The following is a 133,284-nucleotide window of genomic DNA, read 5'->3' as shown; positions in this document are numbered from 1 at the left end:
CTTAAAGGCACCAACATGGCATATGCATGTGTCTTTTGTCGAAGCCATATAAGACTCGTTTGCCCACATATACACTCATATTTATCTCGAGGATTTGCATTAACATTTGAATCATTGGTTCTTGCCCACCTTCAAGTGCCTCTATGTAGTTGTTCCCCTCTGACTGATAATTCTCCATAAAGATCCCAAATACATATTAACAAGGGCAATGGGGCTCAATCCTCATAGAGCATGGGAAATCATCACCTTTTCATCCTCCATTGTCAATATGCATCCACTTTGGGATGTCATGGAACTTGGCATTAACAATCTTTTTTTCATTAAGATATCAGACTCCCTAGACAATAAGATCTTAGAGCTTGCAAGAGGTGAAGCTCTTTCCATCTTATCTTTAAAAGTATGAGCAGCAAACGAAGCAATTCAAACTAATGGCTTTACCATTATAGGAAAATTTTTACTGTGAAAGTATGATCCCCAATTTAGGTGATTTTTGGAGGTCGAATAGCCAATTTTTCATTCCAACCAAGGTAGAGTGTATTATTCTCATGTGAAATAGTATTGTTTGTTTTTCTTTGAATCTATAACTTTTGGAGTTGCACGAAGCTAAATTGGTGTGGTATAGTAATCAAATTTATTATCTAGAATTACATAGTTTATTGTGTGTAAATCCACATATTGGTGCTAGTTCTAAGTTATTTTTGGACCAATGCAAATGTTAATGTATATTATTTTTCAGTTTTGCTAACAAAATTAACTAGATTTTCAATGAGAAATCGCATAACAACAACTTACAGATTTTTATTTCTAAAATGACCAAAGGCTAGTGGTATTACATTTAATATGCGATGAGTGGATCATGACCCAATACTTAACAAGCATGAAACCTCAAAGATTGGAACAAAAGAGCATGAGAAGTTATATATTTAGAAGTGCGCAAGGCACGAAATTGGGACATACAAATGATCCCCGTTTGTCCAATGAGGCTTGGAGCATTTTGGTTGCCTTGTATAAGGCTAGATAAATAGCGAAGAAGCGATAACCAAACAATGAATTGCATACATCCAAGAAGAAGAATATCGCTTGTAATCAATAAGCATGAAGGACCTCTATACAAACCTGCACCTACACGTGGGTAGTGACGACGTGAGTAGGGATGTCATAGCTATTGTCCAAGCTATGGATGATAAAGGTCATAATCTTATTCTTTGTGTTTGGACAAACAATGAAGTTGAGGTCACATATTGTCAAGTTTGGACCTTTGTCCTTCTTTGGTTATTTGCAACCTCTTCTTCGTAGGTTTGTAGTAGTGTTCATTTTTTGATTTCGTATTTAGCTTACGTTAGGACTTAAGAATTTGCTCCTTCAAAAGTTGTGTGAAGTTTGATATCTAGGATTAAGTTTATAAGATGTTTTATCCTTTTTTGTTTAAACTTGAGTACTTATTTTAAGTATTAGCCATCTTATTTTGCGCATGCCTTTTCTAAGAACATTTTTAAGTTAATAATGTTTGTGTTATCTCATTTTGTTTCGTAGCAAATAAAGTAATTAAGTTTTTTTCTTTTCATTTCATTTATTTTCTTGTGTCCTTTGCTTTTATAGTTTTATGAGTGCTTTATTCCCTCTTATAATTTGTGACTTCAGACTATTCTGAACTTTTGAAGGTATATATATATATATGTATTAAACATAAAAGGCATAAGTGAATTCCTTGCATCTATTGTTGTTACAAGTGACAAGAATGTAAAAGTATGCTTTTCTAGCTTTTAACGAGAAGCACTAGATATCCATTGGATTTGAGGACATTTCTAATTTTTCAATCTTGTACCAAGGTTGAGTATTGGAGTATGTCTTGTGTTCAAACATAGGAAGAGGTATGAAACTAGGTGCAAGTCATGGAGGTGATATTCAATGTGGTTACCATAACCAAGGTCAGTAGTTATGCAATGTATAGTAAGGCCTCTTTGAAGATAAAAAAGGTGTACTTGGAGGAGGTCAAGTGTCGCACCGGGTGTGTTGGGGGGGAGGGGTAGATCGGCGGTCGCTAACTTACCGTAGCTCAAGTTTGCAGCAACTCGCAACCCTAGACAACTAAAAATAGTTGATGCCATTGGATAACCCATGGCATTACTGTCTTTAGTTTATATGTGCTTTAGCATATAAAGTGTAAAGCTTTAACTTTTTACTATAGAAATATAGTGGCATGGAAAATCCCTTTCCTTTTTGTAATAATTAAAGCATTAGGATTATGTGTTAGGGCTAGAGGTTAATAATACATCATATAGGTTTAAGGTGTCATGGATTAGGATAGTAAATTTTAGTTACCTTTGTGGGTTAGGGTAGAAAGTAACATAACCCCCAAGAATGTTTTTGTAACAAAAATGTAGTAATTGCTCTTTAAGTTGTTAGAGCACTTGCTCTTACTTCTAAGATTGGATTGGTGTAGGAATTTCTCTTGGTTGCTTTGAACCTTTATTTGTACTTCCACGTGGACAAGAGGACAAACCTCTTGGATGTTATGAAATGGCTACCCCCAAGTAGGCTCTATCTGTAGTTAGGGAACATAACATGGCTTGCTTAGCTACTTTCGATCAAACATTGCAGTTTTAAGTGATCATAGTGTTGGGGTAAAGGTCTTGGGTCTCTGTCAGCAGCCGCTTATCCGCATGGTGGTCGGTCGTCTACCAAGTGATCCATTCTCTAATTTTTCTTATACATAAAAGAATAAGGAGATCCTCCCACTTCTTGGAGGCTTGTTCCACCCACATAGCACACTCTCCTCTCTTTCCCTTCCTCGCATGCACCGCGCACACACGCATCTATGCACATGCAATCTTTCAGCGTGTGTCAAAACCATGGCGGTGATTGGCAGAAATGCTCCCTCAGCGGCGACCAAGCTTGGTGCTTGGCAGCGTCGGATCGGAGGTGGTTTGGCACGGATCCGGCAAGGATCGATGGCATCAAGAGGAGGCCCCCCGGATCTCAGAGCTCTGATGAGAATGGGATCATGCTAGCTAAGGTGGGTGATAGACAAACATGGTGCAAGCGTGTGATTGTACGTAAGCAAGATTATCACTCAAGTGAATTAGGTTCCAAGATAGATTAGCTTGGACTCATGAACACAATCTTGAGTATTCACTTAATTTAGCACAGGCTCACCATAGACAAGCATGTAGTGCAAACTTGAACTGTGTCGTTTATTCATGAAAGTGAGCTTTAAGTAACTCTACAACTTGACTCCTTTACATGTGGGACTATTTCACCTTTTTCCTCGCTCACTCAGAGTCTAGGGAAAAACCCACCTTACAATCCTCCCCTTGGGATTTGGACTAAGACAGATACATTGAAGATGCATTATCCACTAAGGATGACAAAATGGTATACACACATGATGGCAAAATCCACATAGGATGACAAAATCCACACAAGATGGTAAATCCACAAATGAAAATAAAAGTCCTCCCTTACAAGTAGAGAGGCTGCAATCTTCAAAGTATGTCATCACAGAAGACAAGGTTGTTATCGCCTTCATCTTCTTCTTCGTCCTCCACCATATGAGCTGATCCTTTGACAGGTTTCTTCCCTTTGTAGCTTCTGTTGTTGTTGCTGCTACTGTTTCTTTCTCCATTGTTATTGCCTCCATTTGAGTAGCATTGAGAAGGAGGATGTCCCTTCTTACCACATTTGTTGCAAGGTTTGTTTGTGTAGCAATCTTTTGCTACGTGTCCCATTCTTCCACATTCATAACACTTTCTTCCAGTTGATGATGCCGATGGTGAATATCTTCCCCTTGAGGATGACGTGACAAAAGCCCCTCTTGATGATATTAATGAGCCTTTTTGCTTTCTTTCTTCTGCTTGAATTGAGTTGATGACATCTTGGAAGGTGGAGCCGGTTCTTTTTCTTCAAGAATAGTGACTAGATGGTCATAAGAGGACGGAAGTGCACTCAAAATCACGGCTACTTTGTCATCTTCTGGTATCTCGCACTAGATGGAAGTGAGCTGCGTAACAATGCTCTTAAGCGTAAGTGAGCTGCGTAACAATGCTCTTAAGCCTATTAACTAGGCTAGCAATGTCCTCCCCTTCAATCATAGTGAGTTTGTAAAGTTGTGTTTTGAGACTAAATTTACCTCTTTTAGCCATGGCTCCATGAAAGGGTGGTGCGTAATGTGTGTTCTAGTCTCCAGCCACCCGTGCTATCTTATAGCCTCCCCCTAGCGTACACACTGTCCGACCGTGCCGGTGGCCTTACCCGTAGGGCCCATGTCCTTACATTACCCCCCCCCCCCCCCCCCCCCCTCCTTGGAGAATCGTTTTCGTCCTTGAAAACGAAGGTAGGAAAACGTTTCTTAAGTGCGGAGACATTCTCTCATGTAGAACCTTCTTCAGGTCTATCTAGCCATTTTACCAACACCTATCGTCTGACATGATGTCTGGTGCGAAGCTTATGAGAATCCAAAATCTTTTTGGGCTCATGAGGGATGCTTGGCGGTTCGATAAGGTCAACTAACACACCTGTGTCAATGACATTATCATTATGTCCTGGCTGTTTTCGTAAATGGCTAACATGAAAAATAGGATGAACTTGTAAGTGCTCTGGAAGAGCTAACTTATAGGCCACTTGACCTATACGTTTGAGAATAGTAAACGGTCCACAATAGCGTGGTGAAAGTTTAGCAAATTTTCCCATCTTCAGACTTTCTGAATGCTCTAGAACCTTGAGGAAAACCTTGTCTCCTTCTTCAAAAGTAGCAAGACAACGATGCTCATTGGCGTACTTCTTATATCGATCTTGAGCTTGCTTAACATTCTCTCTAGAAACTCGAAGCATGTCAAAATGTTCTTGGAGAAAATCCTTCGCTTGTTGTATCTTCTCCTTAGCCAACTCCATCGTAACGGGTGATGTAGGTTGAAATCCATATAAAAGCATAAATGGACTAAACCCTGTAGTCACATGCTTTGAACTATTATAAGCAAATTTCAATATAGGTAAGTAGTCTTCCCAATTGGTTTGCTTCTTGCTAACGTACGCTCGTATTATATCCTCTAGCACTTGATTAACTCTTTCGGTTTGAACGGTGATCTAGGTTGAAATCCATATAAAAGCATAAATGGACTAAACCCTGTGGTCACATGCTTTGAACTATTATAAGCAAATTTCAATATAGGTAAGTAGTCTTCCCAATTGGTTTTCTTCTTGCTAACATACACTCATAGCATATCCTCTAGCACTTGATTAACTCTTTCGGTTTGTTCTATCCATCTAGCTTTACGGCCCTTCGAGTCCATTTGAGTAGTAAATCATTTGATACTCTCATGGTCGAAAAGTACTTCAAAGTCGGCATCATATAAATAGTATTGCCACTTTTGTAAAGCGTGAATTATGGCATAAAGCTCTCTCTCATAGACAGAATAATTCTGTTGAGCTCTATCTAACTTTTTACTTTCAAAGGCTATAGGCCTTCCCTCCTAAAGAAGTACCGCACCAATTGCTTTATCACTAGCATCAATCTCCACCACAAACGGCTTAAGTGGGTCGACAATTGCTAGGATGGGAGCAGTGGCTATAGCTACCTTGAGCTGTTCAAAACTGCGTTTTTAGGCTTCTTCCCAAGAAAAGGTCTTACCTTTTGATTTAAGTTGATCCATCATAGGAACATCGATTTTGGCATAATCACGGATATATTGTCGATAAAATCCAGCCATGCCTAAAAATATTTGAAGCTCCTCAACCGTGTTGGGATGTGGCCATTGAAGAATGGCAGCGACCTTGTCAGTGTCCACTTTGATTCTAGAATAAGAGATCACATGACCGAGGTAATGTATCTCTGTTTTAAAGAAATTGCACTTGGTTTGCTTAGTATATAGCACGTGAGCTCGTAGCTGTTCGAACACTAATCGTAAGTGTTCTATGTGTTCATCTTCAGTCTTATTAAAGATAAGAATGTCATCAAGGAAAACCACAACAAATTTTTCAAGATAGGGATGCAAGACACGATCTATGAGTGTCATAAATGTAGCTAGAGCATTGGTTAAACCAAAAAGCATAACCAAAAATTCAAAATGCTTGAACCGTGTTCTAAAGGCATTTTTGGAGATATCTTGCAAAAGGATACGCACCTAGTGGTATCTTGAACGAAGATCTATCTTTGTATAGTATCTTGCCCCATGGAGTTGATCAAACAACTCATCCACTCGAGGTAGAGGATACTTGTTCTTGATGGTTATGGCGTTTAATCCACGATAATCTATGCACATGCACATAGTACCATCTTTCTTTTGTGCCAATAGAATTGGTGATGCCCAAGGCAAAGTGCTAGGTCTAATGAAATCACGGGCGAGGTAGTCAGCCAACTAACTCTCAACCTCCTTGGCTTCTTTAGCACTCATACGATAAGGTGGTTTACTCACCTGTTTAGTGCCTGGCAAGACATCTATGCCATGATGCACATCACGTGCAGGGGATAAACCCGGTAGTAAATCACTTGAGAATACATCACTATACTCCGTGAGTAAGTGAGTCAGATTTTGCCGTGCAAAAGGAGAAAGTAAACTAGACTTATGCTGGGATGAAGAATCTTGTAATTCCTGTAAAGTCTGTTTTACAACAGTTACACGTTGCTCTATAGAATTAAAATTGAGAGCACTTTGCTCGTTAGATTTGTTAACACTTTGCTTATCATTACAATTTATTGCACTTTGCATACCATTTTTGAAATTCACCGCACTTTGCTCTTGAGAATTCACAAGACTTGGAGACAAGCAGTAACACAAAAACACTTCATTTATTAAATCTGCTTTCTGCAAAATAGAAAGCTCGGCTGTACATATAAGAGGTGCGGATGGTATATTTTTCTCACCAAGAAAAAGCAAATGTTTACCATTGGCCATAAAGGATAAGGACTTGTGTTCATAACTAGTGTGCAATGTGTTTCCTAAACCATGCAGCCACTCCCGTCCTAAAACTACGTCAGCATGGTCCATATTCATAACTTGAAAGTCAAGGGTCATCATATGATCTTGAACAATAAGCTCAACCCCTTGAACTACCGTGTCCCATACTTCTTTATCATTGCCAGACATCTATTCGACCACATACTTGTGAGAGCAGGGAGTCTGTCTAAGCTTCAATTTCTTGACTAGCTTATAGTTCAGGAAGTTATGAGTTACATCATCATCCACTACAATACGAACACGTTTTTCGTTAATAGTGCCATGCATGCGAATCAAATCATGGGGGCCAAAGGTGGGCTGCTACACTGAAGCAGGCACACAACACTTGTGCTTTTCTTCCATATGAAGAACCTCTACAACACAATATTTAGGAGATGAATCTAATGTGAGGCGTTGCACCGTGGGCCTTTTCTTTGCCTTGCAAAAGAGGACAATCTTTCTTGTTATGTTGGTCCAAAAGACATCTAAAAACACAAATTGTGTTTTCTTTGCATGCTCAAAATCAGCAGTGCTGAGAGATCCACGTGGAGTATCTCGTGATTGCTTAGGCTTCTTAGCCTCTTGTGGGCGTGGAGAGGTAGATTGTCTCTTATTCCTCTTGGAACGTGTGGGAGATCTACCTCGCCATTGGCTCTTAGGCTCTTAGCAAAATATTCTTAGAGGTAGGGACCATTTCGCTTCCTCTCTTGGTCATCATCATATCTTTGGGTATGACTGATGGCTTCTTCCAAAGTTTTTGGATGTTGGGTCTTGACATGAAGACGATAGTCTTTGTCAAGACCCCTGTTAAAACCCGGTATCTTTTGGAATTCATCTAGACCTTCTAGTTTTAATATGATTTCCCGATACTTCGAAAGGTATTGTGTGTGAGAGAGAGAGGCCAGACATGCGGCATGCATCCCATGCTAACCAATACTTACTTCTTCGTTGGAGTCCAAAAACTCTCTGGGGAAAGAAACTTGAAACGCAACCCAAGACGGAGGACGAGCATCTATTGGAAATGTCATCCACCACTTCTAGGCCTTGCCTTTAAGAGATAGACTTGTTTCCACAGCCCTCTTTATATCCGGATGTGTCTCAATCTATGAATATTACTCCATTTGTGTAAGAACGTATTGACCGCATCCTTGTTGCGATCACGCTCTTCCCTATGAAACTCAGGAATGGTATTCTTAAGTAATGCATTGCTACCTTCTACATCTTCTGAAGTACTTGTTTCTTGGACTCCTTGAGGCATGCAAGCTTGGTTTCTTTGAACCGTGCCACGTGTGGCTCCTTGAGCCATCTGTGAATTCATAAATTTCACAAGTAGCTCCGTAAGATTGGTAACATTTGCATTGAGTGCAGAGAGGTTGCCTTCAAGTACGCTTTGGTGATTTTCCAAAGTCTTGAAAGCAACCATACCTACAAGGCCATGATCTCATATCGTCATGCATATTAGTGTCAGCAACACCCGTGGTGCCCTGATTTTGATCTACGTGCTCAAAATCAAACGTGTGTGTAGGTGGGATATCCTCACTAGCCATGGTAAACACACACTAATGCAAAGAGAGAAAAAAAACAACAACTTGTACCTTGAGAAATTGAAGTCTTTGTGTTTTGTATGCTCCGCGATTTCGTTGCATGCGAACCTCGCCTTATGGGAATTTGAGCGCTTCACTTGTCATTCGTTGTAAGAACACCTTTGATGATTCTTCACAAAAACTCGTCTTTTTGTGAAGTCTTTTCTTCACTTTGAAACTACCTCCTTGAGGAAAAAAGAATTTTTGGAGGAAAACTTGCCTTCCTCCAAGAAGTGAAAAGGAAGGGTGAAACTACTTCCTTGAAGTTTGAAGCTTTCCCTTTACTTTTAGCTTTCTTTTCAACAGAAGTATGCTATCTTTCCTTGTTCGACACAACAAGGCTCAATAGCTTGATGGTAAAGTGTTGGCCTCTTACCCTCATGGGATGGGTTCAACCCTCCTTCATGCAAGGGTTAAGCGGGCCTTCCTACATGCGCAACCAACGAAAGCCTTTGGAGCCTCGGTGTCGTAGAGTTGCCGGTCTAGTTTCCTTGGTTGCCCGTTGTGGAGGGCATAGGTGGAGCGACCGCAGTCAGTTGTTGATGTCTATCTACGCGCATTGCACACAAGAAACTGTGTCTGCCTTCTTTTTGCTCCACAGCAGATACGTCATTGTCTGCAGATCGTGGGAGAGAAGTAGTGCGTCACATGCACATACAACCCGCTTCTCCTCTTTCCCAAGAATAGCCCGGATACCAGTGAAAGGACGGTGCATAATGCGTGTTCTAGTCTCCACCCAACCGTGCTATTTTATAGCCTCCCCCTAGCATACACACGGTCCGGCTGTGCCGGTGGCCTTGCCCGTAGGACCCATGTCCTTACACTCCAAAATTGCTTTCTAGGAACCGCCAAGCTTCATGTGCATGCTTGCATTCGTCTCTGAAATGCACATAGTTGTCATGCAAGAGTGATGATAATTCCTAGTGCTTGTTCTTCCTTGGCCAAATTTTGTGCACTTGCTATCAGTGTAGAGGCCCTAGTGTGCACTCCATCAGATTTGGCTTGTTTCTCTAAGGCAGTGCCGATAATAGACCATAAGAATTTTCTCATGAGGTATCCCCTTAACTTTGTTTTCCATGTGTGATACCCTTCCCCATTAAATTTCTCTATTCGCGTCTCCCCCATTGTGCTAATAAAGGGGTCTTAGCTTCGGAGACTCTCCTAGACAATGTCTACTTCTTTACACGAGCACAAGTATCCCCCCCCAAAAAAAATGAAATCTATTTGAAGTTATTGTGCTTGGATGGATTCATTTCATTGCAAGTTGAGAGAGAGAGAGAGAGAGAGAGAGAGAGAGAGAGAGATTTTTTCCTTGTCAAAGTGAAGCACCTCTTCACGTCTTTTGAGCTTTGCTTTCCTTGTCGAAGTGAAGCACCTCTTCACGGGAGTGAAGCCCCTCTTTACGTCTTTTGAGCTTTGCTTGGAGAAATCCTGATTTGAAGGTTTGCTTGAAAGGGCCTTTGCTCAAGATTCAAAAGTCCCTTTAAAGGCATTTGAAATAACCTTATCAGGCTTGGAAATCCTCTTTGAATGTTCGAAGGAAATTTGAGGTGGTAGCTCAAAGTTCCTCTTTGAATGCTTGTAAGAGCCTTTTCTCGAATACTTTTTGTAAGTACTTTTCTTGAAGGTTCTCCCTTTGCTGCAAGGAAGTCTCCCTTAAGGAAGTTCCTAAGGCCTTGAGCCAAGCACGTGGGCAGCTGCTTTTGCTTTGGGTTGCCTTAGTGCCACAGGATAGGACCCCTTGTAAGGGGTTGGTGCTTTGCACTAGAGTACGGCAAGATCACCCCCTTATGGTGGAGATCATGAGAGCTCGTGGGATCAAGGGTTTAACAGGCCATGCAACGCCAAGTGAGGGGAGAGCTGATGGTTGAGAGCGCGTAGGAACCCAAGCTTGCGGAGCTGAAAAGACCTTAGGGTCAATTTGATGAAGTGCCTCACGTCTGTTGCATGCACACGCGGGAATAGCCATTGCGGACCCGACAAGGCTTCAAAGTCACAATGGAGCGCCGATTTCAGATCCACCCATGAGCCCACAACAAAAATCCAATGCTTGACCCTAGAACCTTGTACAGAGGCACTCTATACAATCAATGAGCTAAGCCATAGGTGCCCAATGGGCCTACATGTGAGTGAATCCAAAAACAGTGAACAAATGCTTGTCTTTGCAGTGACACACACACACCGCTATTTTAAGCAAGTTTTTAGGGCATGGGGATAAGAAAGCCCTCGAGCTTGGATTGAGGTGCTTGAAAGCTTATCGGAGACATTGTGAGGAGTGCTTCAAGATAATGATGATAATAAGGCTAGATGATACAACCAAAGAAACTAATTGAGGTTGCAAATTAGGGGGAAAACGACACCCAACATAATTGGAGGGATTGATTGCCCAATGATGCAATCAATTAATCAAATTGCTTAATTGATCATTAGGGAAGATCAATTGGTGCTTGATTAAGGGAGACACCAATCTTATTGAAAGGAAAGCATGCAAGATTACTAGTAATTAGCATGCCTAGTCTCTCCTAATCAAACATTAATTAACATGGAGAGTAGTGGCTCACTTGGGTCTTCCAAGAGCGTGCCCAAACATGATTGACCAAATGCTTAATTGGAGAGAGTAAACCTAATGGATCTTACTAATGATAATTAAGGAATGCTAATCCTATTAACACACAAATGCATAGCAATAACCTAGCTAGCACACCATAGACCTGATACCACTTGATGAGAATGGGATCATGCTAGCTAAGGTGGGTGATAGACAAACATGGTGCAAGTGTGTGAGTGTGTGTAAGCAAGATCATCACTAAAGTGAATTAGGTTCCAAGATAGATTAGATTGGACTCATAAACACAATCTTGAGTATTCTCTTAGCTTAGTACATGCTCACCATAGACAAGCATGGAGTGCAAACTTGAACTGTGTTGTTTATTCATGAAAGTGAGCTTTAAGTAGCTCTACAGCTTGACTCCTTTACATATGATATTTTTAAGTAATGCATTGCTACCTTCTACATCTTCTGAAGCACTTGTCTCTTGGACTCCTTGAGTCGTGCGAGCTTGGTTTCCTTGAATGGTGCCACTTGTGGCTCCTTGAGCCGTGTATGAATTCATAAAGTTCACAAGTAGCTCCGTAAGATTGGTAACATTTGCATTGAGTGCAGAGAGGTTACGTTCAAGTACACTTTTGTTGGAATTAGGGTTGCAGAGAAACACACACAGCTTGGAGAAGACGAAGGAAGCTCAAGGCACACAATAGAGAGTGTGTTACTTAGTGTGCAATGGAAAAGATAGATAGCCCTAGAGTGATGGGCGTATATACAATGCACGGGGGAAAAAACCTCCTAAAGAGGGAAAAAATGCCCCGGCGGTCCTAGTGTGTTCACACACATCACTACCACATGTATATGGTAACAAATCCCCCCTGGAGTGATGCGGTGAACGAGAGCTGGCACATGAGTAAAGGGAAGTGCCAGCTGGCACATGAGCCCACATAGGGTAGTTGTCCCCATCCAACCTGTCCTCAGCAGCAAACATCTTGAACACATCTGTGTTGTTGTTGTCAGCCATGGTAAATGCTGCACCTGATGTGAAAACTGCCCGAAAATAGGAGAAATGGAGCGGGAACAACTTGTGCTATATAGCACAAACCGTAGAAGACTATAAGGCACCTATTATGCAGAAAACGGCACTGACAGAAAATCTGCACAAAATGATGAAATAGCCTGTGCAGTACTGCCTGTAGTGGAAACGGAGGCCGAAATGAGCCCAAATCAAAATTCTGAGCAGACCTGCGAACGCTCGCCAAAGCTCACTGAAATCGGAGAAAGTGAGCAGGCGTGTGCTGGAGCAGCTGGCGACTAAGCCCGGGAGGACGTGACCTACTCTGATACCAATTGTTGGAATTAGGGTTGCAGAGAAACACACACAGCTTGGAGAAGACGAAGGAAGCTCAAGGCACACAATAGAGAGTGTGTTACTTAGTGTGCAATGGAAAAGATAGATAGCCCTAGAGTGATGGGCGTATATACAATGCACGGGGGAAAAAACCTCCTAAAGAGGGAAAAAATGCCCCGGCGGTCCTAGTGTGTTCACACACATCACTACCACATGTATATGGTAACAACTTTGGTGATTTTCCAAAGTCTTGAAAGCAACCATATCTACAAGGCCATGATCTGCTAGATCATTGTCGTCATGCATATTAGTGTCAATATCACCCGTGGTGCCCTTATTTTTATCTACGTGCTCAAAATCAAAAGTGTGTGTAGGTGGGATATCCTCACTAGCCATGATAAACACACACTAATGTAAAGAGAGATTAAAAAATGTCAACTTGTATCTTATGAAGCTTGAAGTCTTTGTGTTTTTTATGCTCCACGATTTGCGTTGCATGCAAACCTCGCCTTGCAGAAATTGTAGCGCTTCACGTGTCGTTTGTCGTAAGAACAATTTTGTTGATTCTTCACAAAAACTAGTTGTTTTTTTAAAGGCTTTTGTTCACTTTGAAGCTACCTCCTTGAGAAAAAAAGAAATTTTGGAGGAAAACTTGTCTTCCTCCAAGAAGTGAAAAGGAACGGTAAAACTACTTCCTTGAAGTTTGAAGCTTTCCTTTACTTTTAGCTTTTTTTTCAACACAAGTATGCTATCTTTTTTTATTATACACAACAAGGCTCAATAGCTTGATGGTAAAGTGTTGGCTTGTTAGCCTCATGGGGTGAGTTAAACCCTCCTTCATGCAAGGGTTAAGTGGGCCTTCCTATGTGCGCAACCAACGAAAGACTTTGGAGCCTCGGTGCCGTAGAGTTGTCGCTCGAGTTTGCCTTGGTGGCCTCCCTTGGTCGCTCATTGTGGAGGGCGTAGATGGGGCGATCGTGGTCAGTTGTTAATGTCTGTCTACGCGCACTGCACACAAGAAACTATGCCTGCCTTCTTTTTGCTCCACAGCAGAGATGTCGCTATCTATAGGTCGTGGGAGAGAAGCAGCACGTCGCATGCACATGCAATCCGCTTCTCCCCTTTCCCGAGAATAGCTCGGATACTAGTGAAAGGGCAATCCATAATGCGTGTGCTAGTCTGCACCCAACTATACTATCTTATAGCCTCCCCCTAGCGTACACATTGTCCAACCGTGCCGGTGGCCTTGCCTGTAGGACCCATGTCTTTACACTCCAAAATTGCTTTCTAGGACCCGCCAAGCTTCATGTGCATGCTTGCTTTCGCCTATGAAATGCACATAGTTGTCATGCAAAAGAGTGATGATAGTTCATACTGCTTGTTCTTCCTTGGCCAAATTTTGTGCACTTGCTATCAGTGTAGAGGCCCTAGTGTGCACTCCATCAGATTTGGCTTGTTGCTCTAAGGCAGTGCTGATAACAGACCATAAGAATTTTCTCATGAGGTATCCCCTTAACTTTGTTTGCCAGGTGTGATACCTTTCCCCATTAAATTTCTCTATTCGCTTCTCTCCCATTGTGCTAATAGAGGGGTCTTAGCTTAGGAGACTACCTCTTTACACGAGCACAAGTATCCCCCCCAAAAAAAAGAAATCTTTTTGAAGTTATTGTGCTTGGATGGATTCATTTCATTGCAAGTTGAGAGAGAGAGAGAGAGAGAGAGAGAGAGAGAGAGAGAGAGAGAGAGAGATTTTTTTCCTTGTCGAAGTGAAGCACCTCTTCACGGGAGTGAAGCCCCTCTTCACGTCTTTTGAGCTTTGCTTGGAGAAATCCTGTTTTGAAGATTTGCTTGAAAGGGCCTCTCCTCAAGATTCAAAAGTCTCTTTGAAGGCATTTGAAATAACCTTATAAGGCTTGGAAAGCCTCTTTGAATGTTCGAAGGAAATTTGAGGTGGTAGCTCAAACTTCCTCTTTGAACTCTTGTAAGAGCCTTACCTCGAATACTTTTTGTAAGTACTTTCCATGAAGGTTCTCCCTTTGCTGCAAGGAAGCCTCCCTTAAGGAATTTCCTAAGGCCTTGAGCCAAGCACGTGGGCAGCTGCTTTTGCTTCTGGTTGTCTTAGTGCCATGGGATAGGACCCCTAGTAAGGGGTTGGTGCTTTGCACTAGAGTACGGCAAGATCACCCCCTTATGGTGGAGATCATGAGAGCTCGTGGGATCAAGGGTTTAACGGGCCATGCAACACCGAGTGAGGGGAGAGCTGATGGTTGAGAGCGCGTAGGAACCCAAGCTTGCAGAGCTGAAAAGACCTTAGGATCAATCTGATGAAGTGCCTTGCGTCTATTGCACGCATGCGCAGGAATAGCCATGCGGATCCGACAGGGCTTCAAAGGCACAATTGAGCGCCAATTTCAGATCCACCCATGATCCCACAATAAAAATCCAATGCTTGACCCTAGAACCTCGTACAGAGGCACTCTATACAGCCAATGAGCTAAGCCATAGGTGCCCAATGGGCCCTACATGTGAGTGAATCCAAAAACAGTGAACAAATGCTCGTCTTTGCAGTGACACACACACACACACCCCTATTTTAAGCAGGTTTTTAGGGCATGGGGATAAGAAAGCCCTCAAAAGCTCAGATTGACGTGCTTGAAAAGCTCGTCGGAGACCTTGTGAGGAGTGCTTCAAGATAATGATGATAATAAGGCTAGATGATGGAACCAAAGAAACTAATTGAGGTTGCAAATTAGGGGGAAAACGACGCCCAACACACAATTGAAGGGGTTGATTGCCCAATGATGCAATCAATTAATCAAATTGCTTAATTGATCATTAGGGAAGATCAATTGCTGCTTGATTAAGGGAGACACCAATCTTATTGAAAGGAAATCATGCAAGATTACTAGTTATTAGCATGCCTAGTCTCTCCTAATCAAGCATTAATTAACCATCGAGGGTAGTGGCTCACTTGGGTCTTCCAAGAGCGTGCCCACACATGATTGACCAAATGGTTAATTGGCAAGAGTAAACCTAATGGATCTTACTAATGATAATTAAGGAAGGCTAATTCTATTAACACACAAATGCATAGCAATAACCTAGCTAGCACGCCATAGATCTGATACCACTTGATGAGAATGGGATCATGCTAGCTAAGGTGGGTGATAGACAAACATGGTGCAAGTGTGAGAGTGTGTGTAAGCAAGATTATCACTCAAGTGAATTAGGTTCCAAGATAGATCAGCTTGGACTCATAAACACAATCTTGAGTATTCATTTAACTTAGTCTAGGCTCAACATAGACAAGCATGGAGTGCGAACTTGAATTGTATTGTTGTTTATTCATGAAAGCGAGCTTTAAGTAGCTCTATAGCTTGACTCCTTTACATGTGGGACTATTCCATCTTTTCCCTCATTCACTCAGAGTCTAGGACAAAACCCACCTTACAAGCTCTTGGTGTGTGCGGCTTCCCTACGGTGCCTAAGGTTGCAAGAGTTTCGAAAATTGCAGAGAATCAACTGTCAGCAAGCAAGGAATTGATCTGCAACAAATTGGGCGTTAAACTTGCAATTGAGAGGAGCTCAACACCGAGTAAGCAGGGGAAGATCCCGAATTACAAGCAGACTTTGTAGAGCTTGGGAGTGACTGTGTGTGTGTGTGTGTGTGTGTGTGTGTGTGTGTGTGTGTGTGTGTGTGTGTGTGTGTGTGTGTGTGTGTGTGTGTGAGAGAGAGAGAGAGAGAGAGAGAGAGAGAGAGAGATAAATACAGCAAGCAAAGAATCTGCATGTGAGCAAGGGAGAGCTCATACCTAAATTGAAGCTTGAGAGAATTGGGTAAATCTACAATTAAGCATTATTGGAGCAGCTGTGAAATAGGGCAAAATCGGCACCGAGTTTTTTGCTCAATAGAAATTGCAAGCTACTACAAGATTAGCGCAGTGGAATCGGGAAAGAGAAAGCGTCAAGGGCTTGGCAATTCAAAATCGAGATGCAGAGCTGAACCAAGCAATAGAGGCTGGAGTAGCTGTAGGAGAATCGAGCATCCGTTAGCGAGGCAAAACGAGCAGACGATTGAAGGAAGCATACAACCTTGGCATTAAGGTCGAGAGCCTGCAATCAAAGGCTGGCATACTCAATTGTAGCGGAAGCAAGTGAGCAAGCAAATTTGAAGAGCTCATGGGTAGCTACAAGCAGTAGAAAATTGAGGAAGAGCTGGATCGAATTGGGCATCTGCTGCATCGAGCAGGCCTTCTGTAGCATGGAGAAATCACAAAGTTCGAGAGAAATCATCCTTTTTCAGCCTTCAGAAGGCCATAGGAGAGTGGGTGGATAATTGGTGCACTTTTTGGACCGTTGATTAAGAATCATGGATTGGTGACACATGTCTAATGAGCTTGTTTTATAATGTATATAGGTCTTTTCATCATTTCAACTCGGTCCCTTCTTTTAATGCCCAATTGACTTCCTTGTTTAATAAAGGTTATATTTTCTTTTCATAATGTAAATGGGTCTTTCCATCATTGTAATTTGGTCCCTTTATTTAATGCTCACTTGACCTTTTTTGTTTTTTAAATCTTTGTTTAGCTTATAAGTTTTATAAAGGTTATATTTCCTTTTTATAATGTAAGTGTCTCTTTTCATCATTGTAATTTGGTCCCTTTATTTAATGCTCACTTGACTTTTTTTCTATCTCTGTTTAGTTTATAAATGTTCTCTTCATTTAAGGATCTAATTACTTTCTTGTCAGCTTTTTGATTTAAAACATACTTTTTTCCTTGTAAATTTTCTTTTCATGTACAGACAATTTCTAACTAAAAGTTTATAAATTGTCCTTACATGAAAGAATTTTTTCACCACTAAGATTTTTTTTTTTGACTTTTGGTTTTGATATGCAAATGTCACCTTATTAGTTTAATGCATGTATTATTAGTAGGGATTAGTTTTTTTAAAAATTCACAACTAAGATTTTTTAAAAAACTTTTTGTTTTGATACGTAAATGTCACCTTGTTGCTTTAGTACATGTATTATTATTAGGGATTAGGTTTAGACATTTTCATTTCTATCCTAAAAATATCATGTATTTATTTCATTTAATAGCATGCATAATTTTATTGTGTGATTTGTTTTATTGATATATTTATACAAGAATTAGATCAATCCCTAAACTCTCACTAATATTTTATATGCTTTATGTTTTCATGAGGTCAATTAATATAACACTCATACATAAGGGCATAAGGAAAAGCAGAGATTTTTGGTGCAATTCCTTTACCATTGAATTTGAATTGTTGGATGTTCTCCATGTGGCATTTGAACGTTTTTGGATTTTAATGTGTGCACATGGGAGTGCCTCCCCACTCTCTCACTTCGTTGGAGTCGAGGTAGCTCTCTCTCTCTCTCTCTCTCTCTCTCTCTCTCTCTCTCTCTCTCTCTCTCTCTCTCTCTCATGTAGGCCGCCATAAATTCTTTACCTTGTTTTCCTCTAAAAGTGTGTACACACACTCATTAGTGAATAATAGAGATAGAGAGAGAATATTTGATATGAGAAGCAAAGAGAGTGAAGCCGGAGGGAGAGATATAAGCTTTGGCATTGGAGAAGCTTCAGCAAGCTTTGGAGCGCACGTTTGGGCTTCAGATTGGGACGATCCAGATTTTGGTTTTGTGTCATCGGCCACTTCTCCCTCGTCGAGACTCGGACTACGGCTTCGACCACCTCGACATATATATATAATATATATATATATATATATATATATATATATATATATATATATATATATATATATATATATATATATATATATATATATAGAGAGAGAGAGAGAGAGAGAGAGAGAGAGAGAGAGAGAGAGGCATCGCCTCTCGGCTCGGTCCCGCGGTATCGGCAAGCACACTTTCTATGGCATCTTATCGGCTTTTGGTTTTCTTCTCAGCTTCGCATCAATTTGACCCTCTGTGGCTTCTCCATCGCATCGATTTGACCCTCTGCGGCTTCTCCATCGGCACGCTTCCGTCAAGAAGACGTGAGTCAGCATCGAGTGTTTTTTTCTCGGCTTCGACATAGCAAGAGCGATTTGGCTCCTTCGACGTAGCCTCGCTATCAGCTACCCTCCCACACCCATTCCGGAGCGGTTTTGCTTCGACAGTTTTCCCTCGGCTTCTCGACCTCGACACAGTAGGAGACAATTGAGAGAGAGCGACATCATCTCTCCTCCAGCTCAAATCCGGAGTGGTCGGGCTTCAACATAGTCTCCTTGGTAACCCCCCCTCAATGAGGATTTTGGCTTTGACGGTTCTTCCATTTCCTACTTCGGCCACACACACCGACACATATGGCTCCAGTGGACCATTTTAGAGCGGATTTCCCACGAGTGATATCTTCTCTTGGACTGTGTTTACAAACGCAATTGGCTAAGTTGTGCTATGTGTTTGGTTCTTGATTGATGTGTTTTTCGACTGACAAGGTAGTGTTCGCCAGATTCCATTCATTTTGCTCATAGCTTGCATCTTTTCAGTGCAAACTATGCCACACAGGTAGTGCTCATGTATGACTATGTGGGTCATTCCAGAGATTAGTTTCATGCCGATTTTGTGTAGTTTCATGCAATGTGTACATATGTGGATACAATATGAGCTAGGTATAGCTTTCAGGTGGTAGATCCTCATGTTTACATGGTTTTTGGAGAGATGCATTCGTCCATTGGGACACTCGTCAAGAGTGAGCTATGTTGCCAAGGTTTTGGCAGTTTATGTATGCCCCATGTGGATTTTGCTATTGAGACACTAAGTGTTTGTTCATGCTTTATGTGGTTTTGATTATATTTTTGAGTTTTTACTCCGTTCTCAAAGGAAACTCTACGAGATTTTTCTCAGATTCTTGCCATGTATTGTGCTTATCCTGCAGTTTACTCTCTAATGGTTTAATGGTTGATTTTGACTCCTACTTTGACAGGTTTTGTCAGTTTGGACATGGATTTAGGTTTCTTGCATATTCTCGTGTGGCTACAACTTACAGATAGCCATTTCAAATCTTTGCAGACAATTTTCTTATGAGATGCGTTTTGAGACACAGCAGGTGTTGTTAAAATTTGTGCAGGTAGAGGTAGAGCCAGCCTGCTCCCTACAGACACCGACATAGATGATGGGCATGGAGTCCTTTGATATTCTCATGCTAGAGGTTGATGAGTTGATTCCAGGATGCATGTTTCCTCCTATGGGTGAGAAAGACGTAGCCATACTAGTGTCGGTGATGACACATCCATACGTGATGAGTAGTCTCGATGATACAATGCATGAAGATAGCGTAAGGGAGGCTAGTATAGCTAGGTTTTTTCAAATTATGTTAGCGTTCAGACATCTAATGTACAACTTACTAGTGTGGAGGTTCAACCTAGCAGCTAACCTAGCACCTGAGTGGGAGCATTTGCAGCAGGGATTATTGGTTGTATGGTGATTGACACTAGCATGATGCACTATGAAGCTATGCAAACCATAGAGAGTTGTCTACAGGATTTACATGCATGCTCTAGCATGGATACGTATGCTCGCCTATCACTAGAGTTAATATAGCTGCAGGTAGATCAATTGAGCGAGGTAGTGGATGTAGGTTGAAAGAGTCTCTCACCTGTTTTCTTATTCATACTAGTAGTTTAGCTATTATGAACCACTTATTAGCACATTCATCTTTAAGTGAAAGTTTGTTGGGGTAAAGGCGTTGTGCCTTTGTCCATGACCCGACGTGAGGTGTCCGGTCATCCATCGCCCACTGATGACTACATTATTCTTCATACTAAAAAAAATAAGAAGCTTCTCCCACTTCTTAGAGGCCTGCTCCACCCACACAAAGTTTATTCTTCTCTCTCACACTACACCGTGTACACACGCATCCACACACACCCACTCTTTCAACTAGTGCAGGAGATGTTTGCTTATCATTGCCTAGTGATACATCCTATACACAACGGCATGTGTGCTATGTTCCTCAACTGAGATAGACTTTGATCTAAGTGAGACAGTCAACAACTGTGGATGTCAGATACATCTTATAGAGTATTCTTTCAAATGCATTGCATATCACTAGTGATTGCTAGGGGATTCCATAGTGACTTCGTATACCCTATGCATGTATCTGAGATACGAGACGGCATAGTCTTAGTTTTTTTGTTGGCATGCGTTGAGTGAGAGATGAGACATGTTTCTTTCCCTAGTGAGATCCGAGAGACAAAGCATATAGCTGTGCAGGACATGTCAGTAGAATTTGTAGAGAGAGAGGTAGAGTGGTAGTGCTCTAGCGAGACATAGTAGGTGTTGTCAGAGTCTATGAAGACAGAGGTAGAGGGGGTATGTTCCCTAAAGACACATGCAGAGATGACGGACATGGAGTTCTTTGATATGCTCATGCTAGAAGTTGAAGAATTGATGCCAGGATGCATAGTTCCACCTATGGATGACAAGGATGTAGCCATCCCAATATTGGTCATGCCACATCCACAGTTGATGAGTAGTCCTAATGATGTAGTGCATGTAGATAGCACATGGAAGGCTAGTATAGCTAGATTTGCGCAGATTTCTTCAGCGTTAGAGCGTTAAGCTTGCACAAGGGTTGCTCAATTCTCATTGGACCCCTTGGTATATTTTCCAATAGGAATTTAGGGGTCTTAAATCTCATTGGTTGTTTTGATAGTTTTTTTTTCTAAAGTTTTAAGGCTCAATTTACTCACGCTTAATTCTCATTGGTCTTTGCCATAGGCCATCCAATAGGATTCTAGCTTTTTTGGGGGAAACCTGTCTAGGAGCGTGACATGTGTCCTATATGTCTCATATGATAAAGGGGAGCTCTTGTAGTGCGTGTGTGTGTGTGTGTGCGTGTGTGTGTTCTCTCTCATCCCCTGCAATGAGGGCTTGCCCCATGAAAGTGGGAGCGTCCACTTGGCCACTTGCATCCACTTGGTGACCATAGTCCAAATTTACAAAGGTTTAAAATACCTACCATAGGCAATAGTCACCCCTTTGGTCTTAGGCCTAAAGGTTTTCAACACTAACCTTTGGAGGCTTTAATGAAGCTTAACCCAAGGTCTTTCAAAGGTCCATCAAGTGCACATTGCTCTTTGGTAGACCTCTCTTCATTGGACCCTTTTTGAGATAAGCTTTATATCTCCTCTTGGTCCCCTATTGAGAATAGATCTAACCGCACATATTAATATTCTAATTTTTGCTCCCTTTTATCTTCCCATATTAAATGATCAATTAGTATGAGAAAATCATTTGGGATAGTTAGATATTAGATTTTATGATAGGTAATGTAAGTGTGAACATTATATAGGCCTATATAAGGTCTCTAAATATTTAATGCAAACTCTCTTTCATTTGTATAGTTTGTGTGTTCTCTCTCTCTCTCTCTCTCTCTCTCTCTCTCTCTCTCTCTCTCTCTCTCTCATCTCCTCTCTCAGTCTCCTTGCTCAATGTCTATGTGTGAGTGTGTGGGCTTCTAGCCCTTGTCTATATGAGCTTTTGCTCCCTATGTTTTGGCAAGGGGAATTGTATATATTTGCCATTACAAGGATATTTGACAATTTGTGATATGTTTGAATCTCTTAATGAGAAGATAGGCCTAGAATTGGCTATGAGGCTTTCTATGCATAGATGTGAAGACCTGTAGAACCCATTAGCGCGATGAAAATCCCCCAATTTTGAAGATTATATCAGTATCATGATACAAAAATCTTGCCCAATTTTACTTAGATTTGTCCCACACGTTCATTGCAGTCTATAGAACACATACATGCATCAAGAACGTTTGAAAGTTGAAAATTGCCCCTTTGTAGCAAGTTTAATATGAAATCTCTCAAATGCTGATTGTTAATTGTGTTTGATGCTTCCATGTACATATTAACCAAAAAGTGATAGTACTGGGCTTCATTTAATTTTTGGAAGCACCTAGCAGTAGTATAAACTTGCAGATTTTGCCACAGCAAACTCCAATAGAGTGATACTAAACAAGTTGGTCAAAACTAAAATTTTCTAGCTTGGAATTTTTCTTTGAGCTATCTGGAACCAGTTGGAAAATTTAAAGTTGTAGACCTCATGTAGGAAGTATGCATGGCTTGGCAATCTCTCAAATGCACTTTTGGCCTTGGAGTGGATTTGATTTTCCTCTTCATTTGTTGTCCATTCTCCTCGATGGAGCATTGTTTTTTTGACCTTGAAGCATATGTTGACTCTTAGCAAAGCATATCTAAAAAATATATGTCCTTGAGTTAATTCCTTTGCCATTGTGCACTTGTAGTAAGCCTCCTTATTCCCATTGTACCATGTAAATAAATATGCACAAAAAGATAGTGGTTAGGGCCCTTGGTATACACTCTTATTCAAGTTGAGCATTGGACAGTTAAGTGCATGTTCATCCAAGGTGAGTGTTTGGGAGAAACAAAAGAAGAGTGCTTAATGTAAGTGTCAATTATGGGATGCTCTATTCAAAGTAGAGGAATTATCAAGAAAAGCATGTGGTGCAATAGTAGAGTTTGATGGGTGCTATGAGGAACAAATGTATCACTTGTGACATCAAAAGATGTTTAAATAGTTTCCATTTTTCCAAGAAGTTTTCTAATCTAGAAGATTATCCACTCATCTCATAGTGCTAAGTGCATGAGTGTCTTTTGCACTCTTCTCCTTCACTTCTCCGAACTTAAGATACATTTACTTTGACTCTTATGCTCACCGATACTAGCATGAGTTACATTAAATAGATATGCTTAACTCTGCCAGCTTGAGCAATAGACTTTGAATTTTATACTCACCTATAACATTCTGAGTGACATGATTTAGATATACTTAACTCTGCCAGCTTGAGCAGTCCAATAAGTTGGCATATTCCAGCTTCTCTTTATTCTTTTGTTGTATGGTAACACTACAGGTTTTGAGGTTGTAGCAAGTATATATGGGGCCTTTTGAAACTTGCTAAGCTCTTTAAGGTTTTCTCCTTCTTGCACCTTTGATTCGTCTCTTTCAATTAGAGGCTATAGATGTGGGTTGGCTCTCTATAACCGAGTTTCCAATCATGGTTTGGGGATCCACTTTGTTTTAGGTCCTTGTGTGATTGTATTTTGCAAGTGCCTTTTCATACCATTGACTTGATGGATCATAGGCTTTGGTATCCATATGTGGGTATTAGTGTTTTGAAAGACTTAATTTTGTAGTAGAGGATGAGGGATCCACGTGGAGGTTATCCTTGGTTGTGGTTGTCTATCCTTGGGTTAGGCTTTGTGCTACACAAATGTTCTTAGTGGTTCCAAGTTGAGCTACTACTTTAGGTAATCATAATTGAGAGTTACTCTCACAGAATCCTTGTGCTTTTGAGGGAACCCATATGTCCAAATTTCCATGGATGTATTCTTGTACTTGCAATGATTGCCTTGACATGATCCATCTTGTGGGTCTCTCTTCATGAATCATGATGTGGTTGACTTACTAGGTGTATGCATGATAAGATGTCCCACTTTCAACAGTTTCCCCACCAAGACTGCTAAAAAACAGTCTGTTTTGACACTATTATGTACATTTGACTTGCTTGCACTTACTTTGAAGAGGCAAGATTTGGTGGCCACACAAAACACATAGCATTAAACACAATGGAAATTTTAGATCTTCAGTTTCTCAACCCTAAATGGAAATTTTAGTGTGCAAGGACTACGTTGGTTCGGCCTGTCACAACATTGTGACCTTGATGAACAAATGCCTATAACTTTATATGGGCTTCTTTCCATAACTTGCCCTTTTGCACATCAATTGTTCACTTGATAAGCAATATAAATTGATTTATTGAAATTTTTTTGGATCTCTACATAATTATTATTCATTTTTCTTTGTTAGAATTAAATTTTTTACACCAGATATCAAATGATATAGAAATTATTTTGCAAGATCCAATGGTCATTTGATAAATTATGACTCAAAGAACATGCAAAAAAGTAAAATCTTTCATGGTTTATTTTTTTAAGATCTATCTCAGAAAATAACAAAGACTATGGAGACGATCTTGAGAGAGTTGTTAAGAAATTCAAATAAATAATCTACATTGCCACTAATTTTGATTTTCATGTATCTTATGACTCTTATTATAAGGTCCTCATGGAAAAAAATTTGAGTCAATTTGAGTTAGGAAAAGACACTTTTCCACTGTTTTAAATTGTTTCACTTGCATCATTTCCTTGGGTGTGCCTTCTTAGGTTTGGTATAGTCCAAAACCTAGGAAGTTTGACACTTGTCCATATACCATGCTTTGGTCCCTCCCAATCCTAGTTGGCTAGTCCACCTTATACAAGGAGGTTGCCACATCACCAAAAGTCCATGTCATCACTCCATCTCACCTTCCACACCACCACAATCAACCATTTGACCTCAACACTTGGCTTGCCACATCACCCTAACTGCCAAGTCATTCACCACATTCAAGTGCCACCTTGCATGCCATCTCACTTTAGATTCCATGTCATCCACCACCTCACGTGCTACTTGTCCATGGCACTTGCATAGCTTGCCACGTCACTCGCCACCTCACAACCCACCAAGCATGCAACATCACTCGAACTAATCATCTACCTTTTTGTCACCTTATCAATCCATGTCATCATTTTAACACGTCATCATATGACATGGCAGATGAGAGGATCCCATCCATCACATCATCTTTCCACCTATGCAATTCATGTCATCAATCATCCACCCATCTCACCACATAGACGACCATGTCATCCATGCATGGCCACCTCAATAGCCATGTCATTTTTTATAGAAACAAAATTTATAGAAACCCCTTTTTTAAAAGTTTGTTTTATTTGTGCGTAAGAGAGTTTGGAGCCCTTCATGCCTTCTTGATTCAATCAGTAACTATTCTAAGAGTCATTTCCCTAACTAAGCATAGGTTCATAGTCACAAAGATCTCGAAAGCACAATAGAAAACAGAATGATCCCATCCACAAAGTTCAAAACGCAGAAGAGATTTCTCTTGCTGAAGAAAATAGATGAAAAGCTTGGGAGCGTAAGCAATGCTCGCAAGCATGACTACATATGTATTTATAATTGCCACTTTTATTTCCATAGGATTTGTTGAGGGTCTTATGAAAAAAATTTGGCATTTGTGATGGCCATGAAACTTTGCAGGGGCACGGAGTAGAGTGCATTACCCACCCTTACAAAGTTTCATGGCTATCGGATATAATCTCATTGGTATGGAGTTGTACAATCAACAATTTCTTACCACAGACCTCGCTAAGGGTCCTATGGAAAAAGATTTGCATTTGTGTAGTTCAAGACCAATGAGACGATAAGCGATGACAATGAAACTTTGCAAGGGTGGGGGTTAGAGTGCAGTACCAACACCTTCAATGTTTCAAGGCCATCGGTTATCGTCTTGTCAATACGAGACTGTGCAAATGCCATTTTTTTTTACCAGTGAGATGGTAAGTGATGGCCATAAAACATTTTAAGGGTGGGTATTAGGGTGCATTACTTACCCATACATATTAGTATTGGCCTGTAGTCCTAGAGGGGCGAGACGGTAAGCGATGGCCATGAAACTTTGCAGAGGTAGGGAGTAGAATGCATTACCCACACCTACAAAGTTTTATGTTCTTTGGTTATCGTCTTGTTGGTATGGAACTGCACAATGGCCAATTTTTTGCCATAGGGCTAACTGAGGGCCCTATGGCAAAAAATTGGCCTTGTGCACTCCTTGACCAACAAGACCTATGGCCATGAAACTTTGCAAGGATTGGTAATGCACCCTACTCTCGGTCCTTGCAAGGTTTCATGGCCATCGCTTCCCATCTCGTCTCGGTCTGGGGCTACGCAAAAGGCAATTTTTCTTGCTACAAAGCCCGTTGAGGGACCCATGGCAAAAAATTGGCGTTTGCGCAGTCCTTGAAACTTTGGAAGGGTAGGGAGTAGGGTACATGATCGGTGAGATGATAACAATGGCCATGAAACTTTGCAAGGGCTAGGAGTAGGATGCATTACATGCCCGTAGAAAGTTTCATAGCCATCACTTACTGTCTCGTTCGTCTGGGATTGCGCAAACCTCAAATTTTTTCCATTCAACGAACCTTGTGGTAATTGGCAATTGTGAAGCCCTTGACCGGTGAGATGGTACCTGATGGACATGAAACTTCACAGAGGTGGATAATACCCCCTACTCCTTGCTTGTGCAAAGTTTCATGGCCATCGCTTATCGTCTCGTTGGTTTTGGATTACGTAAACACGAATTTTTTGACATAGAACCCTCAACAAGCCTTGTGGTAAGAAATTGGTGATTGTGTAGCCTCATACCAACGAGATGGGGACATATGGTTATGAAACTTTGTGTGTTGGTATTCAGACCAACTTGGGTAAAGTCTATGTGTGAACAGATTGTACAAGCCTTTTATAAGGCTCTAAAACCTAATGAATTATCTCTCTTTTCATTTTTGCTATCCACCAAGTCCTTATCCTTTCCTCTCTATCGACTGCTCACTCTCCATAGCCATGTCCATCCGCAAGGCTATTGGCTTCTATGCATTTTGAACAACTGGTATTAGATCCAGATTGGTGGCATCACCTCGCTCCCCATATGTGCAGCTCTCCATAGAACCCCTCAATGGCTCAAGACAAGCTTGCTCTTCATGCTTCTGCAGAGAAATGGTATTCTCCGTGTAGAGTGCAGCAGATTGAACCTTGGGAGCAAAAGACTCAACCAAGGCTAAAAAGGCAAATTCAAGCTTTCAATTTAAAAAATAAACTTGTGGCGTTTCAAATGACCCCAATCAGGAAAGCAAAAGGGAGTTGCAAGGTGATCATCACTTGCAATTCAAAGGCCCTAAGCCAAGGTAGCGAATGAAGCAGAGAATCAAAATCAATATCAAGAATTAAGATAGGTAGTGCTCAATGAAATAAGGGAAATGATATTGGGAGGATCGCCTTTTGGATGGTGGAGCTTGAGTGAAGAGAACAGAGCATGGCGTTGTGCAAGTTTATGGGAAGGTTGCTTAGAAATGCCAACAGGGCTATGGTATATGTTGGCACACAACATCCCCATACGTAGATTTGAGAGGGCTGCAAATCTGTATATGAGAGAAGATTTGGAGAATGCACACGGTTTGGAAAAGCAGCTTGGTCAGTGCTCGAGTATGGGAGATTAACGCAAGTGGAAAATGGAAGGCATCGTTGCATTTGAGAAGTGGAGAAGCATTCTGTAGTGCAAGTTATCCCCCCTCCCCCCCCCCCCCCCCCCCCCCCCCCCCCCCCCCCCCCCCCCCCCCCCCCACCCCTCTCTCTCTCTCTCTCTCTCTCTCTCTCTCTCTCTCTCTCTCTCTCTCTCTCTCTCTCTCTCACACACACACACACACACACACTCGTAAAAGAGAAGGGTGTGAAAGATTGCATGGGTAGCGTGCACACACACACACATGTATATGACATGTGCAAGCTTGGCTAGATACACACAAGGTGGCTTTTCATAATGGCTTAGGAGTGTGTGCTCATGGACACATACACACACACACACACACACACACACATTGGCTTACCCTCCATCATCTTTGGCTCTTTCAACATCGACCTAATAATGCCTCAACATCAGTGGATGAGCCATGACCCCCGATCCATCACATTTCTTCCTAATCAACTTCTTTGTGAGGATATGTCATGTCCATGCTATACCGGATGAGCACTACCTCAACAAGTGATGTGAGGCCGGCGGTAAGACTTCCCTCATGGACTATGGAAAGCCCCAACTTGTTTTGTAACCCACTCTCATGAGGTTAACGAGTAAACCTAAACCCGAGTTTTGGGTGTAAACCAAAAACCCCGCATGATGGTAGCTCGGTAGTAGCACCAGGTTGTGAGAAAACCTAAAACTCATGGTTCTGAGTACACCAAAAACTCTGTGTGTCATGAGAGTGGAAAGTTTGTTTCAAGGGGCAAATTATGATAGTTGCAAAAGTGCCAAGTTTGGCTAAAGGGGGGCTTCTTGGGGTTTAGCCCCAACTTGGGCGGACTCTAGCATGAATAGGTTGTACAAGCCTTTTAGAAGGCTCTAAAAACTAATGATTTTTTCTATCCACCAAGTCCTTATCCTCTCCTCTCTGTCGGCTGGTCACTCTCCATAGCCATGTCGATCCACGAGGCTATTGGCTTCTATGCATTCCCAACATTGTAGAGATGAATAATGCACCCTACCACCCACTACTACAAATTTTCATGGCCATCGCTTACCGTCTCGTAGGTATGGGATTGCGCAAACGCCATTTTTTTGCCATAGGGCCCTTAGCGAGAAATTGACGTTTGTGTAGCCAAAGACAGATGAGACGATAACCTATGGCCATGAAATTTTGCAAAGGTAGATAATGCATCCTACTCCCCACCCATGCAAAGTATCATACCCATCACGTATCATCTCTCTAGTCTAGAATTTTTTTAACGCTAATGTTTTTCCATAGGGCCCTCAGCAAGCCCTATGGTAAGAAATTGGTGACTGTTATGCTCCATACCAATGAGACGGTAACCAATGGCCATGAAACTCTATAGAGGTAGATAATGCACCCTAGTCCTTGCCCCTGCAAATTTTCATGGCCATCGCTTATCGTATCGCTGCTATGGGATTGTGCAAATGCCATTTTTTCCCCATAGGGTCCTCAGTGAGCCTTGTGGTAAGAAATTGGAGAATGTGCAGCCCCACACAAATGAGATGGTAGCCAATGGCTATGAAACTTTGTAGGGGTGGGTAATACATCCTACTTCCCACCCTTGCAAAGTTTCATGGCCATCGCTTATCATCTCGTTGGTCTGTGATTGTGCAAACTGCAATGTTTTGTCATATGGCCCTCAACAAGCCTTGTGGTAAGAAATTGGAGATTGTATAGCTCCATACCAATGAAATGGAAACATATGGTTATAAAACTTTGCAGGGATGGGTAATGCACCCTACCACCCACCCCTGCAAAGTTTCATATTAGATGGCCATGAAATTTTGCAAGGGTAGGTAGTGAATCCTACTCCCCACCCCTGCAAAGTGTCATGGCCATCGTTTATCATCTCATCGATCTTGGCATGTGCTAAATCCATCACTTATGGCAAAAAATTGGAGTTTGTAAAGCCCTTCACCGATGATAGGATAACTGATAACCATGAAACTTTGTAAGGATAGGTAATGCACCCTACTCTTCACCCTTGCAAATTATCATGGCCATCGCATATCATCTCACCAGTCTGGGACTATCTAAATGCTAATTTTTTGCCATTGGGACCTTAGCGAGGCATATGGTAAGAAGTTGGAAATTTAGTCTCTCCATACCGATGAGACGGTAATTGATGGCCATGAAATTTTGTATGGGTTACTAATGCACGTGCTCCTACAAAGTTTTGTGGCCATCGCTTATTGTATCGCCGGTCTAGGATTGCGCAAACATCAGTTTTTGGCCATAAGGCCCTTGGTGAGCCTTGTGGTAAGAAATTGGCAATTGTGTAGCCCCATACCAGTGAGATGGTAACCAATGGCCATGAAAATTTTCAAGGGTGGGTAATACACTCTACTTCCAACCCCTACAAAGTTTCATGGCCATCACTTACCGTCTCGTTGGTCTGGGACTATGCAAACTCCAATGTTTTAATATAGGGCCATGAATGAGCCTTGTGGTAAGAAATTGGCAATTGTGTAGCTCCATAAATGCAAAGTTTCATGGGCACTCCTTATCATCTCATCTAGAGCTCCGCAAATCCAATTTTTGGCTACACGGCTCATTGTCAAAAAATTGGTGTTTGTGAAGCCCTTGACCGGTGAGACGTTAACTGATGGTGATGAAACTTTGCACGGGTAGGTAATGCACCCTACTCTTTACCCTACAAAGTATCATGGCCATCGCTTATCGTCTCGTCTCAATCTTGGACTGCCTAAATGCTAATTTTTTCCTATAGAGGCCTCAATGAGCCCTATGGTAAGAAATTGGTGATTGTGTAGCTCCGTACCAACGAGATGGTAACCAATGGCCATGAAACTCTATATATGTAGATAATGTATCCTAATACTTACCCCTAATATGTTTCATGGGCATCGCTTATCATGTCACCGGTTTGGGATTGCGCAAGCACCATTTTTTTGCCGTAAGACCCTTAGCAAGAGTTGTGGTAAGAAATTGGCAATTTTTATATCCGCATATTGCTTAGATCGTAACCAATGGCCATGAAACTTTGCAAGGGTGGGTTATTCCCACCCCTACAAAGTTTTATGGCTATCACTTATCGTATCACCAGTCAAGGATTGCACAAGCACCATTTTTTCCATAAGGCCCTCAGCAAGTCTTGTGGTAAGAAATTGGCGATTGTGTAGCCCCATACCAATGAGATGGTAACCAATGGCCATAAAAATTTGCAAAAGTGTTTAATACACCCTACTTCCCAACCCTACAAAGTGGCCATCGCTTATTGCCTCGTTGGTCTGGGACTTTACAAATGCCAATGTTTTGCCATAGGGCCCTCAACGAGCCTTGTGGTAAGAAATTGGCAATTGTGTAGCTCCATACCGACGAGATGGAAAATTATGTCCATGAAAATTTGTAAAGATGGGTAAAGAGCTCCACCACCCGTCCTTGAAAACTTCATGGCCATCGCTCACAGTCTCACAGGTTTGGGATTGTGTATTTCCTTTACTATAGAGCCCTGAGCAAGCCTTGTGAAATTGATGTTTGTGTAGCCCCATACCAATGAGATTATAACCTATGGCCATGAAACCTTGCAAAGGTAAATAAAAGTTTCATGGCCATCGCTTATCGTCTCGTCAATCTGGGGGCTGCGCAAAATCTAATCTCTGGCCACATAGCTCTATGGCAAAAAATTGCCGTTTGTAAAGCCCTTGATTGGTGAGATGGTAACTGATGACCGTGAAACTTTGCAGGGGTAGGTAATGCACCTAGTCTTGCAAATTATCATGTCCATCGCTTATCATCTCACCAGTCTGGGACTATCTAAATGCTAATTTTTTTGCCATATGGCCCTTAGTGATCCCTATTGGCGATTGTGTAGCTCCATACTGATGAGACGATAATCAATGGCCATGAGACACTCCACACACAGATAATGCATCCTAGTACTTGCCCCTAAAAAGTTTCATGGGCATCGCTTATTGTATCTCCGGTCTTGGATTGCACAAACACCATTTTTGTGCCATAGGGCCTTGAACGAGCCTTGTGGTAAGAAATTGGCGATTGTGTAGCCCCATACCAATGAGATGGTAATAAATAGCCATGAAGCTTTGCAGGGGTGTGTAATACACCCTATTTCCTCTCCTTGTAAAGTTTCATGTCCATCACTTACCGTCTCGTCGGTTTGGGATTGCGCAAACGCCAATGTTTTGCCATAGGGCCATTGACGAGTCTTGTGGTAAGAAATTGGCGATTGTGTAGCTCCATATCGACGAGATGGTAACAAATGGTGATGAAACTTTTCAAGGATGGTTAATGCACCCTACCATCTATCTTTGCAAAGTTTCATTGCCATATCTTATCGTCTCGTAGGTATGCACTTGCACAAACACCATTTTTTTGCCATAGGGGCCCTAACGAGCCTTGTGGTAAGAAATTGACATTTATGTAGCCCCAAACCGATGAGACGGTAACCTATGGCCATGAAGTGTGGAGGGGTAGATAATGCACCCTACTCCCCACCTCTACAAAGTTTCAAGGCCATCTCTTATCATCTCGTTGATCTAGGGTTGTGCAAAATCCATTTTTTTGCCACAAGGCTCATTGAGGAGCCTATGGCAAAAATTTGTTGTTTGTGAGCCCTTGACCAATGAAATGGTAATCGATGGCCATGAAACTTTGTAGGGGTATGTAATGCACCATAATCTTCACCACTACAAAGTATCATGGCCATCCCTTATCGTTTCATTAGTTAGGGATTCTCTAAATTCTAATTTTGTTTCCATAGGGCCCTCAAACAAGCCCTAAAGTAAGAAATTGGCAATCGTGTAACTCCATACCAATGAGATGATAATTGATGGTCATGAAACTCTACATGGGTGGATAATGCATCCAAGTCCTTGCCCCTACAAAATTTCATGGCCATCACATATCGCAGCGCCGGTCTGAGATTGCGTAAACACCATTTTTTTGCCATAGGGCCCTTGACAAGCCTTGTGGTAAGGATTTGGTGAATGTGTAGCAGTATACCAATGACATGATAACCAATGGCCATGAAAATTTGTAGGGGCAGTTAATACACCCTACTTATTGCCCCTACAAAGTTTCACAGCCATCACTTACCATCTCGTCGGTCTGGAACTATGCAAACGCCAATGTTTTTCCATAGGACCCTCATCGAGCCTTGTGGTAAGAAATTGGTGATTGTGTAGCTCCATACCAATGAGATGGTAATAGAGTTATGAAACTTAGCAAAGATGGTAATACACCCTACCACTTGCCCCTACCAAGTTTCCTGGCCATCGCTTATCGTCTCGCAAGTCTGGGATTGTGCAAATGCAATTTTTTTCCACAGGACCCTCAGCGAGCCTTGTCGTAAGAAATTGGTGTTTGTGTAGCCCTAGACTAATGAGACGGTGACCTATGGCCATGAAACTTTGCACAAGTAGATAATTCATCTTACTTCTTTCCTTCACAAAGTTTCATGGCCATCGTTTATCATCTCAACGATTTGGGATAGCACAAAATCCACTTAGAAATAAATTTCTGGAGAATCCAAGCAAGATGTGACTTTTTTGCGTCACACGACTATGGAAGAGCACGACAAGGCAAACAAGTTTATGTGAGAGATCACAAATAGATTTGGAGTCGATTGGAAGCTATGAGCCATTGAAAACGTTGGAATTAGGGTTGTTGGAAAACACGCACAGCTTGGAGAAGATGATGAAAGCTCAAGGCACACAACAGAGAGTGTATTACTTAGTGTGCAATGGAAAGATAAGTTAGCCCTAGAGTGATGGGAGTATATACAATGCATGGCAGAAAAAACCTCCTAGTGAGGGAAAAAATGCCCTGGCGGTCCTAAGTGTGTTCACACACATCACTACCACATGTATATGGTAACAAATCCCCCCATGGGAGTGATGCGGTGAACGAGATCTGGCACATAGAGTAGAGGGAAGTGCCATGCCCTGAGGACATGATTACCAAAAAGGGGAGTAAGCCCAAAGCTTTATGGAAAGTTTCAAATTTCTCACGAGACAATGCCTTTGTGAAAATATATGCAAGGTAGTCCTGTGTTGGCACATAAGCCAAGTTGATCTCTCTTGCTGAGAGCCTCTCTGTGACATAGTGGTAATGCACCTCAATGTTCTTTGTGTGAGCATGAAAAACTGGCTTCCTCGCACCTACCAATGCGCTTTGATTGTCAATGTAGATAGTGTTGGCAGTGTCTTGACCAACACCCAAATCAGCCATAAGGCGTCTGAGCCATATACACTCAACCATAGCTATGAAGACTACCTTGTACTCAGCCTCAAAGCTAGAAGTGGCCACAATAGGTTGCTTCTTGCTGAACCGTGGTATGCATGAGCTGCCAAGCATGAAACAAAAACCACTTGTGGACACTCGTGTGTCAAAAAAACCAGCCCAATCTGAGTCCAAAAAAGCACATAAATTTGGTGTCAATGATCCCCCATTGGGATAAAACAAGCCAAGATGTAAAGTGCCACTCAAGTAGTGAAAGATCCTCTTGACAGCCTGCCAATGCTTAGACCCTAGGCTATGCATGAACCTGCTAACCTATGAGACTGAAAGTTGAATATCCGACCTCATGTTGCATACATAAATGAGGCATCCAACATTAGTTTGGTAAAGAGTGGCATTTGGTAGGATCACTAGCATCATAAAGACTCAATTTCAAACCTCTTTCCATGGGAGTGGCAATAGGTTTGCAATCCTCAAGTCCAAAATTACATAGCAATGTCTCTATGTAACTTTTCTAACATAAGGAAATACCACCATTGCACTACTTAAACTATACACCCAAGTAATGATGCAACAACCCCAAATCTTTCATCTTGAAAGTAACATTCAAATCAGCCTTAAATTTAGCAATATGTCTCTCATTTGTTCCAGTGATCAGCAAATCATCCACATAAAGAACCACAATGAGAAGTACATCACCCTCACGCTTTACATACAATGTGCTTTCTGTTGGACTGTTACAAAATCCTCGTTTGACCAAATGAGTGTCAGTTTTCTCATACCAAGCACGAGGAGATCGCTTCAACCCATAGAAAGCTTTCTTACATCTGCAGACTTTATCCTCTTGTCCTTTCTTGACAAAACCATGAGGCTGTGTTACATAAACTTCCTCAAATATGTCACCATTCAAGAAAGCAGTAACAATGTCTGGCTGATATACATCCCAACCAAAATGAGATGCCAATGCACATAGAAAATGCACAGTAGTTATATGACAAGTGGGAGCAAAAGTCTCTTCATAATCTATGCCTTTTTGTTGTGCATAATCCTTTGCAACAAGTGAGCCTTATAGCAATCAATCTCACCATCCGGCTTGCATTTCAACTTGTAAACCCACTTCGTACCAATGGCCTTTTTGCTAGGAGGCAAATCACATAAAGTCCATGTGTCATTTTCAATAAGTGCATCATATTTTGATTGCATGGCAGCCATCGAATTTTCTAAAGTATGTGCTTCATCAAAAGGCAGAGGTTCCTCAACACCATGTAAGCTAGACATAGCCAAAGCATAACAATCTCATGCATAAGATGCATCGCGAGAACCTGAACAAGTATGACTAGACAAAGGTGCATCCAAGTTATTGTCACACAAAGTATGCACTAGCCTCTAGCTTGCTCATTCTCAGTCCCTTCCTCAACAAGTACATCATGTATATCTGCATCAGTAATAGGATGATATGTAACATTTTCAGAAACCCCCATAGACTGCATATTTTCAAATTTACATTCAAACTTCCACCACTAAAAAAGAGGCAACAAAGTGTGAGACCAAGATACACTTTGTTTGCGGATGATACAACCTGTAACCTTTGCATTCAACACTATGACCAACAAAAATACATTTCACAGCCTTATCATCCAATTTTCTGTGTTGTGTCTGTGGCACCAAAGCATATGCCAAACATCCAAAAATACGCATGTGCTCAATAGAAGGCTTTCTTTTATGCCATGCTTCATATGGAGTCATAGACTGCAAAAATTTTGTAAGACACCTATTAAGCACATATGTGGCACACATGATGGCCTCAAGTCAAAACAAATGCGACAAAGCTCAAATTTTGACCATACATCGTGCCATTTTCGTAAGTGACCTTTTTTCCTCTCAACAACACCATTTTGTTGAGGCGTGTAAGGCACTGTACATTATTGTTTTATCACACGACTATCCAGAAATGCATTAAATTCATGAGAAATATACTCCCCCCCTCGATTGGAACAAAGAGCGCCCATAGTACATTTCGAGACATTTTCAGCCATAACCAAAAAAAATTGAAGCACATAAATACTTCGGAATTTGATGTAAGCAGATACGCCCATGCATGCCTGGAGTAATCATCAATGGAAATCACAAAGTAAAGGTAATTGCCCAATGATTGAGTTTGCATGGGCCCACAAACATCACTATGCACAAGCTACAACCTGCATGTGGCCCTAACTGAACCATCCTTTGGAAACTTCCGACGTTGCATCTTAGCCAAAATATAGACATGTTTGAGAGGCGCTTCAAGAGGCGGCAAAGAAGCAACCATATCAGATTTCTGCAAACACAACAAACTTGCAAAATTCAGATGCCCAAAACATGCATGCCAAAGTTTTGCATATGAAATATCCTTAGAATCCACAACTGCATTTGCAAAATTTTGCCCACACTTGTCATATAAAGTGAGCTTATACAGCCCACGGCATAAAATGCTAGATGCAAAAAATTAATAACCAAAATTGAGATCATGTACTGTACATCTAACCACAAATTTGACTACAAGACCAAGTCTAGCAAGTGCAGTTACAGTCAAAAGATTGTTCTTGATCCCATGTACATACAATGCATCAACAAGTGTGAAAGAACTACCATCATTTGCAGCAGTAAGCACAATCTTTCCAACTCCCTCAACCGGATAAGAGGTATTGTTGGCACAAGTTACTGAATTCCCATGAGGGACAGACTCAAGAGGTGTGAGAAAATCACGATGTGAGGTAATGTGCTTTGTAGCACCACTGTCAAAATACCACACATGTGAATCTACAGCAATTGACATGCATGCATCATGGTCAACAGGATTATAGGTACACTCTACACTAAAATCCCATTCTGCATCAACATCAGCATCACAATCTCCTTTCACAGAAGACTCAACAATAGTTGCATTTGTAGTGGAACCAACCTATTTCTTCTTAGCCTCTTTGGCCTTCAACTTAGGACATTGCTTGAAGAAGTGATCATTAGATTTACAATAGTGGCAATGAAGCTTCTTTCTTCCCTTTTCACCAGAATTCCCAAACGAATTGCTGCCAGCAGAAGCATTAGAACATATAATTTACCAATCGCAAAAGAACCATGAGAAGTGGCTGCATTGCTGTTACCAGCTTTTCTTTGAGCAAAAATAAAGGCATGTTCAATTGCACGTTGTTTAGTCCTTTTTTTTTTTTGGAAAGTGACTCTTGCAATAGCAATGTGCATAATGCATCAAACTTGACAACTTCAAGATTTCTTTGTGTCATAAGTCTCCAAGTACTAGAAAAAGTCTAGTAAGAATCTAGCAAGGCATCAAGAACAGTTTGCACAAGGGAACTGTCAAAAATTATTTCTCCTGCAGAAATAAGTTGCTCGTTGATATCCTTGACACCGCGAGGAAAGTGTCCATATCATCTTCCTCATGCATAATCTTCGACTCCATCTCTTTATGCAGCAATGCAATTTTTGCCTCATTGCGACTTGCATAAAGACCACCCAGAATATCCCAAGCCTGTTTTGCAGATTTTGCTAAATGAATGTGAGAAGTAATAGTGTGCTTCATAGACAACGCAATCAATGCATGAGCCTACGCATATTTTACATCCTAACGAGCTTGGTCAGCCGTAGGCAAAACAGCTCTGGCAACAGCAACCCCGCCACCAAAACCTTCAACATCCTCAACATTGCCTACATCCTCAGAACCAGAACGTACATCAATGCCCTACACAATGTTCCAAATGCCCTTTGCCACAAGGACATGTTGCATCATGTAAGCCCACATAGGGTAATTGTCCCCATCCAACCTATCCTCAGTAGCAAACATCTTGAACACATCTGTGTTGTTGTTAGCCATGGCGGGGCTATGGCAAATGCTACACCTAATGTCAAAACTGCCCAAAAAGAGGAGAAACAAAGTGGGAACAACATGTGCTATATAGCACAAACCCTAGTAGAGTGTACAAGACCTGTTATGTAGAAAATAGAACTGACAAAAATTATGCACAAAATGATGAAATAGAATGTGCAATATTGCATGCAGTGGAAACGGACGCCAAAATGAGCCCAAATCAAAAATCTAAGCAGACCAAGCTCTACGAGCTTATCCAAAATATTTTTCGACATGTGAACGCTTGCCAAAGCTCACAAAAATCGAAGAAAGTGAGCAGGCGTGTGTTGGAGCTGTTGGCGACTACGCTCGAGAGGATGCAACTTGCTCTGATACCAAGTGTTGGAATTAGGGTTTCAAGAAAACACACACACCTTGGAGAAGATGAAGAAAGCTCAAGGCACACAACAGAGAGTGCATTACTTAGTGTGCAATGGAAAGATAAGTTAGTCCTAGAGTGATGGGCGTATATACAATGCACGAGGGAAAAAACCTCCTAGTGAGGGAAAAAAATGCCCCCGTGGTCCTAAGTGTGTTCACACACATCACTACCACATGTATATGGTAACAGAAAATGGCCAAAAATTTAGGACAGACTTGCATGTATGATCATCTAATTCTAGGTGGTTTTTTGCCATGGAACTCGTCGAGTTACGTAGCGGACATTCACCACGTAACTCGTTGAGTTACATGGCAATCTTGCACCACGTAACTCGCCGTGTTGTGTGGGCTTGCTAACTCTATTGCCATGTTGGTCATCATCGACTTGTTGCACTGGCCATTACGTAACTCAGTGAGTTACGTGGCCATGACGTGTTGGCTTGCCACGTAACTCGGCGTAACTCAGCGAGTTACATGGCTTGGCGATCATGGCAGAGACGGGGAAATTCTTTCCTACAATTGTAGAGTGGCCACGTAACTCACCAAGTTATGTGGTGAGTCCTTTGTTAACTCGGTGAGTTACGTGGCCTTGCTATACATCACCTCTCGGTGCTTCGGGAGCAAGGGTATCTCGACGAGTTAGCCGCATGGCACATGTCATGCTAGGAAACTTCAAACGCTGCATCTTAGCCAAAATATAGACTTCACAAACATGTTTGAGAGGTGCTTCAAGAGGCGGCAAAGAAGCAACCATATCAGATTTCTGCAAATGCAGCAAACTTGCAAAATTCAGATGCCCAAAACATGCATGCCAAAGTTTTGCATCTGAAATAGCCTTAGAATCCACAATTGCATTTGCAAAATTTTCCCACACTTGTCATATAAAGTGAGCATATACAGCCCACGGCATAAAATGCCATATGTAATAATTTCATCACCGAAATTGAGATCATGTATTGTACATCTATCCACAAATTTGACTACAAGACCAAGTCTAGCAAGTGCAGTTACAGTCAAAAGATTGTTCTTGATCCCAGGTACGTACAATGCACCAACAAGTGTGAAAGAACTACCATCATTTGCTGCAGTAAGCACAATCTTTCCAACTCCCTCAACCGGATAAGAGGCATTGTTGGCACAAGTTACTGAATTCCCATGAGGGACAGACTCAAGAGAGGTGAGGTAATGTGGTTTGTAACACCAAATCTGCAGCAGCTGATATGCATGCATCATGGTCAGCAGGATTATAGGTACACTCTGCACTAAAAGCACATTCTGCATCAACATCAGCATCACAGTCTCTTTTCACAGAAGACTCAACAATAGTTGCATTTGTAGTGGAACCAACATTTGCAGTGGAGCCACCCTCTTTCTTCTTAGCCTCTTTGGCCTTCAACTTAGGACACTGCTTGATCAAGTGATCATTAGCTTTACAATAATAGCAACGCATCTTCTTTTTGCCCTTATCACCAGAATTTTCGGACAAATTGCTGCGAGTAGAAGCATTTGGAATCGGTGATCTTCCACTCGGAGAAGAACCATGAGAAGTGGTTGCATTACTGCTACCACCCTTTCTTTGAGCAGCAATAAAAGCCTGTTCAACTGCACGCTGTCTAGTCTTGTTTTTTCTGGAAAGTGACTTTTGCAACAGAAATGAGCACAATGCATCAAACTTGAAAACTTTAGGATTTCCTTGGGTCATAAGTCTCCAAGTACTAGCAAAAGTCTGGTAAGAGTCTGGCAAGGCATCAAGAACAATCTGCACAAGAGAACTATCTGAAATGACTTCACCTATAGAAATAAGTTGCTCATTGATATCCTTGACAACACAAGCAAGGAAAGTGTCCATATCGTCTTCCTCATGCATAATCTTTGATTCCAGCTCTTTAGGCAGCAATGCAATTTTAGCCTCAGTGTGACTTGCATAGATACTAGCTAGAATATCCCAAGCCTGTTGGAATTAGGGTTGCAGAGAAACTCACACAGCTTGGAGAAGACGAAGGAAGCTCAAGGCACACCATAGAGAGTATGTTACTTAGTGTGCAATGGAAAGATAGATAGCCCTAGAGTGATGGGCGTATATACAATGCATGGGGGGAAAAACCTCCTAAAGAGGGAAAAAATGCCCCGGCGCTCCTAGGGTGTTCACACACATCACTACCACATGTATATGGTAACAAATCCCCCCTGGAGTGATGCGGTGAACGAGAGCTGGCACAGGAGTAAAGGGAAGTGCCATGCCCTAAGGACATGATCAATCCACAAAGGGGAGGCGGAAAGCTTCAAGCTTCTCATGAGACAATGCCTTTGTGAAAAGATTTGCAAGGTTGTCCTGTGTTGGCACATAAGCCAAGTTGATCTCTCCTGCTGAGAGCCTCTCTGTGACATAGTGGTAATGCACCTCAATGTGCTTTGTGCGAGCATGAAAAACTGGGTTCCTCGCAACTGCCAATGCACTCTGACTTTCAGTGTAGATAGTGTTGGCAGTGTCCTGTCCAACACCCAAATAAGCCATAAGGCGTCTGAGCCATACACACTCAACCGTAGCTGTGAAGACTGCCCTGTACTCAGCCTCACAACTCGAAGTGGCCACAGTAGGTTGCTTCTTGCTCAACCATGATATACATGAATTGCCAAGAATGAAACAAAAACCACTTGTGGACACTCGCGTGTCAAAACAACCAACCCAATCTGAGTCCGAAAAAGCATGTAAGTTTGGCGGCAATGATCCCCCCTTGGGATAAAACAAGCCAAGATGTAAAGTGCCACTAAGGTAGCGAAAAATCCTCTTGACAGCCTGCCAATGCTTAGACCCTGGGCTATGCATAAATCTGTTGACCTATGAGAGTGCAAACTGAATATCTGGCCTCGTGTTGCATACATAAATGAGGCAGCCAACAACAGTTTGATAAAGAGTGACATCAGCGGGATCGTTAGCATCATGTAGACTCAACTTCAAACCTGTTTCCATGGGAGTGGCAATAGGTTTGTAATCCTCAAGTCCAAACTTACATAGCAATGTCTCTATGTAACTTTTCTGACACAAGGCAATACCACCATCACACTGCTTAAATTGTATACCCAAGTAATGATGCAACAGCCCCAAATCTTTCATCTTGAAAGTAGCATTCAAGTCAGCCTTAAAGTCAGCAATATGTCTCTCATTTGGTCCAGTGATCAGCAAATCATCGACATAAAGAACCACAATGAGAAGTACATCACCCTCACGCTTTACATACAATGTGCTTTCTATTGGACTGTTGCGAAAGCCTCGTTTAACCAAATTAGTTTCAGCTTTCTCATACCAAGCACGAGGAGATTGCTTCAACCCATACAAAGCCTTCTTACATTTGCACACTTTGTCCTCTTGTCCTTTTATGACAGAACCGCGAGGCTACGTTACATAAACTTCCTCAAATATGTCACCATTCAAGAAAGCAATAACAATGTCTGAATGATGTACATCCCATCCAAAATGAGCTGCCAATGCACATAGAAAACGCATAGTAGTCATACGACAAGTGGGAGCAAAAGTCTCTTCATAATCTATGCCTTTTTGTTGTGCATAACCCTTTGCAACAAGTCGAGCCTTATGGCGATCAATCTCACCATCCGGCTTGCGTTTCAACTTGTAAACCCACTTCGTATCAATGGCCTTTTTGCCAGAAGGCAAATCACATAAAGTCCATGTGTCATTTTCTATAAGTGCATCATATTTTGATTGCATGGCAGCCATCCAATTTTTTGAATTATGTGCTTCATCAAGACAGAGGCTCCTCAACATCATGTAAGTTAGACACAGCTAAAGCATAACAATCTGATGCATAGATGCATGGCGAGAGCTTGAACGAGTACGACTAGACAAAGGTGCATCCAATTTACTGTCACGCAAAGTGTGCACCAGCCATTCTGGCATACCTCTAGCCTGCTCATTTTCAGCTCTTTCCTCATCAAATACATCATGTACATCTACATCAGTAATAGGCTGATCTGTAACATTTTCAGAAACCCCCATAGGCTATATATATGCCTCATTGGAAATTACATTCATATTTCCACCATTGAAAAGAGGCAACAAAGTGTCATAAATGTCCTGTGAGGTTACATTACTGTATCTAGTACATGACAACAAGGGTTGAACAGAATCTTCCACAAACACTACATCCCGTGAAACTAGAATACACTTTGTTTGCGGATGATATAACCTGTAACCTTTGCTTTCAGCTCTATAACCAACAAAAATACATTTGACAGCCTTATCATCCAATTTTTTGCGTTGTGTTTGTGGCACCAAAGCATATGCCAAACAACCAAAAACACGCATGTGCTCAATAGAAGGCTTTCTATCATGCCATGCTTCATATGGAGTAATAGACTGCAAAGCTTTCGTAGGACACCTGTTAAGTACATAAGTGGCACACATGATGGCCTCAAGCCAAAAAGAATGTGGCAAAGCTTGACTTTTGACCATACATCGTGCCATTTTTGTAAGTGACCTATTTTTCCTCTCAGCAACACCATTTTGTTGAGGTGTATAAGGCACTGTACATTGGTGTTTTATCCCACGACTAGCCAGAAATGCATTGAATTCATGAGACATATACTCCCCCCCTCGATTGGAACGGAGGGTGCCCATAGTACATTTCGAGACATTTTCAGCCATAGCCAGAAATTGTTTGAAGCACATAAAAACTTCGGACTTCGCTTTAAGCGGAAATACCCATGCATGCCTGGAGTAATCATCAATGATAGTCAAAAAGTACAGGTAATTGCCCAAGGATGCAGTTTGCATGGGCCCACAAACATCACAATGCACAAGCTGCAACCTACATGTGGCCCGAACTGAACCATCCTTTGGAAACTTAGAACGCTACATCTTACCCAAAATACAGCTGTCACAAACATGTTTGACAGGTGCTTCAAGAGGTGTCAAAGAAGCAACCATATTAGATTTCTGCAAACGCAGCAAACTGGCAAAATTCGGATGACCAAAACGTGCATGCCAAAGTTTTGCATCTGAAATAGCCCTTGAATCTGCAACAGCATTTGCAAAATTTTGTCCACACTTGTCATACAAAGTAAGCTTATACAGCCCACGGCACAAAAGGCCAGATGCAACAATTTCATCACCAAAACTGAGATCATGAACTGTACATCTGTCATCCACAAATTTGACTACAAGTCCAAGTCTAGCAAGTGCGGATACAGACAAGAGATTCTTCTTGATCCCATGTACATAAAGTACATCAAAAAGTGTGAAAGAACTGCCATTAGCAGCAGTAAGCGAAATCTTTCCAACTCCCTGAACCGGATACGAGGCATTTTTGGCACAAGTGACTGAATTTCCATGAGGGACAGACTCGAGAGAGGTGAACAATTCACGATGTGAGGTAATGTGCTTTGTAGCACCACTGTCGAAATAGCACACATGTGAATCTGCAACAACTGGCATGCATGCATCATGGACAATAGGATTGTAAGTGCACTCTGAACTAAAAGCCCATTCTGCATCAACATCAGCATTACAATCTCCTTTCACAGAAGACTCAATAATGGCTGCATTTGTAGTGGAACCAGCATTTGCAGTGGAACCACCCTCTTTCTTCTTAGCCTCTTTTGCCTTCAACCTAGGACACTGCTTGATCAAGTGATCATTAGCTTTAGAATAATGGCAACGCATCTTCTTTTGCCCTTACCACCAGAAATGCCAGACAAAGTGTTGTCAGCAGAAGCATTGGGAACATAAGTTTTGCCACTCGCAGCAAAACCATAAGAAGTGGTTGCATTGCTGTTACCACCCTTTCTTTGAGAAGCAATAAAAGCCTGTTCAACTGCACGCTGTCTAGTCCTGTTTTTTCTAGAAAGTGACTCTTGCAACAGCAATGTGCATAATGCATCAAACTTGACAACTTCTGGATTTCCTTGGGTCATAAGTCTCCAAGTACTAGCAAAAGTCTGGTAAGAATCCGGTAAGGCATCAAGAACAGTCTGCACAAGGAAACTGTCTGAAATGACTTCACCTGCAGAAATAAGTTGCTCATTGATATCCTTGACACTAGCAAGGAAAGTGTCCATATCATCTTTCTCATGCATAATCTTTGACTCCAACTCTTTACGCAGCAAAGCAATTTTAGCCTCATTGCGACTTGCATAAAGACTAGCCAAAATATCCCAAGCCTGTTTTGTAGATTTTGCTCAACGGATGTGAGGAACAATAGTGCGCTTCATAGACAACGCAATCAATGCATAAGCTTGCTCATCCTTTACATCCCAACAAGCTTGTTTTGTCGTAGGCAAGATGACTCTAATAGCAGCAATCCTTGCAGCAAGACCTGCAACATCCTCAACATCGCCTACATCCTCAGAACCAGGACGTACATCAATGCCCTGCACAATGTTCCATACGCCCTTTGACACAAGAACATGTTGCATCAGAGAAGCCCACATAGGGTAGTTGTCCCCATGCAACCTGTCCGCAACAGCAAACATCTTGAACACATCTGTGTTGTTGTCAGCCATGGTAAATGTTGCACCTGATGTGAAAATTGCCCGAAAGTAGGAGAAACGGAGCGGGAACAACACGTGCTATATAGCACAGACCGTCGAAGACTATGCGGCACCTGTTATGCAGAAAACGGGACTGACAGAAATTTTGCACAAAATGACAAAATTGCCTGTGCAGACCTGCCTGTAGTGGAAACGGGTGCGAAAATGAGCCCGAATCAAAAATCTAAGCAGACTAAGCTCTACGAGCTTACCCAAAATATTTTTTGACCTGCGAACGCTCGCCAAACCTCATTGTAATCGGAGAAAGTGAGCAGGCATGTGTTGGAGCAGCTGGCAACTAAGCCCGGGAGGACGTAACCTACTCTGATACCAATTGTTGTAATTAGGGTTGCAGAGAAATACACACAGCTTGGAGAAGACGAAGGAAGCTCAAGGCACACAATAGAGAGTGTGTTACTCAGTGTGCAATGGAAAGATAGATAGCCCTAGAGTGATGGGCGTACTAAAGAGGGAAAAAATGCCCCGACGGTCCTAGTGTGTTCACACACATCACTACCACATGTATATGGTAACAAAGCCTATTTTGCGGATTTCGTTTACAAATGTGAGGAGTAATAGTGTGCTTCACAGACAACGCAATCAATGCATGAGCCTACGAATCCTTTACATCCCAACGAGCTTGTTCTGCCATAGGCGAAACAACTCTAACAGCAGCAATCCATGCAGCAAGACCTGCAACATCCTCAACTCTAACAGCAAGACCTGCAACATCCTCAACATCGCCTACATTCTCAGAACCAGGACGTATATCAATGCCCTACACAATACTACAGACGTCCTTCAACACAAGAACATGTTGCATCATATAAGCCCACATAGGGTAATTGTCCCCATCCAATCTGTCCTCAGGAGCAAACATCTTGAACACATCTATGTTGTTGTCAGCCATCGTAAATGTTGCACCTGAAGTGAAAACTGCCCGAAAAGAGGAGAAACGAAGCGGGAACAACACGTGCTATATAGCACAAACCGTAGAAGATTGTAAGGGACATGTTATGCAAAAAATGGCACTGACAAAAATTCTACACAAAATGACGAAATAACCTGTGTAGTACTGCATGTAGTGGAAACGGAGGCCGAAATGAGCCCAAATAAAAAATCTGAGCAGATTAAGCACTTTGAGCTAACCCGAAATTTTTGTCGACCTGCGAACGCTCGCTAAATCTCACAGAAATCGGAAAAAGTGAGCGAGCATGTGGTGGAGCTGCAGGCGACTAAGCTCGGGAGGATGCAACCTGCTCTGATACCAATTGTTGGAATTAGGGTTGCAAGGAAATTCACACAGCTTGGAGAAGATGAAGGAAGCTCAAGGCACACAACAGAAAGTGTATTACTTAGTGTGTGCAATGGAAAGATGGATAGCCCTAGAATGATGGGCATAAATACAATGCACGGGGGAAAAAACCTCCTAGTGAGGGAAAAAATGCCCTGGCACATCACCACCACATGTATATGGTAACACTTAGGTCACCTCATGGAGGTAAGAAAAAGAAATCCAAAGTGGAGGCAAAAGCAGAAGCAGGTGAATACCATACTCGGACGGCATCGACTATATTAGAGCAATTCAGAACACGAAACTAATAGGTAACGGTATTCAACTCTCCAGAGGGTCAACCACATCAAGTATTTTCCTTCCATACAAGTCCTCTATGTGCATGAGAAACCAATCAAAGAATAATACCATCATATTGCCGGATAGGAATCCATTTTAATGCCAACATTCGCTTGAGATTGAGTTGGAGTGGCTAGCTCCAGAATGGCATGCTTCTCCTTGCCCTTTGCCATAGTTCCAATACTTAACAATACCACTTAGTAGACCAGGTCATAAATAGTGCTAATATGGAGATAGATACACCAAGAATGCACGCATACACTACCAATGCTAAGTGAGCTAGAAAAGCTCACCTTTTATAGGGTTTAGGAGCAGGTAACATCCTCTTCATGGTTGTAAAGCGGGCCCATCCTTAGTAGGTTACAGGAGCAGCATTGCGCTACCAGGTATAGAGGTAGACAGGGGGAGAGAGAGAGAAAAATAGGGGAACTATGGAGCTAGTGGCAGCCAATCGTGAGTGCAGTACAATAGGCCCCTTCACTAGAAGTGGAGTTAAACCACGCCGCATGTACACAGAAGGGAGAGAGCACAAGAGAGAAAGGGGAATGAGATATTAGCATAGACCTTCTAGGAGGGATCCATCATGGTTAAAGTAGAAAAAACCAACTAATGCAGAGTCATGAAACCTGCCACACCCATATAACCTCAATTAACTACAAGGTTAGGTACCGGTACAGTCCCACCTTAGTAAATACAAGACCTTATTTCACAGCTTATCCTAGCAGGGCAAAAGGTCCACCCAATTTTACAAGGTATAGATACCATAAGGTCCTCAATTTTTTTTTTTATTAACACGAGCCGGTAGTACACCCTGGAAACCCCCGACTAATAGTCCCAACAAAATAAAATTTAAGGAGATTTCAATCATGCCAGAACTAGCCATAAGTGTGTGTGTAAGCTCTATTTTTGGGTCCAATAGTGCCGATACAAGGGCATCAAAGTGACATCAAAATTTGAAGAAAAATAGAGGAAGATATCTCAACTTCTCTCTCTCTCTCTCTCTCTCTCTCTCTCTCTCTCAAACCATGAGCATCGAAAGCATAATAGTCTCTACCATGGATTTGTATGTTATCATTCTCTATGGACATGACTGCTACAAACGAAAGCATCTCAAGCCCTGCAAAATGCCAAGAACAACATGCTACAAGTAATAAAACCATGAATTTGCATACCTGCTGGCAAATTGCAAAGCACATGAATGGGATTGCATGCAAACAGAGAGAGGGAGAGAGCAAGAGAGCACGTGCAGGCGCACCCCCTAGAGCGGAGTTCTACACCGGCACGACGAGAGAGAAGAGAGGAGAGGAGAGAAGAAAGACACAGACGCTGGGTGCAATCTCCCCCCATGCAAGAGTGAGCATTTCCCTCTTGCACGTATTTTATTTATAGATTTTTAATGCTAAAAAATGAATACACATTGGCCGGCTGGCATAAATGACGATAGCTCGTAATGAGAATTTGAATAATAAATGTACATATCCCTTATCCATAAAACTGGCTTGGTCATATTGCAAGTGTAAGGAATCTTGGCAATGACACCTATTGGAAAAATCAATTGCTAAGTTGTCAAGACCACTCCAATTGTCATTATTAGAGAGAGAAGGGCATTGAGAAATTCAATGGTCAGGGATTCCACACATGGCAGACAAAATGTAAGGTTATCTCATAGATTTTTTTATTTTTATTATATGTGGGTCATTATAAAAATATCCCTAAATAAGCAACTCAAGCTTGATCCAACACAAACTAGGGTTTCATATTATTAAATTACTGCAAAACTATAAGCTAAAGATGAACAAGCACTATGTATCATTATCACAAGCTTGTAAGAAAATTATGTACACTTTGTTGATGAGTACACATGTGCTTTTGATGCTTTGGATATTATGGAGAAAAATTGGGTGAGGGCAAAGAAAATTAGAGTCCGTTTTAAATGGCAATAAGCTTACCATGGAGAGTGGAGGCAACATTGCAAGTCTCATTGATATACGTAAAAGCCTAGTCACACAATTTGCCTACATTCAATGTAAAGTTAAAGATAAAGACAAAATTGCAATTGTTACTTTACATTCAATGTAAAAGAGGAAGACAAGATTGCAATGTTACTAGGAGCGCTTCCAACATGATATGATCTTATTATTATATCTTAGAAGAGAGAGAGTGTGTTAGAGCAGGTAAACTAACACAAGCCACTAAAAGTGGGATTGCATACAAATGAAGTGGTATTCACAACTATAATTAGTTTTATTGTTGTATATGTGAGCCTCTAGTGAGTAGATTGGGGATGTTGGTCAAGTTGGTGAAGAAAATGCTAGAGTCTGTTGTTTGTTAACGTGTGCTCTGCTTGTGTCTTCTTGCTTCTTCTCATGAGCCTCATGGCTACCTTTATAGGTGTCACAAATTGATGATGTGGTAGTGCCAAGACACACACAGTACGAACGCTCGCATTTCATGTTGACGTGGCTGTCAGTACGGATTCCCCCATTGCACAATGACTGTGTAAAACCATGGGACTGCCTGACATCGATCCTCCGCCCAACCTCCCTTTATAGGCCTTGCCCCTACTATCCCATCTCCATTGGCAGTCGGCCCTTGGCCCGGTCCTTGACCTCCAGGGTGGCCCTTGGCTTGACATTACTCCCCCCTTGGAGAGAGTGTAAAACCCTGGGACTGCCTGACCTCCATCCTCCGCCCAACCTCCCTTTATAGGCCTTGCCCCTAGGATCCCATCTCCATTGGCAGCCGGCCCTTGGCCCCCGATCCTTGACCTCCAGGGTGGCCCTTGGCCTGTGGCCCTTGGCCTGACATTACTCCCTCCTTCGAGAAGCATTTTCGTCCTCGAAAACACAAGCGATAGTCTCTTCGTAAGAACACTGATGTTTTCCTTATTGGCATCCCTTATCGGGCCAGTTGTCTTGATGCAGTGAGGAGGTTCAATGAAACCAAGAGCAACATCTTGATTTTCAACATTATTGTCCTTTTGCAACCACTTGTATCTAAATGGTAACTCAATAAACTCACTTGAGTACTTTAAAGGAGTAACCACAACTAGAAGGTGTCTAAAGACATAACCAATTTTCAAACTTTCTGAAGATACTGGAAAAATGCAAGAAAACCTTGGTGCAACTTTCCATGAAGTTGTGAGCCAGATTTCCAACTCGCGTGAGTATCTTGAAAAGCTCATAGCTACTGAGGGATAGAATAGGGAGTGTCCTCATGGCAAACTTCTGAACATTTTGGAACACACAGAACTAATGTTCACCCCTAATGAAGGTTACATGACAACATGCTTTGTCAACACACTACTAAGTCCTTGACTTATGAAACTATTGAATCGGTATCCAACCCCACCACAACAGGTGTTCAAAGTTGAAAACCTAAGCAAATTCTAGAATAGGGAGAGAATCGCCCATTCAGAATGCTTTGTGCTAACGTATGCTCTTAGCAGATCTTTTAGCACTAGAAAAATACTTGTAAGCTGTAGAATACTTGTAAGCTGCTCATCCATCACGGGATGAATAGCACAGAAAGAGTGAGGTACTTTTCCCCAACCACTTACAGACAGTCTTCCAGGACTGATGATAAACTATGACTCAACAGTGAGTATCCAGCCATATAATCGATATGGAGTGGAGGCAACCAACTAGGTTGAAAGCGGGCTAGAGCAGAGTAAGCTCATAGAGTTTAGACCCGCCAACCCCAGGCACCTATACTAAGCCATTGCCTTGTAAGGCAGGGTGTAAACTCATACTAAATCTGCAAGAGATATTGCACAGGCAATGCAAAAGGGCGCAAAAGAATAAAGTCCATGAATTTGCATGCCGCTCCGAATAAATTTGTGTTAAACACTAGGGCCCATAACACCTAGTGTGCATGCATTTAACACAAACATATCCGAACCGCAATTCCATGACGAGACTTTCCACGATACGTATGTGAAAGTCTTGCAGCAAAGTTTGACCATAACAGAATGTGACAACCCAGTCACACCTAGGTACCAACCATGAGACATTCTCATGAATGTAGCATTCTTTGCTGTATGAGAAATGACCCCGCGTTTAGGTGGTTTCACAGCACTTGTTATCGCAACAAGTCTGTACTTAGTACCCGACAATTTCTGTCCACTGAAATTATGCATGATATTGTGTGCTTCAAATGGTCAAATGAATGGATGTGACAAGCACCTAGGGACTTCATTGCGACACATCATTAGGAGTCGGGCGCCAGTGTCAGTTCTAGAGGCTCATATTCTCCACATGTGGAATATGTCTCAAAGAAGGATGTAAGGAAAAGTGACATCCATCAAGTACGAGCTGTACTTGTATGTGGAGGTAACTGCAACACTCCGCGACAAGAGTGAGAGGGACCCTCATTATCATGCTCCACACTGGCTAAACTAAACTCCTTGAGTTCCTAGACCATGTTGTATCCCATGTGACAACATGTGCCAAATCAAACCCTACAAGTCATAACAGCATGATGTATAGTGGACATTACGGCCCAAATACTTTATTCCGACATGCCCTTGGCATGGCACTGAAACCTTCAAGCGTATTTGTATGACTTGAAAAAACCAAGCAAAGCATACTAAAAATTGGAATAACACCAAATCAATAGATGCGTACCTGGAGATTTGAACTGAATGTTCACTAATTCAAATGCACAGGAGCACCTCGCCCACCTGTAGAAAAACAAGCAACATTGCACTGGAAACCGTGGGTGTTGCCTTTGCAATCCAAACCTGTTGGTTAGAATCTACGTAGTCAAACCCTTGGGTAAGACCTTTTGTAGGAACTGCTCAACTAGAAGGTAACGATAACCAACATAGTCAACCGTGTACAGAATGATTGGATTAAAAAGTTGAATTTGTTCGCTACCCCGTGGTAGAGTACGGGCTGCTTTTCTTGAAAGTATAACTGAGATAGATCAAACTATGATCCTCAATGCCTACGGGGAGAGTTAGCAATCACCCGCCGGGTCTTACCCCAAAACAGTATGTCCATACACAATCCATAGTGCTATAGAGGGAGCCGGATATCCACACAAGTGAAATGCCTCGCTCTTATGGACAACCATGCTGTCTCAACTGATTGCTGCATCTATACTCCGTGGTAGAGATCAGATGATGGGAATTTAAGGCTATCAAAAACTCAACTCGAGCGTCGCATTGAAAACATGTAGTGCAAAATGACACTCTAAACATCCGGGATGACAAGATTCTTGCTTGTCCATTAACGGTGATGTTGACTCCACTGGGTAGAGCTGTTCGATCTTGAGAACAATCACCCAAGGAATACCAACAATTAGGTCTTACCCTAGATTTAACAATGGCTCTTAGCCAGTGTGTGTGGCTCATAGCCCTCATGGCAATTAGTGTTCAATCGTCGAACCGATTGAAGACTAATTTGGATGGCATCTTGCCCAATTTCTAGCTGAGAGTTAGAGCACCTTGGCTCAGGCTGACTCACCAGTGAAACATGTGTCAAAAGCTTCTTAGAAAGTTTTCATTATTCTTCGAGAGAGAGAAAAAAACACAAACACATCTTGACCTACGACCGTGCAGGGGTCGTGATTGTATGAGAATGAGTTAGCATTGTCACTTTTCCTGTAAATGAAGTCTAAATTTTAGGTTCCTTTTAGTGTTGTTGTGTGTTGACAGCAACCAACAAGCATGGTAAACAATCCATAACTTATCTTGTCCTTGACAAAGTGTCTGGTGTTATAGCAGAAGCATGTTTCATGAGGCGGTAGAATGGGATCCACCTAGCTAGCATGCGGTGCATACAAAATTTTAAGCCCTTGGAAAAAGTGATGGCCTCAAACGTGAGAACCAAAACCATCACTGCCTTGCACAATCTAAACTGGTAGGGATTTTGTGAGGTGACATTCCCTATTGTGCCAGTTTTTTCAAACTTGTGTGCCACTGCCCTTGATGCCAAGTCATTGGGTAGTACCTTGGCACAAGGGAGAAGCCTTGCGTCATGTAAAATTGTCAAAGCACTTTGCTTTGCACAAAAGCAATAGTTTCCAATCAAAGATGTAAACATGGAAAAATAAGAAGAACGTAAAATTGGCTAACCTGGTCGTTGCTGTAACCAGTTGGCTCGAGAGTTTGTGGAAGAAAACTCACTTAAAAATGGCTCATAGCCATATCTGCTGCACAAGTGGGAGCTTCCGTATGTACATATACGTCCCGTGTATCATATATGCCCATCTGTCACGTAATGAAATAACCTACAAGCATATTGCCAAGTCCATCCCAAGTTTGTATGCTCATAGCATAGGCCGAACGTTGGGAGTGGCAATGCAAGATGCATAAATAGAAGCCTTGCTTCACATAAGTTCATCAAATAGATGAGACAAGAATGTAACCCGAGTGCTCATAGCTAACAGATGCTCTTGGTGACACACATATGTCTGAGTAGAAAAAGATTGACCTTGTCAAAATTTCATAGAGAAACGACCTTGCCAAATTTTGCATTGAGAATCATAACATGGCTCGATAGTGAGAAAGATATCATCTACCATTGAGCTATCAAATGTCAGCGATTATCCAAGATTGCTTGTTCAAAGCAACCTTTGCTTGACAAGGTGGCATTGTGAAAATTCATGTGGTGGTCAACATTGCATTCAGTTCCTAACTGTGGATGTCAATGTTTTTTCCACGATGCTTCATGTACCTATATTGCCTGCTCCCTAGCAAGCTGCAATGGCTTGGAAATGAGTATGCATCCAATGTATGGAGCCGTGCTCCCAGAAATCTTGCTTTCCTCCGCCTCGAGATAGCACAACGAGGAGAGATAAAAAATTAACAACCGACGGAAGACACAAAACAGTTTATCGGAGTGTCGCTATAGGGAGCCTTGCTCCTGAAAGGTTTCTGATGGTAGACAGTTACTTGAAATTATACTTACCGATCGCCCTTGCCGAATACCGTAATCGGATATGTCATAGGCCTTGCCTGAGTTGCCTTTGTATCAACCTTCAACCTCCAACGAACGTGAGTTGTCGAAGTATTGTGTACTTAAGCCATGCTTGATATTGATCCCTCAACCAAAAAGTGGTTCTTTGCAAACAAAATAGTCAACAAAAGTTGAATGCGTACGGAACTGTCACAAGCCGTGCTTGTGCCTGCATGCAAGAGCTACATAGCATGTTTGAAAACATGGATGAAACTCAAAACAAAAGCTACTGCATAGCTGGGTAATCATGTAATTTGACATGTCAGTCAATGTGTCAATGGACCTCAAATCGCAACCGAGCTTACAGAGAAGCCTTTCAGCACCTACCGATTGGTTGCAACTCGCCCTTGACGACACCCTTGCCGAGTCCGGGTTCTGTATGCCATTGGCCTCCGTGGTCATGGGATTCAGCCGCTCGCTCCTCCTTTTGGATTTTTCTCAAGTTCCCTCCATTCGGCATCCCAACTTGCCATAGAACTTTGATTGTTCCGTAGCAATGCAAATTCTAGCATATAAATGTTTTGAAAAGTAGTACATCCTGCATGTGGATGGTGTACCAAGGCATGGATGGTCCATGCATAACGGCGAAAAGAAGGCTTTCTTACTCCGACTGTGGGACAAACCCCTTGTGTGGGGAGGGTGCCCAAGTTGGGGCGCCCATTGGTGTGTAAAGGGGAAAGGAAAAAGCAAAAAAACAAAAACAACCTCCTACTGCGGTGATGGCGGTCGCATGTCGATGACCAAGCGTCTCCAGAATCCGCCCCCTTGCTCAGATGGCAGCGCTGCAGAAACGCGTTTGGCATCCCTTGCCGTTGCGCACTCGCCAAGCCTAGGCATGGGCCAAACGCTACAGGTCGACCCCGATCTCGTGTCTTGCACAAGGGTGCATACCCGCTTGTCACCGAGACTCCTCTGCCGAAGGGAGATGCTCCGACCTTCCTGTGTATACAAGGGCCATGCCCACGCCTTGAGGAGAGAGAGAGAGAGAGAGAGAGAGAGAGAGAGAGAGAGAGAGAGAGAGAGAGAGAGAGAGAGAGAGAGAGAGAGAGAGAGAGAGAGAGAGAGAGAGAGAGAGAGAGAGAGAGAGAGAGAGAGAGAGAGAGGGCACCTGCCACGCCATGCATGAACGTGCAATACTACTTTCCCCCCTCCTCCATAGCTCCCCCTTCCACCGAGCTCTGATACCAGTGTAAAACCCTGGGACTGCCTGACCTCGATCCTCTGCCCACCCTCCCTTTATAGGCCTTGCCCCTAGGATCCCATCTCCATTGGCAGCCGGCCCTTGGCCCGTCCTTGACCTCCAGGGTGGCCCTTGGCCTGACAGGCTGGTTGACGTGGCAGCTCTACAAAATCTCATGATTCGTGTTGATTGGGTGTTGACGTGGCATTGCGTATGAATTTTTGTTATTTACGTTGGCTAACAGTTTTTTTGCAGCTTACGCTGGTTGCTTTTAAGTTAAAGCTTTTGGGACAGTTTGCTTTTGAGATACTTGCTTCTGGGGCTCTGCTTTTAGCAACCCTTGTGATGTTTATAAGTGACCCAAGGGGGGCTCACTCTATAGAGCATCTGGATCTTGTAACTCAATTACCTAGGGCACATAGTTTACACATTTTTATGAGCTATATTGGGCTAGAGCACCAAATTTTGACCATTGGCAAAGTATAAAGGCCAATCTCTATAAATTGAACCCAAGCTTTGGATAATGAGAGTGCTTTGTTGTTTGAGTACTCTATCTACCTTCTTGCTTCTCGTGCTCGCATCTCCTTCATGTGAAGTGCTATTGCAAATCCACAAGTGGCATTGCAATCACAAGTGAAAGCTCTTCAGTTCACTCACTCAAAGTTTGTATGTTCTTGGTGTGGCCATCTTCTTGCTATTTTTGCTCGTTGTGCTTGATTTATGCATCCGTTTGGAATTTCAAGCATAGGAGAGGATAGAGCTCCCTTGGACGAAGCTATTGAGTGTATTAGATGCCAAAATTGCTTGCTAAAAATAGGCCCGTGAAAATAGGCATGATTTTGTTGAGTGTCAGATCGGAGATTTGAGATCGTAGGGAGGTTTTATTTGGTCTTGTCTACTATCCTAGAAAGTTTGGTTCCACAATGAAGCACTTTAGCTCAGTGAAACATGCATATGTGCCTCATATGTGCTTGCGGCTAAAATACTATCTTTTGGTTATTGATACTCACTAGAGATTGACACTTGAGAGTAGCTAGTTGTGACTGGGTTTTTTGAGGGATTGACAACCTCTTGTAGCCTCTATGCACTGGTTCAACTATGTCCCATGAATTGAATTTTATTTGTATGTGGTCTTGTTCTACTGCCAGTCCACCCATATGTTGGTGCCATGACCGGGACAAGGCAACCTAAACTAGTAAAAACTACGTACATTATTTCTTTGTCTAGAGCTTCCACTAGATCAATCTATAGTAGTCAGACTTTCTTTTCTTTTAGCACATGGTCGAGGAGTGGTTTCTACCAGCTACATTAGAGTAGTTAGATCAAATTTGTGGATGTTTGAGGCTTGTCGATAAGTTTGAGAGCTCTACATTGAATCAAGATCTGGTTTGTCAATAGTTATGTTATTTTTCAAATTCTTTTTCCTTTTTAGTTTTAAATAGGAGTAGGGTAAGTAAAAAACCTATTAGGTTTGCATATGTGTTTGAAAAAGTTGAAATTGATTAAAATTTGGCCAATTTCAAAATATACGTGCCCTTTGGGCCGACAAGTCTAACACTCATTTTCACAACTAAGTTCACGAATACACTTCATATATCACTAGGAGCATATGCATGTGAAAAAAGTGGAATTTGGACATCTAGAGGCCACCTGTAAAATAGGTGCACCTATTTTTGATTCACCCATATGCAACTCAACTTCCACATTTGACCTTACAATCTTATTGTATACATTGAATGGATCAAGAATACCAATTTTGGTGTCATTTGGATCATTGTATCTCCCGTTAGAGCAAGAATTGAAAAAAATTGCTAAAGAAATGGAAAAAATTTGACATGTAGAATTCATGTCATTGGATCATTCTATCTCCAGATAAGGCAAGAATTGGAAAAAACTACTGAAATTTGAAAAAACTAATGAAAATTTGTATCTCTAGATAGAGCAAGAATTGCAAAAAAATATTGAAATCTATTGAATTAAAAAAAAAACTGAAATTTTTAGGATTGGAAAACATTATTGAAATCCTAGAATTTACCTTACAATCTTATTGTATGTATTGAATAGATCAAGAATACCAATTTTGGTGTCATTTGGATAATTGTATCTCTAGATAAAGCAAGAATTGGAAAAAACTTTTGAAATCTGTAGATTTGGTGTCATTTGAATCCTTGTATCTCGAGATAGAGAAAGACTTGGAAAAACTAGTGAAATCTATAGAACTGAAAAAAAAATCCAAAATCTATAGAATTGGAAAAAAAATGATAAAACCTATAGAATTGGGATACAACTGTGACCACAATGTTAAAATCTTTTACCAGTGAAATCTTAATTGTGCGTACAAACCTTGGGTAACATGAAAAAGGACAAAAAGTCAAATTTGGGGAATTCAAAATAGGTGCGCCTATGCACCACTTGGGAATGACATTTTGATTTTTTTGAGTAGACCTAGGCTTTGTTCATGACATTTGAAAGTTACTGGAAGAATTTGGAGCTACAGGTAAAGAGAAACTGCCAAAGCAGTCCAAAACCTTTTGAAATTTGCAAACCTTGTAATAAAACCCAGACTTGAGATTCAAAATTAGCAAAACTCAACAAGGGGGTATGTTTCCACTAGTACAACCCAAAGGCGTCAAAAGACCTCTAACATAGGGGAGGTAACAAAAATATGTTTTTTTCTCAAACTTTGGATATTGGGTGATTATAAGTGTTCTTTAGAGTGTGCTCACAAAGTTTGGACTCATTTGGAATTATAGGTTGCAAGATAAGCTAAGAATTGTGTTTAAAACTTCATCAACATCTGGTGGCAAAACTGACAAAAGACATATCCAAATTTATTTATAAAACCATAAATGCATTCATAAAGACAAGGGCAAAACTGACAAAAGACATATCCAAATTTATTTATAAAACCATAAATGCATTCATAAAGACAAGGGCTATAGGTGACATAAGTCTTGTCTAATTATGGGCCAAAATAAAATATGGGCACTTATTTTGGGAAGTGCCAAAATTTTCAAACTTTGGGCCCCATGTCTAGCACTATTTAGACAATTTGGACTAGCATATTTGGACAATTTCTTTTAATTGCTGAATCGGTTCAAAGTGAATGATCTCCTCATGCTTTCATTCCATGGTCTCCTTTCTCAATTTTTATGAGAGTTTCTTTTGAGATTCCATGAGTTCTTGAGTTATTTTGACTCATGTGGACCTGGTTTGAACTCCAAAGTGGTGACTTGCTTCTAAAGTTCTGAGTCCTCTATGTAGGGCGAAAGCTGAGACCTTCTGGCATGACTTGCTTTCAAAGTTTTGATTTTTTGAGTTCTTTGTGCGCGAGTGCTATTTTGAGCACGATGTTGAAGGCAACATCATACGCTAAAACAAACCCGTGTGTTAAAAGCTAAATTTTAAAGCTCAAAACTTAAACGGGAAAGAATCTAAAGATCAAATTGTTCATAAATTACCAAATTGCCTTTTTTAACTTCCAAGTTCCCATCTTACTTACATAATAAATTAGTCCTATTATGTGAAGGGCATTTTATTTTTTAAAGTGCTGACAAGTCAACTTTTTCTTATTCCACTAGCACCGCGCATCACGATTGGGCATCCGAGATCATCCTTTGCTTAGAGATACCGCCTAGGGTGATTAGTGGGGTTGAACCCACCACCTTGGTGATGCATGTCCAACCCTCTTCCAACTAAGCTAGCCCCGTTGGGGGTGTGCGATTGGCATTTTAAAAGAGTGCCCTTCCTATTGAAGGACTATTTTGAAATCACCCTTCCAACAGAAAGGCCTTTTCTAGGAGGCCTATTAAAAAATTGGTAGACGTGTGCAGGGCCGATCACCAGGGTTGCAATTTCCGGCCTCAGTCTCTACAGTAACATACATCCGTTCCAGATAGAATGAAGTTTTCGAACACGCGAAAACTTGAAACCGAAGAGGAGGGCGCTTAAGCATGGCTATGGCGCACTGTAGCTCCCTCTTTCGAGCAGCTCCATGGCCTTTTCATTCCGTCTCATTAACCACTTCAGCTCGTGTAAGTCCTCTTGTGCCACTCTATTGCCTGTGTTAGCGTGTGCGTGTCTGATCGCGTGCCTGGTCTGATTGTCTCTCACTGCAGCAGACGAGGAAATGGCGCTCATCTTACACGCCTGTAGTAATGGAGTTTTATCACAAACCGTTGCCTTTTGAGATGGTAAGCACACACAGAGAGAGAGAGAGAGAGAGAGAGAGAGAGAGAGAGAGAGAGAGAGAGAGATTTATATTAACATCCTCTGAAGCCCGAAGTGGGCCTATAGGACAAATCAAATACATCATTATCAATACATTCCACTTGGGGCTGCCATGAATGGCATCCCCAAGTAGCATCCCTCAAAGGGAAAATACAACCACTTCATAAAGGATGAGCTACCTATTAAAGAGTTTATCTAAGTATTGATTAGGCATCATACTTGATGTCCTTCTTGGGCTATCGGAATTCTTCAATCACTGCTCTACCTTGCTTGTAGACAGCCCATTTGCCTTGTTTTCTCGCTTCTTATACCTTTGCAAGTTCTTGTTTCTTGCTGTTTATTTGTGTTGGGAGGAGGGATCATTTTCGCTTCATCCCTTTACTCTTGTCATGCAACTTCTCATAGTAAAGACGATCATGCTTACCTTTGAGAGTGATCATTGGGTTTCTAATGTCCACAACTGAGACGGGTCTGTGAAATTTCCTTGACATTATCTTGTACTCCAATATGTTTCATCCTTTTTTCTGGTTCCTCTTGCTCAATCACCTCCGCTTCCTGCCAACCTTTAGGAAGACCTCCTACTCGAATAAATCAGTCCTTGTCTTCTTGGAACAATTCTCTTTTATCTTTCTAGTGACTTCTTGGACAAGGTTTTCATTGCTATAAATGTTTGACCCATTTTGTTGATGGCAACATTGCTTTATACCCGTGATTCTTCTTTCTAATTCATTTACCTTTGCCTCTTTGAGCTCCTTCTGGAGTTCATCTTTTTCCTGTTGCATTGGCCACAGAAAGGGTCTCTATAAATAAGGAAGGTGGGGCAATGCATGGCTGTGTGTTTAAATGGTTTCTTTTTGCCCTCTGAGAGCTGGCTTTCAGGGGTGTGTGCGTGCGATTGTGTGCGTGAAAGCTAGTCCTTCGAGTTTGTCTTGTTTGTGTTTTGCTTTTTCGCTTCTGTTGCTTTCGTTTTCTTTTGTTTACTTTCCTTTTCTTTCCACTTGCATGTTTTGGGTTTTATTGTTTCCGCTCGGGTTCGGTTGCTCTTGTGGCTTGTAGGTTGCTGGTTGGAAGCTGCTTTTCTCTCTGCTCACTCTACCAAGCTTCTTTAGCTGGTTTTCACTTGGATGCTGGTTCCAATGCCTCCTACACTGTCTTCCAGAAGTTCCCTTTCCAGTTATGGTTTTCAGGAGCCACCTTGAGCAAGTAGACTGTTCTCTATTCTGGCTAAAAGCTTCTAGTCAACTCCGGTGCAACGCTGTGCTGCCCACCTTGTGCCATCCTCTTGCAGTTTCTTGGTGGTGTCAGCTGTCTCTTCACCCCCATCTTTGCCACCAATTGCTCTCTCCCTTTTGTTCCTCTATTACCTTCACTGTCAGATTTTACACATTGACGGGCATTTGCCCGGCGCCGAGCTTCTTGTAGTTGCTCTCTGTCAGCTTCACCGCTGGTGGCTTTTGGTGGCTATGGTTCTTGAACAACAGTTGCTGAATGGGCTTTTGGTCGAAGTGCCTATCTTTCAGAGGCTTCTGTCATCCTCTCTCTAGTTAGCAGGCCAGGGCACTTCTTACTCTCTTTAGGAGAGCTTTTGTACCTTAACCTGTCTTTTCAGTTTGGGGATGTGCCTCGTCGTATCTCATTTTCCAGTTTTCCGTTTGATGCCTTCGGGCTTAATATGTTAATAGTCACGTACTTGCCCTTAGAATAGGCACCATTTGGGCACTCTTGGGGATTTTCAAGTAATAGAATCAGACTCTTTTCATTGAGAGAGAGAGAGAGAGAGAGAGAGAGAGAGAGAGAGAGAGGACCCCTTCATAGGAAAAGTTTATTCCTCCAAAATTACAAGTGTATAGGCTGAAAATGCAGCATGGAATCACTAACATGCAAAAGCAAAAAAGTACTTGGTTTCCCCTCGCTTGCAGGTGTGGTCTCACCTACACACGTGTAAGTGTTGGAGTAGCTCACCTGTCTGTGTGCACTACCCCGAACTTCAAACCCTACCAATGGGCCCACAGTTGGTTGTCTTTTGTGGCGCTCTGAATGGACGGGAGTGAAGTCCTTCTCTAGAAATATTTGTACTCAGATGTCTCAAGCGAGAAAAAACCCTCTTACTTATAAATCCAATAATTCATTCGAAATTATTTTTCTTTTAGACAAAGCTAATTTAGCAATAGCTAAGCTGTTCAAGGGGAGCATATACCTCACTCCCCGTGCGGTATTTCTTTACTAAAGACAAAAAGTGTAGTGCGTACCACGGTTCTTTGTGAGGCTATCACTAATTGAGGCCCTTGGCCTTCTAGTCATGGCACAGTCGCACATGCCAAAAAGCAACTTAAAAATCAACTGTTACTTTTACAATTGCTCAAAGACACAAAAAGTCATATGATATCTTTCATGTGAGGTGTCGCCAAGAGAGACACTTCACTGACCACCACAGGATGTGTTACTTCCCCAGACATCAAAATAGGTGTATGCACTATGTCTGGCCAGTGTGAACCTGGCCCTTTGGTTATGAAGTCCTATAATTAGGGGATTTTATTCCTTGACTTTTTGTGGCTTGAAGCCATTAAAGTATCCATTGCTTGCGCTTAAATTAGTGATCGCTCCTTGCTGCTACAGTCCCCCTACCCCCCTCTTCTTGCATCGTGCGTAAACCAGTGCGCTATCCTAGCCCGTCGCCGGTGCTGCCCTCAGCCAGGTGAACCTGCCTCCTAGAGCCTCTCCCGCTCGCCCTCGCAGTTCTCCAACACCCCCCCCCCCTCTCTCCCTGCATTGTGCGTAAACCAATGCGCTATCCTAGCCCGTTGCCGTTGCTGCCCTCAGCTAGGTGAACCTACCCCCCTACAGCCCCTCCCGCTCGCCCTCGCAGTTCTCCAACCCCCCCCCCCCCCCCCCCCTCCCCCCCCCCAAGCCCGCCTCCTCTCTCCCTGGCTCTTGTTGAATCAGAGCAAGGGCGTCGCCTCCGCATCGCCTCAGTGTTTGGTCTCGCCTACGCTCCGTTCTTGTTATCCATTGTAGCATTAGACACAAATGGAGGATTTTGCTATGTCACGGAGGGACTCGACGGAAGCCCCCTCACTCGACTCCACATAACCCAACATCTGACTTGCTCTTTTACCGACAGAGCAAGTGAGCTTAGAGGCAGAGGTGGCGTGCCTTCAGGCCACCTCTGTTATTTGCAAGATTCTAGACCCAGCAGAGGGAGGTGCGTGATCTCCTCTAGGCCCGCCTTTTAGCAGAGGTGGGCAAGATCATTGAGGTTTAGCTTCTCAGACGCGGCTACTATCAGATAGAGTTTGAGACTCCCGAGATGGCGTCAAAGGTCATTGCGATGAGCCCCCTGGCCATGTGAGCAGTTAGAGCTCATTTTCGGCAGTGGGGTCTCGATTTGGCTACCGATGTTCTAGTAGAGGAGGCAGACCTTCCCATCTGAGTCTGCTTCCTAGGCTTGAGGAGAGAGTACCTCCCGCTCCTTTCCAGGATTGGTTTAGAGATTGGGACCGTCTTGGAGACACCTCGCACGGCACCCTCTGTAGCTGCCAAGGCAGCTAGCATACTTAGAGTACGCGTTTTGGTTAGAGACACCCATACCCTCTCGAAGATTGTTTTATACCTCGGGTGAGTAGTGGTTGGCTCCGCTAGAGTGTGGAGTATTCGGGCCTCCCTAATCAGTGCTTTATTTGTCGATAGGTGGGCCATCTAGTGAAGGCCTGTCCATGGAGGAGGCCCCGATTTTTGGCACAGGCCCAAACCCAGCCTCAACAAACTGGACTTCGTGATGGATTGTCTTCAGGCTCAGGCTCGAGTTTCTCTCACGAGTCACCACCTGGGAGACTTGGGGGTTACAGGCTTGGTACAGATTCTGTGGCCGTTGGCCAAGGTGATACCTCCGGACACAGTAAGATGTAGAGACATTGTGGTATACCTTTTTGCTGACACGTAGAGCCTACCATGCTATGTATATATACACGAGGACTCCTGGATAGAGGAGGTAGCCCGACGGACGGCACGCTCTTCTTGGGCCTGGGTTGGACAGTCTTTACACTCACGCCTATCTCGGGGTCGCTTGGATGCAGATTACTCCCCATCCAGGCCGGCCTCGAAGATAGCGAGGTTGGCTGCTGTTGCAACATCGGTTTTCTCTCACTGAATCCATGAGGATTGTCTCATGGCCAGTTTCAACGCCAGTGGGGTCGGTTGCGTGAGGAGCTTTAGCGATGCCGTGTGGGTGGTGAGATTGATATTCTTATGCTTCATGAGCATCATCTTTGTGAGAGCCGCATGAGACGATGTGGTGAGATTTTGCGTGGTCGCTATGAGACACTTTGGCCAGCTGCATTTGGACTTGGTGGTAGCCAGGGAGCGGTATGTATGACTATTACGGACTCATGGCAGCAGGCCATTGTGGGTAGAGGGCTCAATGGATTACTATGCAGATTCAGTGTTGCCTTTGTTAGATTCTTCATCTCCAGATGCTTCGCACCCTGCCTACAGGCTTCACACACATCACATGCACTAGTCCTTGGTTGGGGGTTGGCCACCCGTACACCTGCTGGACAGGGATCTTTAGGCACATTTAGGGTTTTGCTCAGCACTTTGCCCGGCCGGACCTATTTTGGTCCTTTTCCATTTTTTCCTAATTTATGGTTTATTGTGCATTGTCATTGGGGCTTCTGGTCTGCCCTACCTACTCCCTATTCTCCTATATATAGGAGGGGAGGATGCACTATCCCATTCACATCTTGTACACAACAGTTTATGCCATCTGGAGTCATTGGGGCTTGCCAGGCTTTCCCATCTGTCTCTTGTGTGTCCATCACCATTGTCTCTCTCTCTCTCTCTCTCTCTCTCTCTCTCTCTCCACCTTCCGCTGCTCACTCTAACATGGTATCAGAGCTCTAGGCTTGGATCTGCCATTGCCTACACCTAGGAGGTCATCACGGAGGACTTCATTGCGAAGAAGTTTCTACATCATCGTTTTCTTGGGACCAGCGTGTTTTCTGCTTCAGCCCCAGCGTTTTTGGTGGACGGTACCCTCTTCTGCACCCTCTGCTCTCGCCCTTCCTCCCTCTACCTTGATCGCCACCTGCTGCCCTTCCTCTGCTCAACGTTTTTTAGCCAGCTGCTGTAGCGTTTTTGTTGCAGGAGGACAGCCATCTGCCTAGCGTTTTTTGAGCAGGACAGCAGTATCATTGGACCAGCGTTTTCAGCCACACTTCAGCGTTTTCTCTTGTAGATCTTGGACAGCCGGAGCCCCGCTCCTTGCCCCTTGGTCTTCCCGCTTGGAAGTTGAACCATCACGTGACTTTGCCGGCGATTTCCCAACCTCTCCAGTGGAATATGAACCATTGCAGAGTTTACTCTTTCTTACTCATCAACTATGCGGACAACGTGTTGACGTCTTTACGCTCTCACACCACTGCACATGAGATATGGAGATTCCTTTTCAACATGTACGAGGCGAAGACACCCGGAAGGATCCTCGCTCTGGAGAAGACTTTGATGGACTTACAGGTCTCGTCATTTTCGACTATCCAGGACTTCATTTCCGGCATGCTTCTGCTACATGATGGGCTAGCAGCTTGTGGCCACCAGATCTCTTCCGAGGGCATGGCAACTCGGTTGCAGCTCAAGCTTCCCGACACTTATGATTCCTTGTTCCAGTCACTTACTACCTCCACGCGTCCTACTCCTATCACTTGGGAGGAGCTCTTACCCGCTGTGTAGCAGATAGCTTCGCGCATTTAGGACAGAACCACCTCAGACGCCTCTGCAGGTTCTACTGCATTGGTCTCTACATCCAGTAGGGGTGGTAGTACTCCCGGATAGTCTGGACTTGGTTGTACACCTTCTTGCCCTGACATTACTTGCATCTATTGTGGAAAAAAAGGTCATTTTGTAGCAAAATGTTTTAAACGACGGCGGGACCGCAAGAAGGATTCAAATCCTGAGGATGGGACTGCTTCTCGACAGACGTCTGCAACCGCCATCTCTAGCCCTTCACAGGCCGATGGCTTCACCACCCTCTAGTTTCATCCACCTTCTTCCCTCTTATGATCGAGATCACTTTTGGCTTGGAGTTTGCCGGGTTTACCACCTTGGCCTTCTATCCTTTTGTGTCAGAGTGCTCTGCTTCAGGGGGGGTTCTCTCTCTTCCGTCTCTCTCTCTTCTGCCGACCTCCACCGATGGGCTCCCTGCTCGTCTTCCATCTTTCCCTTATATATCCTCTTCAACGACTTGTTCTGTTGTTAGCCTCTCCATCAGCTTCCTTGTGCGACTTGATCAGCCTGACCTAGCTTCAATCATCATCACATTGGTGCCGGACAGTTCGTCGTTTTTTATTTGACTGGCGCTTCTTCTTTTCACACTCCAGATTTGCCAGGCGTGTTGCATCTTCTTTCTCAGCGACTCCGCATCTGTTGTTGAGGGGGGGTGTTAGATTCTTGATCTCCAGATGCTTCGCACCTTGCCTACAGGCTTCACACACATCACATGCACTGGCCCTTGGTTGTGGGTTGGCCACCCGTACACCCGCTGGACAGGGATCTTCAAGCACATTTAGGGTTTTGCTCAGTGCTTTGCCCATCCGGACCTATTTTGGTCCTTTTCCATTTTTTCCTCATTTATGGTTTATTGTGCATTGTCTCTGGGGCTTCTGGTCTGCCCTACCTACTCCCTATTCTCCTATATATAGGAGGGGAGGATGCACTATCCCATGCACATCTTGTACACATCAGTTTATGCCATCTGGAGTTATTGGGGCTTGCCAACCTTTTCCATTTGTCTCTTGTGTGTCCATCGCCATTGTCTCTCTTGAAAGCGCGAAGCAGAAGGTACTGGTAGGTGCGCGTCGCGATGCAGTGTATGATTGGGGCAAGAAGCAGGAGGCAGAGAGTAGCAGAGAGCTAGTGCTAGAGATCAAAGCAGGGAGAGAGAGAGAGCTCACGTTTTTGGGGAAAACTCAATAAGTGAGTTTTGGGTTTTCCCACTTTTATTATAAGTGACTTAAAAAAAATGTGTCCAGACATTGAACCTGGACAAAGTATAAAAATGTACAAAAAGGGGTTATTTAGGCCTTTAACTCAACAACCTCCCACTTAAAGGCATAAATGACGCCTTTAAGTTAACCAACTCCCACCAGTTGTATGCAATGCTCATGTTGAGCCTTATCAAGACTCTTGGTGAGAACATCTGCAGGGTTATCCTGTGTATGGATCTTAGTCGAGGTGACTAGACCATCCTCCAATACCTGACGTATGAAGTGGTACCGCACATCTATGTGTTTGGTATGTGTCACAAAGTGATGACGTGGCGGACAGCAGAAACCCTAATTTTTGCCAAAAACCCTAAAATTCTTGCAAATCCTAATTTTTGCCAGAAACCCTAATTTCCGGAAATCGCGGAGGCTAATTTTTTTTTTGTTTTGGGAAAATGATGAGCGACGCGAATTTTGCTTTTTTTTATAAAAAAAGAGAAAAGACTTTCTAAGAGAGAGAGAACTGATGCTTTTTATTTTAAAAGCTTTTGGGGCTCTGCTTTTGGGCATCCCTTGTAATCTTTAAATTAGTGGTGAGGGCCTCACTTCTGAGAGCATCTGGACGCAGAGTCTGAGAGTGAAACCCTAGCCACTCTCTTGTACTTTGATCTGATTAATATAAAAAGAAATACCGACAGGGGCGCCAATCTTTGGGGCCAATATCTCTAGGCACGAAACTCCGCCGGGCGAGTGCAAATCTATTGTGATCTGTGAATTGTTTTGAAGTGGTTATTTGGTGCTGTCGCGGTTGATTCTTGACTTGGAGTGTCGAAGTCTGTTCCAGTGGTATCAGAGCACTGCCAATTTCTCTTCTACGGGAAATCTGATCCTCAATTTTTTTTTTCCGCGGCACCTATGGCTTCAAGCAATGATCAGTCGACTCCCTCTGCATGTGGAGATGCGGGCTGGGATCACAACGAAGATTCCGGCAGAGAGTATGGCCCGCCTTGGCCTACTTAGGCGGAGCGGCGAGAGATGGAGCGTCGCCAGTTGATCGGCGATGCAACAAAGATGATGCTCAATTTTGCCAAGGACCTGAAGATGGCAAAATATATGAACCAGACCTCTTTGGAAGAGGTACAGACAGAGTGGTAGAGAACCACAACACCACTCTCGAAACCCGCTCTCAAGAAACCTTCTGCCTCCAAGAAATATACGGAGAAGGAACTGGAGAACGTGGTTCATGCACGGATTGCTCAGCTTTTTGACGCGCAAAAGAAAGCCAAAAAGCACCGCAAAAAAGCAGAAGAAAAGCGCTGACTTCCCGGGATATTTGGGTCGTCAATCGACTTTTGACAAGGCAAAGAAACAGAAGAAGCGTGTTCGATTTGAAGGAGTACCCAATTCTTCTTCTTCTTCTTCTTCTGACAGTTCTTCTAGCTCTTCAGATTCGAGCGAAGAAGACAGAAAAGGTAAAAAGCGAAGCAAGAAACAAAGCTTCGGAAAGGGCAAGAAGAAGGCTACATCTCGCCCAGAGACTGACAGTTCTACTGAGGACTCGTCTACAGACAGCTCAGATTCCGATGACGGAAAGTTTTATGCGAACAAGAAGAATTTTTACAAAGCCAACCAGTATGACTTTCTCGAAGATAAAAGCAAGAAAGTCCGAGAGTTTAAGGAAGGTGGCCACTCGATCAAGTTTGATACTTTTCAGGATACTCAGATGCTTCGAAGGCTTTGTCTTTTATATAGCAATTGGACATTGCTTTCGCGGGAGGACGCTATTCAGAGCACTCCAAGATTCGGAGAGCTACCTCTTACCTTAAGGGGAATGCTCGTACTTGGTGGTCCACGCTTCTTTTAACAAGAGTGCGCCAGTTAAATGGCTGAAATTTAAAAAAGCTTTTTATTTCTTCTTGGTTGATGCAAGAATATGAACGAGATGTACGAGCTGCTTGGAACCATCTTTGGATGACCAAGAAAGATATAATCAATGCTTATTGTGAAAGATTTTGGAGCTCTTTTCTACCCGCCTCTTCATTCAAGAAGATCTCATTTAGAGAACAGATTGAGCGGTTTACCTTGGGTCTACCTACAGAGATCCCAGATCACTGCTTGGAACAGAAGTCAGCTTCTATTCAGGAGTTGATGAGTCATGCGAAGCGGGGCTTTGCCATTCACTCTGGTAGTCTGACCTACCCCATAGATGAGGCCATGACACAACGAGCCGAACAGACTTCTGGGAATGAAAGTAGAAAGAAAAAGAGCAACCCAGAGAAAAAGGATGCACGACTCAAGCTTACTCCTGAGGAGAGAGCTCGCTTCATCAGAGAGGGGAAGTGCTTTGGATGCGGGGAACAGGGACATATCTCCGCAAAGTGCCCTAATAAGGCACAGAAAGAACAGAATGATAAAGACGACGACAGGCCTGAGAGTTCGAGAGCAGCTGAGGAACGTGGCAGAAAAGGAAGATAGAAAAGCAGAACTGGTACCACATGGCGTGGAACGTGCACCAAATCTAATGAATGAAAGTACAAACTTTGCCGCTTTTGGAGCAAAGTGAAGGATCAGGAAGCTCTTTTGAAGGAGCCAAGGCCAACTTCTTTTCACTTGGAATTGGCGGCTCGATTTGGAAATTACGCCCGACGGACTGACGCCACAGGCGAAGGTAGTTCGACGGGCACACGGATGGGATGTTGCCATTACACCGAGCATTGGCAAACTTTGTTTGCAATGACAGGGGTGTTCAGGGCACGCGAGTGACGTTCTACTCAGGATCCCTTGGTACCACAAGAACTACGCCGTGGTTGACTACGGGCCGAGAAAGCGACTTTGATAAATGAAGGGCTTAGAGATTGTACTTGATGAACTTCAGTTTCTTACTCATTCTTTTGGGAGAGAACTGAACGATGGATAAAGGTTGAATATGTTTTGACCTGATCAAAAGAACGCCAAGATTTTTCTCCACACTCATGGCGATTGCTTTTCAGAGGGCCTGAAGATCAAACCATTGATTTGATACCTGGAAGCACGCCACCGAATCGGCCACCTTACCGTGTGAGCCGAGTACAGAATGAAAAGATTATGAACCCAGTGAAAGACCTCTTGGAAAAGGGTCTTGTCCAACCTAGTACTTCACCGTATTGCTCTCCAGTGTTGTTGGTTTTGAAGAAAGACGGATCTTGGAGAATGTGCATCGATTATAGCACTCTCAACGAAATCACCATCAAGAACAGATTTCCGATTCCTAGGATCGATGATATACTCGACAGGTTACAGGGATCCTCGTGCTTTAGCAGGATTGACTTGAAGAGTGGATATCATTAGATCAGGATAGCGCCAGGAGATGTCTACAAGACAGCTTTTTGGACGACTTTTGGGTTATTTGAGTTTTTGGTGATGCCTTTTGGCTTAACCAATGCTCCTGCAACATTTAACCGGATGATGGACAGGATTTTTTGAGAGTACAGGCTATTTGTTGGCACTTTCTTTGACGACATCATTGTTTTCTCCAAGAATGAGAAAGAACATAGAGATCATCTGCTTCAAGTCTTTCAGGCATTACGATATCACACGTTAGTGATTAATGCAAAGAAAAGTGAATTTTTCCTACCAGAGATACACTTTTTGGGACACATTGTGTCAGCACAGCAGGAGTGCAAATGGACCCGGCCAAGATAGAGACTATCCGTGATTGGCCCGATTTGAGGAATGTCCATGAAGTTAGAAGCTTCTTGGGACTGTGTTCGTACTATAGGCGGTTCATGCGAAAGTTTGCAGAGGTTGCTTCCCCTTTGCATATCTTGACACAGAAAGGAGTACCTTTTTCGTGGGGACCCACAGAGGTGACTGCCTTTCAGACATTGAAAGAGAAATTGACTACGGGACCTATTTTGACTTTGCGGGACTTGCAGGAGTCATTCGAAGTATATTGTGATGCTTGTGGTCGTAGTCTGGGTGCGGTCTTGATGCAAGAAGGCCATGTCACAGCTTACGAGAGCCGTTTGTTCTCTAGGCCGGAGATGACAGCTGTTCTCTAGGCCGGAGATGACAGCACAGATCTATGAGAAAGAGCTTTTGGCGGTTATCCACGCTCTTACTCAGTGGCGGCATTACCTACTTGGAGCGGATTTTACTGTCTTTACAGACCATCAGAGTTTGCGCTACTTCTTGTCACAGAAGCAGCTTTCGGAAAAGCAGATGCGGTGGGCGAATATCTTGTCACAGTTCCACTTCTAGATTGTCCATGTGAGGGACATAAGAATGTGGTGGCAGATGCTTTGTCTCGGAAATCGTTGGTTCTGGCTATTTCTGCGATACATCATAGGAGCTTCGAGGATATGGTCGATCAGTATGCCACAGATACAGATTTTGCAGATATTTTCACACGGATACGGGATGGGGAGACAGTAGCTGGATACTCCCTTTGGGAAGGCTACTTGATGAAAAAGACTATGTTGTGCGTTACACAGCCGTTGAGGGAAAAGGTTATGACTGAATGTCACTGTCCACCTTTTACGGGTCACCGCGGCATTGCTACCACCATGAAAGGGGTAGAGAGATATTTCTTTTGGCCGAGACTCAAGAAAGATATGGAAGAGTTTGTGCGCAGTTGCTTGGGATGCAAGATGGTCAAGCTTGACAGGCATAAAGCACAGGGATTGTTACAGCCTTTACCCATACCCACCCGCCCCTGGGAAAGTATAGCGATGGATTTCATTTTTGATCTCCCGAGAACACAGAGTGGTCACGACGGTATCTGGACTGTTATTGACGATTTAGCAAACAGACTCATTTCATTCCAGTGAAGAAAACAGTCAAGCCGGATCACTTAGCGAGACTGTTTGTGGCCCAGATTTTTAGATTACATGGCATGCCTGAGACAATTGTCTCCGACAGAGACCCCAAATTTACGAGTTTGTTTTGGAAGTCAATTTGGGAGAACATTGGCATGCGGTTGCAGTTCTCGTCATTGTTCCACCCGCAGACTGACAGGCAATCCGAGATTGCCAATTCAGTGGTTCTAGATTTATTGAAATCTTGTATCTCGGATCAGAAGACTCAATGGGAAAAGAACTTACCTTTGGTGGAATTTGCCTACAATAACACGATACACTCTTCGACGGGGAAGACGCCATGTGCGATTGTTGAAAGTGTTGCGAAGGTTTCATCCTTCCTGAGCACGAAGATTAGATATTTGAAGCGGATGAATATTCGCGAGATTTGGATACGGCTTTTGCCAAGGTTCGCGAGACTTTGCAGGAGTCTCAAGAACGACAGAAAAAGGCAGCGGATCGCCATCGTTGCGATTTGAAATTGAAGGAGGATGATTGGGTGCTCTTACGTTTTGAGAAGGCACGCCTACGAAAGAAAAAAGGGAAAGGAGAGGCTTTTTCCAAAGCTTAGTATGTGATACTACGGACCTTTCCAGATTACTGAAAAGATAAATGATGTCTCCTTCCGATTGAAACTGCTAGATACTTGGAGGATTCACAATGCATTTCATGTGAGTCTCTTGAAACCTGTTAAGGGTGATGTGCCTGATGATGGGGAGCTTGATGAGCAACCCGAAGTGGAAGAAAACGAGGAGATCCTTGTTCCTGAACAGATTTTGGCACATAACGATACGAAGAAAGGTAAAGTCCGAAGGCGGTTCTTGGTTTAGTTCAAGAACTTTCCTGCATTTGATGCGAAGTGGATGGAGGAGGAGGACCTAGCAGATACTCCTCAGATTGTGAATCTTTACCTCGATGTTTTGGTTTAGCATAGTCTACTCCAAACGGAACCCAGAATTCAGCTTGGCCGGAGATCTGGTGCAGTGGGATGCACAAGAGGGGAGTCACTCCGCTCCCTTGTCAACAGATGCCTCGATTTTGATACTAAAGTCACTGATGTCTCTTTGAGCTTTAGGGATACTGAGAGCTGACAGTATTCTGCTTGATGACTTTATGAAATGGAATTCCTGATTATGATATTGATTTGTTCTTGACTTCTTGTGAGTGCAGGAACTGATAGACGAAATGACTGCAGCATTTTGGTCTACTTGACATGGTTGCAATAGGGGTTAGTCAATCGGACATCGATGAGGTCCCGATTGGACCTAGATGTGATTGCTAGCTACATTGCTGATAAATCATGGTCTAAGATCCGAATGAATGTTGAATGTCATGTGATGTCCTGTGACGTCGTGTGATGTGACTGTCGATTTTGTACATGTGCTAGATGTGTGTTCCTAGTACGTAGGTACTAACAGTCAGTCTCTGCTAAGACGGTTTATGGCTTTTGTCGGTTTTGCAGGCATAATCGCGGTCGATTACAATGCTTTCAAGAGGGGGGTATGTCATAAAGTGATGACGTGGCGGACAACAGAAACCCTAATTTCTGTCAGAAACCCTAATTTTCGGAAATCGTGGAGGCTGAAATTTTTTTTTTGGAAAATGATGAGCGACGCGAATTTTGTTTAAAAAAAAAAAAAAGAGAAAAGACTCTCTAAGAGAGAGAGAGAACTGATGCTTTTTATTCTAAAAGCTTTTGGGGCTCTGCTTTTGGGCATCCCTTGTAATCTTTAAATTAGTGGTGAGGGCCTCACTTCTGAGAGCATCTGGACGCAGAGTCTGAGACTGAAACCCTAGCCACTCTCTTGTACTTTGATCTGATTAATATAAAAAGAAATACCGAAAGGGGCGCCAGTCTTTGGGGCCAATATCTCTAGGCACGGAACTCCGCCGGGCCAGTGCAAATCTATTGTGATCTGTGAATTGTTTTGAAGTGCTTATTTGGTGCTGTCGCGGTTGATTCTTGACTTGGAGTGTCCAAGTCTGTTACAGTATGCGCATGAAACATGGCATTTTTGGCTAAATAGACAGCACTCTGGCTATCACAACCCAACACAGGTGTATGAGCAGGCATGCCAAGTTCTTTTGCAAGTCTGCCCAACCAAATGGCCTCCTTTGAAGCCTCTGTGGCTGAAATATATATTCAGCCTGAGTAGTACTCAATGCCACAATTTTTTGCAACCTAGAACACCAAGAGACTGCACCACCAGCAATGGCAAATACATATCCACTGGTAGATTTCCTGGTATCCATGTCACCTGCCATGTCTGCATCACAATATCCTTGCAACTTGAAGTCACTTTTTCCATAACAAATACACTTTGTTTGTGTACCTTTCAAATATCTCAAACTGCATTTGACAGCTTCCCAATGTGCTTTGCCAGGATTCAACATGTATCGGCTAACAACTCCCAGTGCATAAGCAATGTCGGGACGAGTGGCAACCATAGCATACATAAGAGAACCACAAGCTGATGCATATGGGACTCCCTTCATTGCTTTCAATGCCACCTCATCCTTTGCGCAATCGGCTTTGCTAAGCTTAGTGTATGGAGGTAAAGGTACTCCAAGAGGCTTAGCATCAGCCATATTAAACCTGTCAAGTACTTTTGCAATGTACCTTTCTTGAGATAAAAACATCAATTTCAGCTTTCTATCTCTTTTAATACGCATGCCGAAAATATACTCTGCATCACCCAAATCCTTCATAGCAAATGCTGAATTTAGCTTATGTTTTAGAGCATCAAGACTAGTCTTATGTTTCTCGGCAAGCAGCATGTCATCAACATAGAGAACAAGAATGATGGGACTACCATCTTCATCCCTTTTCGTATACAAACAATGATCCGCATGGCTGCGTTTAAAGCCTTGAGACAACATAAAAGTGTCAAACTTCTTATACCACTGCCGTGATGATTGTCTCAAACCATACAGAGCCCTTTTCCGTTTGCATACAAGTTCCTCGCTTGTAGGAACTACAAAACCTTCAGGTTGTTTCATGTATATGTCCTCTTCAATGTCACCATGCAAAAACGTTGTCTTTACATCCATTTGATTCAATTCCAAATCAAGCACGTCAACGAGAGCAAAAAGGACACGTAAAATTGTAAGCTTTACAACAAGAGAAAAGATTTCTTGAAAATCAATTCCTTCTTTCTGTGCATATCCTTTTGCAACCAATCTTGCCTTGTACTTGGGTTTTTCATCCACAATCTTAATCTTGTATACCCATTTGTTAGGAAGAGCCTTTCTCCCTTTAGGCAATGGCACAAGATCCCAAGTATCATTTGCATATAAGGATTTCATTTCCTCTTGCATTGCAAGCTCCTACTTACTGCTTGACTCACATGACTTAGCCTCTTTTTAAGTAAGAGGTTTACCCTCATCTGTCAAAATTACATGATGCAAAGAGGGATTAAATCTCTGCGGTTGCCTTCTCAAACGAGTTGACCTGCGTACCCAATGATCTACATTCTCAGGCAACAGTTCTACATTATAAGGCAACTCATTTTCAGCTCTATCATGCTACTGAAAATCTTTTTCAGCCAATTCAGGTGGCTGTCCATCCTTATTAGGAGCATCAAAATCAGGTCCTACCTCTTTTGGCTTAAGGTTACCCGACTGATTATCAATTTCAGCTTGTGGTAATGCATCATGAGGCTCTTTTTCAACATCAATGGGTGGCACGGAAGGCTGAAATCTGACTGTTCTCTTGTCAGCATCATGTAGCATTCTTAAGCAATTTTGCCTCATTGAACACTACATTTCGGCTGCATATTACCTTTCTAAACTGTGGTAACCACACTGTATAGCCCATTTTACCTTCTTTCCCATAACCTAGGAAGACTCCTTTAATGGACTTCATATCAAGCTTTGTTCTCAAGTCATTGCGTACATAAACAAAAGCTTCGCAGCCAAATACTCTCAAATGATCATAAAGGCAGGTTTGCCAGACCAAACCTCCTCTAGAATGTCATTTTTTAGCGTACTATTAGAAGAGCGATTGCAACTATGAACTGTAGTTTTCAATGCCTCCCCCCAAAGCTCTTGGGAAAGATTAGCGGTGGACAACATGAAATGCACTCTCGCGCATAAAGTACGATTATACCTCTCAGCCACACCATTAGAAGACGGATTATAAGGGGTTGTCAACTCCCCTTTAATCCCATTTTCATCACAAAAACGCTGAAATTCAGCAAATACATACTCTCCTCCATTATCAGATTTGAGACATTTAAGCTTAGTACTCTTTTGTGTAGTGACAAACATGAAACTTCTTAAAAGAATTAAAAGTATCACTCTTACTTTTCAACAAATGCACCCATCCTTTCCTAGTACAGTCATCAATGAATGTAACAAAATACAATGCACCACCAGAAGACTTAACAGGCATAGTGCATACATCGGAGTGAATCAGATCAAGAGGATTAGCTTTGCGAGACACTAGAGTAATAAGAAGATTTCTTTTGCTTTCCATAAAGACAATCGTTACAAAAATCCAAGTTTTTGCCTTTTACATCAACCCTCTTCAGAGAGGAAAGCACATCAATACCCTTTTGGCTCATATGGCCAAGTCTCTTATGCCACAATTCCCTGTGTGAAGCAACTTCAGCAACAACAAGAAACTTGCCAGGCAAAGCTTTGCATTGAAGGTAGTTCAAAGTACCTCTTTTAGACCCTTCTGCAACAAGCATAGAGCCCTTAAGCAATGCGCATCTATGTAACGAACTTGGACAGTCCAAGTCAAGGATCTACCGCGACATCACCAAATAACCACTTCAAAACAGTTCATAGTTCACAATTTAATTCGACACTGGCCCGGCGGAGTTCCGTGCCTAGAGGTATTGGCCCCAAAGACTGGCGCCCCTTTTGGTATTTCTTTTGTATTAATCTGAGTTCAAAGTACAAGAGTGTGGGCAGGCACTCACACCCAGACTCTGCATCCAGATGCTTTGAGTTGTGAGAGGCCTGCTCATTTATTTAAAGTTACAAGGGTTGCCAAAAGCACAGCCCCAAAAGCTGAAAATCAAAAGCTCAAAAGCTTGCGAAATAAAGCAAAAGTTCTTCCTCTCTCTTTCTTTTAATAAATAAAGTAGAGAGGCTTTCTCTTTCTCTCTCTTGTTGAAATAAAGCAAAGAGGGTTCTCTCTCTCTTTCTCAGCAATTTGCGTAGAAAAAGCAACGCCAAAAAGCTACCCAGCTTTTCGTAAATCACGCTGATGTCCAGCAAATCAGGGTTAGGGTTAGGGCAGAATTAGGGTTTTTGATTTTAGGGTTAGGGTTTCAACAGAATTAGGGTTTTTGGTTTTAGGGTTAGGGTTTCAACAGAATTAGGGTTTCTTGCAGCTACGTCATCACTTTGTGACATACCTCCCTCTTGAAAGCATTGTAATCGCCCTCGATTACGCCTGCAAAACAGACAAAGGCCATAAATCGGTTCTTGATGGTGATTTTGTTGAGAGCTCTATAATCGATGCACATTCTCCAAGATCTGTCTTTCTTCAAAACCAACAACACTGGAGAGCAATATGGTGAAGTATTAGGTTTATAATCTCTTTGTTCTCGGCTCGGCTCACACGGTAAGGTGGTCGGTTCAGTGGTGTGCTTCCAGGAATCAGATCAATGGTATGATCTTCAGGACGAGCGGGTGGTCACTCACCTGACAAGGCCCTCAGAAAAGCAATCGGCATGAGTGTGGAGAAAATCTTGGCGTTCTTTTGTTCAGGTCAAAACATATTCGACCTTCATCCATCGTTCAGTTCTCTCCCAAAAAAAAAGAATAAAGAAACTGAAGTTCATTAAGTACAATCTTTGAGCCCTTCATTTGTCAAAGTTGCTTTCTCGGCCCGGTAGTCAACCACGGCGTTGTTCTTGTGGTACCAATGGATTTGAGTAGAACGTCACAACCTTCCAAGGAAATTACGTAGAACTCCTCGTGCCCTAAACACCCTTGTCATTGCAAACGAAGTTTGCCAATGCTCGGTGTAATGGCAACATCCCGTCCGGGTGCCACTCGAACTACCTCCAGCTGTGGCCTCAGCCTATCGGCCATAATTCCAATTCGAGCCGCCAATTTAAAAGAAGTTGGCCTTGGCTCCTTTTAGAGAGCTTCCTGATCTTTCGCTTTGCCCTGAAAACGACAAAGTTTGTACTTTTCTTTATTTGATTCGGTTCAGGCCCCACATAATGTGGTACCAGTTCTGCTTTTATCTGCCTTTTCTTCCACGTTCCTCAGCTGCTCTCGAACTCTCAGGCCTTTCGTTGTCCTTGTCGTTCTGTTCTTTCTGTGCCTTTTTAGGGCACTTCGCGGAGATATGTCTAGTTTCCCCGCATCCAAAACACTTTCCCTTCGTGATGAAGCGAGCTCTCCTGAGGAGTAAGCTTGGGTTGTGCATCTTTCTTTTCTGGGTTGCTCTTTCTCTTTCTAATTTCATTTGTTGAAGTCTGTTCGGCTCTGTGTCATGATCTCATTGGTGGGGTAGGTTAAACTGCCAGAGTGAATGGCAAAACCTGTTTCGCATGACTCATCAACTCTTGAATAGAAGCTGACTTCTGTTCCAAGCAGTGATCTCGGATCTTTGTAGGAAGACCCAACGTAAACCGCTCAATCTGTTCTCTGAACAAGATCTTCTTGAATGAAGAGGCGGGTAGAAAAGAGCTCCAGAATATCTCGCAATAAGCGTCCACTGTAACCTTCTTGGTCATCCGAAGATGGTTTCAAGCAGCTCGTATATCGCGTTCATACTCTCGAGTCAGCCAAGAAGAAATAAAAAGCTTCTTAAAGCCATTCCACTGGTGCAGCTTGTTTAAAAAAAGCGTGGACCACCAAGTTCGAGCATTCTCCTTAAAGTAAGAGGCAGCTCTCCGAATCTTAAACGGCGCAGAGTAGCGTCCTCCCGTGAAAGCGATGTCAAACTGCTGTACAAAAGACACAGCCTTCGAGCATCTCTATATCCCGAAAATGTGTCAAATTTAATTGATTGTCCACCTTCCTTAAACTCTCGGACTTTCTTGCTTTTATCTTCTGGAAAGTCATATTGGTTGGCTTTATAAAAATTCTTCTTCTTTGCATAAAAGTTGCTGTCGTCAGAGTCTGAACTGTCTGTAGACGAGTCCTCTATAGAACTGTCTCTCACTGGGCGAGATTTAAACTTCTTTGCCTTTTTCTTGCCCTTTCCGAAGCGTTGTTTCTTGCTTCGCTTATTACCTTTTCGGTCTTCTTAGCTCGAGTCAGATGAGCTAGAAGAACTGTCAGAAGATAAAGAAGAAGAAGAAGAAGAACTGGGTACTCCTTCAAATCGAACATGCTTCTTCTGTTTCTTTGCCTTTTCAAAAGCTGAGTGACGACCCAAATAACCCGGGAAGTCAGAGCCTTTCTTCTTCTTTTTGCCGTGCTTTTCCGCTTTGTTTTGTGCGTCAAAAAGCTGAGCAATTTGTGCATCAACCACCTTTTCTAATTCCTTCACTGTATACTTCTTGGGAGCAGACGGTTTCTTGAGAGCGGGTTTTGGGGGTGGTAAGCATCATCTTTGCTGCGTCGCCGATCAATTGTTGACGCTCCATCTCTCGATGCTTCGCCTGAGTAGGCCGAGGCGGGCCATACTCCTTGCCAAAATCTTCGTTGTGATCCCTTCCGGCATCTCTGGATGCAGAGGGAGTCGACTGATCTTTGCCTGAAGCCATAGGTGCCGCGGATTTTTTTTTTTGGGATCGGGTTTCCCGTAGAAGAGAAATCGGCTGCGCTTTGATACCACTGTAACAGACTTGAACACTCCAAGTCAAGAATCTACCATGACAACACCAAATAACCACTTCAAAACAGTTCATAGTTCACAATTTAATTCGACACTAGCCGAGCGGAGTTCCGTGCCTAGAGATATTGGCCCCAAAGACAGGCGCCCCTTTTGGTATTTCTTTTTGTATTAATCTGAGTTCAAAGTACAAGAATGCGGGCAGGCTCTCACACTTAGACTCTGCATCCAGATGCTCTGAGTTGTGAGAGGCCTGCTCACTTATTTAAAGTTACAAGGGTTGCCAAAAACAAAGCCCCAAAAGTTGAAAATCAAAAGCTCAAAAGCTTGGCAAATAAAGCAAAAGTTCTTCCTCTCTCTTTCTTTTAATAAATAAAGCAGGGAGGCTCTCTCTTTCTCTCTCTTACTGAAATAAAGCAAAGAGGGTTCTCTCTCTCTTTCTCAGAAATTTGCGTAGAAAAAGCAACGCCAAAAAGCTACCCAGCTTTTCGTAAATCACGTTGATGTCCAACAAATCAGGGTTAGGGCAGAATTAGGGTTTTTGATTTTAGGGTTAGGGTTTTAGCCGAATTAGGGTTTTTGGTTTTAGGGTTAGGGTTTCATCAAAATTAGGGTTTCTAGGTTTAGGGTTAGGGTTTTATCAGAATTAGGGTTTTTGGTAGCCTCGTCATCACTTTGTTCAGATAGCAAACTTTTCTTAATGCCTGGTACAAACCTGACATCATTCAACACAAGCTCTTGACCATTGTTAAGAGCCAAACGCATAGTACCCATTCCCTCAACATTGCAAGCAAAATTATTACCAAGGTACACCTTGCCATAATTGCATGCAGCATATGTAGCAAAACACTCCAAAGATGGAGTCACATTGAATGAAGCACCAGAATCCACTATCCATGACTGGGATAGGCCATCGTTAGCACTGAGCCATCAATGACATCTTTCTTTGAGATAAGCATGTCTTCTGCATTAGCTATCACCAAATCTGAGGGGCATGAAGCCACAACCAAGATTTCCTCAACGTCTCATAACTCCTCAATGACCACACTAGAGGATACATTTGCATTCTCAGCATCCCTGGAGGAATCACCTGCTGATTTTTCCCCTTTATTCTCATCTTTCTTCTTCTTTTCTTGCGTTTGCTTCTTCCTTTCCTGCGCTTTCTTGAAATACCTGCAATTGGGTTTGTTGTGACCCTCTCTGCCACATTGATAACAAGTGACATTCTTATCTTTTGTCTTGCTCTTACTTCTATTTTGAGTTTTGTTGCCCGCATCACGCTTTTGCTTTCTACCTCTTGCATTGTAGGCAGAACTGCCACCTTCCCCACTAGACTTGCGTTTAATCTCTTCATTGAGAATAGACCCTCTCACACCGTCATAAGTGAGGGTGGGACTGTTGCTCAAGGAGACAACCAAAGTTTCCCAAGATCTGGTAATGTCATAAGCAAGAAAATAGCTTTCAGTTTATCATCGAATTGGTGAAGCCCACTGTCCTGCAACTTACTCAACACACCTGTAAAAGCACTCAAATGCTCAGAAGCTGACTTCGAGTCATCAAGCTGCATTTTCACCAACTTTTGCATCAAATGCACCTGGTTCACAGGCGTGGTGTTTTCATAATTGGACTTTAGCTTTTGCCATATTGCATAAGCAGAGTCAAAACGCGTGATGTCCGTCAAAATGTCATCATTGATAGCCATTTTGATGTAGGTCATAGCCTTCTTATTTAACCTGGCCCACTCTTCGTCAGACAAACCTGGTGGCTTATTCTGTTCCAATGCATCTTCACAATCCTTTAAGAAAAGGATACCTTGCATGCGTTCTTGCCAAAGATCGAAGCCTTGACCATCGAACCGTTTGATTTCCATCAAACTTTTAGTGTCAGATGCGGAAGAGGAAGAAGCCATCTTAATTCAACCATAAGTGTGTATACAAGGGAGACGCAATAGGCTGAAAATTTCAGCAAATAGTAGCAACCATAAGACTTTGCATACAAAGAGCCACAGTTTCTTTACATGAAACAGTCCGAATATGAAATTTTAGCTGAAATGTGCAAATTCAAGCATCTGTACTCAGCTTTTCTTTTCACTCAATTTGTCGCGACAAACATCAATACATGTGATCCCCCAACTTTGGTACACCTGCGTATTGCTGTTTCGTCTTGTAATAACCTGTAAAGCACCTGTTTTTGCCCTAAAAACAGCTTGTTTTTGGCTGTTTTAGCAGTTTTGGTAACCTTTTCGACCCAGAAGCAAGGGGCTTCGTTTTGGAAGCGAAATTGAACGCGGGAGAGCAAATTTAACTCGCTATCCAGCAAACTGCGCAGGGCTGTTTTGAAACCCTAGGGCTCTGACACTAGTTGGAAGCGCGAAGCAGAAGGTATCGGTAGGTGTGCGTCGCGATGTAGTGCAGGATTGGGGCAAAAAGTAGGAGGCACAGAGCAACAGAGAGCTAGCGCTAGAGATCGAAGCAGGGAGAGAGAGAGAGCTCACGTTTTTGGGCAAAACTCAATAAGTGAGTTTTGGGTTTTCTCACGTTTATTATAAGTGACTTAAAAAAATGTGTCCAGGTTCAATGTGGACCTAGACAAAGTATTAAAATGTACAAAAAGGGGTTATTTAGGCCTTTAACCCAACATCTCTCTCCACCTTCTGCTGCTCACTCTGATAGCCTCATGGGCGTCCTGAACATATATGCGTCCAATATGGCAAGTGCACGAGTGGAGTTTTGGTCTCATATTGTAGAGTCTATGCTACATGCAGAGCATTGGTGTGTTGGGGAAGACCTCAACATGTTGGAGGACCCCTCTGACAGGATTGGAGGTAGCCATGCTAGTGTACACGGGGTTGAGTTGGCAGCTTGGGAGTGTCTATGTATGACTTTGAGGGTTTCTGATGTTTGGCAGCATTCAGGCTTTGTGAGGCCCCCAAACAACTTGTCTTTCTCTAGCTCTGACCGCAGAGTAGGAGGAATAAATCTATCTCGGATAGATCGCTTCTTCGCCAATGACCACATCTGTGACATGGGTGGATCTGTTATTGTTTCCAACCATGCACAAGTAATCCTCACTGTGACAGACAGACAGAGGAGGGGGAGCACGATGCTGCGCATCCTTGAGAGGATCTTGCTGGATCCAGAGCTTAGAGAGCGAGTGGTGCTTTGGACAGAGAGCTTGGATATGCACGACACCCTTGTTGGTAGAGTGGCCTCTGGACTTGCTGAGCTTAGTCGCTTCTTCCTCCAGGAGTCTGCAGCTCGCTTGGCTGCGGCCAAGGAGGAGGAGAAGCGTCTTCGACGTGGCGTTGTTTCCTTGCAGAGGATGCAGGAGCATCACCCAACCAGTCCTTGGTTGGAGTAGCAGATGCAGCAGTCTTGACAAGAGCTGGCTAGCATTGAGGAGAGGCTTCATGAGTTTGCCTTCCATCAACAGGCATCTCAGTGGACCTAGATGGGTGACAGAGTTACTGGGGAGTTCTTTGAGACGGTGGGTCCTCGCCACGTGCATATCAGTGTCAACCAGTCGAGGAGACCTGACAAGTCAGCTGCTTCAGAGCTTGAGGATATACGTGCAGTTGCTCTTGACTTTTAGTGTGATTTGCTGTCAGCTGAGTCTCAGTCAGACTGTCAGGATGCATGTAGAGAGAAGGTTTGGGCACAGATGCCTTGCCTTGTTATTGAGGAGATGTGTCAGAGAGTAGAGCTTCCCCTCTAGCTAGAGGAGCTCCATGAGGCCCTGAGAGCACTCCCCCGAGGTAGCTGTCAAGGGGAGGATGGTTTGACTCCCAGCTTCTTGGAGTACCGGGACTTGCTTGGTTCAGATCTTTGCAACGCATTCAGTACATCTTGCACACTAGAGAGATCCCTGACAGTATGAGTAAGGGCTTGACTTTCCTTATTCCCACTCCTTGGATGAGATTCGACAGTGGCGACCCATCACCAATCCTCAACTCAGCCTACAAACTTCTAGCAAAGTCTTTGAGCTTGAGGATTCAACCACTACTAGAGAGCATTATACATGGGACCTTGTCAAGGAGCGTAGTATCCTTGACAACATCTTCATGTTTTGGGAGGCATCTGTCCTCGCGGCGCGCGCGTCTCCGAGGAGAGGATCTGGTGATACTCCATCTCGATTTTGAGAAGGCTTACGACAGAGTTGACAGGCACTTCTTGGAGGGAAATATACGCAAGGTGGGTTTCTTAGATGCTTGGATGAGAGGTGTGTCAGCTCTCTACAAGCGTGCGCATAGTCAGGTGCTCTTGGCAGGGGGAAGAGGGGAACGCTTCATGCTTACACGCTTCAGGCGCATTGATCAATTGGAGGAGGACAATAGCTTTCTGGGTTGACAGTGCTCCTACGCATGTTTGGTCGCCATGTGAGGGTTTTAGGTGGATTCCCTCAGGGACTCCAATTTGCTATATGGGTTGTTAGGTTGGCTTGGACTTGTCCCCTGAGCAGTAGACTGCTCCCCTCCTCTTGTCCATTAGGAGCAAGTTGCTGCATTGGAGTTCGGCACGGCTCTCTTTGGCAGGCAGAGCATAGTTACCAGGAACGGGAAACCGAAACGGGAGCGCGGAACAAAATGCCATTCCCTGTTATGGGTACTCACGTTTGAAACACGGAACGGGGATTCGGAACGGGAACTTGGAATGGGAACGGGGAACGGAGACCTGAAAACGGCCATTCCTTGTTACTATGAGGCAGAGTTGTAGTGGCCAACCAGGTGCTGTTGGCTACTATGTGGTACATCACGTCTTGCTGGATCTTCTCGAGCTCCTGTATCAGCCAACTGAAGAGGCTGATCTTGAATTTTCTTTGGTCAGGGCGCGACACCGAGCTAGCTTGGGCCAAAGTAGCTTGGCAGGTCATCACCTTACCATGCTCTCAGGGGGGGCTGGGGATCATTGACCCAACAGAGCAGAGCAGAGCCCTTCTTGGGAAGTTTATGGTCAGAGGACTGCTTCTAAGGGAGGAGCCCTGGAAGGAGTTGTTGCTTCACCGGCTTCAAGCTTGAGTGCCTCTTGTAGGAGGCCCTTGGAGCCCTTCCAGCAGGTGGATTTTTACGGAGATGGGTAGTTGGTCTGAGCAAGAGGTTGGAGGATCGTTTTGGTGCGAGCCTGCTTAGGTCTTGGGAGTGGCCTAGAGCAGCATCAGCCCACTTGCACGGAGGAGTGCTTGAGACAACCCCTTGTTTGGAACCCCATGGTTAGCACCTGGTTGGTAGTAGGCCTTATGTTTCTAGGGGTCCCATGGCAGAGGGTCCAGCCCGCACTCTTGGTGAATGGCTCCAGTTTTCAAGTTTGTCCGAGGAGGCTTAGAGCATCCAACTATGAGGCATGAGGGGGGTGCAGAGCACGCGCCAGGACATTACAGAGGCTTTACCAACTGATTGGCTCACCCTTCTAGAGACAGGAGCTCCCAGATGGATGGGGGCCTTCACACAATTGGAGGTTCTCATCGCAGTTTGAGCTTGGTCGGAGTCCGGATTCAGTACCCCACATGTTCTTTGAGGTTCAGGGAGAGGGTCCCCTTCACAAAGTCTCAGTAGAGGCTCCACAGGTTACAGAGAGTTGCTCTCAGAGGATACGAGTTCTGGGCATCTGTGGGAGGACCTGTATCATATATCCTGACCAAACAGATCTTGAGACAGGCCACTGGCGGCTTTGAGCTTGGGAGAGCTGCCCTCTGACACGAGTGCAGTGGGACCCTGGAGAGTGGTTCTGGAGAGATCCCTTCTCCTCAGCCGATCACTCTGAGATCCCCCTTCTTTGAGTACACAATTCGTCTGGGGTGCCACATACTGGTAGCACGGAGAGAGGCTTGCCCTACTGCAACACTTCATTGGCAGGAGGAGGGTCTCACAGCTGAGTTCTTGTCAGGTTTCTGGGAGCGGTCGTGGGACTCCAGATAGCCGAGGAGAGTCATTTTGTTCCAGTGGCTGTTGCACACAGAGCTACAGTTGTTGGGAGCGGGCTAGTACACAGTGGCTTTTCGGCATCTTGTGACCATCCTATGGAGAGTCATCGGCACTGTCTGTGGGACTGCCCCATGGCACAGCAGGTTTGGCTTTGGGTTCTTTGGCTAATGCCGACTCTTTCCACAACTCGACAGTACAAGCTGCAACCTAATCCACTCTCACGGGCCTTGTGCTCCATTTTGAGTTGGCTTCCACCAGCAGGATGGTGATCTAGGGGGGTCGACCTACACTCCAACTTGCCACAGAGCTTACCCCCCAGGAGTGACCCCCGGGAGTGGTGCAGTGAGAGAGGTGTGTTGGGAGCTCGTTTGTGGCCTCACACTCTGGTTCATTTGGAGGGCCCGTTGCTTCCGCATCTTCCAGGCTCGCCTTGTCCCACCAGCAGAGACTGTTTGTGATTTTTGGTTGGAGCTGATTCACAATCTCAGGGGTCAGTTTGAGAGACTCCAGGGCAGCTTCGACTGCATGCGGGATGGTAGACAGACTTTCCTGCGACTCTGGCGCCTAGGGCCTTTCTTCACCATGGTTCAGGGTGCACCCAGATGGCACTACCGTCCACCTGTGCTTCCTCCCATTTTGTGATTTAGCCCCCATTGTACATATTCTATTTTCTCACCGGGATAGTCCCCCTTGGGTTTTGATGTAGCCCGGTTGTAGCCCTATGGACAATTTTATTAACAATGGAAGGATCTTTTTCTCGGAAAAAAAAAGTCCTATAAGTAGGACTTGGGTCTCATTTGTGAGACATCTTGTCCAAGTGTGATCACCACACTTGGACTCTAACCCCTTGGCAGCTCTAGCGGCTGCAGGCTCACAGGCTTGGGGGAGAGCTTGTATTGGCTCTATGGCTGGGAGGTGAGCGTGATGTCCGCTCTCTATGTGTGTCTAGGTGTGAGTTTGGCTTGCGTCATGTTATGTGTGCAAGATGGATTGATGAAGGACTAACATTGGTATGAGCGCCTCTTCCTACTCTTCGACATGCGACATGGGGACTTGCACAAAACCACTAGAGCTCATGGGGGCGGTAATGGCCTAGCCTGGCTTGCTCTCTCAACTCTTGCATAGGTGGTGTGGGACGCTACTAGCAAGAGAGGAGGGCAAGGGGGGCACATGCCAGCCGGTGGTGAGAATTTGGTGAATATTTTTGTTATTTTTCACGGATTCTCGTGTGTGGAATGTTGATTGCTGGTGGCATTCACATGGATGCTTGGTATGTCTGCCTTGCCTCTCCGAAGCGATTTTTGCACGAGGGTGTCCTAGGGAGTTGCCACTTTGTACATGCATTATCACTCCTTCTCGGAGTAAATCACAAATCATTGAAAACCAGCCTTAACCAGAACCAAACAATGTCAAATCGGCACCAAGACAGGCTCAAAACAGATAACATCCATTTCAAACAAATTCCAAAAAATATTCTCAAACAATTTCTCAAGCAGATTCTCAAACAATGTTTACAAAGTGTCTAAATCAAAGTTAAAAAGCATTCTTTGTGTATCTTGGTTAGTCGAGCTTGAAGAAGATTGGCTTTCCATCGTGAGACCTGCACAAAAATAAGGGTTATATTCCTTCCATAAGATTGTAGCCGACCGCAGCATGGTCTATAAGCTCTTGAATGGTCACAACTCGACAGACTGTTCCTGTAGCGGTGATGACAGTCCAATGACATAGCAATCACATTGGGCCTCCAAGGTTATCAGCTCGACGAGAGAGACAGACTATAGATGTCTAGAAATTTCAAATTGTAATTTGTTCGGGTTTCCGTGGCAAGCATTTCAGGACACCCCACTCTGCCAGAAGCTGCACTCTGAAGGAAGCTGTCAAATCTCATGTAACTTTGGGCAAAAATTTTCTTGAAAGCTTGCCAAGTCCTTGGAGTGTGCGGCTTGGTAGCTATAGACATCCACACTGTCTCTAAGAACAACGGTGGCTCGAAAGATCTTTGATTCTTTTGAGTAGTTCCCCATGGTATAGGTGTCATCAAACTGTTGCGGAAACTGTATAGTTTTCCTTGGATCTTTCTCTCCTGAAAAGGGAAATAAATTTTGTGAGAGATTTGGAAGCGCCATCTTGCATTGTCTGCTCTTTGAAAGGACCAATATACTTTCAGAAAAGCACATGATTGGAGCTCTGATACCACTGTAACAGGATGGCACCTCGTGCCAACGGATAGGGACATATTGAACAGACTTTACGCTTCAAAACAAATGAACAAAAAGAGAAACATTGCACACAAGACATGGAGTGGCGGAGTTCCATCCCAAGAGAGATGTGGCCCCAAACTATGGTGCCCCTTTTGGTATTTCTTTATATTGCTTCAACTCAGTACAACGCCGACACCGCTGCTCTGTATCGTCACGCTGAAGCATGCTATAGAGTGAGCCATTGGCACATATTTAAAGACCTGTTGGCCATCAAAAGCAGTTTACATGCATCTGGTCCAAAAGCTATAGTCCAAAAGCTGTCAGCGCAATTTGCGGAGGTTCGAACAGTCTACCACGTCATTAGTCAATGCAAAAGATAGGCACTCGTACAATTGCTACGTCAACATGTCATCATAAAATCTGGCCGTTCGTATGGACTGCCATGTCATCATCTTCCGCGCACTACAACCAAACGCTCCCCAGACTGCAGCCTACGTCGCTTGGAGGTTTTGAGCATACAACCAAACTTTTCTAGACATCTCGTTTTGCGTCCTTTCGAGGTTCAGACAATACCAAAACAACATTTCTCTCTACTCCATCAGGGAGTAAATCACTAAGCATTGAAACCAATATTAAAACCAGTCAAACAATTCAAATCGGCACCAAGACAGGCTCAAAACAAATACCATCCATTTCAAACAAATTTCACACAATACTTCTTCAAATAGAGCTCAAAAGTATTTAAAACAACTAGATAATTCATTCAGGTTTTCGTTTCGGACAGCTGAACTTTGAGGACGACTGGCCTGTCCTTTTGCATCACGAAAATGGTTCGGTTCCGGATCTGGATAGTCGCATCATTCTTGTCGTGGCAAGGCATGCCCAAGAGAACGACGCAATTGCCCAACTTCATAATGTGGAAATTGGCTTCTCCATGATAGCCTTGGATAGTCACTGGAAGAGCACCAATGAGTGGTACCATTTTCTGAGTTTGCCCTGTGGCTAGCTCAGCTTCAAGTTCTCCATCCCCGCGTCATAATCAAAGTGCATCGTTTTAGGAAGGCTGGATGGATGTAGTTCTGTGTAGCGCCGGGGTCAAAGAAGATCAGGGCTTTCAAGCTGATGACTTTGCCATATGCTGTGCACAATTCATTTGAACTCTCTAGATTTATGCCATAAATGTCAGATACTAGTCCAATAGCAGGACGAGCTCTCTTAGCTGGAGGTGGCCTTGGGGATCGTTGTGTCGTGGGAGCAAAAGGTTGCTCTGAAGACGGCAAGGCTCGTTGAGGACATGTAGTGAACGTATGCCCTATTTGAAAACATTCGAAGCATCGGCCAGGACGAGCTCTCTCAGCTGGAGGTGGCCTTGGGGATCTTTCTGTCGTGGGAGCAAAAGGTTGCTTTGAAGACACAAGGCTCGCTGAGGACATGTAGTGAACGTATGCCCTGTTTGAAAACATTCGAAGCATCGGCCTTCTTGTAAAAGGGTTTCTCGTCTCGACGCCGTATCAACAGACGAGGCCTTTGAGGTTGGTTTCACGAGACTCTCGAGAATTTGTTCGTTGTTGTTGAGAGTTCTGGTTAGTGGCCGGAGTTGCTTTTGTGGTAAACTCGAGCTTTCCTTTCATCAGTTTGTAGCCGACTGCACCATGGTCCATAAGATCTTGCACGATTGAGACTTGCTCGGACAGTCAATATTCCTACAATGGTGATGGTAGTCCAATGGTGTATCGCTCGTATTGGTCTTCCAAGGAAATGAACTTAAAGGACACCATGAGATAGACGTCGAGAAACCTTTGGTTATAGTCGTCCTTGTCTCTGTGGCAAGCATTTTCAAGTTTCCCCATTTTGACAAGATCTGGACTTCAAAGAGAGAAGTCATATATCAAATATTGTCTTGAAAGCTTGCTAGGTCCTTGGAGCATGCGGTTGTGTTGCGATTGAACTCCACCACTTTATAACATTATCTTTAAGAAATCCTGTTGCTCGAGAAATCTTGGATTCTTTTGTATAGGTCCCCAAAGCATAGATGTTGTCGAATTGCTATGGGAATTGCAATGCTTTCTCCCGATCTTTCACTACGGAAAAGGTGAAAAATTTGATTGTCGTGTCGCCATATGTGAAATCTTTCGGTTGGTTAGACCCGTACCCCAGGTACAGATAATAAGGGTATCCATACGGGCTCCAACCATTGTAGCCTGGTGGCGGTGGTGGTGGGAGGCAACGGCGGTGGCAAAGGCAATTGCATTGGATCAGGGCCAAATGGCTCCACCATATTGTTGAAGACTCTCCCGATCGGAACAGACGATTGGGAAGGTTGCCGGTTGGAAGCTCTCGTACTTTTTGGTGCCGGAGGCGGAGGTACCACCTTGGGCACGAGAGGGGGTAACATGTAATTCAAAAACTGTTGAAAACTTTGTAGCATTGGAAGATTCTGCTGAGGATGCTGTGAAAGAATGTCGTGAAGCTCGTCGAGGAGAAACTGGAGATACTTTCCCGAACATATGAACGCCACGTGTCTCGGAAAAAAAAAAATAAATCTCGGAAGAAAAATATATGAATGCCATGTGGTCTTGGGTTCTTTATGGCTTCTGTCTCTTAAGACAAAGCGATGAAGACGAGAGTGCGCCCGATGCACGATGGACACGCAGCTTCTTGAGAAACCAATTGGAAGCGGCGGTTTGCTCTGTGCCAATGAAAAAGAACAGATTGAACAACTTTAAGCCCTTCAAATAACATTGAGCTGAAAGAGATGCTCGACACACGAGAGGGGGAGTGGCGGAGTTTCACCCCAAGAGAGCATTGGTCCCAAACTCTGGCGCCCCTTTTGATATTTCTTTAGATTGCTTGAACTCAGTACAATAGCTTGAGGCTCTTGCTTTGCTTCCGCTTTGGCAAGAATGCCAGAGAAGAGGTCCTCAGGTGATATTTAAAGGCCCTTGGCCTCTCAAAAGCAGTTACATGAAAAGCTACAACCCCCAAAAGCTTCTAGCCCAATGTCAGCAGTCAGTGCAGAACGTGGTATCCGTAGAGCTTGTCAGCACAATTTATGTGCAGTCCGTATAGGTGTCACGTCAATAGGTCTTTACGCAAAATACTCTGTGTATGTGTCGTTGCTTTAATTTGGGTACTTGGGTTCCATTGGACGGGGTCCCATAAGTTGGTGGGAACTTCTTTAAAATAAGGCTCACTCGGCGATGACTTGTAAGTTGGTGAGAACTTCTTTGTTGCTTCTTCTTCTTAGGGTTTAGGCTCTTCGGTCAAGGTCTACAGGTTGGCTCCGGTCTTCAGTGGCTTGACACGTCAACAGTTTGTGAAAAGCGCCCACTTCGATGCAAGTACTTGCGCACTCTTCTCGGTCCCCGATGCATCATGGGAGTCAGTGAAATACATCTCCCCCCGAGCATATGCCACCACGCCATGAATGGAGCGATGACGAGTACCACTCCACGCATTAACAATGAGAGATATCCCATTCTTCTTCCATGAAGCCCTTGTGGATGCACATGCTGCCTCCACAATCATCTTCTCCCAATCAAGAAGAGTGGTGCGCAAGCTCTCCGAAGAGGGAGGCACATATGTGGGTCCAAACTCCCCGATCTTCCATGCCATTTCTTTAAAATAAGGAGACCTATAATAATAAAAAAAAGGTATACATTAGTGATGTACATTGTACATACTAAAGATTAGAGCTTAATTGTTATAGAGCTTACCGTGCCACATTGAAAGCAATATGGTTGTGGTAAAAAAGTCTTGCCACGGCCACATCTACCTCCTCTTTCAAGGCCGGTTTCCAACTCTCTCCAAGAGTGGCTTGCCGCTTGGGTGGACGAGAATGAGGGAAAGACGAGGATGAAGGGTTGATAGTGGGTGGAGGTGGGCGGTCGCCGTCCGTGCCGATTGATGCACAAAATGATGCAGAAGAAGGGGATGTTGATGCTCAAATAAAAGCCACCGTGGCCATCTTCCTCAAATTCACCGTGCTACGCTTGTTGCGATTCTTCTTGGCCTCTTTGATCTCCTCAAGAGTTCTCTCAAGGTGTAGGAGCTTTTGCTTCTCATCTGAGACCGTTTGCGAGCAAAATTGAACTTGATGCCTTTTTTCGTGAAGAAAGTGGGCTCGCACCTTCCTTACGGAACCGTTGCATTTGTGGCCACAACGGCGGCACTTCCTTGCTTCCACCTCCAACACCGGCCTTGGGAGCAATCACCTTATTCCACCATGTCCATGTGAAGTTGGCGGAGGAAGGGGGTTGGGCCGGAGGGAGGAGGAGGAGGAGGGCTTAGAGAAGCTCCGGATCCATCTTGGGATGCCATAGATATTAGAGAAAATGGAAGCTCAGAGATTCGGAGAGAAGGAGAGAGGGGAAGGCTTCAAGGCTCCAAAATCTTGACTTGGAGAGGAGAGAGGGGAAGTTGATAGGGGAGGGCAAGCCTCAAGGCTCAAGCTTGAAGCCCTTGGGCCTTAGCAAATCAACAATGAGAGCTTGAAAGTTGAGGCTCCTTGGGCCTATTATATAGAAAGAGGCTCTCTTGAAACGGTCACAAACGGCCACTTTTCATAATTTCGAAGTCCCTTGCCCGCGTCCCCTCTGGGGTCCTTGTGAGGGACGCCACGGCTGTCTTGTCCCCGTGTTTCCCCCCCCCCCCCCCCCCCCCCCCCCCCCCACCCCCCCCGTCTCTAGGTCCCTTGTGACTCTGAGCTGCACAACATGCAAACAATGTGAGTAGCAGGTGATGAGAGAGGTGGAAGAGGGAGCGCTACAAATAGAGAGAGAGATCGCAAGTGAAAAACACCAGAGGGAGAGATTGTGCATTGAGAGAAAATACTAGAGAGAGGGCTAGACAGAGGTAGTCTTCAAAAACATTGGCAACCTGCAATAGACAACTGAAAGGAAATACAAGGGGGTGGGGGTTCCTTTATAGGGACCACCCACAAATGCCCTACCTACTCCTTGATACCCCACAATCTGGGACGCCCATTAAAACTGCCACATCATCACTGAAAGTGATCATAAACTGGCCAAGGGACATAAAGGGAAAAGCTGCAGATAAATAGAGACTCTGACCGCGGGAAACCCTAGGACCAGGGGTCCTGCCTCATGCTATCCAACCTAGCCTATAGGGTGGGCACAATAGGAGTGGTACTGCCGAGAAGGTACATCTACCTCAAATAGGGCCGGGCACAGCCACAAAATAACCCTTACTCCCCAAACTGCTCCTGGGAGATACTGAGCCACCACCGGACAGCAAATGTAACTGTAACACAGGTGGCCCAGGTGAAGCAGCAGGCCCCTTAGTGCAGGTGTTGTAGTAGACCCATTAGGGTTTTGCGCTGGCAGTTAGGGTTTTTGGTGCAGTTTACCTACTAGGCACAAGGATTAGGGGACAAGGATTTCGGTGCAGTTTAGTTAGTAGGCACAAGGATCAGGACACAAGGATTTCCGACACCTAGTATAGGCTTGAGGGCTTGAGGATTAGCTGATCTGGAGGCTGATTTTCAACCAGAGGTAGGGCGACTTGGGCCTGCCTATTTCTTGGGAGACATCACCTTCATTCACACCTTTGTATCTACAGGGTTGGTCGAGATCTGAAATGACTTTGCTACGAGAGTACCCCTGGACCTACATTTTTGAGTTGGGATCTCATCTTTGAGTTGGTGGTGCTCTGACATAGTAGTCGAGTCCCATTTGTGGCACGGTCTTGGAGTTCACATGTTGCGGCCGTTTTCAGTGATTTTCGGCAACTTTTAGAGAGGCTGGACAGTCTGATTTGGTGCCGGTACAATTGGGACGATATCAGAGTCCAAGTTTGACACCACTTCTGACATGGTATCCGAGCTCAAGAGCTGGCATGGTCTTGGAGTTGATGCGGCTTTGACTTGGATCTGGACACAAGGCTTTCCGACACCCAGTGTGTCCTTGAGGGCTTAAGGAATAGCTGATTTGTAGGCTGATTTTCAGCCAGAAGTAGGAGAAGTGGGGTGACTTGGGGCTGTGTTTTTGTTGGGAAACATCACCTTCATTGCATTTTTGCACCTAGAGGGGGTTGGTCGAGATCTGTTGCAACTTTGTTGTGAGGAGTAACCTTGGAATTTTTCAGCCGGGATCTGGTCTTTGAGTTGGTGTTCCGTCAACATAGTACTGGAGTCCCATTTGTGGCCCTGTCCAAACGGCTGGGATAAATTACCTCTATGGAAAAGAGAAAATGAGAAACAAGTGTCACAAATTTTGGCTTGCAGAAACATGGAAGTCTAGATTTTAGGCCAAATTCGTTTTCAAGTGTAGCATGCTCCACTTGGCTAAGCAGTAAATGTGGAGGTTATTACGTAGCAAACGTAACCAATAATTATACATATTTTGTGATCTTCTTATCTATGCGTATGTACGATGTGTGCTTTTGCACATCTCTGTAGTGTCTATGTTGCAGTAGAATTTGTTGCATTCAAATTTGTCGATGGTTTGTTACCAAGCTTTTAGGAGTGCCTTCTGTTTTGCTATGCAATAATGAAAAGAAACTGAGAGGTTAAAGGATGCTGCAAGTACTTAGGAAACATTGAATGATCCAAGAAAGATGTAATATTTCAGTTTGCAACAAAATTCAACAAAGAATGGGAGAGTGTGGGAGGATAATGCATGTTGTTCAGCCTTGATGTGGAACGTCTATGAAGTGGCGAATGCTCAGAGCCTGCGTAGAGGGTTATTCATTGGTAAGAACTGAGTGCATGCAAGAGTTGATCGAAGGGACGATTACTCAAGTTATTGCCAGAGCTGAGGTCGGGATTGGCAATGCGTCATTCTAAGGCGGCTGACTGTGCACTGATAGGGACGAAAATAACATTTAGAGGAAGTTACCAAAATACCCCAGAACCAATCTTCCCATGAAGAGCTGCTAAAAGGAAAGCATATGTAGATGTTTGCGAGAATAAAAAGGGGTAGTTTCAGGAGAATTTTAAGGGCATTTCAGGAATGTTTGGCAAAATATGAGGGGTAGTTTGGGAATTTTTGAAATTTGAGGGAGTTTCTCCAAATTTTAGGCGTATTTTTGTAATTTTCCCTAATATTTACTGCCTGTTGTTTTGAAGAGATTTTAGATTTTGTATTGGAGGGTTTCAAAGCTGTAAAGTTTTGTGGCTGGTTTTGATGTGCTGTTAGGATGCCCTTGAACCTTACATGAGCAAACAGACATTGGAATTTCATTGGGGAAAGCACCATCGTGCTTATGTGGATAACCTTAACAAGCAAATAGCAGGGACAGAGCTTGAAGGTATGCAGCTTGATGAGCTCTACAAGTTTTCCTACAACAATGGAAACCCTACTCCTTACTTCAACAATGCTGGCCAGGTAACCTCATTCTGATGTGTCAACTTTTTTAGTCTTGGGCTCAACTTGTAGGCCCTATTATGCAAAGTTCTAAATGTTGCTTAATTGTTTTGCAATCTTTCATCCTGGTGTATAATTTGTCAAAGTTGTAAAAAATAAAAAAAAGCTTTAAGACAATGAAATTTTTGAAATCTTGTAGAAGATTCAGAACTTTTCTTGAAAATTGGCTTCTCGAAATCGTAAGTTCAAATGACCAGCTTGCTTGAGAGATGTGAAGCTTAGGAAAGCTTGTTGATTTGTTTTATTGTGAGTACCTCTGGTGGTGGACTGAGAAACTACATAAGAGCTTAAGAAACATTTCTGTGCAAGTTGGCCTTTTGGCCCTCCAAAAACATGCCCGAGTCATCAGCAAACTCAGCGTCCAGGAGCTCTCTCGCCGAATAGGCAGCTGCAGCCCACGCAAGGTCAAGAACTTGCTCATCGCCTCAACATAGAAAAGGAACTGGAAGGGGGTGAGAGGGTAGCCCTGTCGAACTGATCGTGTGAGCATGAAGCGTTCCCCTCGTCCCTCTTCCCCCTGCCAACAACACCTGACTATGCACACGCGTGTAGAGAGTTGACACTCCCCTAGTCCATGCATCTGAAAAGCCCATCTGATGCATAGTGCCCTCAAGAAAGCCCCAGTCAACTCTGTAGTATGCCTTCTCAAAATTGAGGAGTACCACAAGATCCTCTCCTCGGTTGTGCACATTTTGAACACCCCTTTTTTTGTAAATTTGTATATATGGACATGACACCATGTGTCAAAAGGGTGTGTGGATTTACTTTTGTGGGGCTTTTAGCTTGCTTTAGCAAGCACATGTACATCCAATGCAAGTCGCTAGTGTAGCGCTAGCCGTCGGATTATTGTATGTGTTCGTTAGCGAGTTTTTGGAAGTCTCACTTGTATATACCTTAACTTCATGTACAAACATACAAAAGTTCAGCCAAATATAAAAAAATTGCAGGTTTTTGGTCGTTGTGCCTCCTCCATGCTTTTTGATGCAGTTTCTTATCCTCAACTAGCCTTTCCTATGTGTAGTCGTGCTAAGGCAGCTTGCTGTTCGCTCCAATTTTGCACATAGAGATGCATAGATTTGAAATTTTTGGTTTTCATAATTTTTGTTGCAGAAAATGCAGAGAATGTTTGAGGCTTGAAAGCATCCATTTTGGAGTTGTGGTTTGGGAGATATGGTCTATTTTCCACAGGGTACAGGATATGGCAGTCCGTAGGCAATTTGGTGTAAGGTAAGTTGTGGAAGCTCGCTTGTTTTGTGGTGTATATACACTTCAAAATCGTGGTTTTGAAGAATCATTTGGTGAAGGGGAAGCTCTTTTCCTCAAGTGCATTGATTGGCGTGTGCTGTAATTCCATGCCAAGGTACGTACTTCCTAGTTTTCATGGTGGTTTTTTGGGTAGGCGTGTGCTTGTAAATTCTTAACGGATCACTTACCTTTGAGTTGTGGTGTTGTGGGAGTTCTTTTGATACGGCTTGTGGTGCTGAATTTTGTGTCTTGAGCTCTATTAGGAGACAGTGCTATAGAGGTATCCCTTGTTCTTGTTTTCCCAACAACGTGTGAGGGCCGTTACCTCTGAGGAAGTAAAAATGTTGTCAAGTATATTGCGCTCCTTGACGAAACCCGTCTGCGTCTCATGTATAATGCTCTCAAGTAGTGGCTAAATTCTCAAACTCAGAGCCTTTGCTAAGATTTTGTAGGTTGAGTTTGAGAATGGTTATGGGTCGCCACTGCCGAATCTCGTTCAAGGAGCCACCCTCCTTTATGGATAAGGTAGATCGATCCCTCGCTCATGCTGTTAGGCATGTCTCCAATATGCAGAATGTGCTGGTAAGCACTACAGAGTTCTCGACCAAGCACCTCTCAGTACTTGAAGAAGAAGCCGGGAGTCAAACCATGTTCCCTTGGGGAACTACCCTTGGGAAGTGCCTTGAGGGCCTTGTGCAACTCCTCTGACTGAAGTGGCCGCTCAAACTTGTGGCGCATTGTCACGTGACACATCCCAACCCTATGTGTCCGTGGACAAGCTACACCACAGCAGGGTTCAATCAGTTCAGTCAAGTCTAGATTAGCAAGTGATCTGGCACTTTTGTGAGTCTATTCGTAGACCGTGCATGCCCAGTCACTTAGCATAGATGCATATCCTCCGGTTGCACACAGCATGATCATCGGAATTCCCATTAGAATCCATTAGCATTAGTTAGGAGAATTTTCCAGTGCATTTAGCCTATTTTCCTATTTATTGGGATTTTCACTTATTATTTTAAAGTGACTTTCCAACAAAAGTAGGTAGGGCAATTTTGCTAAGTTAATATATAAGCAAACCCAAGTTAGCACTTTCTGGCAGAAGAGGCAGCAGGAGCTTCCCGCTCAACAGGCAACTTCTCAGCAGAACCCCCCCTCAGCCAGCAGATCCATCGCCACCATCTCCCCTCATCTGGCGTTTTCCCATTCTACAGCCATCGCCATAAGGCCCTCTCCTTTGGCGTTTTCCCAAGTCAGACATCGCCCTCCATGCTCCCTCATGCTTAGCGTTTTTGCTATTCATTGGCAGCAGCAAAGGGATTTACTAACGCCAGCATTCAGTTGCAGATTTGCAGCGTTTTCAGCACCTAAACAGTGCAAGGAATTCAGCCCCTTAGACCTGCAATAGACCAACGATTTCAGCCCTAATCTCATTGCTGTCCAGCGTTTTTCCAGCCAAAGGATTCCCCCCAAAAATGCAGCCAAAGACCTAGTTTTTGCCAGCGTTTTTATTCAGCCCTAAGCCCCGACAAGGACAGACATTTTCAGCCATAAGCACAGTACGAAAGCAGTCATTTTCAGCCCTAAAACAGTCCAAGAATTTCAGCTTAAAGAAGATCACAGATTCAGCCATCCAATCGTCGTCGTCATCACCGTCGTCGTCATCGGCATAGTCCCATTGCATCAGTCCATTGCATATGCATTGTACACCTTTGTGCAATCAAAGTAGACCACTCTCGCCGACGAGAGTGGGGCCTTCGGAGGAGGGTTTTACAACCTCTCGGGTGTCGTATCTCTTCTCTCTCCTTCTCTCAGTCTCATTCACTTGCACACACAACATCCACTCACTTTGTTTGTGACCACAGCACTCTACAAGACGGAAAGCTCTCTCTTTCCTAAGAACTAAAAGGAACCTTGAGCAATAAAGATCACTAATCTTGAGAAAATACAACATTCATTCCGTTGCACCTAACATTGGTATCAGAGCTTTGGAAGTGTTCTGCATTACTCAAGGAAAGAACCACAAGAATTTTTTTGCTTGTTGCAATCGCACGAACCCAAGTTTACTTGGTCGTGGCGACTCCTAATCGTGTTTTGTTGAAGAGTGACAGGAATCCCAAGAAAGAAGGGCTTGTCCAGCCTCCCCTTGTGTCTCTTTTCACTCATTGAGAGCGGACCATGCACTTAGTGGCCGGCCAATCGACGTGAGGTGGGAAAAAGCAACCTTGGTGTGAGCGCAAGGCTGCCAAGGGGTGCGCCCGCAGAAAAGGGTAGAACTCGTGTGAAGAGAAGATCTTCTCCAACGCGATTTGCAAGCGAAAGAACACCTCAAGACCCCAAGATTCTCACGAATCAAGAACCCAAGATCCGCAAGAACCAAAGTTCCTCGTGAACTTAAGAAACCAAGACTCTCAAGAACCCAAGTTCCTCGTGAACTTAAGAACCCAGGACCCCCAAGAACCCACAAGAACCACAAGAACCCACGACTTCAGAATGGTCATCACTCGAAGTGGAATGGATACTTCGCTTGGAGGTGATGAGCATGAGAGAGGCGAAGAAGAATTTTCCCCACCGGGAGGTTTTTCTAACCCTTCCCCATCTACGACAAGGATTGCACTAACTCCTATGGAGGCTTTCGACAAGAGGATGATGGACACGAAGTTAGAAAGCGAAGAAAGAATCGCAGCCATCGAGCGTAAGTACCAAGAAAGAATGGCAGCCATAGCGCGTGAGAACGAGCAAGCACGCTTGGAAGCCAAAGCAAGAGAAGCAGAATTTGATCGAGAGAACAAACAAATGCAAGCTAAGTTTGATCGCGAGAACAAAGCAATAAGGCAAGAGATGTTGCGACTCTTTTCTCGAATGCAGGCACAGATGCAACAAGATCGAGAAAAGGAGACTCTCTCAGTCTCTTCTTCTCCCAAGCATGACACACAGGATTTGCATGATTGTGTGAAGCATGATGATTTGAATGACAAGCATGATGATTTGGATGACAAAGATAAGCATGATGATTTGAATGATATTGCTAAGCATGATGATTTGGATGCCAATGATAAGCATGATGAGTTGCATAAAGATGATGTGATTGTTCACACGGATGATGTGTTAGTGGATGCTTTTTCTAGCGAAGCTAACCTCGTTGTAGATTCGATCAATCACCAAGAATCGATCTTGGCTTTCGAGTCGAGGTCCACAGATCCTCCACAAGAAGATTCGAAAGATCCCGAAGAAGTGATCTTGGCTCTCGAGCCTTGGTCCAAAGAGCCCTCACAGGAAGTATTATGTGTTCGCATGATTGATACGCACGCATTGTTCGAGTGTTTCATTCGTGAAGGTAAGCAAACCCAAGTTAGCACTTTCTGGCAGAAGAGGCAACAGGAGCTTCCCGCTCAACAGGCAACTTCTCAGCAGAACCCCCCCTCAGCAGAAGATCCATTGCCACCATCTCCCCTCATTTGGCGTTTCCCCCTTCTACAGCCATCGCCATAAGGCCCTCTCCTTTGGCGTTTTCCCAAGTCAGACATCGTCCTCCATGCTCCCTCATGCCTGGCGTTTTTGCTATTCATTGGCAGCAGCAAAGGGATTTACTAACGCCAACATTCAGTTGCAGATTTGCAGCGTTTTCAGCACCTAAACACTGCAAGGAATTCAGCCCCTTAGACCTGCAATAGACCAGCGATTTCAGCCCTAATCTCATTGATGTCCAGCGTTTTTCCAGCCAAAGGATTCCCCCCAAAAACGCAGCCAAAGACCTAGTTTTTGCTAGCGTTTTTATTCAGCCCTAAGCCCCGACAAGGATAGACATTTTCAGCCATAAGCACAATACGAAAGCAGTCATTTTCAGCCCTAAAACAGTCCAAGAATTTCAGCCTAAAGAAGATCACAGATTCAACCATCCAGTCGTCGTCGTCATCACCGTCGTCGTCATCGGCATAGTCCCATTGCATCGGTCCATTGCATACGCATTGTACACCTTTGTGCAATCAAAGTAGACCACTCTCGCCGACGAGAGTGGGGCCTTCGGAGGAGGGTTTTACAACCTCTCGGGTGTCGTATCTCTTCTCTCTCCTTCTCTCAGTCTCATTCACTTGCACGCACAACATCCACTCACTTTGTTCGTGACCACAACACTCTACAAGACGGAAAGCTCTCTCTTTCCCTAAGAACTAAAAGGAACCTTGAGCAATAAAGATCACTAATCTTGAGAAAATACAACATTCATTCCGTTGCACCTAACACGCATTTCCTCAATGACTAAACAAGGCATCTGTGCCCACACCTGCTCTTTGTATGCATCTTGATGCTCTGACTGTGGCTCTGCTAAAAGTAACTCACGGTAAAATTCAGTAGCATCTGCAGGCATATCCTCGAGCTTTGTAGCAACAAACCCATCGGGCCTTTGTCATGTCCCACTCACATTAGAGGGCATCTGGTATAAGACACCGTCGGGTGTCTAGCGTCCGGGTGGACGTAGTGTAAACCCGGCCAATGTGGCCGGCCACTATTATATAAGGGAGGCCAAGGCCTCATTTGTAGTTATCCATTGGCAGAGTGCAAGTGCTTAGCTCGTGAGGCTAGGAGTACGAGAGGTCACCTCGAGGAGGTGAGGCAGGGTGGTATGGGTTGCTCGGTCTTACAGGTGCACGCCTAGAACCTCGAATGTTGGTCCCAGCACGTGGGTGCTACCGGATGGTGGCTTGGTCGGGTGGTTCGTCCGACGGCCCATAGGCGGTCCGTGTAGCCAGAAGATCCCTTCCGCTTGTCGTTTCATGGTATCAGAGCCAGCTTGGCTACGAGTTGGACCTTGTGCACACTTATGGAGCAATTGATTGGGGTCGAACTCTTTTTCTGTAACTTTGTCTTTTTCTTCTCTTATGTAGCTCTGTAGGTGATGCTTTTCATATAATTTTCATTGATTTATCGGAGAAAATCAGAAATTTGCATAGTGCAATCCTGCTTTTTAATGATTTTCTCAGAAAAAGTCAGAACTTGAAAACTGATTTCTGCAATTTTAGTGAAAAAACAGTGGTTTGGAAGTAATTTTACTGATTTTCTAGATGATCACAACTGTTTTTTTTTTTTTTTTTGTTGAGAAAAAGATCCTTCTATTAGTTAATAAAACTGCCCATAGGGCTACAACCACCTCTACTAGAGAGGGCTACATCAACCATAAGGGGAGACTCCCAATGAAAAAACAGCATATGTACAATGAGGGCTAAATCAAGAGATGGGAGGAGGGAAAAGCCACACAGGTCGACGGTAGTGCCATTTGAGCTCACCCTGGACCATGGTGAAGAAAGGCCTAGGGCGCCAGAGTCGAAGGAACTCCTCTTTGTGCTCCCGCATGTGATCGGAGCTGCCTTGAAGTCTCTCGAACTGTCCCCTAAGAGTATGGATCAACTCCAGCCAAAAATCTCGAACAGTCTCCGCTGGTGGCACAAGGCGAGCCTCAGAGATGCGGAAGCAGCAGGCCCGCCAAATGAACGAGAGTGTCAAGCCATAGACGAGCTCCCAACACACCTCTCTCTCACTGCACTACTCGTGTGGGGTAAAGCTCTGTAGTAGCAGGCTGGAGTGTAGGCTGACCCCCCCTGTATCACTATCATCCTGCTGGTGGAGGATAGCTCAAACTGTAGTGCAAGGCCCGTAAGAGTGGACCAAGCAGCTGTCCCCCAAGTGTACTGTTGTGCTGTGGAAAGAGATGGCATCAGCCGAAGGACCCAAAGCCAAACCTGATGTGCCATAGGGAAGTCCCACAAACAATGACGCTGACTCTCCAAAGGATGGTCACAAGCTGCGCATGTTACCTAAAGGCCACTATGTACTAGTCAGCTCCCCACTGCTGTAGCTCTATGTGCAACTAGCCGCTAGAACAGAGTGACTCGCCGCGGCTGTCTGGCGTCCCACAACCTCGCCCAAAAGACTGATAAAAACTCAACTGAGACCCTCCTCCTACCAATGAGGTGCTGCAGTAGGACGAGCCTCTCTCCGTGCTGCCGGTATGTGACGTCCCAGTCGAACAGTGTATTGAAAGAAAGGGACCCCTGGATGGTCGGCTGAGGAGAAGGGGTCCCTCCAAAACCATCCTCCAGGATCCCATTGCACTCGTGCCAACAGACATCTCTCCCAAGCCCAAAGCCTCTAGTGGCCTGTCTCAAGAGTTGCTGGATCAGGATCGATGACACAAGTCCTCCCGCAAATGCCCACTACTCGGATCCTCTGAAAACAACACTCTGCAACCTTTGGAGCCTCTACTGAGACTTTGTGTAGTCGGCCCTTGCCCTCTATCTCGAAGAACATGGAGGGTACAGTCTCTGAGCAAGCTCGAACTGCGATGAGGACCTCCAGTCGCGTGAAGGCCCCCATCCATCTGGGAGCTGCTGGCTCTAAAGGTGTGAGCCACTCAGTTGGTACTGCCTCTGTGATGTCCTGACACATGCTTTGCACCCCTCTCAGGCCCAGTAGCTGGATGCTCTGTAACTCCTTTGGCAAACCTAAGAACTGAAGCCAGTCACCTAGAGTGCGTGCTGGACCCTCTGCCATGGGACCCCAAGAAACATGAGGCCTACTACCAACCAAGTGGCCTCTCTGAGTGCTGACCATGGGGTTTCAAACATGGGGCTATCTCAAGCGCTCCTCCGTGCAGGTGGGTTGGTGCTGCTCCAGGCGTCTCCGCAGCTGCTCCCAAGAGCGAAACATGCTCACAACGAAACGATCTTCCAATCTCCTACTCAGACCAACTCTGCGGTGTGCGCATCTCTATAATGATCCATCTGATGGAAGGTCTCCAAGAGCCTCCTACCTGAGGCACTCGAGCTCTAAGCCGTTGAAGCAAAAACTCCTTCCAGGGCTCCTTCCGTGGAAGCAGTCCTTTGACCACAAACTTCCCAAGAAGGGCTGTGCTTTGCTGTGCTGGGTCTATGATCCCCAACCCCTCCTGAGAACAAGGTAGAGTGATGACCTGCCATGCTACTTTGGCTCGGGCTATCTTAGTGTCACGCCCTGACCAAAGAAAGTTCCTGATCAGCCTCTCTACCAGGATGATGCAGGAGCTCGAGAAGATCCAACAAGATGTAATGTATCACATAGTAGCCAACAACACTTGGTTGACCACTACAACTCTACCTGCCAAAGAGAGTCGTGCCGAACTCCAATGTAGCAACTTCCTCCTGCTGGACAGGAGGAGGGGAGTGATTTGCTACTCAAGAGACAAGTCCAGGTCAACTTGACAGCCCAAGTAGCGAACCGCAGTCCTAGGGGAAATCCATCTAAAACCCTCACCTGGCAGCCAATCAAGCGTAGGGAGCAAATGTTGCTATTCTGTGTCTGCTGTTGAATCGAGAAGGGCTGTGGTGATGAGGCACTCACAGCAGGCTGAAACATAGTCTACCTGCGAGCTGAGAACGTGACGCGAAGGGAGGATAAGGCTGGGAAAAAGGGGCGGGTGGGAGAGGGAGCACGAGGTTGAGGCGAGCAGGCACGAGGCTGAGGCGGGCGGGCGTGGGGCTGAGGGTAGCTGCACGCAGAGCAGGCAGTAGCAACAGCAGTGCGTCCGTAGGCATAGGGGATGCGAGGAAAGGGGGCAGCGCTAGCGATGGCGAGGGTGGGAGCGTAGGGCAATAGCGAGCTTCAGTCAGTATCACAACTGTTTTTTACGCAAAGTTCAAGAAATTGCCGATTTTTGATTGAATCGAAACTTATTTCTCCTTGCTGATGCACAGAGAGACTTAAAGAGGAGAAATTATTTCTCTAACTGTAAAGAGGGAAAGAGGGTCATCATGCTCTGTATAGTGTGTGTAAAACATACACTCACCAATTCTTCAGCGTGACTGTACAGTGAGAACCCCTCTTGCAAGCGCTTGGCACATAGTCGGCTAGTGTGGAGAAAGAAAAGGGCCAGCGTGGAGAGAGAGAAGGTGCTAGCGTGGAGAGAGAGAGAGCCGCCCTTGGGCGAAGGGAGAGATCGGCGCGTTCAACCTTATCTGTGTGGACGCGTGGAAACGTGAGATGCAAGACACGGAGTTGGGTTCAAAGAAAACCTACGCAGATCTTTTTGATTGCTACATTTTAAAGAGGTGAATGTTTTATAAATGCTGTAAAGTTAGCCCAAGTTGTAAAAACTTGGCTAACTTAAATGTGAAACCTGCATTTCACTTAGAATTTATTCCATAGAGTTTTAAAAACTCTTTTAGATGCTCATTTCTCACTCCCTTGCTCCTCTCCCAACACTCCTCTCTCCCCTCTGCTCGCGCTCACATGCTTTCGCCGTCACCTGCTCCCCTCCAGACGCTCATGCCGATGCGTAGAGCTCCTCAGAGTTCGACTTTTTGCGACCAAAAAGAATAGAAAACGCTTGTTTTCGTGCGAAATTTTTATTTTTTTACCAGATTTCTCCATGGATTCCTCCAGCTTGGATGCACAATGTGACGATGCACCAGGTAACATTGAAATTCTGTTCACGCATGCTCTGTACACATGGATCATAGATACTTTCCAAAGCCTCGACCATCGTATATCTGCTATGGAAAACGCCAATGTTCAGACAAACATTCGCTTGTCCTCTCTTGAGGGCGCCGTGCAAGGGTTTAACGTCCGTCTTGTTGCTCTCGAAAATACGGCTCAGTCGATGACTGTGCGTATTTCCGAGAACGACACCCATCTCTAGCAATTGTGGATGCAAATTGATGCTTTTGGGTGCTCACAGGGTGGTTGTCCTAGCACGATTCCCTACAAAACCACTAATTCCTCAGGGGAAGAGAAGGGAGTGTACGGAACTCGCTGTATATAATTGGCTTCACTAGTGGACTACGTATTTTGATCTCCATGGGAAGCATGATGAACAGAGGATTCAAACGATTCCTCTCTTTTGGCGCAGTGGGCTGATTTCTGTGTGAAATTCAAGAAGGATTTCGCCAAGATGGATCCTTTGAAAGCTTAGGCAAAATTACAGAGTCTTTCGATGAAAACTGTGTCTTTTGATAAATATACGACAACTTTCAAAGAAGCGCTCACCTTGTGCAAGGTGGATTCTACGCATGTTGTGCACATGTATGTGCTAGGTTTGCATGAGGATTACCGTTGGGCCTTCATCAAAGATAAAGGCCCGACTAACGTTGAGGATGTTGTGGCAAAGGTCAAGATGTTCCATTTGATAACTGGAGCGGATTATGAGAAGAAAAGAAATTCAGATCACCAATGCGGTGAGGGCACTTCGAGGAAGCGACCTTGATTCCAACAAAGGTCCAAATCGCCGTTGAGACCTAAGGAGAAGAAGCTGATGCAGTGAAAAAAGGGGCTTGCTTTTGGTGTGGCCATACGGGCCACCAAATCAAAGATTTTCCTAAGAAGAAGACCAAGAAACCACAGGGTCGTCCTTCGGTTCAGATTCACGAGATCTCAGGTAACTCTGATGTTATTCAAGTTGAAATCCATCACATAGCACATAGTTTATGCACTAATTGTACTTTTAGCACCAAAGTGTTTGATAAGCACGATCTTCTCCATTTCCTAGGGAAGATCAATGGTCACGACGTGACCGTACTCCTTGATAATGGAAGCTCACACAATTTTGTGGATGCAAAATTGGTGCAGAAACTGTACCTGCAGATGCGGGAGAGTGACCATGAGTATCGCGTGAAGATGGCTCGTGGTGAGGATACAAAAATATGAAATCAGATAGTTCTTGATTTGACGCTCGAGCTAGTTGATTACAAAGAGAACTTGGATTTCCACATCATGCGCCTGGACATAGCAGATGTTATTTTAGGAATTCCATGGTTTTACGATAAACAAGACATGTTGTATATAGATTATATACATCACTCTCTTGTTTTTGTAAAACAGGACATGCCTCATGTATCTGTTTCGCTTTGTAATCAAAATTCTGTAAATAATGGTTTTGCAATACCAATTGTTATTGCTTTGGAAATGTTTAAGGATACGAAGTCTTCTGATCTTGACTTTTATCAGTGTATACCATCTGTATGGTTTGATTCATTAGTGCTTGGTACTTTTGTCACTGAATTTCGTAAAAATGTTTCACGTTCTTCTGTTGAATTTTGGGATTCTAACAAGTCCAACCTTATCTGAGAAATCATGACTAATTTCAAGGATGTTTTTTTTGATGATCTGCCTCCTAGCTTACCGTCTTAGAGGGGAGTAGATCATGCCATTGAACTGGTGGCTGACAGTCAGCCTGTCTCGAAGCAATCCTATCGGTTTAGTAAAACCAAAGAGGACGAGATTCAACAACAACTAAAGGATTATCTCGACAGGGGTTTTGTTCGGCCAAGTAAATCCCCGTGGAGAGCGCCAATGTTACTTTCTTGAAAGAAGATAACGCTATGCGCTTTTGCGTGGATTACAAAGGGTTGAATAAGCTCACTGTCAAGAATAAGTTATTCTCCTATGTATGGACGATATGATAGATCGATTCCATGGAGCGCTGTATTTTATGAAGATAGACCTGCGATCAGGCTATCATCAAATACGAATCAATCTGGAGGATGTTTCTAAAACATGCCGCGTTATGGTCACTATGAATTTTTGGTCTTGCCTTTTGGTTTGACCAACGCTTCAGCTACGTTTCAGCAGATGATGAATGATCTACTGAGGCCGTTTCTAGGCAACTTCGTAGTTGTATTTCTAGAGGACATCTTGATTTACAGCCGGAGTTTGTCTAAGCATTTGGTGCATATACGCGCTGTTCTCGAGGTACTGAGAACTGAGAAGCTTTATGTTAAAGCTTCTAAGTGCAAATTATTTAAGAAAGAGCTTCTCTATTGGGGTCATATCATTACTCGCGATGGAATTTTCGTCGACCCTGAAAAATTGGATAACGTGCGAAACTCGCCCATTCTGAAGAATGTGCGCCAAGTGAAGTCCTTTCTAAGCTTTATAGGATTCTTTCGCAAATTTATCTAGGATTACTCTAGAGTTGTTGCTCTTCTGATGCAACTTTTAAAAGGAGGGGTGAAAGGACCGAAGACTTCGGGTCCTCACCGTAAAGATAATTCCCTTATCGTCTGGAATGAATGTCTCGATGAGATCTTCAAGACACTAAAGCACTTGGTGACTACTACGCCAATATTGCATATTGTGGATCCTAGCAAGCCGTTTGTAGTTGAAACGGATGCTACTGATTATGTGATTGGTGCAACATTGTATTAGGATGGATGTCTTGTTGGGTTTGAAAGTAAGAAACTTTTTGACGTTAAGATGCGTTATACAACATATGAAAAGAGCTTTACGCCGTAGTCCTCGCTTTGAGGAAGTGGCTGCACTATTTATATGGCTCTACTTTTATTGCACGGATAGACCATCACTCCTTGCGCTATGTCTGTGATCATGTAAGGTGCAACAGAAGTGAATGTTGAACTTTGCTCAAGATGAGTGCTTTGAACTGTGCTCAAGGGTTCCTTTTAATTACGGAAGGGAGAGCCTTTTGTTCCTTTAATGAGAGAGTGCAAATGATCACAAAACAAAGTGGCAAACGTTGTGAATGAAGGTGCTGAGACTGAGAGATAGAGAGAGAAGAATACGACACCAGAATGTTGTCAAACCCTCCTTCGAAGGCCCCACTCTCTATGGCGAGAGCGGTCTACTATTGATTGTACAAATCTCTACAATGCAACGGACTTGCGGACGATGAGGACGATGACAGGACGGGCTGAAATCTGCAAATCTTTATCTGCTGAATTTTGACTCTATGTCGATGATGACGGCGGCGATGACGACACGACGACGATGCGCTGAAAATGCAGATGCTGAAATCTGCGTTTTCCGGGCTGAATCTGCAAACTCTGACTGATTTGACTGTGCGGCGAGGATCTGCTGCGGGAAGGTGAGGTCTGCGAGGTTTGGGGGCTGTTCTACGGAGACTAACTGCTGAAAAACTGTAAACACTGATCTATATGCTGGTTCTGTCTCATAGAGAAAGTGCAAAACACTGAGGCTGAATTGCTGTCCAAAAACGCTAGGCTGATTTGGGGTCCTGATGCAAAAATGCTAGGTGATCTGCTGAGTGCTACTGTCGCCAGGTTGATCTGCAAGTTGTAAAACGCTGGGCTGATCTGTACTTGACAAAAACGCTGGTTCTATTGGCTGAAAACTCTATGTTGACTGCGGGGAGGTCTTGCCGAGAAGGTGCACTGTTGAACATAAGGTTCCTGCTGCCTCTTCTACCAGTAGTGCTAGTGCTGGGTTTTCTTATATACTTGCTTGTCAAATTGCCCTACCCAGTTTTCCAACAAAAGTCACTTAATAATAATAAGTGAAAAATGGCTAAAATAAGAAAAATATGTTTTCTGCACTGTAAAATGCTCCTGATGGAATTTGATGGAAATGCTGATGATCATGCTGTGTGCAACCAGAGGATATGCAACTACTCTAAGTGCCTGGACATGCACGGTCTGCGAACAGACTCACAAATGTGCCAGAACACTTCCTAAGCTAACTGAACTGAACCCCTGTCATGAAGTAGCACCCCTCTCATGAAGTAGCTTGTCCACGTACACATGGGGTTAGATGTGCACGTGACATCCCCTCCTCTTCAAAGTGAGGTACTGGTAACGAACTGTATGGCGTCGAGGGAGATCGCCAACAACGTCTGGAATCCTAGAAAGGACTCTTCGCCGGCCCACTCTGATGCGTGGGTCATGTGATACTTGAACTTCATAAAGGTCTGCAACGCTTGCTTCATTGGGCCGCGTTGAAAGCGACACAAAATCATCCGTGGCTCCTTCAATGCTTCAACTTCGTCTATAGTCATGCGTCTACCTTCTTCAAGAATCTCCGAGGATGAAAATTGATGAAATCACTTTCAACACAAAAACATGAACATACCCATTCCATGTAAAGTGACTGGAAAAATTCTAGTCTTCTTTAAAGACTGTGCATGCAATGTAGATGAACACAGAGACGGAGTGCCAAACCGTTCATCAAACATAAGCAAACAATGGGGTCGAATCTTGACTTTCTGATCTAAATCAATCAACTGTGGCAAATCACAATGGAAATGCCGATGGTTGATGCTCAATCTTTCTTGTGCTCTTTTGGATACTGTGTCATGCCAAGGAAGAGAGGTGGGAATGTGAATTCCTTGAATGCAAACATTTCATCTTTTCATGAGTAATCTGTATACATCCGTGCTCATTCATGAGTGAATCATGTTCATCGTACAATATGTCATGCCTATGAAAAGGGGTCACATAAAGACGGTGACTAAAATACAGGAAACCGTCACGAATGAAACACTTCAACAATGCGTGCTGACTAATCATGCGCATACATAATACTTACTGTAGGGGTTCTTGGAAACTCGACTCGAGAGCCAAGATCGGTTCTTCGTGATTGATCGAATCTGCGATGAGGTTAGCTTCACTAGAAAAAGCATCAACTAAACCATTATCCTTGTGAACAATCACAACATTATCAGGCAAATCATCATGCTCGTGAATAATCACATCTTGATCATGCAAATCATGTGTGTTGTGCTTTGGAAAAGACAAGACTGAGAGAGTCTCCTTCTCCTGATTCTTTTCAAGCTTCGCCTGTACATTAGAAATGAGAGATGAAGAATGAACAACTTGCTCCCTACGAATGACAATGGGAGAGTCTCTTTTGGCATTGAAAGTGAACGTATTTTCCGCCCAATCAATAAGATGGTTATGCTCACAAAACCATCGAATGCCCAAAAGCATATCACATCTTGAAAGAGGAGAGACTGTAAATTTTCTGCGGAAGGACGCTTGTTGGACAGTGAACAAAACATCAAGGCACTCTTGCGTGATGAGAGAGTCCATACCGGGAGCGAAGCCCGACACCTCGAAAGGAGATGTCTTGCTAACCTCCAAGCGGGCTCTTTCGACAAGCGACACTAATCACATCATCCATACTGCTTGGGTCAAAGAATATGACAAAACGTTGACCCTTCACATGACCATAACACTTAATTAGAGACTCATCAATGGGAGGATCATGAGAAACTTGGGTCACACTCGTGTTCTCATTTATTGCATTGACAGAGGAAGTGGGTCTTGTGGATTCTTTAGATTCATTAGAGTCTAGCTTAGGACATGTTCTTTTTATGTTACCCTTGATGTGACAATGATAACAACGACCTTCCTTAGAATAAATGCTTTGTTCTTCCGACGTGATGTATCCTCCTAAAATTCCTTGTTCTGCCTTTTCATTGGAGTGAGCTTAGGTTTAGCAATTGTGTTTGCTTTACCCTTAGGTTCATTTGGAGAGTTCTTTTCTGAGAGACTAGAGGAAGATTGGTTAGAAGAGTTACCATTCTTACCGTTCTTACCGTTCTGAGGGTTCTAAGAAGTCTGAGTAGTACTTGGGGAAGTCTTGTTTTCCTTAGGCTTTCCCTTGTTGTGCTTCATCTCTTGGGAGAGAGCAATTGCTACCGCCTTGTTGAGATCCACGGGGTTGAAGGCTTCTACATCAAACTTGATATATTCGTCCAACCCAAAAAGAAAAGCCTCTTTGCGCTCATCATCCGATTTGCGTAATTGGGTGCCGAGCTGCAAAACACGGTTAGAAAAAGACATGACTTGCATATCATTCTTCTTGAGATTGCGCCAATCCTCTTTCAACCGCGCTAGGTACTTTCAATCGCGCTAGGTACTGTGGAGGCATAAACCGCGCTTTGAGCTTGTCTTGGAAGTCAGCCCAATTGAAGAAAAGGGACGCGTCTTCGTTGGTTGCCTCTAGGTGCGCGGCCAACTGTGCCTCTGGCCATGCGTGGTACCAATTAATGGCATCACCGGCAAGGTACATGGTTGCCATAAGAACCTTGCTATGCCCTGTCTTCTTTAGTTGTTGCAAAATAAGCATTAAATTGATGCAACCAAGAACGAATAACACTAGCATCCATCTTACCGTCATACTTACTAAATGTCAACTTCTCGCTGACGGGGTTGTTGGAGTCCGAATCTCGGCTTGCGCCACTTGATGAACCACCAACATCTTTGGCCGGCTCGGGTTTCGAGGTGAGAACCTGTCGGACCAACTCTTGCATGTGTTGGTCTCTCTGCGCCTCACGCTCTGACTTCAAGGCCGCGCGTCTCTCTTCGGCCGCCAAGCGCGCTTGCTCACGCTCACGCTCAATAGCTGCCTTTCTTTCTGCTTTTCTTTCTTTTTGTTCCTCGGCCGCCAAGCGCGCTTGTGCATGCTCGTGAATCCAAGGATGCGTGCCTGTCTTGGCGCTCACGCTCCAAGGCAACGCGTTCCACTCCTTGGTGTAGCATCATGTCCATCATCGACTTGACGAAAGCCTCCATAGGATTTGGTGCACTCCTTGGCGTAGATGGGGAAGGGGGAGGGTCAGAAAAACCTCCTGGTGGGGAAAATTCTTCTTCGCCACTGCCATGCTCATCACCTCCATGCGAAGTAGCTTCGGGTAATGACCATACACTGAAGTCTTGGGTTCTGAAATTCACGAGGAACTTGGGTTCTTGGGTTTGTGGGTTCTTGAGTTCTTGAGGTTCTTGAGGGTCTTGAGTTCTCGAGGTTCTTCTTTAGCTTGCAATCTGTGTTAGAGAAGGATCTTCTCTTACCCGAGCTCTACTCTTCCCTGCGGGTGCACCCATTGGCGGCCTTGCGCTCACACCAAGGTTGCTTTTTCCCACCTCACGTCGATTGGCCGACCTCTAAGTGCACGGTCCGCTCTCAATGAGTGAAAAGAGAAACAAGGGGAGGCTGGATAAGCCCTTCTTTCTTGGGTTTCCTGTCACTCTTCAAAAACACGATGAGGAATCGACACGCCCAAGAGGACTTGGGTTACGTGCGACCGCAACAAGCAAAAAAAAAAAAAAGTGGTTCTTTCCTTGAGTTATACAAAACACTGCCAAAGCTCTGATACCAATGTAAGGTGCAGCGGAAGTGAATGTTTAACTTTGCTCAAGGTGAGTGCTCCGAACTGTGCTCAGGGGTTCCTTTTAATTACGGAAGGGAGAGCCTTCCGTTCCTTTAATTAGAGAGTGCAAATGATTACAAAACAAAGTGGCAAACACTTTGAATGAAGGTGCTAAGACTGAGAGATAGAGAGAGAAGAATACGCCACCAGAATGTTGTCAAACCCTCCTGCGAAGACCCCACTCTCTATGGCGAGAGCGGTCTACTATTGATTGCACAAATCTCTACAATGCAATGGACTCGACGACGATGTTGACGACGATGAGGACGACGACGACGAGACGGGCTGAAATCTGCAAATCTTCATCTGTTGAATTCTGACTATATGTCGATGACGACGGCGGTGATGACGACCCGACGACGATGCGCTGAAAACGCAGATCCTGAAATCTGCGTTTTTCGGGCTGAATCTGCAAACTCTTGCTGATCTGACCGTGCGGCGAGCATCTGCTGCGGGAAGGTGAGATCTGTGAGGTTTGGGGGCTGTTCTGCGGAGACTAACTGCTGAAAAATGAAAACGCTGATCTATATGTTGGTTCTGTCTCGCAGAGAAACTGCAAAACGCTGAGGCTGAATTGCTGTCCAAAAGTGCTAGGCTGATTTGGAGTCCTGATGCAAAAACGCTAGGTGATCTGCTGAGTGTTGTTGTCGCCAGGTTGATCTGCAAGTTGAAAAACGTTGGGCTGATCTGTACTTGAGAAAAACGCTGGTTCTATTGGCTGAAAACACTATGTTGACTGCCGGGGGTCTTGCCGAGGTGCACTGTTGAACACAAGGTTCCTGCTGCCTCTTCTGCCAGAAAGTGCTAGTGTTGGGTTTTCTTATTTACTTGCTTGTCAAATTGCCCTACCCAGTTTCCCAACAAAAGTCAATAATAATAAGTGAAAAATGGCTAAAATAGGGAAAATAGGTTTTCTGCACTTTAAAATGCTCGTGATGGAATCTGATGGAAATGCTAATGATCATGCTGTGTGCAACCAGAGGATATGCAACTACTCTAAGTGCCTGGACATGCACGGTCTGCGATTAGACTCACAAATGTGCCAGAACACTTCCTAAGCTAATTGAACCCCTGTCATGAAGTAGCTTGTCCACGTAGACATAGGATTAGATGTGCACGACGCCACTGCACGTGACAGATCAGGGTGATCTCAGAGGGCAAAAGGCTAGATAAGTTGAGCTTATGCAAGAGTTTGACTTTGAGATTTGTTACAAAAAAGGATCCAGCAATCGAGTTGCTAACGCACTCATGTTGATTCGTGAAGTTAATGCCTTGTCTATGGCTGAGATCTCTCTCTCTCTCTCTCTCTCTCTCTCTCTCTCTCTCTCTCTCTCTCTCTCTCTCTCTTTGAGCTATGTCGTTCCAATAGCTATTTTGACAAGATATGGGACGAGGTCGAAGTAGGGCGCGACTCGTGCACAGGCTTGGGTGATGCAGAGACCCAAGTGAGTCGTGCTGGAGAAATGAGACAAAGACAATATTCCATTTGAGGTGGACTATAGTTTAAGAATGGAAAGGTCTGTGCGCCGGAAATCGATGAGATTCGACAACATATTGTTTTCGAATGTCACGACGTTCTCAACGCTGGGCACCCAGGCATCCAAAGAACTTTAGCATTGGTCAAACGATATTTCTATTGGCCAAGGATGCGCTCTTACATTGTCACATGACACATCCAACCCTATGTGTCCGTGGACAAGCTACAACATGATTAGGGTTCAATCAATCCAGTCAAGTCTAGATTAGCAGTGATCTGGCACTTTTGTGAGTCTATTCGTAGACCGTGCATGCCCAGTCACTTAACATAGATGCATATCCTCTGGTTGCACACAACATGATCATCAGAATTCCCATCAGAATCCATTAGAATCATTTATGGGAATTTTCCAGTGCATTTAGCTTATGTTACCTATTTTTGACATTTTTCACTTATTATTTTTGAGTGACTTTCCAACAAAAGTAGGTAGGGCAATTTTGCTAAGTTAATATATAAGCAAACCCAAGTTAGCACTTTCTGGCAGAAGAGGCAGCAGGAGCACCTTGCTCAACAGGCAACTTCTCAGCAAAACCTTGGTGGATTCCCTCCAAGCAAGATTGCAAGCCTTGGTGTTTCCTCCAAGCAGCAGCTTCCTATCCCTAGCGTTTTCAACAGCATTCATCGCCGAAAAGTCAACCCTTGGCGTTTTTGCATCAGATCGTCGTCAGAAAGACCAGCACATGCTTGGCGTTTTTCACATGCCCTGCATTTTGGAAATGCAAGATCAGCTAGCGTTTTTTGGTCAACCTCAGTCTCTAGCGTTTTGGATTTCAGCAATAGAAGACTCGCAGATTTAGCCCACAAGAAGTAGCAGATTTCAGTCCATAGCGTTTTTGGACAGCAGTAGAAAGATTGCAGATTTCAGCCCTTAGGTGGACTTCGTCATCACCGTCGTCATCGTCGACATAGCCTAGACTTGCATTAGTCTCATGCATTCCATTTGTACCAGATTGTGCAATCATAAGTAGACCATTCTTGCCGACGAGAGTGGGGCCTTCGGAGGAGGGTTTTACAACGTCTCTGGTGTCGTATCTCTCTTCTCTCTATCTCTCAGTCTCATACACTCGCACGCATAGTGTCCATTCACTTTGTTTGTGTTCATTAAGAACGGAAGGCTCTACCTTGCATAAGAACAAAAGGAACCCTTGAGCACAGTTCGGAGCACTCATCTTGAGCAAAGCGCAAACATTCATTCCGCTGCACCTAACATTGGTATCAGAGCTATGGCAGTGTTTTGTATCACTTAAGGAAAGAACCACAAGAATCACAATAATTTTTTTTGCTTGTTGCGGTCGCACGAACCCAAGTTCGCTTGGGCGTGTCGATTCCTAATCATGTTTTTGAAGAGTGACAGGAATCCCAAGAAAGACGGGCTTGTCCAGCCTCCCCTTGTGTCTCTTTTCACTCATTGAGAGCGGACTGTGCACTTAGCGGCCGGCCAATCGACGTGAGGTGGGAAAAAGTAACCTTGGTGTGAGGGCAAGGTCGCTAAGGGGTGCGCCCGTAGAAAGGAGTAGAACTCGGGTGAAGAGAAGATCCTTCTCAAACACGGTTTGCAAGCGAAAGAAAACCTCAAGAACCTCAAGAACCAAGACCCCCAAGAACCCAAGAACCTCAAGACCCTCAAGAACCCAAGACCCGCAAGAACCTAAGTTCCTCGTGAACTTAAGAACCCAAGACCACAAGAACCCACGACTTCAGAATGGTCATCACTCGAAGCCGAATGGATACTTCACTTAGAGGTGATGAGCATGAGAGAGGCGAAGAAGAATTTTCCTCACCAGGAGGTTTTTCCGACCCTCCCCCTTCCCCATCTACGCCAAGGATTGCACTAACTCCTATGGAGGAGTTGGACCAGATGTTTATGGAAAGGAAGTTAGAACGCGAAGCAAGAAGAGCAGAAATTGAGCGCGAACACCAAGAAAGAATGTTAGCCATAGCGCGTGAGCGCGAGCAAGCACGCTTGGAAGCCAAAGAACGACAAGCCAAATTGGATCGTGGGCGCGCAGAAAGACAAGCAGAGAACAAAGCAATACAAGAACAGAGCGATCGACAAAACAAAGAGTTCTGGCGACTCTATTCTCAAGTTTAGGCACAGATGCAAGATATTTGGGGGAAGGAGACTCTCTCAGTCTCTTCTTCTCCAAAGCATGACACACAGGATTTGCATGATTATGAGAAGCATGATGATGATTTGATTGACAATGATAAGCATGGTGATTTGGATGTTAACGATGATGAGCATGATGATTTGCATGATCAAGATGTGATTTCTCACAAGCATGATGATTTGCATGATCAAGATGTGATTTCTCACGAGCATGATGAGTTGCATGAAGGTGATGTGATTGTTCACAAGGATGATGTGTTAGTGGATGCTTTTTCTAGCGAAGCTAACCTCGTTGTAGATTCGATCAATCACGAAGAACCGATCTTGACTTTCGAGTCGAGGTCCAAAGAACCCCCATAGGACGATTTGATCATTTAGGAAGAACCGATCTTGGCTCTCGAGCCTAGGTCCAAGGAACCCTCACAGGAAGTATTATGTGTTCGCATGCTTGATACGCACGCATTGTACGAGTGTTTCATTCGTGATCGTTTCTTGTATTTTAGTCAACGTCTTTATGTGATCCCTTTTCCTAGGCATGACATATTGTACGTTGAGCACCTTTCACTCATGAATGAGCACGAATGTATGCGGATTTTTCATGAAAAGCTGAAAAGTTTGTATGTAAGGAAGTCACATTCCATGTCTCTTCCTTGGCACGACACATTCGTAGAAAGAGCACATGAAAGTATGAGCACCAAGCATGGGCATTTCCGTTGTGAATTGCCACAGTTGATTGCTCTAGATCATAAGAGAAAGATTCGATCTCATTGTTTGCGTATATGTGGTGAACTGTTTGGCATTCCATCTCTTTGTTCATCTACATTGCATGCACAGTCTTTGAGGAACCACTCACTTTACATGGAATGGGTATGTTCATGTTTTTGTGTTGGAAGTGGTTTCAGGAATTTTCAGCCATGGAGATTCTTGAAGATGGAAGAAGCACGACTCTATACGAAGTTGAAGCATTGAAGGAGCCACAAAAGACTTTGTGTCGCTTTCGGCGCGGCCCAAAACCCTGATCATGCTCTGGCTTGTCCACGGACACATAGGGTTGGATGTGTCACGTGACATCCCCTTCTTTTCAAAGTGAGGTACTGGTACCGAACTGTATGGCGTCGAGGGAGATCGCCAACAACATCCGGAATCTTGTAAGGGACTCTTCGCCAGCCCACTCTGATGTGTGGGTCGTGCGGTACTTGAACTTCATAAAGGTCTGTAATGCATAGATGCATATCCTTTGGTTGCACACAGCATGATCATCAGAATTCCCATCAGAATCCATTAGAATCAGTTAAGGGAATTTTCCAGTGCATTTAGCCTATGTTACCTATTTTTGACATTTTTCACTTATTATTTCTGAGTGACTTTCCAACAAAAGTAGGTAGGGCAATTTTGCTAAGTTAATATATAAGCAAACCCAAGTTAGCACTTTCTGGCAGAAGAGGCAGGAGGAGCACCTTGCTCAACAGGCAACTTCGCAGCAGAACCTTGGTGGATTCCCTCCAAGCAAGATCCCAAGCCTTTGGCGTTTTCTCCAAGCAGCAGCTTCCTATCCCTAGCGTTTTCAACAACATTCATCGCCGGAAAGTCAACCCTTGGCGTTTTTGCATCAGATCGTCTCCGGAAAGACCAGCACGTGCCTGGCGTTTTTCACATGCCCTTCGTTTTTGGAAATGCAAGATTAGCTAGCGTTTTTTGGTCAACCTCAAGCTCTAGCGTTTTGGATTTCAGCAATAGAAGACTTGCAGATTTAGCCCACAAGAAATAGCAGATTTCAGCCCATAGCGTTTTTGGATAGCAGTAGAAAGATTGCAGATTTCAGCCCTTAGGTCGACTTCGTCATCACCGTCATCATCGTCGACATAGCCTAGACTTGTATCAGTCTCATGCATTCCATTTGTACCAGATTGTGCAATCATAAGTAGACCACTCTCGCCGACGAGAGTGGGGCGTTCAGAGGAGGGTTTTACAACGTCTCTGGTGTCGTATCTCTCTTCTCTCTATCTCTCAGTCTCATACACTTGCACGCACAGTGTCCATTCACTTTGTTTGTGTACATAGCATTCTCTCATTAAGAACGGAAGGCTCTACCTTGCATAAGAACAAAAGGAACCCTTGAGCACAGTTCGGAGCACTCATCTTGAGCAAAGCGCAAACATTCATTCCGCTGCACCTTACATATATAGAGTGCTATGTGAAGAGATGCACTTAGTGTCAGGTCAATAAGGCAAAGCGCCTTAGGAAAGCTGACTTGCTACATCCATTGAAAATCCTTGAGTTTCATTTCTGCAGCAGTCCAATACGAGCTATGGAGGTGCTGCTTGGTCGCTTCTCAAGCTCGCGCTCATCAACGGCTCAGTAGCAAGAACAAATCGTTTTGTTTTCATAATACCTCATGTTTGGACGCCCAAGGGGTAGCCCTAAGGCCATCCCAAGAGCACCCTCCCACCATCGCTTGCGAGCTCGTGTGGTGATGCGTACTTAGTTAAACGGAAGGGTCAATCTGAAAGGTTTGCTACTTGGGAATCAGTTAGAGCCTTGAAAGCTGAGCATGCCCACTTTATTGATGAGTACATCAAACGTTCTTAAGGGGGAAGTATGTTATGCCCCACTCACATAAGAGGGGATCTGGTCTAAGACACTGTCGGGATGGGCGTCCGGTGTCTGGGCGGATGTAGTGTAAATCCGGCCAGTGTGGTCGGTCACTATTATAAAAGGGAGGCCAAGGCCTCATTTGTAGTTATTGACCCCCATTGACAGAGTGCCAGTGGTTAACCCACGAGGCTGAGAGTACGCGAGGTCACATCGAGGAGGTGAGGTCGGGTGGTATGGGACGCTCGGTCTTACAGGTGCACGCTTACGACCTTGGACGCTGGCCCCAACACGGGGGTGCTATCGGATGGTGGCTATGGTCGGGTGGTTCGTCTGACGCGTGTTCATAGGCGGTCCGTGTAGCCAAGAGATCCTTTCCACTTGTTCATTTTAGCCTTCGAAGGTGACCAACAATGGTGTGCGCATGGCGGGGACCCACAATCTCAAAGAACTCACTAGTAACTCTGTCGCCCACCCGAGTCCACTAAGATGCCTAACAAAGAAAGGCAAACTCGTGGCGTCGCTCCTTGATGGTGATCAACTCTTTCCGAGCTTGCCGCATTTGCTTTTGCATCCGCTGCAAGGAGGCAATGCTGCGTCGGAGTCGCTTCTCGTTCTCTCTGGTCACAACCAAACGAGCTGTAGACTCTTGGAGGAAGAAACAATTAAGCTCCACAAGGCCATTGGCCGCTCTAGCAGTAGGGTCCCCTTGCGTGTCCAAACTCTTTGTCCACAACATGCTCTCTGAGCTCTGCATCCAACAGAATCCTCTCTGAGATGCGGAACATGACAGTGCCACTCCTCTGTCTGTCTGACACAATAAGAATCATTGGTACATGATCGGAAAAAGTAGTCCCTGCCAAAATGCACACTGATTTGCCCATGTCACAAATGTGGCCACTAGCATAGAAACGATCTATCCTGGATAGATTCACGTCCCCCTATTCTACGGTCAGGACCGAGGGAACGAGAAGCTATCTGAGGACCGTATAAAGCCTGCATGCTACCATACATACGAAATCCTCATAGTCATACATAGGCGCTTCCAAACAGCTAACTCAACCTCGTGAAAAGTAGTACGACTGCCTCCAATCCTATTTGAGGGGTCCTCCAACATGTTGAAGGCCCCCCAATGCACCAGTGCTCTGCATGAGGCAGGGATTCCACAAATGTGTGACCCAAACTCAGCCCGTGCACTCACATGGTGGGGTGCATAAATGTTCAAGATGCTCACAAGGCTACCTTGAACCTGTATGGTGACCCATTGGGCCGTGGGTGGCATAATAATACCTCTGCCCACAAGGGGCTTGCTATCGTGAGTCCACAATGGTGATACATACACCTCCCTGAATGCCACCGGGGCCAAAAGCAACTGACCAAAATGTCTCATACCTACCTCGTAGAATGTGTCCACATCGTCGAATGCGGCTCTCACACAGATGATACTCCTGTAGCATAAGAATATCAATAGGTCCACCCATAAGGCATCTCTGGAGCTGCTGTCTCAAACGACTCCGATGACATACAAACTGTGGTCCTCCAAGGCCTTGGATATTCCATGAGACAATCTTCATGGAGTCCGTGAGAGAAAACAGATGCTGCTAGAGCATCCAGGCAAGCAATCTTCGAGGCTGGCTTGGATGGGGAGTAATCCACATCCGAAGACCTCGAGACAAACGAGTCTGCATCACATGCCCCACAAAGGCCCAAAATGACTGTGCAGTTCTCTGAGCCACATCCTTTGCCCAAGAGTCCTCATGAGTGTATACATAGCAAGGGGAGAACTGCGCATCTGCAATTAAGTGAACAATAATGTGTTTGCAGCCTGTGACATCGTGCAAAGTCATTGTGAACTTGGTAACGGCCATAGGGTCTGCACCAAATCAATGATCTCAAGGTCCCCCATGTGATGGGAGAACTCAATGGCCTGAGTTTGGAGCCAACCAAGTGTAGGTCCAATTCTGTTGGTCCCGACCACAAAGTGGAAAGAGCATCCCAATGTAGAGTCTAGAGCATATGTACTACGTGCCGCATGAAAGAGGACATGAATCCAAAAGCAAGCCGCCTCTTGGTCAGCATGGAGGTCGCCAAAGAAGCGAGTGAAGGCGTAGCTAACGAGGTCCCACTGCCTGCTGATGTCAAAGCTGGAGAGGCCCCTTGGAATAGCCCAAAAGGCTAGAGTTCTCAACCATGAGGGGAGGTCGAAGGAAGGGCTGCCTCTCCTGAACCAACTTACTCGCAACAAAAGAGCTGCCCAAGGGGTAGCGCGCAACAGGAATGGGCTCAGACCCATCGACATGAGGAGAGAGAGGGGGGTTGAAGGTGGTGAGGTGGGGATGGGGGATGTCGGGCGTGGGGAAAGAAGGGGGTGGGGCTGGAGGAGGTTGGGGGGGGGGGGGGGGGGGGGTGGTGTGTGGGGATGGGTTGGATCCTCCTGCCAAGAAGAGGTGGAGGGTGAGGGGTTTGATGCGGTCTCCTGTTGCAGAGGTCTGAAGCGGTTTCCTGTAGGAACCCACTCCTGGTGAGGCCTTCGCAAGATGGCCCATCTGTCTGCAAATGAAACACTGGTTCGAGAGGCCCAAATACTCCACTTTGTGTCTAATCCAACCACCACTCACCCAAGGCTGTAAAACCCATAGTTACCCGGAACGCGGAACGGGAATGGCGACGGGATCCCCGCGGAACGGGGGAACGGCTAGGGGTCCGGAACAGGAACGGCGCGGAACGGGAGGTTAAAAAACACCCAAATAGTGCATTTTTTAGCTCCTTGTGTTTAAATACAAGGAGTATTAGAGTGCTTTGACTCTAATACTCACAAAAAACTCGTTTTGAAGACCATTCAACCTTGCTATGACTAGATGAAGATGAGAGAGAGAGAGAGCTTGAGAGAGTGAGAGGGAGAGACTCGAGAGAGTGAGAGGGAGAGGGAGAGATTTGAGAGAGTGGGAGGGAGAGGAAGAGAGCTTGAAGGCTTGAAGCCTTGAGCCTTGAGAGAGTGAGTCTTGAGAGTGTGAGAGGGAGAGAGCTTGACCCTTGAGGATTAGCTTGTGGAGAGGAAGGGGGAGGGGGGTGCATTTTATGAGTCCTTGAGGCCTTGCACACTTCAAAAAGAAGCCCAAACATTTACTTCAATTCTTCCAATTTTTGCCAAATTTGTTTGTAGCCGTTGGTCGTTCCAGTGGCATTCCGGAACATTCCGGGGGCGTTTCGGAAGGGCCATTCCGGTTTGCACTGGCCACCTGGAACGTTAGACGTTCCGGAATGTTTCGGAACGTTCGGGAAGGGAACTGCCCCCCGGAACGCCGGAACGGGGGCTAGGGGGCGTTCCCCGGTAACTCTGGTAAAACCACCTTTGGAAGTGTAACAAGAACCACCCACAGAGTGGGTAACCCTGTAAGGCCACAAGGTAACCCTGCGGCCTTGGCCACAACTGATGCTGAAGTCATGGAACCAATCCTGGAAAGTAAGGGGAGATACTCCCGCTTCAAGCTTGGGAAGCAAACAGAGATTTGAAGATCTGCCTCTTCCTCAGGCACATCTGAAGTCAGGTCGAAGCCATGGTGTCATTGTGTGAAGTAACCTTGAGCCGCCTGAATGCCGAGTGGGCTCATTGATATCACTTTGGTTGCCATCTCTGGAGACTCAAACTCTATCTGGCAATAATCTCTCCGGAGAATGTGCACATCAATGATCTTGCCCACTTCGGTGAGGAGTCGGGCATGGAGCAGGTAGGTCCCAAACCTCGCGTCTGCTGGGCTGTGGCTTGAAGCCTTTCCACCTCCCATCAAGCTCGCTTGCTCTTTTGGTGAAGAAGCAAGTCAAAGGGTTGGCTCCGCAGTGTCGGACGAGGGTGCTTCAGTAGAGTACCTCTGAGGTGAAGCAGGGGCTGCCTTTCTGTGTCTACTGCTGAAAAAAGAAGGCGAGGACGGCAATGAAGACCACTTGTAGACTGAAATCTGCCCACAGATAGCGCGCGAGGGTGAAGGGAGGAAAGGGGCTCGAGGGGAGCTGAGGCGGGGTGAGGGCAATGCGAAACAGGGATAGGGGGCGGGCGGGCTGCACGAGGAGGGGGGGGGGGGGGGAGGAAGGGGAGGGGATGGGATGGCTCGGAGGAGCAGCAGCGAGCTCTCTCGCAATCACAAGGTGCCTTTTCCCTCAGGCTTACTTCTCTCTCTCTCTCTCTCTCTCTCTCTCTCTCTCTCTCTCTCAGATGAGATATTTCCTTCATTGTATGGTAGCAGGATTGACGTTGCGTATTCTATATTGATGCAGTACATGCTTTGCCAGGCCATTCAAGCAGAAGTTAAATTTCACATACCTCAAATAGTATGATATTTAGTATTAAGTTAATCAATGCTGTAATATGTGGTGCTCTTAAGGGACCATATTAGGAACTGTCTATGACTCATCAGCAATCCGGTAATTGGATGAGCTCTCGAAGCTCACACAAACACAAGAAATTCATATTGCAAGAGGTTACTCCTAGATAGAGGATTTGAGTAGCTGGGGAATGGTTTGTACCCATAGACACTTACTCAATTTATAGAGGAATTTGGAATATGCTCAAAATCATGCTTGTTCCTTTTATGGTTTGCTAAAAAGTACCGTTACTGCGCCTTGACTACCTCTAATACCTGAAGAAGCCTATTTTCTCAAATATAACATTGAGATAAATTGAAAAAAATATCAACACAGGTATTATGTAATTTGACTTTTCATGACGAATCTGATGCACTTTTCATGTTACGAAAATGAATAGATTTGCCCCATGCGCGCGCGCTCGCACACACACACAAAAAAAAACTCAATTACGTGTGTTTATTATGGTTCCTCTACCCTAGCAGGAGAGAATAAAGTGCAGCCAACAATTTCAGATCTACAATTATGTGCACAGTCGACTTCACTTGAGTTGGATCTGTATTTCTTGTTGGATATTAGAATGTGTTTTACGGCCTCTTTAAGTGTCTTAAAAGGAGCATCTTGAGAAATCGTCTTTTCTTAAGATTTCTGTGAAAAGGATTGTACTTCACGAAACATTTGGTTAGATTCATATTGTAAGCTGTTTGTATGTATTAATATGAACTGCTGGACCATATTCAGAACTTCAGCTGTTTATGCGTTTTTCATGCATAGTAGGATAGAAGGGCGTTAAAACACGCTCTAAAAGTCCGTTTCTGAGCCTGTTTTGTAGTCATTCAAGTTAACTGTCAAGTGTTATCTTTATTCTGTCAATGCGTGTATGACTTGAGACATGCTTTCGCTCCTGTTGGAATTTACGAGCCAGGTGCGAAGTGTTGTCGAACTAATTAAGAAGCTTGACTGCAGGTATGGAATCATGATTTTTTTTGGCAATCCATAAAGCCCGGAGGCGGCAAAAAGCCAAGTGGAGAAGTGCTTTACTTGCTTGAGAGAGATTTTGGATCCTTTGAAGCCTTTGTGGAAGCGTTGAAGGAAGCTGCAACCACACAATTTGGGTCTGGTTGGGCCTGGCTTGTGGGTAAGTGCATCGACGAGGGCTATGAATACTCATTGGATGGGAGCGCATTTTGATCATGCTTTGGCTATTGTTGCAGCGACAAAAACAGATCCTCTTAATGAAAACACATTTGGGAAACTTATGGTTGAGAAGACTTTCAATGCTGTAAACCCTCTCATTTTTGGACGCATTGTAAGCCTTTATTTTTTTATGTTGCTGCTTTAAATTATTTCTTTGAAAGTTGATAGTAAGACGATGTAGATGCTAACAGGCATCAGATCCATACATACACACATGCCTACATATCTACCTACCTACCCTTATATCAAACACATACATTAAGTACATACATAAATTACACTACATCATGTTTAAATTGTGTGCATGTATTGGTGTGGGGGAGCATATATTGTTGGTACCTAGCTCTACACCCCCTATTGGGCACTAACGGCATTAGTGGGGATGTCGTTGTATTTAGTCAATACTATGCACGATGGAGCTGATGGGTATCTTGTGGATGACTATCATGAGCACTTTTCTTAAAAGCTTAGTTTGAGCTTATCTTGGATTCATCTAGGCGCGCACGCGCACGCACAGGCGCGCACACACACACACACACACACACACACACACACACACACACACACACACACACAGTATTCGTTATGTAATGTCTGTCTATATTGAGTAATGCATAACTAATTTCAAAAAAACAGTCAAATCAACATACATATATCTCATTTATACTTGCTGATGTGCTGCTGCATTTCTGCTTCATGGGGCTTCATTATGTTCCAAGCTCTCATATTTTATTGTTTTGTTGGGCAGCCACTTTTAACCATTGATGTGTGGGAGGTAATCTCTACATATTATTTTGCTCTTGTGGGATGTTGCACACTTCAATAGTTTGTTGGGCTTTCTTGCTTTTATTGATCATTGTCTTTCTGTTTGCAGCATGCCTATTACCTTGACTTTCAAGTACGCGTTCTCTCTGATACTTGCTTTGTTGATAAGAAGCAAACACACCTATTGTTCTCATTATTATACACTTTTGAGTGTTTGTATGCAGAACAAAAGGCCTGATTATATCTCCACCTTCATCGATGAGCTTATCAATTGGGACATCGTCACTGCAAGGCTTGAGCGGGCAAAAGCGTTTATCAATTTCTACGACGTCATTGTTCCGGATGATCAAATCGAGTACATCTAGGAGGGGCTCCTCATGTCAGGTTATATCGGAAATTTGTACATACAAAGAGAAGAGGCATAGGTTTAGCATACTTATGTTAGGCGACATAGTAAGACCCACATAGTCACATGCAATGGATGAGAGGGCCAGCCAGTTGGAACAAATTTTGCAGAGTAAACAATGCATTTTCTTCTAATACAATGCATGCATATCATATTGCATTCACAAAATTTTGCGCCACAGTGCGGTTTTTTAATGACAATATTGAAGACTCTTGTCAGTGTAGCCAACTTGAGTAGCTTCTTACATTTCCTAGTGCAAGGTGTTATTCTACTCTACACTAAACTCCCAATCTACATCCCGCACAACATTTGCCAAATTGGCATTGGAAGAAGCATCTGCAATGGCTGCATTTGTCTGTTTATTACTGCAAGCCTCTTTAGCCTTAAACTTACGACATTGCTTAATGAGGTGATCATTTGTCTTACAGATTGGCATTTCAAGCTCTTGCCTTTAGTGCCATACATCTATGTCTCTTTTCTATTGTCTAAACTTGGGCAGAGTTTGAATGCTTGCAAATTTTGTGATTTCTCCCGATTCACAGTCAACCTGCACACACAATGAAGGTTTGAATACACATGGCTTGTAGGGAAGAATTTTGTTCATGTTATGCAATTATTTCTTGCCAAGAGTAATTGACATCTTACCAAAGACAATGCAATTAAACTTTGTCATAATGTTAAATTTCGTATTTATAGTTGGAAGGCATCATATTGGATCAATTCGAACTGTTGTAAAGGTTAGTTTTTTTTTTTTCTCGAACAAGGGAAGGAAAGCAATTACTGAATAAAACCTTACAACACTAGTTAGGATATTACTTGATTTCCATTCTTTATCTGAGATCTATGGTTTGCTTCAATTCATGAAGTCTCTTTTAGGAAGCTTCAAAGAGCCCAAATCCTGCAATTAGCGTTAAGCTCCACAGCTTTAATGAAAGACTGCAAAGAGCGTGGAAAAGTACAACTTTTATATTGTAAATGGCCCTTTTGTCACGGTAAGTCTTCTAGATTTTATGTTATATTTATCTATAATTAGGAGTTCAAATAAATATGTGGCAATTTTTGCCTTTTAAAAAAGTTTCTATGGAGAATTGAACCAATGCAAAGGTTTATTTTATTGCACCCTTATCGTGCTCCATTTGTGTCCAAAGTTAAATCAAACACTAGCAAAAATAAACTTTGCTAAAATCTTTACTAGTTCTTTCGGTACCACTTTGTGTTTGCCTCGTCTTTAAATAGCCCATTAAACATTTTTTGGGAGATTTCAACCCAAGACCAATGACAAAAGAGGATCTCTCCAACTCAGATGCCACATCAATCTACATCTCATGGAATTTCGCGATGACTACAAGAGTAAGCAATGTTTTTTTGGTCAGTATGGAGGGAACAACAAAAATGAGCGTGAATGATAAAGAACCATGTTTCGTTGACACATTGACCGAGGAAAGGCTTCACACACACACACACACACACACACGCACACACACACACACGTGTAAAAGGCAATGCCTACGTTCGCCTCTAGATATTAGACAATCAACCATTGTTGCAACAAAGATGGTTGGAACAAAGACCGGAGGATGAAACAAGGTACAAAATAGTACCTCAACACTTGAGGATAGACCCAATGTACTTTCATGTACCAAGAAGGAAGACATGGTTTGCATTTACAACATGGAAAGACAGAGGCAACTTGGTATGGAACTATCTGGTGTTGGCAAGCTCTCTATCACATGTGCTGCCATCCAAAACTTAATAGATGTTCCGGACACGGCTTGCCAAATTCTATGCAAGATAACCAAGATGCTCATCATGGCCATCACAATGTTTAATAAAGTGGAAGCAATTGGACATCGGTGGATGGTGTTCACAGAAGGAAGCAAAAGAATTTGCTAGGAATTAAAGAACACCCCTTCAAAGATCATCAACATTCGAAGAGTGCTTCATGATAGGGTTCATAGAGATTCAGTCTTCTATCTTTTATCCATTGACCAAAGACCTGCAAGCACAACATATAGCATATCAAAATGCAATGAAGTCAAATCCTCTGCAGCGGATTGCATTCAAAGCTAAAGCGGAAGCTGCAGCTACAAGGTACAACCGAACCATCCAATGGCTCAGAGAAGAATACTACCATGAATAACGATGTCAAGGGCGACAATTGTTTAGCAGAAGGGGAGTTTTTGTAGATGTTAATGAAGAAACCCCTTTCAACCCAAAATTATCTTGTAATTACCCAATTGTACAAATGTGGCAATATCTTTTTGAACTACGTTGTAATCATATTGTTATTTCACATTGATGTGAATGTACATTCATGGAAACTAGAGTTTGGAGCCACCCTTTAGAATCCCTAAGTATAAAGGTCAATTTTTATGAGACGGGATAACAACTTTTTGAGATAAGCTGTGTACATGTGTGTTGTCACAGAGCTATTTTGTAATCACTTCAGATATAGTCGAGTGTTGCTGCATTCAAACAAATTTCTTCCTCTTTCCTATGTTCTACATTGAGCCCATGCTATGTTGCAATGTTCAAGTTCCATGTGATGATAGTTTCAACTAGATGTCTACAAATTACATCTTGTGATTTTTTAAGAGCATCACATTTGGTATACGTGTTGAGTGATGGAGTCGTAAGAACATCATTGTTTTTTAATACACCTCGCATTTAAGCATTAGCATGTATCTCTTTTTTCTTTCCAGTGCTGTTAGGCTATCACAAGCTTTCAAAATACATATGAAAGTAAGCATGTTTGGAGAGCATCAACAAATTTTAATAGCATGATCATGCTCAACATATCTAGAAATAAGAGCATTCCGAGTTATGACACTACAATTTAACATAATTTCAAACACTTTTTGTGCTTTTCTAGGCCATCACATTTTGGATGCATGTCTCCCAACGGAATCAAAAGCATATGAAACCTTGTCATCTTTCTAAATTGCTCCGATGTTACAACAAGCGCTCAAAGTGTAGATAAAGGTGATTGAATTGGGAGGAAATGCTCTCAACCTACACTTTCTGCAAAGTAATTTACATCTTTCTCTCCAGAACCGTGCTCTACATACACAACGAGTTCATTCCATGCAAATGCGTTATGAATTCCAACTTTGTCAATAACTTTTCTTTGAGTTAGCGTATTGACAATTATTGCCCGTTCCTAATAACTCTTACATAAATCTCGGCACTCTTTCAAATTGATTAGATGCTACCCCAATCCTTTAAACTGCAAAAAAGGGGGACAACATTTGAAATAAGTCTCTCATCTCATTAGAAAGTACACTATCTAAATTATGTCCGATGAATTTTCACACCATTGATGTAACTTACCATTTGAAAATATGTAATGTAGGCTTGCATAAAGACATATATTACAACAATTATGAAGCCATCAAACTCACATATCAAGAGTGACCTTCAATAGTCTCTACCTTCATGTGATAGCATCATTTATCCTCGACATATGCAAAGGAATGTCCCTAAGTACTCTTTACAAACACTTTGAAGTGACCACCTTGATCCGCCACAAACTTTGTATCGTTGCTGCACCAGGACCATGTCAACACAAGGAGATGCTAAAAGCAAAAGTGTGTGCGTACGTGCACCTGCATGCGTGTGCACGTGCGCGTGTGTGATGATGGTGTTGTGCTTGGACAGGTGCATTAGGAGAACTTTGGACTCACTTTTGGGCTTTGTAAGAAGTTCCACGTCATCTTAGAGAGAGAAAATGAAAATGTTAGATAATATATTTTAGGTGATGCTTTTATGCACCAACAAACAACCAAAATGACATTCATTGTTAGGTAGCCTTCGTTTTCTTTTCTTGTCCTTTGTTCTCTTGTCGAGAATCTAAATAACCGTTTGACTAATGATTTGAAACACCAATTTACAAGTGTTCCCTCAGAAAACATAAGTTACAGGAACTCTATCAACTCTAAACATGGGTCTACAGTGATTTCAAAGGCGAGTTTCCAACCTTCGCTACCAAAACTTGAGGTATTTCGTGCTGAAGAAACTTAATGAAGCATGCGCTCAAAAGATTTCATCAAACAGAGAGACAATCTAGAGTCTTGAGAAGAAGATCACAAGTTTGCATGTGAAAGACACTGTGCTTGGGAGTCGGAAAAGAAAACGAGATCTATGTAACATAGAGAATATGAAGATTGGTAGTGGCGGCCTGAAAAAACAAATACGAGCTTTACGGTAATTGGAAGTTTGGTTCTGCTTTTGTATCATATATATGCTTTACACTTTATTATTATTGATCATTACGCATGGTGCTTTCTTTGCAGGTCTTTGCTACATCCAAACTCGAACGGAGTAGGCTCCAATGCTGGTGTGTATTACAGTCATCTAGTTCCAAAACATGCACTTGTAGAGATGATAACTCAGAATAAATTTGATAAATTGAAAGGGAGGCTCCTTACCTCCTTCATGAAGGAGAATCAACTGGAGCCAATGGAAGTGCAAGAAATACTTGATGAGAGTGGCATCTCGCAGATGGGATACAAGGCTCTCTTCAAAGCATTGGCTAAAAAGTCTCAAAATAAATTACAGAGAAGATCATTGCTTTCAAAGACATCACATGTAAAGGCTGCACGTCGACACATAAACGATGAGGTGTTTGAGAAACCTGGATCACCATTCCATATTGAAGCAACATTCATAGGCAAGGGGGGGGGGGGGGGGGAGAGGTACAACATAACAAGCATAACAACCTCTTTGTTGATCTTGAAGCATTGCAAAGGTATGATGTTCACTTCTTTGAGAGGAGTGCCATGGGGTTCTCAAGTTTTCTTTGAATCTTGACGAGTGTGAGGTCCTGAAGAACAAGAAGCTAGAGAGAGTCACCATTACCCTCATGAATAGAGCTTTGGATCCATCAATAACCAGAGAAGACCCACGATATTTCAACGTACAGTCCGAAAATAATATTCTGACTCTAGGTTCATTTGAGGTACACTTGGTTCAATTTATATTAACAAAAATATTGCATGTATGGTTCTTGGCTTTATGTTCTTTTTTTTACATACAGGTCGATAAAGAAGATTTTGAAATCCTCCATTTGGTCTTTAGTTAAACCTAGATTCCTTCTATCACTAGTGACCAAAAAAACGGAGGTGTGCTTTTAGTGGAAGGATTTGGTGACTACAAAGTCGAATGGCACATGGCAGGTGACTTAAAGACTCTTAAGTGCATGTACAACATAACAGACGGTGCATTTGTGGTAAAACCATGTTTATACTGCATGGCCGATGCACAATCTCTTGAGAGTGTGCAATGGAGTAGAGCTCCCAACATACATCTTCAAGATAAATCTTGTCGGCCAGTGCTTGATATTCTTCTATGTAGAGTTCATGTTTGTACACTCCATGCACCCTGAAGAATAATTGAAAAGGCGGTTCATTTGTACATATGTTTTGCATGGATCTGAAAGCCAGTGAGTGACTCAAAAAGAGTCATCAAAGCATTAGAGGAAGTTCTCTCAGACATTGGTTTGTATGGAGGCAATGTCAAAATCGAAGAGGACTCTAAGATGTCTCAAGGTCATTACAAGGTACTATAGCTTCAAAGAGTTTGATAGAGAGGAGAAAAGAAACCTGTTCAACAAATGAAAACAGTTACATAGAGTGGTTAAAGACAATGTTGGTGGTGGGGAAATCCAAAATCACAAGGCAAACATGTGGAAATCACTTGATAAAATCTTCCACTACGTTGAGCAGCATTCGTGGGACAAAAGTAAGCTCATATCATTTCAAGCAGCCTTGCTGGATTGGAAGAAGGCATACCTGACAGGGTGGGGTGGCCAACATATCACTCATTACATGGTGACTTAGCATGTTCCATATGCAAACAACATATGCTCCATAAATCCCTAGTCTACTCACCATTTTGTTTTATTCTAATGCAACACATACTGTTCAACCATGGTCCATATTTTGTCAAATCATACAGCTCGTTGTCAATATGGTCCACACAAGGCATGGAAAGACCCACTACATGGTAAGAATAGGTTACTTTAAGCACACCAGACACGGTGGAGGCAAAGATAGAGCCAATAGCCTATTAGAGTTACACCAATGGACTTATAGATGGCTTATACATAGAGCAAGGTAGAAGGAGCTTCTTAAGAGTTCAAAAATTACACATTCTTTACAACTCATCCACAAAGAGAGGAAGAAAAGGCCTTGGGGAAACTCAAATGCGGGGGAGTGCCATACGAGGTGACGACAGTCACGAGTCTGGAGCGAGAGAAGATGGGCTTGATCCTGTCATTTTTCTTCTCTTTGCTACACCCCCTTCTTCCTCACTGTGTACCTCTTCGACGTGCACACTTTTCTCCGTTGATGGAAACATCCCCGCCGGCATCAGCGTCTTCTATCCCCTAAAAATAGTCTTTTGTTGTATGAATCCAGGCTCTGCGGGTCTTTGATTCCTGCCGCCACGGCATGAGCTGTGCACAACATGAAATAGGGGACCCTGAGTGCTTGGCACCCATATCCGATGCCAAAAACGCATAGAGCAAATTGTTTCTCTATCAGAATTATCCTTTCTATGTTCAGTGGCACGAGATACCCACCACACAATCTTGTAATAAATTTCATTGCAAACAAAGGGAACTTTGCATTATCTCAGAGTATTCCTTGTGGTATATTATGATCTACAAAACAATATCAAAACATTCATGGGTTATTATTGAAATGCGTACAATAGTGTCAAGTACTTGAATTGTTTCTACAAACCTTTTTGTGGTTAAAAATCTCAATGTAGTGAGACAATGCTGCATCCGTGCCTTGCACTCCAGTGCCAAGTCTTTGCCTTGAGCCTCCTGCTCTTCTAACAAAACTATCATCAAACACAAGCACCTATCATCAATTAGATTTATCTCAATATTGCATCATTGGGACATGGGAAAAACCATCTGCATGCCTAAAAGAAATTACCATCTAATTCTTGTTCATTTCCAGCATGAACCTTCCCCACAAGTGAATTGAGTGGCTATTCGCCAACTGGACCAGGGGTGCCACAAGGATACCCATGTTTTCTAATCCAAGTTGTCTTGTGGTCGATTGGAACTACTCCTCTGGTGGCAATTCGACTTCTCCAGACTTTGCTTCGTTGAATATATCTTTGATCAGTTGACCCCCTGAAGTAAACTATGTGTCATGGACAGATGTGTCAATAAGGAGATGCCACTCCATCCTCCACAAATCCCATGTTTGTCTCACAAGAATTTGCAATTGCAGCTAAGCAGTAATTTTCTCGTATATGTAGCTCATGCATAATATTCGTGAGGAGAATGTAGTGAATGTTGTCGGCCATAACAGAATTGGGAGCGCAATTCAGAGGCAAAGACCCTTTCTCATTTGGGATTTATTTCTTGATTCTAATTGCTGCGTTCGCAAGAGAAGCAAGAGTTAAGAATCCATCAAATGTCTCCTTCAATACCTCTACCTGCTCTTCTTCTGGGTCAAATTGTAACTCCACGTGAGCCTATCTCTTCCTCCCGTGCCAATGGGAAACTACCAAAATTTGACGGGAAGTCTCTGACTCACCATCCGTCAACAGGTACAAGTAAAACAAAAACCCATGGTTGAATTCCACTAAGCGACACTTTTTAGAGTTCCTAAGACATCTTTCTTTGACAAGCAATGCATTGGAGGGACACTTTTCCAGACAACGATTCAACCTTCTTGCAGCATGCTTCTCAGGGTCAAGATTGGTTGGGTGCACAAATCACATGGAGCTATAAAAAATGACTACTTTGTAATGTTGCAAATGCGTTTGTAGGTACTCCATTGAGCAATCAACGGTCCACTGGATACAAAACTCTGCATTAAACATTTCTGATAGCTCTGGTGCACGGTGATGAGCACGGGTGCTGTATTGGAACGTGAACAATTTTTCTTCACATGTATCCTCCCTATATCGTTCGTTTCTAGTACTATGTTCCAAATGTCTAAAAGAAAACAGCAAGACAAAGCTACTATTATAGAATGAACGTGATCATCTCGGTACTATTCATGCTGTATCCACGACCATTTGGGGTCAAAACCAAGCGAAGAGAGGGCTTGAAGGATTCTTCAGGCCCTTCTTTGCTTGGTTCTGACCCAAGAGAACATATCAATACAATTCATGGTATATCTGTGTCCATTCGGCACAGAGGGTCAGAACCAAACGAAGGGGGCCCTTGGAAAACGAAGGGGGTCCTGGTTCTGACCCATGCATTGAGAGGCCTGGTCAGAACCATGCAAGAGGCTCATTTATTCATTTAATACTCTAAAGGTCTTTATTTGCTTGGTTTTGACTTGCTTGTTAGTAGATCCGATGACGTGGTAAGAGTAAGAACCAAGCGAGTAAAGGCGTGAAGAATCCCCCAGGGCCCAAATTCGCTTGGCTTTGACCAACGTGATCATCTCGGTACTATCCACGCTACACCCATGCATATTTGGGGTTAGAACCAAGCAAAGAGAGGGCTTGAAGTATTCATCAGTCCCTTCTTTGCCTGATTCTAACCCAAGAGAATATAGTAGTACAATTCATGGTATATCCGCGTCCATTCGGCACCCAGGGCCAGAACCAAGTGAAGGGGGCCCTTGGGAAATTATTAAGGCCCCTATTCCCCTGGTTCTAACCCGTGCATTGAGAGGCCGGGTCAGAACCATGGAAGAGGCCTAGTTATTCATTTAATACTCTGTCTCGGAATAGTTGGCTTCGTTATCAATAACTAATAACGAAAACGAAGCCTCGTGTGACCATAGACTATCTAAGGCCACTCACTCATGATGCCCCAATAGAGCATTGAATGAGCAACCATAGACTTGCATGGTTAGACAAGGGGTCATTATTCCACTATGTTTTGAACCTCACAACGATGCATGGAGAATCTCAACCCATTGTTACGATTTGTAACTACGCAGATTTTGGCATCACATGACCATAAACAAAATTACCGTGCTTCGACCTTAACGACTACTCTCCCCTTGTGCCTTAACCCTGTGACGAAGGTGCACACATACGTGAAACACACATGCAGGGGAGAGCTAGCCGGGGGGGGGGGGGGGAGAGAGAGAGAGAGAGAGAGAGAGAGAGAGAGAGAGAGAGAGAGAGAGAGAGAGAGAGAGAGAGAGAGAGAGAGAGAGAGAGAGAGAGAAGATGTCTTTGTAATATCCAATGACACCGAGGTGGATGGGGATGCAGCAGGTAACAGTAGGCGCAAAGGAGGTCGCTGAGAGCACGATTGTGAGAGGTGGTTGAGAGCAAGATCGCGAGAGGTGTTGAGAGCAAGATTGTGAAAAGGCAAAGGCAAGGGCAATGGCAACGTGGCAATAACAAACTCAAATCTTTGGAGGTCGTTGAGAGCAAGATCGCAAAAAAGGCAAGGCCGATTTGTTTCTCCTATTTAAAGA

General features: G+C 43.9%; 1 protein-coding gene across 2 annotated transcripts; it reads left to right on the top strand.

Moving 5' to 3' along the window:
• The first annotated feature begins 58,293 nt into the window (after positions 1 to 58,293).
• LOC147451236 (superoxide dismutase [Fe] 1, chloroplastic-like) lies at positions 58,294 to 124,133 on the top strand. 2 transcript variants are annotated; one of them, XM_086520196.1, is made up of 8 exons: positions 58,294 to 58,480; positions 58,568 to 58,639; positions 93,511 to 93,699; positions 122,473 to 122,644; positions 122,721 to 122,815; positions 123,452 to 123,478; positions 123,578 to 123,601; positions 123,693 to 124,133. In XM_086520196.1, exons 1-8 carry the CDS (start codon positions 58,400 to 58,402, stop codon positions 123,831 to 123,833), a joined length of 801 nt encoding a protein of 266 aa, XP_086376322.1. In that variant the 5' UTR covers positions 58,294 to 58,399; the 3' UTR covers positions 123,834 to 124,133. The 2 variants fall into 2 exon arrangements, with proteins under 2 accessions (XP_086376322.1, XP_086376321.1); XM_086520195.1 differs by having other exon boundaries at positions 58,565 to 58,639.
• The last annotated feature ends 9,151 nt before the right edge of the window (positions 124,134 to 133,284 follow it).

This window comes from Adiantum capillus-veneris, chromosome 9 (genome assembly GCF_014529385.1).
Source record: "Adiantum capillus-veneris isolate H3 chromosome 9, ASM1452938v2, whole genome shotgun sequence".
Lineage (NCBI taxonomy): Eukaryota > Viridiplantae > Streptophyta > Polypodiopsida > Polypodiales > Pteridaceae > Adiantum > Adiantum capillus-veneris.
Note: the sequence above shows the minus strand (reverse complement) of the source record. Positions and strands in the feature narration are given on the sequence as shown.

Excerpts from the sequence above, each read along its gene's own strand:
- LOC147451236 (XM_086520195.1), top strand. The coding sequence starts at position 58,400 with ATGGCTATGGCGCACTGTAGCTCCCTCTTTCGAGCAGCTCCATGGCCT. Across the intron at positions 93,700-122,472 it reads ACTTCAACAATGCTGGCCAG|GTATGGAATCATGATTTTTT; the intron begins GTAACCTCATTC and ends GCTTGACTGCAG. Across the intron at positions 123,602-123,692 it reads CCTATTACCTTGACTTTCAA|AACAAAAGGCCTGATTATAT; the intron begins GTACGCGTTCTC and ends GTTTGTATGCAG.